A 144179-nucleotide genomic window follows, 5' to 3' on the forward strand; every position below is an offset into this window, starting at 1 on the left:
ACGTTGTTTTTTTTATCATAGCAGTGGTACTTGATAAAATTTCAAACACCAGGAACTTCGCTCAAAATGAAGTAATTTGACTGATACTTTCCATATAATCAGCTTTTATACACAATGCATAACAACGCATAACGTAGACATAATAGGGACGATTATTATTGGGAACAGTGTAAGACAACCAGAAAATAAAATCATTACTATCATTGTCGATGTTTTTTATTTTAGCCTTCTATACCACCTGTATTAACACCAACATATGATCTGATAACAGAATTATTTCTAAAATATTCTGGTGGGGATAAACGACTCGATTATAAAGAATTAAGATCCTTTATTTTAGCTGCAAGTTCCAAAGGTATATTTTTTTCTACAAATCACCCACCAAGAAAAATAAATATCACAGAATGGGGTGTCACACAAATTTAATAAGCTTGCGCATATTCATACACTACATACTGTTTAAATTATCTGCGTTGTAAGCACATACGGTTTTGTGTTTGCATTATATGTGTTTGTTGTGTTTCGTTGAGAGTTGGTTGAGCTACATTGTCCTCTATACAGACAAATGCAATGTCTACATTTTGGCTTTTGGGATCTATTGAAAATAATCCTCCCTTATCGGAATCAGTCCACTGTAAAATACGAATAATTGTCAGCTACTTTTATAACAATCGACTTTATTGTCTGATTTAATATATTTGTTTTTTGTATAGAAATGGATGAAGAAATTAAGTTTAGTAAAGAGGCGTGTAGGAGTTTAGTTGCTTGTATGGATGTATCCCTTTACCATAAATACAAATTAAACCTGGAAAAAGTGTCAATATTTTATATAAACGTATAATGTCGCAGGGACGGATCCAGGAATTTTTGCAAGGGGGAGTTTGCCAGGTTCCTGTCAAGGAAATTTGACAGTTGACAGTGCATGATGTCATCATAGTCTCCAAGTTACGCAGACATACATACACACGGAGTTTTTTAAAGAGAGAAATCGAACACCCCGTTTGACGTCACTTTTATTATGAATTAATAGGATCACATTGTGATTCAATTTCATTGATGCAAAGCATTAATTGTGATATCACATATGTCTACATCATTATCTCGCGCTTTGAATACCCATCCCATCCTACCATCTGATGATGATGGATAAAGCACACGACCGTAACACCTTTTTCATTATGTAGCTGAGGCGCCCCTCCCCCCCCCCCCCCCCCCCAAGAATTTGGAAGAAAAATTGAAAAAAGTTATCTGTAATTCCGATTTTCAGTTAGGGGAAGCAGGGTGTTCCACATCTCCCAACCCCTCTCTTGCTCCCAAAACCTCTCTATGGCTGCGCCACTGGTATAAGGATATTTGTTCATCAACTAGATCCTTAATTTTAACAAGACAAACAGATCCGGTCTCTTAGATATTAACGAAACTCGTAAAATGTGGAAAGAGATTACAGTGTACAAGGTATGTCTTACTTATAACTTCATTACGCGCTTATAATCAAAAATAAGGGCTGAATGATGCTCTTTAGATAGTTAACTAGATGATAGCATCTTAAAAAATAGAATAGATGTCACCTTGACCTCGATGTGCTAGTGTTTGAAGACAGAACACGAAGGAGTTTTTAATCATTTTGGACGAGTATACTTTTTGAGACTTTTTTTCAATGTGTATGGGCTTAAAATTATACCCTTAATGTTATTTGAATGATAGTGTCTTTATTACAGAATCTCTTTAAATACTTCGATAACAACAACACCGGTACAGTCGATGGAATTGAATTACAAAAAATGATTACAAAATTAGGTAAATATTCTCGTCATAAATAGATATATCATGAGATAACCATTCTATATTACTGGAGAGTTTTACACGTAGGCCTATTTCCGAAAGAAGATGAGTTGTCACCCTATAAAACAAATCTGGGGCCTGTTTCACGAAATTTTACCTAATATAAAATCCAAATTTTTGTAATTTGATTGGATGATATTAGATTGATTTTAGTGCTTAAATTTTGATTTTAACTTTGGTTAAGATTTCGAGAAACAGGGCCCAGCACTTTAATCAATCTCCCAAACACAGGGTTGTCTTCCCTTGCAGTTCACACGAAATCTGAATGTAACGATAGAACTGTATTATATACGATCTATGATGTAACAACATCAGATCACGACGATAACACGTGGGAATGATTTTGTTTGATCGGATAGACACATAACAAATCAATTCTCTCAAACACACACACACACACACACACAATGAATTCCAGAGAATGGGCATGTTGAGGGAGGGGTCCACCTGGGTTCATATTGAGTGCTGAAACTGTTCATCGCCGATTGCTCTCTGACCGACCACATGCCAAACGGTATTACATTGGGTCAATTTTGACTCAACACAGTTGTCTACGTTTGTTATTGAGTTGTCTTTTTTGTCGATGCCCAGCCTACAAACATGCCCAAAATCACATTTCAGCTGTATTAACTTCCGGTCAAATTATCGGTGCGTTTTCATTGAGTCTCAGTATATTATGAATCCTACAAATTTATTTTTGACCCAAACCAAAAAGTACTAGACATTTTAACTGAGCACAAGTTACGAAAGTTATATTTTAGAATACTTGGTCTTTAAGCAGAATGATATTTTTATTTTCTAGGTCTTCAAGTTGACAAAATATTAATACAGTGTATTCTACGTCGATATGGTGGTCGACAATCTACTTTATCTTTAGATTGTTTTATTATCGTTATTTGTAAATTAATACTTATGTTTGGTAAGTAACATTCTTCCACCGGTGTAACGAGGCCTGGTACTAAAAAGATCAATGGTCGTTGTAACCTCTGGGCTGCGGACAATACTTCAGACCTTTGACACCGATGCTATTGACCATATCCAATCTAGATTTACTACACATAGTATCGGGCATCGTGCATGCTGCAGGGTGTGATTACTCTTTCTAGAACGCCTGATATCACTTCTATACATTATACTGCTAAACAATTTATAAACACATGATATTCAATTTGACCCCTGTAATCCGGGTCCAAGAATAGTGACGACACAGAGCGGACACGCTTGTTTCTACTGGAACGTCCAATGCCACTTCTCTTTAGATGAATTTACATAAACAATAGACTTTCACTGGACTTGGTTGGGGTTTGTTTTGCTTGTTTTAAAAATGCATCCTTTCAATTTTATATTTAAGAACTTTTCCAAGAGCACAGAGAAATGACGAAACGCGGTGGACTCGAAGATGTTGCTCAATTTACACGAAGTGAGGTAAAGTTTAATTATTTCTTGTATATCTTGGGATATTGATTATATTGAACAGGAAGTTAACTCAAAGATACATTATGGGAGATTTTTTATAGAGAGTTGGTCATTCTTGCTATAACAGTTCAAAAATAGATGATGAAAGAAGAATATATTGAAAATGTCAGTCAAATTACTTTATTCTGAACAAAGTTATCCCCATTGTAATTTTTGACTAGAAATAGGAGTCAACTCTCTCTTCACCGTCTCCGAGAATGGCCGATCGTTTGATTGACAGGCGTTAACCCCACCTATATAATCTCGAATCAAGTAACGTTTTCATTGGCTGTGGTACCGTTAGCCTATTCGGTTTGAGACGGGGTTGCAATTCAATTCGTATCAAATATATTTTTACTACAAATTAAAAATAAGACTTTTAATATATAGATAAGAAGCGAAAGTTTGAAAGGAAAGGACCAAATCAATGAGGCAAAATTATAGCCGACTTCTTGTTAGCCCGCGTGTACTCTTGTACTGAAACTGGTAGGCCTACGTAACTCCCGAAGCAGACAAATAGGAAACAGTGATCCCATGGAGCTGCAATTCAACTGGGGTGATGTTAGCTGCGATGTTTATCAATTTCCATAATTTTTCTGTAAACGCAAGTGACAAAAGAATACCGACATGCAAACTCTCATTTTAACCACAACTAAACATAATATCAAGGCCGTATCGAACTTTCAATCAAATTGACTGACATGCGGCCTCGCTCAACAGCGACCTCGCTCCGTACACTCTATCATTTAGCCTCGATCTAAAATTTCAGGGAGTATGACGTCAACGTAACGGTTAATCTCCGCTTACGACGCCATTTAAAAATTTAATCAATCAATCTGAAGCCTAAATAAAGACTTGTAATACTCAGATTTAGCTCTTGCATAATGTATGTTTAATATTGTCACACTTAAAAATGGATAAAGTTCTGGGTCAAAACTAAAATCATTGAATTTTGTAGTTGATTTATTTTTGTAGGATGATAATCTGTTCAAAAACTTACTTCCACAGATAAAGTCAATGTTAAGATATATTCTGCTGTGTGTTTATCTTAACACAGACAACAATTAAACTAAAATTAGCCAAGTAGTATTTGGAAGATTTATAAACCTCATATCACCGCAAATAATAATATAGGGCCCTATATAGGCCTACTATATTTTGACCTAAATGAATCAGTTTTAAATGTACAAATTGTTTACTAGATCTATTTTATTCCACTGAGTACTTGCACGCCTTTCTTGGAAAACACAGGAAGTGTGTTCTTACTTTACCCCAAATTCGACAATAGTATGTATCATATCCTGTCTACTTGTCAGGTACAGGTATTTGTTATAGTACATGTATAATAACATGTATTATACGTCAGTACTAAATCAAAAATCAATATCTATTATACAGTGTGGGTTGTTCACTGATTTTCAAGGTGTAGTACCCATTCAACATTTTATGAAGTTCACAATCTAATTAAAATATAGATCTATATTTCGTTTCGTTTTCTATACTTTCGATGGCATACACTACCAATCTGTTTCACAGAGAATTACGAGTCTCGTATAATATCTCTGTCATAGATGACTGCCTTAACACGTGCTGTCACAGCACGCGGTGTGAATCATTGGCTGAATGGCGCGTGCATTGTTTACATAAGACATAACTGCTTCGGAGAGAATGCTGCATTTTAGTCATTTTAATACCCATTTACACTAAATCGGAAATAATTTTTACCTACAAATACGTCAAACGCCTTTATTTATTTTTCCAATATATACAAAAAATGTTTTAGAATTTAATTTGTCGCAGGAAAAAAGTTAATATTTCTAGCTCATTAAGCCGCATCAATGTCATCCTTATCAGTGATTGTCGCGGCCAAGCAAATATTCACTGCGGATCAGTGTGATACGCTACATGTAAAGACAAGTAAAATCGAAATTTTGAACTATAAAAACGAAACGAAATTGTATCTGTGTTTTAATCAGATTGTGAAGTTCAATACCGTTTAAAGAAGTAGGAATTGAGTTAAACAAGATTTCATTTCATTTCATTTGCCGTTTAAAAATATTATAGGATATAATTTATATTCAGTTCAGTTAGTTCATGTTTTATACCGTAACTTTTCTGGGTTGGCAAGCTGAACAATGTCCCACTCTGGCAACCGTTCTGAAGTTCTTCATCAGGTTTTATAAAATGCAGTGTTCTTAATATTGTTAATCGGTCATGGGACACAACTCTGTGTGTTCCGCCATGTTGACATTTAAACTTTTAAACTCATACAGTTGTGAAACCTTGATGAAATGTGAATTAATCCGTAATAAGATGGGTATATTCAGATGTATATAAGCGGCATGGACGTGTAGACTCATGGCCTCGCAGAAAATACTGCCCTATCAATCACTGACAGATATGGCAACAGCAACTTGGCGATGGAAATATTTTCGGAAAGGACATACGGGTGAATATTCATACTTGAACCAGTTTTTGATGGCACCTTTTCTTTATGACTATACATACATAATAATCCCCGAGTTCTTCACACAATAGGCGTCATTATTAAACAGTCAGTGTTTTATGTTCGTATGTTTGACAGTGCCAGAGGACAGGTTATGTATAATAACGACAATGCGAACGCGTTTGGGACGTCTTTGGGGCGTTTTTTCGTCTGCTGCGTGGGGGTCATCCTCATCCAGTCATGTTAAACTGATTTAGACCGTGATCTGTTTTATTATTTTTCTCCATATTCAGTTCCTGCAGTACAGCATGTTTTGCTAGATATGTTATGGACCTGGGAAACAAGTACAGCTATACTACCGTTCTTCACTGTTGTAGTTTCTACAAATGTGTATCGTATTTGGATTTGTGTCTAAAATTTGACCTAAAACCGAAGGTAATTGTTGGATTATATGATAAACTTCACGATTTCAATTTTCCATTATTCACTTTCCATTTATATGCAGCATCATGACCAGCTTATGGAGTGAATGTTTCTCAAATTATCATTTTTTTATGCCCGGAGTTTCATCAAGCTCCTTTTCATTTAATGCGTTGGTGGAGACAATTTTCACACGGTAGGCATGATATACGTACATATTGGTGAATACTTCGAAGCACTTTCCTGTCAATCGATTTTCCCGAATTCGTCCTTCGGGCCAAGGATTAGATGTTTTTATGTTTTCTATAAATTTGTATGTCATATTTTAAGCTTTAAATATGTTAGGTATTATATGTTCAAAAGTATCAGTCGGTTTTTGTGCTATAAGCTTTATTGTTCCTAGTCTATATTGTTCCCCGTCTTTCGAAGAAAGCAGGGGACTATTAAAATGGGTTCGTCCGTCTGTCTTTCTGTCCGTCAGTCTGTCTGTCCGTCACACTTTTTGGGACACAATAACTCTCCTTCTAAATGAGCTAGAATGTTCAAACTTGGTGTAGGTGTTTATTAAGTCAATGCCTTGATCGAGTTCGTATATGACCATGTTCTACTTAGGGTAAGCAGAGATAAGCAATTTGATTGGTTGATGCTTTGGGACACAATAACTTCAGTTCTAATTAAGTGAGAGTGTAGTTTCATTACATCAATACCTTGACTAAGTTCGATAATGAGCATTTTCTGCTCAGGGTAAGCAGAGCGATAAACAATTTGATTGGCCGAAACTTTGGAACACAATAACTCTCCTTCTAATTGAGCTAGAATGTTCACATTTGCCGTAGGTGTTTATTAGGTGGTGAATGCCTTGATGGAATTCGAAGATGAGAGTTTTCTGCTTAGGGTAAGCGAAGATAAGCAATTTAATTGGTTGATGCTTTGGGACACAATAACATTAGTTCTAATTAAGTGAGAGTGTTAAAACTTGGTGTAGGCGTTTATTAGGTGCATGCCTTGATGGAGATGATAAACATTGTCTGCTTACGGTAAGCAGAGATAAGCAATCTGATTGGTTGATGCTTTGGGGCACGATAACTTTGGATTTAATTAAGTCAGATTGATGAAACTCCGAGTATATATTCATTATATCATTACCTTGACTAAATTCGATGATGCGAATTTTCTGCTTAGGCTAACGAGCGATAAGCAATTTGATTGGTCAAGACTTTGGAACATAACAACCCTGTTTTTAATTAAGATAGGATGTTTAAACTTGATAAAGATGTTCATTAGGTGAATGTCTTGACTGAGTTCAATGATTAACATTTCGAGCTAAAGTTAAGCAGAGCTAAGACATTTCATTGGTGGATGCTTTGGGACAAGATAACTTTGATTCTATCTGATAGAGAGTGACGAAACTTAGTGTATAGTTGATAATCAGTTTGATTGTTTGATACTTTTGAAAAAAAAAATAAATGTGCGATTAATTAATATGTGTTATCTATTTATTTTGGGATTTCGGCGGGGGACATCAGTCTCACTGATGGTTTGTTATTATTATTATTCACTATAGTATTAAATATCATGCCGTTACCTTAAAGGTATTAAAATTATTATCACATATGCTAAAAGCATGATGTATTACATATCATATTCTAAATGTATTTTTATATACAGCTATTTAGAATAATATCACCATGGGGATTGGGGATACTCGATTGAACTTTCTGAAAGTGACAATCGAATGAAAAGGAGATTTCGGACTGTAACGAACTCGCCCTCTGAATAAGAAACGATCTCAACCATGGCATCATAATCGTATTCGCCGTATTTACTTACGTCACGATTCTAAGCCCACAACCTCTGTTATTGGGACTGACAGAACTGTGACAGGACCAAATTCCGTTACACTAGATCAAGTCGGAACCTTCTGGGATAATAATCGAGTATCTCCTTGTAATACAGATGTATATTTATTACTGTAACATGTTAGTTTGTTATGTATATGTTTGTTTAATTTTGATGCTTCTTAAATTCATTTATATTGATGAGCAATAGTGTAATATTTATTCATTTTTGTTGTTTGTTAACTTTTTAATCCACCGTAATACTGTGTCCTGCAATATCACAATCTAATTAAAGTCAGATGTCAATTTCGTATGCGGTGGGGTCGGGTGGTTCAAGTGGTTTAACGCGTGCCCTTTAGATGATAAGGTCTGTCATTGAGTCGAACGGCGTGGTTTCGACCCCACACCGGATCTTCCGGTTTTCTAATACTGCTTAAGGTCCTTATGCGCAATGTATCATAGTTTGCTCCCGAAATGGCCTAATTTATGTTGAGTGGACGTTAAAGGTTGCGTCACCAAAAGTTCACACATGGCGTCTGGTTCTATAGACTGTATGGGGAAATGTCACTTCCTACTAGGGTTACTCTCTTCATTTACAATGTTGGTTTTATCGCTTAAGGTGAATCATGATGTATCTTATATAATCAACTTAATGGTGTAATTAACCTTTAAGATGTTAAGAGGTCGTATAGACCTTATTTCACACCTCATGTGGTAAACTGGACTATTTAGCCCCGGGTAAGGATCTCACCATCGAAATACTACCCCATCAACAGACGACTACGGTGTTCGCGACAAAAATGATAATTATCTCAAGAAACTTAAAATAAACTCGATTCGATCACAAAATATTCGACCATATGCCAAAATACATTACCTGTATTGCACACAACAACGACCAGGGGTTAAGGTTATAGATAGGAAAATTGGACTGACGGATTCTGGAATCCCCTTGCAGGGTGAACTAATGACGGTTACTTAACATGCTCTACATGGATTATTACATGGCAAAATGATCGAGTCTATCATTACCCGAGGCCGTGTGCCCCATCATAAACAAACAGGGTTCGCAATATGAAATTGAGACCGGTAGATTCTGAAATCGCCTTAATGGTGAAATAAACTAAAAATCTGTTCTATAACATCGTCTTTATTGATCATTACATGGCAAAATGATCAAGTCTAACTCTATTATTACGGGCGGTCGTCTGCCCCATCATAAACAAACGAAACACGCGCTCAGGTAAAATAGTAACCCTGTCATATGTAACCTCATAGTCACAGTACTATAGACTGTGCGGTATCGTATGAACCGATGTACTTTAAAACTAAAAAAGTAGGCGAAGTATCGTGAAGTAAGGCGGGCGTGGATTTGTTCCTGAATCTGAATGCCGATTTCGTAGGCGTGTTGTTAGATAAAGACGTGTACACATGACATGTAGGTCTTCTTTTGACACAATACATTTAGGTTACCTGTGAATTCGTATTCAGGTATATCAACAGATTTAAGATATACTAACGGTGAGATATTTTATGATAAATAAATATGAATTAAGTCGATTACAAATCGATATATCGATTTCAGTCACTTGTGAACCAGGCCGAAATGACAGTATTAGTGCAGACGGCGAAACGCGTCATCGGGTGAAGGTCAGTAGCTTCAATACAAACTTGTGAAAAACATACCTAGCTTTTTGCCCTGATATATGGTGTTGTGGAGGGTCTTTTCACTCATAGGCACAGAGAGATGTAGAGGGAGTTCTTAACTAGATCATTCATACGCCTTGTTTAATGCAATTGACTTAAACGTCCATTGTGTTATGAATTTGCCGGTGACACAGAACTGAAGTTACTGTTTAACCCAGATGTTGCATAATTCTATGACAAAGGAGAAACAGACTAGTGTTGTTTACATGTGAATAAAGAAACAGAGGACATAATATTAAATAGTGGATTTTAAGATACTATTCTACTGGATCCGCTAATATTCGAGGAATACTGTTATGCAAGGTCGATTTAACGGTAATTTTAGAATTATTGGCCCGATGCATATGAGCACTGAGTGTCTGTAATCCCAAAACAATCATGGCAACGAATGGATTTGTTAGACCATCATCGAAATTCAATGATATACGATATCAATGTCTTAAATCAGGGAAAAAGTTTGTCGACTCAGACTTTCCTCCAAATGACCGATCTATATATATAAATGGCCAAGGAAGGGGACAATATGGACAAATCTTCTGGAAGAGACCAGGGGTAAGCATGATAAGTTTTATATTTCATATATTATGAAACACAATAAATATGGACCTGAATAATTAGCTTATAATGCATTCATGTGAATGAATCATTGGATAATATTGATTAGCATTAGACCTATTGTTGAAAGATACAGAGCTAATTGTTGTAAATCAATACCGGTTATTCCCTCTTATTTGATTTACAAGCTAAAATTAAATAATTTGTGAAAATGGGTAATAAAGACCCTATAGATGCCCTAACTGTTGTCCTGGTTACATGTTTTGGAACAATAATATAAACTGAATGTATAGTTCGATCAATATTTATATTGAAAGGTATGACAAAGCGCTAGGTCGTTTGAAAAAGCCCTATGTTAAAACCAAATTCCTTTTTTGAAAAACGGATTTACAACTAATCTTTTTATATATGTCCGGTCACACGACAACGTCAAAATCATTTATAAAGAAACTGAAGATCAAAGGAATGTTTAGTTAGCTAGATTACCATATGACTTCTACTTCGTGTACTTTCTGATTGATATTTGTGTATACTGAACCCGAGTGTCAATCACGGTTATAAGAATAATAAGATAGAAACTTCAAACAATCTCATCAAATAATAACTTAAGAATAACTTGTTTTCTCTCAGTTTCTGGCACATCAAACATGTTATTCTTGGTAGTGTCCCCCACCCCCCAAATTAGGTTAACAATTTAAAATATTTACACTACCAGCCCACATTCCTAATGATATCAAGTGTTTTCGTTAGCAAATTTCCAAGTAGCTTCTCTATTATAGATTATACATTATGAAGCGAACACACCGTTCTGCTCTGATTCTCTTTGAATAATTAACTAAGCGACCTGATGGACTTACTATATTCTATAAATAAACACCATATACTCTGTATCAGCAAATATATGAGCTTTTAAAGAGAGAAATATCGATCGGCATATACTGCACATGCAGGGCTTCGAAAAGTTTAAAATTTATATTGATTATTTTTGTATACATTATGTTTGACCTTACGAGCTGACCACTGAAAGGTTATTAAAAAGTCATTATCCCTCGTTCCAAGAAAATAAATGTATTTGATTTTGAATAATATGAACTAATATTATATCAAATAATATTAAATATTAAATTATAGATCAAATAATATCAAATAATAATTATCAAATTAAAAATAACAATATGCTAACATAATTACTGAAATTACAATCACACACCTACTGAGAGTAAGGTATTTAAATTTCTAAAAATATGTACATAAATTGCCAGATCAAACTTTAGATTCCAGCTATAGCCTGGTAGATTCGCCTCAAATGTTGCAATTTTCTGTCAAAACCTCTGGGCTAATGCCTCTTTAAACACGTTACAAATAATTAAAAACATAATTATTTTATGAAAACAGCTAATGAAATATGTCTTATACTAATGTTTTAATAATAATAATGATCTTTAATGGGCCAATTAAGAAAACAGAGCTTAACCTTAGTATATCGTTTTTAATTTTTGCGACACACATATATAAAACCTACAAACAGATTGGTTGATGGAATCATTTATTCTATTATACCCATGAAGTGTGGACATAAAGCATCTGGCAGACAAAAATTATCACACAGCGTATATATGACAATAAAGGGCTTGATTATAACCAGTACATATCTCTTCTAAAGCAACATTTATATGATTCAATACAATATTACTTATAATTGAAAGGATTTGTATTTATAGGAGATAGTGAGAAGACCGAGATATGTAGTTGGGGATGTGGCAAGACATGATATGGATCAAGGAGGTCTCGGTATGAAGCTTTCTTAAAATATGACATTGTTAATTCTCTAATGTGTACAACATGCATGTGCCGTTAATGTTCTCAGGGAGTGCTGGTCAGTAGTGTAATTCTAACGAGAGTCCCAACCAGAGATAATTCATATCGGGAATTATCGAAGAATGTCGCGTTATGGTCTACCGAGTTTTCGTATTATCTTACCCCCCCCCCTCCTAGTTTTACTTCTTCATTTCTATTAATATTATCTTGCACTATCATAAATAATCACACTTAACTAATAGTGCGTCTCGATCATTCAGTTAGTTCAAATTATGCAAAGTTTGAGCACAGATCTGGCCCGCTAAACGTTGTATGGTTTAACTTCTAATGGATATGAAGATATCCCGTACCATTTATCATTCATCATACTAGAGATTTTATTGATGTAAAACTGACTATTTCTAAGACAAAGCAAATGCAATAAAGCTACCAATTTTAGGGGCCGCTCCAGGAACATCCGGGATTTTCTTCGTGTGTCCTTATACAAAATGGTCTTCAATTATTACCACCGTGCGTGAGGCTCCTCGCTATCATTGTGGACATATTGTTTGAAACAAACTTTATTATGTTGCTCTAGTCCTCACCCACAAATTGTAGAACTTTCCTATAGCTTAAATTGTGTTTGTTCAGATATAAAGCAACTGCTTGTCATAAATATTAAAGGACAATATTGGTGCCAGTCATTATCACATATGTGATAGAACTGGTTAAACACATTCCAAATATAATTTTAACAGAGAGATCACTGATACGATAGTTGAGTAATACAGGATTCCCGAATCGGAAGTGACGAGCGCCAAAGGAAAACACGAGATATACCTCTATATAGCTGGCTGAAGTGCCGACTGATAAAAGATACATGGGCGAATTTCTGCTCACTAATAATTCCTTCGAAGACCAAAAGTTGTTATATGGGACTGTAAGAGGATAGCTGACAATTCAATACAGTAATTGAATGTCATTAGATAAGAGAACACGAGAAAAATAGAAATAGTCCGTACATTCCCTTGTTTATATTCATTCTATAGGGGGGAGCGGGGCTAGTTCGCACCATTTTTAATAAAATAATAAAACCAACATAGCTCGATAACTTTTGAAGCTACGTTACCGTAGACCAGTGATTCCCAACCTGTGTCGTGAGATCTTCCTATGTGTGCCGTTTAGTTTGAGCCATACTATGTCTCTATGACTAGTCTGTGGCTACAGTTGTATGCCGTCTATGATTTGGCATGTTTTTATTTTGCAAATAAATCAAATATTTTTCATATATATTAAGTCGGGTGTGCCGCTGTTTTTTCATGTGTTTCAAGGTGTGCCGTTGGCACAAAAAGGTTGAGAACCACTGCCACAGACCACACTAGATTAAAGACAGTGGAGTTGGCTAATATACGGCATACATTAAATATTTTTATTGACAGGCGTATACAAGTAATTTCACCTCAAAGTCACCATGTCCGAATGGACGAACATCAAGCCTCGGCTGTATAGCAGTAAGTGATATGTACCTACGCCTATACAATTGCCATGCGGCACCGGTTTACTTATGCCCCCGTCAGACCGGGGTGGCGTCCTTACTGCGCTGCTGCGACCTTACCGCGACCAGGAAATGCACAAGGTCACCGGCAAACGTGAACACAACGCGCGAAAATGTCCCCAAAAACTACAAACTTGAAAAAAAGTCGTATTCTCATAGTTTTACAGTTCAGATCGCAGAACCTTGGCGTTTGCTTTGAACATGCTCAAAATAAACGCAGTGACTCGGCGATCATTGGCGACCATGGTGACTACAGCACGATAGCTGGCGTTTCCACTACGCTTATGGCGATCTTAACGCGCTCTAAAACTATTTTCCATCGCCGTATCAGCGAAGTAAGTACGCTACCCCGGTCTGACTGGGGTATTATTAGGAAAACTTGCCGCTTTTAGAAAGAAGTTCTAAAAACTGCGTCGTTCGAAGAGTATGTAAACTTTTCAGTTCAAACTGGTCCGTGTCTAAAGGAAATAGGATAAACTTGAAAGATAAACAGCTTTGAAATCTTTGTATGGTAAAACATTCTTCAAATGCGTCGTCATGGTCAACGGCGTTGGTAATCCGGAACTCGAAAGTAGTCCCAATGGCGGACTTCGTCATACAGCCGAGGCTAGATGTAGGGTACTGGAATCTGCTGAGGTTTGGCCGAGTGGGCGCGAGATATGAATGGGGTCGGACTAACCCGGCTTTCCCCTACCTTATAAAAACATGGTAATGCACGGACTTTTTTTTCTGTTTTTCTTTCGTGTTCTCTTATCTAGTGGCAGTCAATTCTTTCTATAAATTGTCAGATATCTTCTCACGGTCTCACAAAACAACTTTTAGTCTTCGAAGGAATTATTAGTGAGCAGAAATTCGCCCATGTATCTGTTATCAGTCGGCACTTCAGCCAGTTATATAGAGCTATGTCTCGTGTTTTCCTTTGGCGTTCGTCTCTTCCGATTCAGGAATCCTGTATAACTCAGCTATCGTAGCAATGATCTCTGAGTTAAAATTATATTTGGAACGTGTTTAATTAGTTCTATCACATATGTGATAATGACTGGCACCAATATTGTCCTTTAACTTCGAGGTGAATGGGCCGAATGAGTGCAACATATACCAAAACAATGAACGACATTTTACCAAATGTTGGGTATATAATATACCGTACACAGGGTTGGACATGCTTAAAATTATCGAATATTTGATTTGAGAAACATAGCAAAACTGGTTTGAAAATGAAGTCAATTTTAAGTGTTTGAAAAAATATATCTTTGCATTATGTTTAGTTGATTGATTGTGAAAACAACATTCTAACGTTTTATCGTCATGATCTCATGTTGTTATAATCAGATTAACAAGATTAAATTATATGTCTTAAAACATTTATCCATTTATAAATGTGGTGCGTTTTTACTACCTCTCAGTATATTTTACATACCTATATTAATATATAAAATTATGTACGCTATTAATATAAAATATGGGGCAGTTATAGTGTTTACCAATCATAGTGTATCAGGTATAAAATGATGAACATTAAGGTTTTATTGTAAGCTTTTATGAATCATAAAATGTAACAGTTGAGATCTTGTCCAGCTGAGACAAGTATTATATTTTTTTATTATCCCCCACGACCATAAACAAACCAACAATAAGAAAAATATATTCTAAACACAAACAAACCTACACACTGAAAACACTTTCTTGAGTAGTTTTATTATATTCAGTTAATAAAGCTAACGCGAGGTCATCGTATGTGTATAATAAAGAAAAAAAAATAACAAGCTTGAAAAATTTCGCCAATATATATACAAGTGCTGCTGGGATAGTAGAAATAGAAGACTTTTTTACCTTTCGAAATACACACATGTGATTTGTAATCATATCACATGGTATGGTAATTCTAAACGTGTGGGTGGAGGCTATAACGTTCTGTAACAAAGTACGGCATGTCCCTGCAAACATATGTATTTTTTATAGCAATTTTTCCGGAATTTATAAACAAATGTACACAGGTTATCAAAACGTGTGTGACCCCCCCCCCCCCCCCCCTATTGATTTATAGGTATCTTGCCTTTGATCTTGGTGTTATTGATGGTTTCTGATTTGTTGTTGCTTGTATATATGTATATATAATTGCTGTATAAAACGTTGAGAGAATACTCTTCGAAACGTCGCCTAAATAACGTCGCCGAGGCTCTCTGTATAGCTGACCCTGGCTATATTGTCGCGGCCTGATTTAGCTCGCAAATGATTACCACTTTTCGGAAGGGTTGGATCCGACCCAGCATAAACGATATTCACAACATTCATTTCTTTCCTATGCCTGTAGTTTAATCTTAGATTTATAGTCAAAACCTTTTAATATAAGAGATTTTAAAATGCACACAGATAAAAAGAAAACAACATATTATATTTAATGCGTGTTAGGTTTTTTTTTCTGATTAGCTGACAATCCTATAAATACACCTATTATAGAATTTTGAAAAGGTTGGGTCACCACAGTCTAACCGTATTTTGTAAAAGATATCAAGATATACTGCTTGTTTGAATGACAGTTAATTTGCATGAGATTTACATTTTCAAATAGCTTTAATGATTTCGGATGAATAAAAAGACTATATTAAATATTAAAAATAGTTGATTCACTGTACGCTATGTAATCTTATGTTATATGGATATTTAAATTTAAAATTGCAATGGTAGTTGACAAAAAATTAAAATCCTGTCTTATACAAAAAATTAAAATCCTGTCTTATACAAAAGAAATCAAGCTTATCGTATCTGGTGCATCTCACCTGGTCGAAACTTGAAGAGTTTAGTCGTATTACCACAGGATGGAGATCATCGAAAATCGACACCACTGCAATTATGTATGAAGTTAATGGTAAATCATTGGTGCTGGAAGAAGAGCCTGGAAAACAAAAAAAAAACAAACAACGATCTCGTACTTTCTGTCGTAGGAGCCATGGTGGCTCAGCGGGTTAGACGTTGCCCGTAAAAGAACTCTTGGCAATTGAAATTGTCCGTACCAAAGTTCCCTCATAGCACATGACATAGCGTATACCCGTCTTTATTAGCCCAGTCGGTGCAGAACAGTAGGACGTTAAACCCCATTTCATTTGATTTCATTTCAGTCGTGTTTTTGTTCGTGTGCACGTAACTAAAAGAACCCTGGAATACAATGACGAGTGGGCGGGGACACGGCGGTCCGCACAAAATAATCTTCATAACTGACTGTATGCCCGTCTTTGTAAACCAGGTTGCGTGTAGAAGTATACATGAATAGGACGTTATATCACATTTTATTTATTTGACTTTTTCGAAATATTGGTCGTATAACCGTATGAGCTGCTAACACCATTTTTTATTCTATCAACCACCGTGTCACTTCTCTTCATATTATATGCCGCACAAAAAATACTTGGATATCGCAAGCCCAACCATGATTATTATATCCTTAATGTGTTTGGTAAGCAATGTCTATATTATGTTTACCTGTATATAAAGTAAAGGAGTGTATGATTCATATAACTTACAATAAAGTATATTATAAAATACATCATTACATTCATATTACTTATACTCACACCAAACATGACGACCTATTGAATAAGTTATTTACTGTGTCAATAAACTGGTTGACTGTATTTAACATAATGGCCGTCATTGTTGATTTCAGTCCATTGATTTTAAGTTTAGACACACATCTACCACCACATTTCAACCCCCATTTGCGTTTGAATATGATACTCTGTTCTTGTCCCTGATTATCAATTTGATTTAACTTCTAGTCCGACATCTCGACAATCCGGTTGCCAATTATTTCAGCGATGGAATAGCTCGATATAAGATTTTCCCTTAGTACATGATCCGATCATTTTTCTGTAAAAGCATCCCTTTAAGATTTGTCAGTGACCAATACACAAGGATTGGGTAAACCTCTGAACGTTTTCTCAAGGATCATCTCCTTACCAGAATCCCCATGCGGCTGGCTGCCTGGGACTGTTGTTGATGTAGTTCTCAAACAGGCAGAACATTTAGAATTTCGTTGGGAGAGACAGATGTATAGATTTTTTTAGTTCAATTTGCGGAATATTTCGGAACCCTAATACACGTGCAAAACCTCCTGAATGATCTAAATCAGATGACCAAAGAAAAGTAATAGCATAATCCTATATGAACTTGTAAAATGAATATCATATAGCTATGTTGAAGTTATACAATATTTAGCTATATGAACGTGAACCAAGGATGCTTTGTGTTACAGGTGATTGTTGGTTTATAGCAGCAGCAGCCATTTTATGCACATCACATAGAAATATGTTTGAACGAGTTGTTCCACTGGATCAAGATTTTGATCGTAATTATGCGGGTATGTATTGTTATAAACAAAACTCATCCATCACTATTAGATGATTTGTATATAAATATATTGTCCAGATTTCATAGAACACCGTAAATAAATATAGATGAAGTATTTATGTCAAAGTTTAATATTTAGCCGTTTAAAACTGGTCGAGAAATTTGCTCAATGGGGTCACGCATTTAAGTTATCGCTGTTCAATTGTGTGGTTGACATGGTTGTCACGAACCACAATAATTTCGATGGAAAGAATTGACATGGCTTCCCAGATCCGTCTATCTATGGAATGTGTAGATTATGTCCACTCTACATCACATAGCTCCAATTCTCAAGTTATTTGTAGCTTAATTTCCACGGACGATCTTATTTAACGAAATATTTGAAGCAAGACTGTGGGATTTGGTACCAGTGTCATTATGCGCTAGGGTTTACTACCAGTCTTAAAGCATGTCCTGGTCGTCTATTTGGAATTTCAATACCGCTATATTTCTGAAAGCATAATCTGATTTATATAAGAGACTTCTTTATAATATTGTATATTGAGAAAACGGTCTTTAGTTCTCTTGGATAAAATAAGATAATGCTCTATATAGATTACCTGCTGGTTAAGCAAAAACAAAGGAAATTGCAAGTAGTTTCATATGTTTATATTTGCAGGTATATTTCGGTTTAATTTTTGGTGGTATGGTGAATGGGTTGAGGTTATTATTGATGATTATCTTCCAACTGATGGACGAAGACTTAAATTTGGTAAAAATAGAGAACATGTAGATGAATTTTGGTGCGCATTACTGGAAAAAGCTTATGCCAAGTAATTACTTCACTATTATATGCCTTTTGGTTCTACAAAGCCACCTACGCACATTCGATCAATGGTCTAGAAAATGGCATTATTTGTTCTTTATACCCAGCACTATAGTTACAATGACCAGACCTGTTTGAAAATAAAACTATATGTTACATCTTTAAATAAAGTTAGTGTTGAGATATAATCAATTATATGTTATACTGTCGACACAATAAGTCAACGATTTAGTAAATAAGTCAACCCTTGCTTTATCATCAATCGACAAAAAAAACGCATCATATTTAGTCTATTCAATACTTTATTTTAAAGTAGAATCGAACTGGTATACTCCAATTATGGTACATGATTACCGTATATATTTAAAATAGTGATTCCAATCTTTATAATCCGTCTCTTAGCTTTTTTTCGTCAATTACAATCTCAATGTCACCAGTAACGGTGTAATGGTGTACAGTTTCAGTTGAAAGGTATTATTAGGATGCAGTTGTTAAAATCCTTTTCTTTATGGTTATTCCTTTTCAGTGCCGCTCCGCTCGCCATATAGATCCTCAATATTGACTTTGTTAAAAAGAAGAAATATTCAGATTTTTTTTGTTCCTTTTCTTGAAGATAATACCCTTCAGTGTCTTGACCGTAAACGCCCCTAGTAGTTTTTGTAACCAATATATTTTGAAAGACGAGAGACTTAAAACATCATCCATGGATGTTAAATTTAATGTATATTTTATATTGTAGATAGCGAGGGAGTTATGCTGGTAAAATACAAGATGTTCTAGTAGATAATAATGTATATTCTAGATTATAGTTATGCTGGTAAAATACAAGATGTTCTAGTAGATTATAATGTATATTTTATATTGTAGACTGCGTGGGAGTTATGAAGGTATTGATGGTGGTAAAATACAAGATGCTCTAGTAGACTTTACTGGGGGTATAGGTGAAGTTATAGATCTAAAACATAAAAATAAAATACCAAGAAATCTCTTTCATTTACTACACAAATCTATAGCGATGAATTCAATGGTTGGAGCAAGTATAGCTGTAAGTATTATCCCATTATAAAGTGAAATACGATGAAAATGAGGTTCAATGTATTACTTTTCTAATGAAGACGGGCATACGCCATACAGTGTGGTATGAGGGAAATTTTGACCGGACAGTAGTGCTACGGCCTACTCTTATATTGAACTCCAACTGCCAAGGGTTCTGTAACGTGCACGCCAATGTGTAGATGGGACCTCGGTTTCTCGTTCCATCTGAACGCTATATAGTGATTATCGATAAGCATTTCAATTAAGTGCTATGGTAACTACAAACTTTAAGTACCTTCTGATAACAAATATTTGACAGTAGAGTAATCCAATATGTGCGTTTCGTGTAGAGATCCTTACTTTACACACACAAAAAAATATAATTAATTTAAAATTTCTAATCGCTTTGATTGTACTTTAAATATGCATTATGTATGATTTAGATACTTAGGAGGCCGTTCGTGTAAAATAATTCAATGATAGATAATGAAAATGAATATATTGAATAAATGTCCAAATAATAAATATGACTTCTGAAGCCAAAATAAAGACCTGCAATAGGAAGATTTAGCTCTTGCATAATGCATCTGTAATACTTGATAATAAAGATACAATATGTTGTATCATTTAAAATTGTCCATATTCCGTTTGTTTTACATGTGCAAATTGAACACAAAGTTATAAAATGAAATGAAATGGGGTTTAACGTCCTACAGTTCTGCTCCGACTGGGCAAATGCAGACGGGCATAAAGTTATAATATGATTGACAGATTAAACCACCATGATATTATAAAACCACCCGTTTTAATTTAACAGCGACCACCCGGTGCTACTGAATCAGAAATTGAATTAACAAATGGTTTATATATGGGACATGCTTACAGTATTACCGGTATAAGAGAGGTATTATAACACTTTATTTACAAAATGCAAACATCTTCCATTAAAAAAAAAAATAATGTATTTCTTAGATACTGTTGGCTACCTTAAAGATTTATGCTATTATTGTATGGTGTTGGCTTTACAACGAAAGTACCACAGCAAACTTGGCATGGTGTTTAGTCTCGATTATACAATTAAGAATACGATTATTATAGCATATTGCTAAGTGTAGGGATGTTGCAAGATTTTGGAATACTAATTACTATCTTGTATTAAGGGTCATACCGTTTGTTGGCGAATATATAACAGCATATTATTGTAAGATATTAATTCTAGAAAACACAGAAGAATTCTATTAATTTGAAACAGTTCATTATTTCATTGGATCCAGACATATTATAATAATCTAACATGTTTTTAAATTAGACTATGTTCAAATCTACAACATACCGAGACTTCATGCATGAATCTATCATTAAATAATGGAGTATTTTGTTTAAGGTGCCATTTGGAAGAAAATCAGCACATTTACTACGATTAAGGAACCCGTGGGGTAGAGGTGAATGGAAAGGACCCTGGTCAGATTCGTTAGTATAATTATTTCTTAGAACTGAATTTAAACATAACTCCCATTGTCTCCAGTAGTAATGAAAGAACATTGTATGTAATGCAAATCGATTTTACTCCCGTCGCTTGTGTCATGATGGCTGGTTATTTTGAGAGCAATACCCACAGATTCAGAAAAAACAATTTGACAACCCCATCAGTTTGTAGAGTAATCTATACATTTTAGACCTATTATGAAAGCTAACAGAATAACATAGGTTTTATTAACATATTTGTTTGTAGATCTCCTGAAATTAGATCGTTGCCACCAGCAGTAAAGAGAGATTTAGAAATTGGTGTTCAGGAAGATGGTGAATTCTGGATAACATATGGGGATGTCATAGAACAGTTTGATGAAATAGAGATGTGTCATTTACAACCTGATGCCCTTACAGAAGAAATAGCAGCAGACGAGGTAAAATATCAGAATGTACCACGGTATGGTTATCCCGGTTATCTCAATGTTGTAGCTTTAGATTCCGTCGAATCATTAAGTGATGATTTTCCTGGAATTCAGCTGAAACATTCTTAAAATGGGACTCCTTTACCGTGCCACATATAGTCCTGAGTTATCAATATATCATACGGCCATTACTTTTTTTTCTACCGTGGCTGGGAAAGAAATCCAATGATTTTATTTTTACCAAATTGTCTCGATCGATCGACTTAGTATCTCGATCGATCGACTTTTTCTATAATGAAGCTTTAAAAGTGTTTCTCCACTGCGTGAAGCGGCGACCAGTCTCGGACACCATCCTTCCCCTAAAACCGGCTGTTTCGGGAGCTGCACATACTCCTCGCAGTGTTTCGTTTGATTAGACCTAATTCCACTCAAACATTGCCATATTCCGCGCAAATTTCCGTCCCAAATTATGACTGGTTAACAGTCCGACCAACAACCGGTACATAATGACGTAACAAAATAAATCGGGATTAACCAGAACTCTAAATATTTTACCGTAAAGTGTCTGGTGACAAACGAGGGTACATTACGTCAGAACGCGCAAAATGTATAATTACGCTCAATTAACTGGTACATAACAGTATATTGCAGAGAAACTATGTGATAACGAGGCTATCCAAAATAGCTACAATGTAAACATTTGATAATCGCTGCGCACGTGGAATCTTTTTATCATCTCTTGAACGACACAGAAGACTAAAGTGAAGGGCTGTCATGTTACGTGTTGTGTTTTAACAAACTGAATAGAAATACGACATTTGCTTTTTTGATAAAATAAATAATTCACGGATTTGCTTCACAAAAATGGATAAATATTATCGAATATTTAAAGCTAGGCAGTAATAATTGGTACACGTTTATAGAATTTATATCGGAGATTTGAGTCAAAGAATTTTCGTTCAAATAGCGAGTTTCAGCGAATGCAAAATTTACCTATGCGAGTATCAATGTTTGTTCCAGATGCATTCAAGGGTAAAATTTATCAGCCTTAACAAACACTAGGATTTTTTAAAAAGTAGTAGTAGTAGTAGTAGTTCTTGGTGTTTAACGTCTGCTTCCACATAAGTGATATCGCAGACAAGACATAGGAGAGCCGAAGCTGATTCCTGTTTTTTAGAATATGATTTTGCAATCTTTCCATTTGGTCTTAGGCCATGGATTTGGTTTAGTGAAAGAAGGCACCCTGATTAAGTCATGAAAATTCCCTATATTTTACTAAGGAGAGATTTGATTGGACGACGAGAATGGACACGCTCCGTCAAAGACTCAAGTTTTCAGTCTTAATACAGAAATGGATAGAGAGGGATTTCTCGGGCCATAGGCCTGCAGCCAAAATTTCCAGCATGAAGTTCCGCTACAAGGTCCAACCCAATCTGTTTTACAGAGAATTACGAGTCTCGTATAATATCTCTGTCATAGATGACTGCCTTAACACGTGCTGTCACAGCACGCGGTGTGAATCATTGGCTGAATGGCGCGTGCATTGTTTACATAAGACATTTTAATACCCATTTACACTAAATCGGAAATAATTTTTAACTACAAATACGTCAAACGCCTTTATTTATTTTTCCACTATATACAAAAAATGTTTTAGAATTTAATTTGTCGCAGGAAAAAAGTTAATATTTCTAGCTCATTAAGCCGCATCAATGTCATCCTTATCAGTGATTGTCGCGGCCAAGCAAATATTCACTGCGGATCAGTGTGGGTCCAACCTACTAAACAAACTATACCCTTTTGGAAAGATTATAACAATAGGAACACAAATCCAAGCAAACTACTTGCAATAACTCGGTTGTGATAATTGTAAATGCTATATTTATACTAACAATTATGAAGTTGACATAAAATTAAATAGTGACGAAAACACCCTATGCAAAGAATTTTGATTTAAACCAAAATGCGGAAAACATAAAGGACAAGGGAACATACGGAATTTTGCAAATCCATTTACGGTAAAAGGGGTTATCTCCCTTTATGAAAAATATCAATAATTATTGATAACAGGTTTTTTTCGATAAACTGAATAGGATTTAACAACAGACAAGGGCCCATATAAGTTCAACCTTTTTACAGATAGGATTTGAGGCTAAAGTTCTAACAAATATTTGAACTGAAACATAGTTTTCTCACTAAAATAGATATGACCAAAACTAAATAATGCTGTAATGGGAGGGACAATATTGTAATGAAAAGAAATCAAATGGAGTTTAATGTCGTACTGTTCTGTACTAACCCGTATAATGAAGATGAGCATAGCAATACATTATAGTTCGCGGGGTGGGGGGGGGGGGGCATCATTGTACATGTACAGCTATTATTCCATGGCAAGTGTTATCAATGTGCAAGGTAGTTCAGCTCTGAACGTAGGTCTCATTAGCCTACACTCGCCCTGTACATTCAGGAACTGCTAAACGGTCGCGTGTCAGTCTCTGTGAACGCCTGTACAATGTAAAGGAACATCTTAGTGAGAAAATAAGACCTTGCTTACCTCGCTAGAACCAGTATGAACGATACAAAACGCTGTTAAAAGTACGCCCCCTCCTATCAAGTTGCCCTTTCGCCACCATGACACTCTAAATATTGGGCAACGTCCATATTTAGGAATGTCGCCCATACAAGACGAATCGAAATTTAGGTAAAAATTGGAATCTTTGAAAAAAATTAGAATCTTCAGTCATTTATCGCTTTGCCCACCTTTTGATAATACAACAGAATAAAACAAACATTCCAGGTGCATAATAAGGGATAAAATAATTTACTTTCATATTTAGTATTTATTGTGGGACTTGGTGACCGATAATATTTTAACAAAATCATAGTAAAACATACACCTTGATTCTCTAGTTTTTTTGGGTTTTTTTAAAATACATAACAAGGTTGGTTTTTTATTCTAAAAAAGAGGAAAAACATATATCAAACTCTGAAACAAAACTTTCCCAATTAAAAATGACAAATATGAATATATAAAGCAAATATCAAGGAATCCTATAAATACATGAATATAACCGCCAAATTGTATTGCTCGTCTCGCGCTTCGCCCCCTGCAAGATAACCGGCCAATGAAAGAAAACAGAGAGTGCTTGACAAAAAGAGACCGACAGCCTTTCACCGCGACTCGCGCGTCTTAGTAGGAAACTCGCCTTCGTTAGCCTGCGTCACAATGTTGCGAATAGAGATAACGTGCTCAGAATTTTGGGTGTACGTTCATGTCAGTTGTCATTCGATCGGCATATTTGGCATACATTGGACGTTCTAAATTTCGAGAAAAAAATCAATACAGTAGGCATAAGCTATCTTCATTCGCTACTTTGTGACAGGGATTTATATAACAGAAAATGCACTCGTATGAAAGGTACACACATATGCTGCGTCTCTTGCATCTACCCCTCTCAAACAAGTTTCGCGCTCGTCCGAAAGTTATTCGTGCAAAAGTAGGTATCGACTTGATTATGTCGGCTCCAAGGGGCCTTTAACTATACTTCCAAATTCATCGATTTGTGTTAATTCTGGTCGGCATCCGTCACTCTGTCGTGGATTGAAAGACAGGCGAAACATCTCGAGAGCTGTGTCCGGTGACATAACAGTCGTCAGGAGGAACTCTGTTTAAGCCGTATCTTCCATCAGTCGAGGGAAAAGCTCGATAGTGTGGCTAGGTGACAAATCAGCCGCCGTCGAGTCTTCTACATATTTCGAGGCTGGCACTTACTCGTCCTCTTGGTCGACAACTGGTGTCGAGACCGATACTCGGACGCATTCATATCACTCCGATGGACGAAAGTATCGCCAGTCAGGCAGGCGGAAAAGCGCGATCCGACATGTCCGCCGACGACAGGTCTGAAACCGGCTACTCCTATGGCCACCATGCTCCTTTCCCTGCCACCGTATTTTTCTTATTTGAATGTAACAAAAATATGGAAATATCTATTAAATAAATGAGGTGTTGAAACACAGCTGTAGTTGATGGTGTCTGTCCGCAAACTAAATTCTTCGTGAACAGCTTGGATGGAGTAGCCCAATATAATTCTTTAATGAAACTTTCTTGATTGACAACTCTTGTTTAGCTCCATAGTATTTTAGTTACAATCATTGAGTACGAAACTAAAAGAACGTGATTAAATCTGTTAAATTTATGAGCATTTTTGTACTTGTCCAAATAACTATTTTTCCTCTCCGGTTACATCAACAGAATACAACACCTTGGAATGTAACAGTTTATCATGATGCCTGGAAGAGAGGAATAACAGCAGGGGGCTGTGGTAACAAACCATATCAAGGTAAGTCATTGCGTGAACTATATGTATGCAGTTAACAGTTACACAATAATATCGCCAATTGCATTCCTCGGTAAATTCCGTTTCATTTCCAGCGTACTGGAATGTATTCTCGGACATTGTTCGGGCGGACGGGTTAACGTAGAAATGTTGAAGAGGTTATTTCCCTTTTAGATTTAAGACTGGATACTTGTGGCGTGATGAATATGGAATAGTATGACGAAGTGTTTATAGGTTGAAATAAGTTATTGACCATCTATTGAAGGGATACGAAAGCTGCATTTATTGGTCACAGCTTTATTTTTATGCTGATTCATTTTTATAGTTCGGTAATAAGCCGATTTGCTTGAAGATGGAAAAGAAATGAAATGGGATTTATTAATAACGTCGTACTTTTCTCCACCGACTGGGCCAATGAAGACGGGCATACGCCATGGTCGGACATTGGGTCTACTCCAATTTCGAATTCAGCCTGTCAAGGAATCTTTTACTTGCAAGACAATGTGTACACCCGAACAGCTAGACACTATTCCTTACCAGGTCCTACGTCCTACACTACTGACAAGGTGAAACCACGGGGAACTTTCTCGGTCAACATGTATGGAGATGTAGATATATCCTTTATAGTTATTTTATTATTGTATAGAGTGAATTGACACTTTTTATATTAGTGTATTCATTTTAGAACCCCAGACAGTTTAAAGCTACAATTTCATATTTTCTAAGAAAGTCAAAACATAATTATTTCTATATCTTTTGCTCAATAGGTTGTCAACTCACTATTATACGATCATAGTTATCATTCTCACACTCAAAAATGTTTCACACCGGTAATAATAACACAATTACCTCCCTTGTTTTTCTATTCGCTACCATGGAATAGCTATCTTCAAACTTTTGAATTTGATGCTGAAAATTATATTTTTGCCAATTTCTCAACTGGCAATAGTGAATTATAGGATTAATAGGATTATTCTTTATCAAGGTATGTATAATAGCATCGATTTTAAGGCTTTATTTTAATACATTTTAATATAACTTAAAAATATGAAATTGTAGCTTTAAGCTGATGATATTGAGACTATACAAAATAGTAATTTTGATATCCTGAAGCAGGCTTCTAATATTTTATCTCTTTGTTTCAGATTTATATTGGATAAATCCGCAATTTTTCATCAAACTATCTTTACAAGATGAAGACAGCCGTGATGGAGAATGTACTCTAATTGTTTCACTAACAGAGAAAGAGAAGAATAATCAATCTAAAATTGCTATAGGTTTCGATATATACAAGGTAAACCTAATACCATTATTTGACGCTTAGAAAAAAGACACTAAAATTTATGGTGTTGTGGAAGTTACTCATATTTTATACACTCTGTATGTCTGTTTGTTTGAGTCAGCTTACTAACCAGTTCGATACCGAGATAGATCCTCGCCATATTTAAATAAAGAGAGGCCCTAGCCTTTTTCTTAAAGCGAATTGTGTTATTACTCTGCACACAGCTATAATCCTGTGAAAACACAATCTTCTTCTCCAGTTGAGGTCTCCAGAACTACGACCATTAAATGGTGAAAGAGCTTCAAGAAATGCAATGTTATTAGCTGAAAGGTCTGGACAGTATCAGTTTTACCGTGAAGTGACGAGACGATTCGAGTTTTCACCAGGTGTTTACGCTATAGTACCCAGCACATTCAAGCCAAATGTAGAAGCAAAATTTTTACTTCGTCTTTATACTGAGAAGGCAGCGGAAAGTGGGTAGGTATATTCAAGTATAAACCTAGGAGTGTCGAGATAAAACTCGCTAAACAATAGAAATAACAAACTATTTTCTAAAAGCTATCGATATGAAGAGCAAAGTGGTAGTGGGTATTTAAAAGTGAAGCGCAAAGTCCAAAATTATTCACTTCAGCCCACTGGCAAGCAGAAACTTTGTTGGTTTCCCTCCAGGCCCTTCCAACTCCACAACTTCTCGGATATTATACATTTTCCCGAGAGCTCGGGATCGTATGTTTTTCACTTATTCAGTTAAGAGTCTTACAAGTAAATATTTTAAATTTCGTTATGGTTTATAGTTCAACTGGTTCAATCTCCAGTAAGACATTGGCTGGCTAACCTGGAGGTTCCTTCATTGGTCACGGTGTTGGCCGAGAAAGTTCATCGAGATTTTACGGCGTGGTTTTCCCTTGTCAGTGATCAGGACAGGTGACCTGGTAAGGGAAAATATAGTAGTTCGGATGAACCAAGGTCCCGTGTACACATTGGCGTGCACGTAAAAGATCACTTGGCAGAAAGTTTTCGATAAAAGAGCAGACCCTAATACTATATAGCACACTGTTATGTCGTGTCCCGTCTTCATTAGAGTGAGAGCGGAACAGTAGAACGTTAAACCCCATTTCATTTCATTTCATATTTCTATTTCAGTATCTTAGATGACGTAAATCCAGACCCTGTCGTGTCACCCACAACGGTATGGAAGAAACATTTTATTATCATGTGTTTGAAGTTAACTAAATTCAAATCATTGCCCCCAAGGTTTCTTTTTATCATGTAAATTGGCTTTTAAATCTTACAAACCATCGTTCTATTAAATTTAGGATGTAGTCAGAGGTGTTGTGCATGAAATAGGATACGCTTACGTCTTATAGAACACCTGATACCACTTCTAATTTATAAAGGATGGTCGCATATATTAGCTTACGTGGTTTTACATCTGTATGTGATTGTAGAAATGATTATTTTCAGTAATGAATACGTACTAGAATTATCATTTAGACTATTTTAACAGCCGTACCTTCTACCGTTGTTGTCCTGGAAACGGTGTAGTAATTGGTGCTGGACGGAGGGCTTGACAAGTGACAACATACAGTCGTTCGGACGGGCCGGAAAACCGAGGTCTCATGTACACCTTGGCGTGCACGTAAAAGAACCCTTGTCAGTTGGAATTCAGAGAGAAATGGGGTTTAACGTCCACTCGACACAAACTAGGTCATTTCGGGACTAACATATGGTTTATTTTTTTATTTCAATAATTCGCTTGCGCGTAGGGGTCTTTAGCAGTGGGAGGAAACCGGAGGACCCGGAGAAAACCCACGAGGTTGGACAGGCGACCCTACTCCTTGTCACGTACAACCGGGGAATCGAAACCCCGCCAGTTGACTCAATGACAGACCATATGATACAGCGCGCGCATGCTAACCATTGGGCCACCCAACCCCCCGGAATTTAATATAAGACTAGATCGTAGTTTCGCTGTCAGGGCATAATTTCCGTTACAGCACACTGTATGGCCTAAACTGTAAAACGTAGTACAATACAATTAAGCAATAAGATGGTAATTAAAATCATTAATCAGCCACCCTGTCCATCGTCTGTCATTAGATTAAAAGAAACATAAGATTAATAGAAATATTTAATAATTGACTGAATGAATAATGAACGAATGAAATATTGAATGAATGAAATACGAACAATTCAGAAATGTATCACCATTATAGGATACCTAAAAAAATAACCATTTGACTGGGGTTTTATATATTGAAGCTCAAAAGAAAAAGTTTACATGTTGATTTATATTCAAATGTACATACATATCTTTGTAACACATTTTATGAAATATAGATATACCTACATAATTTAATTATTTTTTGTTTATTTTAGCCTTCTATACCGCCTGTAATAACACCAACATATAATATTATAACAGAATTATTTCTACAATATTCTGGTAGAGATAAACGACTCGATTATAAAGAATTAGGATACTTTATTAAAACAATTAGCTATAGAGGTAATTTTTTTATTCTATATGAGTACGTCATTCTGTAAAATATGTTTCCACAGGTCCATTTTAGATTTTCTAGTTATATTAGTACCAAAGAATAATTTTATCAAAATTACCCATGTAAACAACCACTCAATTTATGTTTGAGATATTATATTTACATTGATTTTTTATTTTCTTCAGAATTTGGTGAACAATTAACATTTAGTGAAGAAGCTTGTCGAAGTTTAATAACGTGTATGGATGTATCCTTTAGATAGTGTATTCACACTATTTCAAATATGACAGGGCTTGATTAAGTTCAACATATTTTTTACAAATGAAATAAGGCTTATAATTTTGATATATGGTAAAAAGTTGAATGAATTTTAAGTAATTATTTACAATTGATAGACAACATAGCCTATAAACGTGCATTTTGTATCACTGTTAATTGAGAGAAGGGTGGATATTAAAATATGCCCGTTTATGTAGAATAATATCTTGACAAGAATAATCTTATATATTTTCAATACTACACAATTCTTAACTTTACAAGAGAAATAGATCTGGTTTTATTGATGCGGAAGAAACCCAGAAAATGTGGAAAGAAATTACAGCTTATAGGGTATGTTCATTATCTATATAATTGTTTACTCGACCGGAAGTCTTGGTTCTCTGTCTAAATACGCTTCACAATTATTGGCATAAACATGGGTATATATTCTTTTTCTCTTATTGACCTCGCGTGCTACCCAAGGTATGGGGATATAAGATTTGTTTAGATCCAATTTTATCAGTGTACATTTATGATCGAATGGGTATACCAGTTTATGGCCAGGGTTATGGTATCATTTGATATTCCTATGCTAAGATTACATACCCAATTTTAACACAGCCGACATCAATTTGCAGGAGGTTTTCAAGCAGTTTGATAGAGACCGATCTGGGACAGTAGATGGTTCTGAATTAGAATTCATGTTTTCTAAATTAGGTATGTATGCTTAGATAGCATTAATTTTTATACTCCCACATTTTCATGTGTACGTCGCCCCTAAGATCTTCCTAAGATCTCGGTTCCTTTCGATATTGGCATGTATCGGGCCGTAACTTCATGGATTATGGCCCCTGAGTGTACGAAAATCGCGTTTTTAGCTTGTGGACCCTATAGAGGTCACAATTTTTATCTGATTTTGTTGAAATTTGAAATGTAAGTTTATAACACAACGACCTTGGTTCCTTTCGATATTCGCGCATATCGGACCGTAACTTCCTGATTTATGGCCCCTGATTTTATTTTAGCTTGTGGACCCTATGAAAGTCACAATATTATTCTGATTTAAAAAAAACGTTTGAATATATCACCGTTACACCTTAATGACGGTTGAGTTCGAATTTCGTGAAAATCGGACCAAAACTACCGGACAAAATGTCCGCCCCTATAACGCAACAGTGTTTAAATATGGTATATCAAGGTTGTGGACCCTCTAGAGCTCACAATTTTGTTCCGATTTTGATGAAACTTGAAATACATGTTTATAACCCAAAGATCTTGGTTCCTTTCGATATTTGCGAATATCGAATCGTAATTTCCTGAATTATGGCCCTTGACTGTACCGTTACACCGTATTGTTGGTTGAGTTCGAATTTCATGAAAATCGGACCAAAACTGCCAGACAATATGCCCCCCTGGCAGCCGCTGGTTGTTGACACGTTAGACTTATTTTAGTGTCAGTTGCATAGATTTAGTAGGCCACTAGCACACCACTTTAATACGCACAGTTTAAATGGGGATGCTGCGACCCTTCTTGGATTGAGCTAACCCTATAGCGAACTCTCTCATAAAAACAAATTGTTATTTCCCACCTTCGTCTCAGTTTGGTCATTCTGCTGATTAAAAAAAAAAGTTAACTTATTATACAAGACCAGGGGTGATCATTCTACAAGTAAATGACCTTCGATTGTATTTGTGTTAAATTGCAGGTTTCCCGATACATAAATCTATAATGCAAGGTATTCTTAGAAGATATGGTGGTCGACAATCTACTTTATCTTTAAATGATTTTGTTATTGTTATTTGTAAATTAGTACTTATGTTTGGTAAGTAATTTATTTTTTTGACCAATTTGTCAGAATATTATTACATTTTAAACTGAATTATTAAGACCATTTTAATATTTAATCCATTGTTTATCAAGGTTTTATTGAATTTATACTAATGTTACCAGCCAATCAATCGCTTAAATGTGGAATGCAAGAATTAGAGGTGGCAAGTATCATGTACGAGGTACTAATATCCACTTTTAAAACACCTGGTACAACTTTTCGATCATTTTCCCTGCTTTTTTTTTTTTGTCCGACATGTTATTAGCGTTTTGTACTTGGCCGCTTTTAGTCTTTTTTTTTCATATTATGATTTAATTTTAATATCATATCATTATTTAAAGTCATTTTCATATTATTATTCAAAGGTATTTTCCAAGAACAAAGAGATAAAACAAGATCTGATGGTCGTGATGATGTAGCACAATTTACATTGAACGAGGTAAAATTATTATTTCAGTTATTCACCTCAAATAACCCATGAAGGTACCGTCATTAACCTTGCCTTCAGTTATCTATTCTATTCTTGGTAAGGATTGGACTGTAGTTGTCGACTATTAAATCGCGACTAAAAACCATATCGGCATATATAGCAAGTACCCTCTGGTTTGGCGCAAATCAAATACCGAATGAGTTTAAAGTACATAAATGTATTACGCAGTAGACATTCCGCCCCACCCCAAACACCATCTACATCCGGATCCATTTTTTTTATATTTATACAATGTTTAAATAGATTTTTGTATTAGCGGAATTATGTTTTTGTATTTTTTTTTTAATTTTCAGTTCCTTCAGTATTCCATGTTTTGTTAGAAAGCCATCCTCATCATGCAGAATATATTCAGGAATATGTCTTTTTTGGTGCCATTCATTTGAATCATAATCCATTATTACTACCTGTAAGATTTGTTGTAGCCATTTAGGCTAATTTGCATTTTAAATCATTTGTGTTTATATACACATTAATGGTATATACATAAAATAGTTCTGTATTATGTCAATTGTATGTTATAAATGAAAGTATGAATATGATAGTGTCATATTGTGAGATATTCTGTATATAGCAGAAGAATATTGGTACCGTGAGTTTATCAAGGAAATAGGAAATTTGACGTCGCCGAAGTTGCAAGAATCAACAAAAGCAGGACACATTAATTTAGGGGATACAGTATTGACAAGATTTTATTTCTGTTCTTTGTAGCTTCATCCAGTGATTGCACTCAGCAGATAACGTAGCAAAAAATCCAGCCATTTACGAGGGCTGACTGAAGTGTTTTAAGCCTATTTGTGAAAGACCTGTACAAATCAATGGTTTTCATTTATTTTTCTATTTAGTCCCATTCGTGATGTACACACTTTTGCCAACGATGTTGCAAGAACTGGATGCCGGTCAGGAACAAATTTTCTTCAGCCACCGCAAAAAGTCTTCATCATTAATAGGAAAATGACGACCGGTTAGCTCCTTTTGCACCTGTCTCATTAGGTGGGCATATCTTCCATTGATAGTCTAGCCTTTATCAAGATAGTCAATTAGCAGAATACCCTTGGAATCCCAAAAGACTAAAGCCATCACCTTTCCAGCAGAAGGAACCGACTTGACTTGGGGGAGGGGACTGGGGGCTCTGGATGCTTCCATTGTTTAGACTGAATTGGGGATTCTGGTTGAAAGTGACAAATCCGGGTCTCATCGATGGTTACAAATCTGGTCAAAAACGTTGCAAGATTTGCTTCAAGACGGTAGACTGTCAGTGATGTCTCATCAGTGATACCCACAACACTGGCAATATGTCGAGTGGTCAATCGTCGATTAGCCATCACCATGTCATGCACCCATGTAATGTTTTCTTGAATGGTTGCTGTTTTAAAAATGGCCTTTCAGGACGAGGTCATCGTCAAGGAAGGGACATGTCGGCATGCATCTATGTTTGGGTTAGTCCTTTCAGTTGCAGGCACTTGATGACTGTCGTATAGCCGGTTTTGTCCATTTCTGAGGATTTCGACAGGTAGGTTCACAAGATGATCTGGTAAGAAAAAGAAAACGGTTGCCGTTCTTATGCTTATGATTCATTGAATGATTGTACTTGTTGGTGGCAAAAGTTTTGTTTCAACCCAATTGATCTATCCTTATCAGGCTTAAAACTTTTCAGTCAGCCCTCGTACATCATGAAGTTTGTTAAGTTTTATTTTAACCGACGTTCTTTATTTACAGTTAATTCTTACATGAAACTCGGCGTATTTATACAACACTCTGTTTCAATTGCTTACAAATATATTTATCTTGCCATTTTGTAGTCAATGAACCTTGTGCTTGTGACTGTCAGTATAACCAAGATATTAAAAATATTATATATATACCCGGTCAAATTATATTTATACATATACATTCTATTACATTTTATAGTTCTCAATTTAAAACTAACCTGTTTTGATATAAAATAAATATATTATAAAGATAATGTGTTGCTTATAATTAGTCATTAAATTGGCGGGTGACTGTGTGGACAAGATGTATAAATAAAGGTCGCTATGAAACGAAACACGCCCCACCTAAGTCACTTAAATATTTACAGCTACTTGCCTTCGATGCTTTCTTCCTTGTCCCGACTGGTGCAGAAAATGACAATGACAATAAAATAATACACAGAATTCTATTACTTTCGACGATGTTCAAAGAATGCTTAAAAGCCCACAGGTTTTGGTGACCAGCGTAATAACCCAATGATGCGCGCCTCTCAATTTCGAAGGGGAATTTCCGGGGAGGTGGGCCAAAAAGTCTGGCATCGAGTCAAGTGCCGTGCTTTCGATCCCATGCATGTACGTGGCAAGGAATAGGATCGCCTGTTTAACTTCCCGGGTCCTTCGGTTTCCTTAACGACCCATATACCCCAGCGAAACTATTTCAGTCCTGATATCAATCTGTTTCACAGAGAATTACGAGTCTTCTAATATCTCTGTAAAAGATGACTGCCTTTAACACGTGCCGTCACAGCACGCCATCATTTCTTTGAAGCACATACAAATCTACAATTATTGAAATCGTTGTCTGCCTTTACGCTATAACATAATTTCCAAAGAAGAAAAAACACAGTACATAGCCAGTTGTTTAACATTTAATGCCGTGAATATAAAACTATGGGATTATATAGACCGAGTTAATAAAGAGTCGTGATAACAAGATTGTTTACAAATTAACGGTGATTAATAGTACAGGTGTTTGTCTCTTAAGAAAAGTTTGTAACAGATCAGCACTGAATCTGTCAAATTTAATTTCTTGTGAATACAGCTAAAGTTTTCCAATTTATCCGATGACATTATGGTTCAAGTATCACTGAAATAAACAGAAGATGTATATTTCACAGATGTCGTAATATAAGATTTACAGAGTTCTACACAGACACATCATTATTGCCGTTAAATTTCTACCCGATTGGTATTTATGGGTGTGATAACATGAATCAACTATTCACAATATAACTATTTTGATCATTTACATATTCGTTTCTGTCCAAATATAATTTATATCAGGTAGCACCGGCAAACTATATCATATTCATTTTCAGTTGTATTCGTTACAGAATAAAACGACTACAGCCCCTTTCAATTGTTTTATGCTTTTGTTTTCAAAAAATTCAATTAAATAAAATGTTGATTTCTTCTAAAACAGGGATACAAACATACCTGTATCTCTTTAAGTTCCCATCAGACTAATTGGTATCAACAGTATCTCATATTTTAATCATTGGCATCAGCTCTTGTTAATATTACCATTGCATGTATCATCTGACTTATTGGTGTCCACTCTTGATGTTATTATTACCATTTCATATAAGGTTCTGGTTTTCCAGCATAGTTTCCCCCAAGAAAATCGCACTGATGTTACCTGAAACTTTAAAACTAAACTAGCATTGAGGTTATCTAAACCATTTCATTGACTGTTTCTTAGTAAAAATGCCGATATACATCTGCAGTACAAATTTCGAACAAGCAATACAGTTTCTTTCATCCACAGAATCATAATCATCTTACCTTGACGATACACTCTCAATATATTCTTCTCAGTGTTAGTGTACTGAACTTTTAGCACAGCATTAGCACACCTCAAAGATAATAATAATAATAATATATAAGCTCCCGTCTCATCATATTATGTTAATGCCGAGATCAACATGCGGCATGCGGTCTTTTTCATTTTTACCATCTGAACAATACAATTTTCGTAACATTCGGGACAGGGAAAGTTGGGGGTACATAATGCCGTTTTCCAACTGAACCAAAATTGAAGGTAACGTTGATACTAACGTTTGTCGACACTTGAAACACAGATCAATGGGCCAGTGGACACGTAATGATAAATATCTAGTAGAATGTCAGATTTCAAAAACACTTGCTGACATACATATACACATATTATTTGGATTATATTCAGGGAGTTTGTTTTTTCTTCCAGTGTGATCTTTTAATTATACGAAATTCGATAATAAACCCTTCAGCCCAAAGTTTCCCCGCTTTCAGATATACGCAATATTCATTCTTAAAACCAGCACAAGAGACAGAAGAAATAGTTATTGGCAACCAATGCAAGCGCAATGACTTACCTTTCAATGCAACGCAAAACGCACGAATATGAACATAACATAAAAAGAACAGGTCTTTCGCTCAGTCAACACTCTGTGAATTTAGACACAAGGGCTTGACAAAAAACAATAACAAAGAAAATATGACAATGAACATGGTTTTTATTTTCTTAAGATGTACACCACCCACCTAATGTGTTAATCTGAATTAAAAAAAGGTGACATAATAAAGTACGAATATGAACAAATGTATGTTTAAAAGAACCAGCAAGAATAACAGACACAAGAGACATCTGAAGGTTGTGTAAAGTTCTGCTCCCCACTTCTAAATCAACGAACCTATGGAAATAGTTATTTAGTGTTAGTTTGTGTGAGTGAGTGTTAGTGAGAAGCTGTGAGTGTTATTAAAGGGACATGAGATTGAGTTATTATTTTGTTTATCACGATTTCATCTGGCTCTACGCAATTCTCAATAGATTATTTAAAGCAATACTAGCTCAAATTTATTTTTCAAAGTTTTCATTTAAGGAGTAAGATTCTAGTCAAATTTTACAACAGATCGTGCATGTTCTGTTGCAAAGAAAGTTAAAGATTTATGCACCATTCAAAAGAGTGACATGTTTGACCTTGCTGGTGAACCCGTTTTAACCACATATGAATACATGTTGGCGCATTTTTTAATTTCCCACTCTTGAGTTTTAAATCTTCCAGTTGATAGACAAATAAATGTTGTGTTCATTAGGATAATTGTTCTTTCTAATGATACTGATTGCCATAATATCTTGATTGTGGAAAAACTCAGCCATGATTAAGTTTTTATCTGATGTCCCTTTAATAATATTATGAAGAGTGAAATAAAGGTGTTGCTACCGTCGATATCTTACCAGGATCTAACCCTTACCGTCTAAGATTTAAGGGAACCATTTTCCTAAATAAATACCTACATGTATTATTTACAAAGGGTGCGACATATTTAACTTGTGTTCGACATATAAAAAGTATAAACATCATATAAAAAGAGGTGCATGTACAGGAAACACGTCTAGGGATATATACAAACAACATCCAGTGGCTAAACGAAACAAATGGAAGACAATTAATTGAATCAATTGCTATCTATATACATACGTGGCGATTTTCAAAAGTGGGAGGTATTTACATATTTACACCAAAAGTAATCCACCAATTATATACTGGAAACAAGGGATTAATGAATATTCACCGCTTAATGAATGTTTGGGGCGGGGCCCCAGTACCATTCTTCTTCTTGAAATTTAAAAAAAGATCTGAAATATAGCATTATTTGACAATCCCTTTCCTTAATGGATTCAAAGTAAGCCAAATCTTGCAAGACCATAACCTATAACTGTATGTTTATATGTATAGAGAAGCCTTCATCCATACTCCCTCTATCTATCTCTCTCTCTTTCTTTCTCTCACTCTGATATTAAAAACAAAACCAGCTAATTATTTACAAGCATAAAATATAGGATATTTCGTTCATGACATAACGCTGAAAGAGTTAGAAAGCAGTATCTACGTGATAGATAAAACAAGCTGTAATAAGAGTCATGCATTTTAAAACAATAATCCATTATCAACATATCAATCTCGTTCGTTCACATTTTCAGCTAAACATTTTGTCCCATAGAATCCTGTATATCGACAAACACATTCTTGAAGTAGCATATTATAGTCCTTCTCCGAGTCATATGGATTGTATTAACGTTAATAACGTGATATCCAAACCTGACTACATACATATTGTAACAGCGTTTGGCAGCTTTAACAATCACATATGTCTATGTACGTGCCTTTTTTATCGAGAGTTGGAGGGCTTCAATGTGATCGAGCATAATACTGACATGAATATGTTTTTCAGATAAAAGAAAATAGCAACGATAATTGGAGAGTTTTGTTTTGAAATATGGGGATTTAGCACTATCGTAAATTTACATTTGTAGGTGAAAGTACTACTATGTCCATTTAATTTTGAAGTCAAGAGATCTAACACTCTTCATGGTGAAATATTAACTTCGAGTTATCAAGAATTAAAACAATATGGTAATCATCGATTGCTTCTGTATTATGACTAAAAGAAAGACCGGTATCAGCAAAGGTCGACCACATTTTTTAACCCAAACTCTCCGAAACCTTTCCTTTCTTTGAAGAGTTATGACAAAATACGCTGGTTTCATAATTTCATTCGATACTTCACGTGGTTTCACCAGTTGTTTCATGGGAAGTCGGGTTTATGGTCTTGGAATTAGTTGATACTTCAGGCTCATCTATATTACTAGCCCTTTCAAGCATACACTTAATAGATGCTATCCTTGTTCTTGTGGCGTCGTCCAACTCACAATTATCCTTCCCAGTTTGTATTTTTGTTGTCGTTGCGTAGCTTACACATTTTGTATAAGAAGGTTCTGGTTTCTTTACTTTCGGTAAGGTAGTCGGTGGCGGTGGTGGTGGAGGTGGCACTGGGGGAAATACAGTAGATTCTACTACTGATTTTGTTGAGATCTTTAAAGATTCTTCTTTAGTACATGGTGGTGAAGTTTCAGTGGTACTCATTCTATTTTCTTTGAATAAAAATGGATTGGCAAAAGGAAGTGATTGTTTCATCAAAACGTCTTGAAGAGCTCTTATCTTTGAGGCCGTTTTTTGGACTGAATATGTTTCTTCATCTGAGTTACTTTCGGATCCAATACGGTTGTGAACTTCCGTAACTAATGCTACATCTGCATCCCCACATTGGGAAAATATGCTTGACTTCTTGGGTGTTTGGTGCTTGTCCATCAATTTAGAGCAATGTGTCTTGCGGATTTGTTCATGAATATCATAGCCAGCGACAGACTGTGAACGTTGTATTTTTTCTGATTTGGGTTTTATATCGATACAGCTATTAAAGCTACCTTTCCTCGATACCTCTGTGTTAAGCTGTTGGTTTTGTGAGATCGGTTTTGGTAGGGTACACTGCTGGACTTCAATTCTTAATGACGGTGGTAGTGAAGTTGGTATTGGTGGAGGCGGAGACGTCTTACAAGATGGCCTTGGTGATGTTTTCTTCCTATTGTCCCTCGACAATGATGCAGAATTAAATACTGTTTTACAAGTGTTATCCTTCATAGAGTTGCTTCTTAGAGAATGTTTGAGATCGCCTGTACCCATCATACTTCTCTGGAGTACTGACGCCAATGATTCTGTGACAATTGGTTTGGTGGCTATGATGTCTTTTGGAGGACTTACCTCAATTTTTGGTTTAGGGGCGCCGACGCTAGACTGACTTGACTCGGAAGCGCTTGAATTGTTACGGTTAGGAGCAAGGCCTGTGAAACTTGAAGATAGTAATAACCCCTCTTCATCACTAGAAGAAACATTTCTCTTCCTGTATGTATTTTTAGTTGGGCGTTTGCTTGGTTTCAGAGGTTTTGTTGGGGTTGGTTTAGTATGTTCGTCATCAGAGTGGATATCATCAGTACCTTCACTCATAGAGAAAACTTCTACATCATCTCTAGATGGTAATTTAGGACTTGGTGGTTCTTTTGCTTTAACCTCCACTTTTGTTTCTATGATTTCTGCTAAAAATTCTGATTTTTTCCTTTTGGTCAGTTTTATATCTTCGTCATCTGAGGAGATAAAGTAAAAATCTTTCACGGCCGAGTCGCTGGAATCTGAAAAACGCTTTGATGTACCAGATTCATCCGAACTTGAAGGGTTGTACCCGTTCTTATCTTCATCAGAATGGGAAGAGATACCAGACTCAGTTGAAATACCAGATTCATCTGAACTGTAATCAATCAATGAGGACGAACACAATGGTTTTGCTCTTCTATAAGGTCGTCGATCCCATACTGAAAATGAGGTCTGGGCCTCCTTTAATCCAAAATGTCTGTCTAGCGTCTGTGTGGTGTAAGGATATGGCATGGAGTGATCCTCTGTATCTTCATCTAGTTCATGGCTCGAATCTTCGTCTTCTTCTTGGACTTGATACAGGTGTGGTTTAGCGTCCATGTTATCATATTCTGGAATAACATCTAATGGCTGTTTAAAAAATCTGAAAATAAAATAAAACAAATTTTCTAATTTGGAGAACAGACAAAAACGGAGATAAATTCAAAGAAGATAAAATTAAGATATTATCAATTGTTTGGATTTGTCATCATTAAGAAAATCTAGACGGCAGGAGCAACTTTTATGGACACTTTAAGAATATTTAAGTACACTCAGACTTTGGCATTATCATTTAAACTCTCATTTGTATCCAGTTAATACAAAGGAAAAGACTGTTTATACCCAAGGTAAATACTGAAAAAGGGCGAATAAAGCAATCACATTTTTGATAAAGTCTGACAAATTGTAAAATAAAGACTTTTAAAAAAGATATTTCTCATCAAACAGTTCGAGGGGTGTGATATTGTTGATTATTAAAATCGTGTGAGAGTTTAAGATAAAAAGCCAACCCCGCAGATTTCTATACTGAGACAACATCGAGGTTTTGCCCATGTTACCGTAAGTTACAACATTTACTCATGCATCTGTTGATACAGACAAGCATTTGTATATTCAAATGAAAGGGGGCCTTGTTATTATCAACCCAGTAATAGATATACAACAATAATTTGGTATTGAATAAGGCGATTTTGATGTGGGTTTATAAAATCATTGACATTCATACGACCATTTTTTTGAGGACTAGATTATTTATAGGTACAGGAAAGGCCCGTGTAGAGCTTTCTTTCATGCCCATTTCGGGGTATTTGGGGTATTTCTAACACATAATTTATGCAAGTAGGATATTCCAGGTAAATATTAGAACAATATACTCGCACACAACATGAATTATAATAAGCATCTATAAAACATACCAACGACACTGAAACTTCATATCATTTTATTTATTCCTTGTTTGGTGCACGGGTTAGTAAAGTCCTTAAACAACTGATAAAGCATATCCACATCTCTAATCTGGCCTGAAGATCATGAAACTTTCTCCAACTTAACCAATAATAATCTTAATTCCCATTAATAGCGGTGCAGAAATGTAGGATGGTAAACCCCATGTCATTTTCCCATTAATAGTAATATTTCTTCATTTGACTAAGATATGACACATTATGCTTATCTTGTTTTAAAAATGTATAAAAGGTAAAAAATGTTTCATGATCCCTGTGCAAGATCTAGGATAAAGTAATATCAACAAACTGCTTTAGGGGACAACTTATCGGCCAGGACTATCGAACCAAGCTATTTCCTTAAAAAAAAGACGGTTTATCCTCGCCTATGCAATAAATGATATTTTTGCTCTATTTACTTAGATTTTTACATAACACATCGCCACTTCATCCGTATTTGTATCTGGGATATATACTCTTCAAAAAAAGTAGGGGATATTGAATTACAAATACCTATGCAGGTTGTGATATGATAAATAGTCATGGACACTTGACATGCTTTGAGAGTATGTTCACAGATGAAGAACTTATCGCCCCAATAGAACCACTGAGCTGGACATGCGACGCACAATAGCGCCATACACATGGGAGGGGTTCATTGTCAATTTTGACACTTCAAGGAAGGGTTGATGAAAACTGCGCTTGCTGGGTTATCCTATCCATGTTTGCTTTCCTATCGGTTTGGATAAGATTTACTGTTTAGCGTATCTTTGCTTTAGTGTGTTACGTTGAATTTGCAATGAGACGTCTTCAACATGATGAAGGTCTATGTGTTATTAGCATGCTTCAAACGGATTCTACACAGCGAGCAGTAGCCAACATGCTTAATGTGTCAGAGACTGTGATCAGCAGACTGTGGAACCGGTACCAACAAACACACAATGTTGATGATAGACCTCGTTCAGGTCGTCCTAGAGCCACTACACAAGCCCAGGATCGATATATTCGTACAGAGGTCCTGCGAAATCGCGGACAAACGGCCAATCAGCTTTCTGTAAACCTGTACAGTTACAGGAATTCGAGTTACACCCCAAACGATTAGAAATCGGCTACATGCAGCCCATTTGCATGCGCGACGACCGCGTGTTGTGCCTCCATTAACTCGCCAGCAAACAGGCGTCAATGGTGTAGACAGCGTAGAAATTGGGGTAATCGTCGATGGGCGCGTGTAATGTTCTCAGATGAGTCCAGATTTACTCCGGATTTCACCGATAGGCGTGCTCGCGTTTGGAGGCGTGTAAACGAGCGTCATGCTAACGTTATCGTCAGACAGCATGACAGATTCAGGCGTGGGTCTGTTATGGTGTGGGGAGGAATCACCATGACTGGCAGAACGGACTTGCATATTGTTCAAGGAAGGGTCACTGGTGTGTATTACCGTGACCACATCCTGGTACCGATAGTTCTGCCCTTTGCTCAACTTGCAGGTCGACGTTTCATCTTTCAAGATGATAATGCCCGTGCCCACCGCGCTCGTGTCGTGAATGACTACCTCCAGTGTCACCATATTGTCCACATGCCTTGGCCAGCCATGAGTCCTGACCTTCCCCTATAGAGCATATCTGGGACATGATCGGGAGACGTGTTCGTCGACGTCAACGTCAACCTACAGCACTGCAAGAATTGGCCGTGGCACTGCAAGGGGAGAGGGTCAGATTGCCCCAAATCGTGATTGGACGGTTGATTAGGAGTATGCCACGACGAATTGCTGAATGTCTGAGGATTGGTGGAGCAATTACTCATTGTTAAGACAAAAATCAAAAACGTCCATTATCACTATTGGCAGTGCATCTCTTTGCGAGTGAAATGGGGCCGTCAGATAAGCCGCCCATTATTAACATACACTGGTTACCTCTAATAAAAACAGCAGTTCGTTTCCGCAGTTTTGAATTGTTTCTGAATATCCCCTACTTTATTTTTGAAGTGTATATGTAGTAGTAAGTGATTTGTTTATAATACGTCATTGGTTAGGAGCAAATTAATCATAAGGACGATAACGCTGTTTATAACAATCGCTTTAAACTCTGCATACCAAAAAGAAACAAACAACTTTTAAAACGTTTCAAGAGTTACACAAAAAAAATGAACAATTCTACGAAAACTTCTAGTTATATTGTAATGGCTATATACTTAAGATGAAATATATAATATTTTACCTGGTCAAAGTACTCACCGATTTGAAATTTACAAATTACATACATGTATATGAACATTCCCGTGTGACATCCATAATAATTGTGCTGTATATATCGTTGTGCAGAAATACAATATAGTGACATGGATATGATTTAACTCCACCCTCACGAAAAAAATACTTAATTGGTGTTTTCTTCCAAAATCAATAAATACTTCAATGATACGCAAAAATGCATAGCGTGCCTGATAGCCAACATCGAAGTTCTGTCCACTTTAGTTATTTTTAAGACAAGCGCTTAAGCCAAGTAAGATCTGTATCAGATCATATTTTAACGTGAGGGGGGAGTGTAAGAGTTAGTAATGTGTGTGCTATACTGTACATGTGCAATTCATTTCATGGCATCCTTAAAGCTACAATATAATGTAACTCATTATATTACCTGTTGACATTTTTAATGCAAAATACATGTAGGTTTTCTTTTGACGTATCATTTCAAGATCTGATGAATTTAAAGAGACATTACCGGGTTTTTCTTCAACGTTGTAAATGCACTGCCATTGATTTATTCAATGTTAATAACACCAATGACATTCATAACAAAAAAAATGAAAACGTAGGACCCTTTCAATAATCGTAAAGTTCATCAACAAATAAAACTCAAATAAACCAATTGTCGATTTATTCTTCAATACCAGTCCTTTATAATGTAAACAGTTGGTCGACATCCACTTGAAGAATAAAAACAGCACCACAAACGTCAGTCTTCTTGGGAAAAATATCGCGTTACGAAATCTCTTTTTCCTCTACGAACATAATTCATAAAGTCGACCACTATTTATACAATAAATCAAACTTTTTAATACCACGTTTTACAGATTTTTAGTGGGGAAAATTTCTAAATAAGACATTTTTATGGCTATGATAAGAGTAATAAAGTCAGCCTGTAACGATTGCTAAACTGTGGATTCTGACTCGATCTCATTAAATTCAGACGTTAATTTCGTGTCGTTTCATTTTTGACCTTGTACTGTAATACAGTGTAAAAGTCAGAGGAATAAACCGAAACAAAATAGTAATTGAATTTTAATAAGGTAGATTTTGGTATGGCCTGCTTATGTCTTGGGCTAGGTCATTTTCGTGAAGAGTTTCACTGAAATCAACGAACTTATTAAAGCATTTGTAGATTTATATTAATCTTTAATGTCTTTTGGCAAATTTAAGGAACTTTTTGAATTCTAATTTGGCCTAGCGTAGACATCAAACGAAATATATCATTATTTTGCTGTATGAAAAATAGACAACTTTACCGTTCTATATCGTCAGCATTAATATCATCTTCTACATCCATCTGGTTGATATGTGTAGGATATTCATGTTTCTGTAGTGGTAAACTTATGGGACATGGTCCTATAATATATAACAAGATATTACTTACAATCTTGTAAAATAATTGATATGCATGGTATTATTATGTATATACAACAGCGATGTCTCCAAGAAACGATAGACATATCCGAAAGGAAGCTGATTTTCACCAAATTTGATAAGGATAATAAATAAAATAAAACCAAGTACGAATAATCCAAACAATTAGACAAAATTCGAAGTCCTAAAAAAACGGAATAGGCCAAATGGTGTAATCAGCAAATGAACTGTTCACAGTGTACAAAATACACGACAAACAGTGGTAACAGGTGTCCGGAATAGTAAGCTTACCATGCCTGGCGCCACACCCGCCATAGCTGCATCCAAACCTTAAGACGATATCTCGGTAAAATAGCGTGATTGGCCAATGGACTATCCGTATGCAAAATGCACGTGATGAACAGTGTTAACGATGTAGTAGACATAATCAGGGAGATAGTATACGCGTCAATTAAATATATCTAGAATAATAGCCGAAAGAGACATGTTATATTTACCAATCAAGTCAATATGACAGCCATAAAACTTTTTAAAGGATTTTGTAAGTTTAGTGGGCAAGTATCCCTGTAGTTGAAGCTTAGATGACAAATGCCTCGATCTACTTAAAAAATCAGAATAAAAGGAACAAGCTCTCGCGTAACGAATTAGCTGAGACACAAACACACCATAATGAATGGAAAGTTAACAATCGGAAAGTCAAAGTCATCACGTTTATCGTACAATTTAACATTCAATTTGTGGCAATTGTCAAAATCGAGACGCAGATCGAAGTAGAAAGCGTAATTGTCACTGTTAGTAGTGTTTTTAATTTCGAGCTCATTAGGATATATGAATTCTACATAATCACTAAATTTGGGATTATTCAGTGATAGAACATCATCGATATATCGATAACTGTAATTAAAATGTCTGACTGATCGTTTATTTGTTTTTACGAGTGCCTGTATATAATCGGCTTCGTGAGAATATAGAAACAAATCAGCAAGCAAAGGTGCACAGTTGTTGTCCATGGAGATACCTACAATCTGATTAAAATACAAATCTATATTTCGTTTCGTTTTTTTTATACTTTCGATGGCCTACACTACATGAAGATCTGACAAGTGTACCGACTTTTGACCCTATGGCCTCAGACATTTGATTAACGAATCAGCATTGATGTTACTAGTGGATTACCCACAGTTCCGTGCAAAACACGCCCAAAGCTCGTCGTAATAGACCGTTTCATTGGCTTATCCCTGACACCATTCAGAACACGAGTTAAATAACAACTCTTCCAGATCCTAGTGTAGTAAAGACAAGTAAAACGAAATTTTGAACTATAAAAACGAAACGAAATAGGATCTGTGTTTTAACCAGATTGGGATACCTATTACTACTTGCTGATATATTTCCCCTCCAAATTCAACAATTAATTATCAATTAAAAAATCCATCATCTGAATTATCTTGTTGGTGGTGAATTTATTTTTGGAATCACTTCAAGAAATTTTATCTCTGGAACCGGAAGTCTTAGAATGCTGAAAATAACCATGGTGATTCCTCTCCGATCTAAGTGCTTCACACCATGTTTGGAGAAAAAAGCTTTAACCATCACAAGGTTAGCGGAAAGGGATGCCGCGAAAGGATTCGTCCTCTCATGACACCAATGCTTCACAGGGAGACGGCATATAATACGCCAATACCATAATGTTGGCATATAGACATTGCTATTCTTGATGTCATCAGAAGCATAACTCCAAATTCAGTCAATATTATTCAGATTAAAAATGTTCAGATTGTTTGGGAAAAAGTCGTACATAATTAGTCATCTGTTTTACAAAGCAAACGATATCGTTTACACGATTTCTTTTGACCATTGCAGCAAATGTGGAAGAACGTGATGGTTAGGTGAAACATTATTTATAAAATATTTATTCAATAATATTCTTCTTTGCTGTCAACTAAATAATCAAAATATGATTTAAAAACTTCTTCAACAATTATCTATGGACATGCTGTTCAATGTCTGAATGTAGTTCTTCCTGGCCAGATATCCACAAAACAATCAAACATTTGATTAAACTCTGTAACTCCAACATCTAAAGAATATTAAAACTGTATTTCCATCGGGCTCATGTTGGATTTTCGATGAAAAAAATATTTTGTAAAAAATTCCCGTTTGGTTAATGCATATCAATTAAAAGTTGTAGCACATCAATTTAGGTGAATGCTTCGAAATCTTTTTTTATTGGAAATTCACAAAACATTTCCACAGGAAAATAACCCAGGGGTTAAATGAACATTTTGACATAGCTCTCTCAAATATCAGGGCGTCGTTTTTGTTTGAACATCTGTGCAGTTCTAAATTTCGAATCAAATGTTTGTCGTGTTTTCACAAAGATGTGTAAATCTTCGGGATTTATCTTACAAACCAAGCTAAACTAAATCAGTGCATCTCATTACAATATGAATAAGTTCACTGCAGATATCATAAAATTTACACAATATTTACAATATTTAAACTGGGTTGATCAAATGGCGGGAAGAGAAAAAAAATATTAGACTGCTTGAACTACATAATTTGCTTTGAACGCTAACAAGAAATATTCTTATAATCTTGGGGTCTATGCATCATAATTTTCTTCTCTGTTCGTTTTTTTTTTAAAAAACCAAATAAAAACTTGTTACACTGCCTATAAATAAACTAGTACAAACCCAGGTTTTAGACAAGGTGGACAAATAATTCCCAAGGGTGAAAATATATAAGAGCTGTTTTTGTTGAATGACATATTTTATTTCAGCGCTTGAAAAACGGTGATATTTGAAAAATGAATATTTTCAAAGCCCCGAACCTGGTTTATTTTCCATCATGGTCAACTTTTTCAACGGGTAAATATATTCATTTTATTCTCCGCGTGTCCATAAACCTCGGGAAAACTTTGAAGGTGTTATTGTAAAACAAAATAATGAAACCTTAAAATTACTTACGATTTCTTTGAGCATATAAATGTCCATTTCTGTTTGGAACTGACAGTTTTCTGTTCTTTAAGGACAGTGTTCCAGGAGGAGAGGAACGAAGCAGAATAAATTCACCACGAAATATTCCACGACTAGCAGGACGATTTGTTCTCCTGGAAGACAGTGACCGCTGCCAACTGGGCCAAACATAAATTCCTTCCGATTTTAACGATAAAGATTCGTTTTCAATAGTATCCATATTGCCGACCATCTTCTTTTTCTGCAACTGTAACACCAAAATAAAAATCCAACATAAAAAAAACATACATCCAAATAAGAACTAAAACATTTCACACAGGCACAAAAAAAATCTTGTGACTAACCTTCAGGGGTCGCGCTAGTCTAACTCTGCTCGCCATCACAATAACGGTATGAGTCTAAAATGACAAACTATTCTCCTATACTCCGAACGTCGAATCATCGGTAATCCGGATTTTGGCGGACAACCGCATTTACGTTAAAGGTTACCTTGGTTTCTAGAAAATCTTGCCTGACTGTTAACAACAAAACTGTGTTAATTCGCTTCAGTTACATGCCATAATTTTCCTATTCATTTACTTGGGGGTTAGTCTTTGTTTGTGAGGACTTTTTCTATCCATTTAACGATTTACTGACAGGGAGCAGCTCTCTTCGTAGGCTGAAGATAGTCAGAAATTTGGCCAGATCCTCTAGGATAAGGAAATGGTTACTTGATCCATCTTCAAATAATGTACAACAACTGAAAATGCCTTTCACGTCACGACTCTCTATTTTGTGGGCGTTTTATAAATTATCTTATCCCTAGTCTGTTTGAAGTGGTTAATCGTCTTCTGTCTTATATTCTTATGGTCTCAGCCATTTATTATAGATTTTTAAATATAGACACTTTCTTTTATAGGTGTAAAGAAAAAAATTATAGATCATCGTCGTCGGTCAAACGAACAAAACTGCGATAGATGACCCAAATTTCGATGTACATGTAAAATAACTAATGTATTAATATTGTTATATTTCTAAGAAATCCGAAAATCTGTGCAATAAACCACATCTCATAAAATAATAATAGTAAAAACCCGTTCTCGTGTTCATCTAATAAAATAATATTGGGGCCTTTTATCAGCAAAATGGCATCTAGACGAATATCATGAATAATTGCCTTTCTAACCATCAGATTCTTTAAATATGTAAAAAAAAAATCAGAAAAAAACAAAAAAACAAACAAGTACGCTTTTCTTGTAAACTTCGAATGTGGTATGCGCAATACTAAACTAATTGCTGTGGCGGCTAAATTCTCAAAATTGTCAAGGGAAAGGCGAGTTCCCCATAACCCGCGACAACCGTCGAAGTCGGTGGCGGCTCCGTGGACTAAACGATTGATTGGTCATTTGGTATTCAGGTCAGCTGCATTCACGGACTGGGATAGCAGGAAACGTGTTTGCAGCCGCCAAGTTTTTCAAACTTTCTATGGGGAGAGCGTCCCTACATGCCATCCCCCCTAGTGAAGCTAAAATCTTCAAAGTGCGGGGGCATGATGATTGGTAGTTCAGAGATCTCTCACAAAATAGCTCAGAATGGTCATTTAGTGGGCAAGGACACCCCGGACACCCCCCCCCCCCCCACACACACACACACACACACGAATATCTTGCCCCCGCAGTTTCAAAACCTTAAAAAAATGGCCTGCTAGGTAAGCTCCGAGATTTCGGCGCACGCTGACGACCAGTCGCCGCCGTTTTTTATGCTTTGTCGTCGGTAAAGCATAGACAATGTTCAATAAAATTGTATATAAAGGCGTGTCCGAAATTAGGTGTCTGCGATATCACCCAAGGTGAATAGGGAGTCTGGGTCATTGGGGATGTGATAAATCTAGAACAATTTCGATACTGTTGATCAAGCTCATGTACCATTTCCAAACATTGTCGTAACTTCCAACCATATCTTGGCAAATAACAAAGTTAGGTTTTTCGGTGTTTAACACTAGAGTGTTTATTTTAAGAAGACTTTAAATGCAACCACGATAACAGAAACCAATTATCACTTGTTATTTTATCTCATTTTGACTCGGTTTAACTATATGGGTTTTTTTGTGTGGATTAAGACAGCTTTTGGATTCAGACATGTCCGCATAATTTCTTGTAATATCATCAAAATCACAATCCAAATCACAAGAAGCAGGCTAAAATCTTGGCTATGTGACTGATGAATTCATGACCCCGGTTCCTCAAATCAATAGTATCATACGGAATATGCATCTTCAAATGAGAGCTATTTCGAGAATACGCTCTAATCAAAATTAATACTGATGCCTGCCAAAGTGTTGTTGTTAGAGCATAAGTAACATCGCATAAGAACTATGTAAATTACCTTCTATTTGGAGCTACAGAAAGAGCTTTAAGGTGGTGGGTCATTATATACAGACTTGCCAACACGATGACTATCATAAATGACCCTCAAATTATAGGGAGATACCATCAAATTAGCGCGTACATCATGGAACGCCATCTTAAAAATCACCTTCATTCAGAAACAAAATATACCCATTCCCGCCCCCACCTTGAACATATTTCACAAAGAATAAATCAATCACGCAATTCTGTTATCAGTATTTTTTAAATAATTTATTGAAATAATATATTTATCACTAGAATGTATCAATACCGTTTTAAATAAGGTTGGATTGCTGGGGAGTATAGAAATCAAAGAGTTCTTTTAAATAACTGGGTGTGCAGTGTCAGAATAAACTGATTTAAACACATTCACAAGAGCTTTTAATTGAACCCTTGCTCGAACTGGAAGCCAATGGGGTTTGTGTAATTTAGCTGATATATGATCAAATTTTCGTGCAGCATTGTTTTGCGCTATTTGAAGTCTGTTTAACCCTATGAACTCATGCCTTCTTAAATCGATGGCGTCGAATTACCCGACAGTTTGTTCTATTTATAAACATAAAACCATGATCCCGCAATCAACATATTTATTTTCAGTTTCTCTCATTTTTGAATCAATGACGGTTTTTATTTTGTCTCCGGGTCCAAACTGAATCTTGAGTAAGGTTGTTAAATAAATTGTAGAATTAGAAACCAAAATAGAGAAGAGAATACAACAATCATTCGGGTGGTTAGCCTTACGAAGAATGTGAACAAATGACAATATCTGTTTGACAAATCAAAGTTTGTCTTGGAAACAACTACACGTATGTTGACTGAGTGAATGGGTTTGTAGGCACGTGTATCTGAAAATGGGCAACGGCTTCGTATTGTCCAAACTTAACTAACACCAATAAAGGACAAACAATTGTTGGCATGTAAATGGAAACAAAATTTCGTGGGATCAAAATTTTCGATTTGAAACATAATTAGATGGCCTAATTAGACTGTAAAATATTTCCTGTAACAACCAACGAATCCTAACTCGGCACAACTGTTTAGATCATAATAATGTATGTTTAAACATTATTTATTAACAGATATTAAAAAAGATACCTTTCCGCGTACAAACTTGGTGATTTGATTATATATATATATATTTGAACTAAAAAGATATTCAAACTAATTAATCTATCAAAAATTTGCTCCAAATCCTTCTCAAAACATTGTATTCGCGAGGAAATATCCCAAGATATAAAAAATCTATTAAAAGAAGTCATGTTTGTGTCATGTGACTTGGCTGACGCGGTATCTAGCAACGGCTGTGAAGTCGGGGAAAATTCATTGCATATACAAGACGATGTTGTCTTTAATAGCTGTCCATTTATAATAAATATCGAAATAAATATCCACTTTACACGGCTGTTCTCGTGGTTTTATCTCAGAACGCTGCGCTGTATCATACGGTCTGTCATTGAGTCAACTGGCGGGGTTTCGAATCCCCGGTTGTACGTGACAAGGAGTAGGGTCGCCTGTCCAACCTCGTGGGTTTTCCCCGGGTCCTCCGGTTTCCTCCCACTGCTAAAGACCCCTACGCGCAAGCGAATATTGAAATAAAATTGAACCATGTGTTAGTCCCGAAACGTCATCGTTTGTGTCGAGTGGACGTTAAACCCCATTTCTCTCTCTCTCTTTATCTCAGAAACTGTTGTACGTTTAAGTCTCTCACTTTTTCCTAGTCCGCTCACCATCAAGTTTATCAACATATACATCAAGCGCTCCCTAACGCTGAAAGATCAGACAATCTCCGCGTGCAACCTTTGACGTCACTCGAGCAAACATCCCTAAGCATTGGGTTCCCGGTTAGGGAAACCCTTAGATTTTTTACCTGTTTGCGCTCCATAGGTGTTTTTCGAGGAATCCAGTATTTCTCCAGTAAGATTGGAAGTTTCTACTGTCCATATATACCAAAACTGTCATACTTTTATTGGAAAAAAACCACCCGATAATTACTTTTGTGGGAAAGTATATTTGATATCAAAAGGAACAAGTAAGTTTCAAAAACATAGAGTAGCCCTGTTCATCCATTTTAAACAACTGAAATAGAAAGCAATAACTCCCATGCCAGACAGGCGATTTTCAGATCACTGATATGATTCCTGTGAAGGCGAACTGTTGTTATGTGAGACTGTGAGAGGATATCTGTTCGAAACAAACTATTCATAAAAATAACCGAGATCTGTGTAGATGTTACCGCACTTGTCGCTAACAATAACTGCTTTCCTTTATTTTCATAACGTTTGTGTTAAAACTATATGTATTCTACCAGTTATATGACATATATGCATCACCTCACCCTATTGTACATGACTCTTTGGAACCAGGAAAATTATTTCTTTTAAATTGTTAATAAACCCAATCCGCTCTATAACGGAAAGACACGATATAAATTGTAAGATCGCTATGTGTATGTAGATGTCTGGGAGCACGTCCCTGTTCGAGTTCATCTGTTAAGTCAACGTGGCATCACTTCAAAGGTTAGGATTGTGTTGAAAGTCAACGAAAAATATTTCCCATACTACAAGCGGATTATAATAACATCTGAGAGACAATAAACAGTCTATAACAATAAAAAGCTAACATCGAGTAAGATTTCAGTACAAAACTCGTGGATTTCGATGACAAACAAATAATTAGCCTTAGTGTAACAATGGCTCATGGGATATCCCAGTTTCTCTTGAAGACTCAACTTCACATTTTTTCGACAATGGTATTTCAAGTTTAGTTTAGGATCAGTTCAAGAACGTAAAGGACTGTGCGATAGGCCTATAATCCCCCTGTCCACTTTGCTGACCAGTTGACAAGGTCCTGGGTGCATACCACGTTAACCTTTCAAGTTATGTAATATTCGACGGACAAGTGGGCTATCGCATTTTTGAACTGAAGATCTAGTGGTCCAGATTCTGTCTTAACTGGGGGGTTGGATGGTTAGCATTGTATCATAAGGTCTGCCATTGGGTCAACTGGCGTGGTTTCGATTCCCCGTTTGTACGTGACAACTGACAAGGTGTAGTAGGGTCGCCTGTTCCAACCTCGGGGGTTTTCTCTGGGTTCTCCTTATTTCCTTTCACTGCTAAAGACCCCTACGCACAAGTCCCGAAATGACCAGATTTGTGTCGAGTTGACGTTAAACCTCTCTCTCTCTCTTTTCTCTCTCTCTCTCTCTCTCTCTCTCTCTCTCTCTCTTTAATTTTAACCAGTGATCGCCATTTGCATTTTTCGGACAATATACAATCCTCGCTTAAATGTACGCAATTAATTATTCAGTATTCAGTTAAGAAAACAGACATCAACCGTGTGTAATCTCCCGGCTTGAATTAAATCGACGTCAAAAGAGGTCCATCGAAAGATTTTAGTGAAATGTGTAGGTGGCGATGGCTTGTTTATGTAAAATGTGGCTAAAATGGACATAACTTGTAGTAAAACAGCCCACATATTGGTCATAACGGCCATACAAAAATCAAAACTTCCAATTAAAGGAGCTAAATCGCTATTCTTTAGCACATAGAAATGGACACAAATGGGCTGCAAGGCATATAATAATGTAATATGAATATATATAAACTCATTTACATTCAATCGTTTCTGTTTTTACTGTAATTTATAAACCGTTTATGTTCGGCGAAATACGTACAACCGGTGAATTAAAACCACGCCATCTGACGCAATGACAGACCTTATGATACAACGCGCACGTGCTAACTATTCGGCCAACCACCTCCTCTACTTTTGGAGTAGGCTACATGTTGTTAAAGAAATGTAAACAATAGTTACACGTAGATGTAGTCCCCCAAAATTGTTGTTTTTTATACTTCATGAAATAAGAAGTTTTTTTCAATATAAAACTCACTGATGCATATTTGGTTTTATTCGCCCGTCCTTCCCCCCCACCCCACCCCCGCCAATGCATTATGTAAGATCTAGATAAAGCGCTGACAGTTCTCGCCATAATAATTTAAAAATAGATAATGGAAAAGGAATATATTGGAACTGTCAGTCATATTACGTTATTCTGGGCGAAGTTATGACTGTATGAAATTTTGATAAAAATAGCGGAACCTCGATTTTCATTGCTACCATTGTTTCGATAATAAACAATGTCTCGATTATCCATTTAAATTATTTTTTTAAATGGCGATCGTGTTTCAATCCATTAAAATCATGACCATCCGATTGATTAGAGGCTTGTCATGTGAATAAATGTCTCATTAATAATTTGAATAAATGTCTCATTAATAATTTATATAACATTAGAGGCCAAAACAAAGATCTGCAATAGACAGTATTGGCTCTTATATAATACATCCATCTTATGCGACCTAATTACCTTTATGTAACAGAAATTTCTGACCGTTTCAGTTCAAAATAAATGCCTCGATAAATCCATCCACTATACTGTGGCAAGCTAGTGGACATGATTATCTGGACACTACTGCAAGTGTGTTTGTATGTGTGGGTGTCGGCAATACCACCTGAAAACTGAGACCTTTCTTTTCGAAACATACTGGAAACAGATAAAGATGTCTGGTAGTCTTCCACGCAGAATATTTCTCCCCCCCCCCCCCAATCGTGTTTACAAGACCCCCACCCCACCTTCGCTTGATACAATCCCCACTCCGCTATTCAACAGACAGGGACTACAAACACAAACTCCTAGTGAAATCCGTTCTCTCCAGTCAGAGAGATGTTATTAACAGTTAAAGGGGAAATCTGTTGGCCTACATCGTCGGGAAAGAGTAAATGTTAGAACCCTGTCTATTCTCCTGGATTAACGGTCAGGTGATAATTATTCCGGCCATGTTTTAAATGAAGTTGTCTTATTGTGTCACACGGACATGGATAATGCCATCATTGCGTCTGATACTACTTTTCCATGGGTACGCGACAGTATATCCATTATTCTGCTATGTCCACCATTTTTTTATTAGTGGGGATTACCCGCAGTTTGTTTCTGGTGAATTATAATATTTAAATTGTCTAGTATGCATTATAAGGAATATATATGAATCTGTTTTATCAGACATTGTTTTAGCTAGATGTATTTTTAATTCTATAAATCAGCTACAACAAAGCCCCAACATGTCAGAATAAGGATTGAATAATAAGTTTAAGCCCGTAGAAACATTTTGATCAAATAGCTATTCAAATCGATTATAAGTTATGACGATTCAAAGTCACATTGGTTCCTATTGATTTCACACTGCACTAAAGTAACAATAATTCCACTATCTTCTTTATGCAGGATATTATTCTTCATGACGTTTTTTTTTTTGTTTTGGTTTTTTTTTCCTCCTCGGATGTGCTTAAATATTAGAATATTTTCAAATTACACTTTTGTTTCGTAGTCGGATGTGCTTAAATATTAGAAATTTTTTTTTTAAATTACACTTTTTACATCCGTACCTTCTGAGATTTACGTGAACGACCTCTGGTCGTGTTTCTTTAAAATTACCCAATGTATGATTCATTCGACGTTTGAATAAACTACGGTTAACAAGAAAAGGTAAAAATAGAAATCGTAACGTCCTGGCTATTCCAAGAGGCAAAAGTTTGGTATTCATACTTGAATCTATTTTAACACAATTTCCCGAATCTTTGAACCTTTAAATCATCAACCGATCACATGCCAAGGTATGGTCAAAAATACCAAATCCTACTTACCAAATTATTGGGTATAGCACCATTCCATTCTGTACATTTACCATTCTTGAACGATCTGGCATCGGATCTCGAAAGAGCTTGTATATTTAGGATGTTACTTATTTGTGGAAATTTTGATCCCATTTTTTCTGGAATAGGAATAAAATATCGTATTTATGATGCTAATGAGTTGATAAAATACACGTAAGAAAATTTAATTATCCTTGACGTAACCCTTATTTTTTGCTATATTATGTACAATAAATATACTTACTCTTCATCTCCTTCAGACTGTTTTTATCAATGGCTGTCTCAGAGACTACTTTAGCAAACATAGCACATTTAGGATTACCACATTTCAGCGCTAATGATAGAGGTGTCTCACCATCCTGTAAAGCACATACAGAAAACTTTCAAACACACAGAACATTCCATTATTTTAGGTTCCGAATTTGAAGCGGTATGGAAAGGGAAGTAACTCTTCTAAATCACTGCACATTTGACAACATGATACAAAAGATAGCCCGTGTGGCGTTTCAGCATTAATGAAAAGTGGGATCAGGTGATTATGGCAACAGAAACATAACCTTACTCGTGCAAAACATCTTAGGAAGTCAATCCCAAACACGATAAAAAGCACATGTTAACATTACTCACCTTATCCGGTTGATAAACACTCATACCAGCATCAACAATCAACTTTAAACAATCAACATGACCATTTTCTGCAGCATCATGAGCTGGTGAACGATCATTGGTGTCGCATAATCTTAATAAATTACTTGTGTTAGGTAAATCCAGTAAATACTTCAATATTTGATAATGTCCATTACCTGAAGGAATTGAACAAATATGTATGAAATAACCAGTCATAACATAATTTAAATGTCAGTTTACATATTCAGTATATTATAGACATATTCTCTTAAAGTTAGTTATAGTTGTCAGGGGCGGATCCAGGATTTTCAGAAGGGGGGGGGGGGGGGGGGTGCTGCCCCCACTTGGGAGTGCGAAGCCCGGCCCTTGGTGGTCGGACTGACGGACAATCAACCAAGTCACCAACCGGCTCGTTTCGGAATAAAATACGACGGGGTTTACTAAAATTTTCAAGTATTTTTGTTCTCCTTTCCTGCGAGAATATATGGGGCAAAACATTGTTTGCCACCGCAAAAAATAGTGGGGGGGGGGCGTATCCATGATCATGATAATCTGTAACAGAACCGTATAGAAACATTTTTGTTCATTTGTTATGTTAATGTGTACTGTATAGGGAGATGAGTTTTACGCGTTGGGGTCTTCAGCAGTGGGTGGAAACCAGAGGACCAGGAGAAAACCCACAAGGATGGACAGGCGTCAGTTTTAAGAGAAAATTCAATATCTTAATAGCAGTGTTGACACGGGCAGCTGTTGAAACTTTTGCACTTTTCTTGCGACAATGACATCGTACCTTCTATTTATGCGTAGAATAAAGCACGAGACTGAGATTATGCTGGGGAAAGAAAGGTTTGTTTCTGAAATCTTTCTTCCCCAGCATAACCGAAGTCGAGGACTTTATCTTGCTTTACCTTGTTTACGTCTATGTACGTAAAATGAGAATATCCCAGAAAAACCCTATATCATGTTTTCTTATGGAAAAAGCCTTCCCTGGAAGAACAGCCTGTTACAGGTTTAAAGAAACACTTTCAGAAGAATAACCCCGAATTCACCTGTATATATCCAAAGCCCCCCCCCCCCGACTTTCAGAGCGCTAGATATTCTGGGCATGGAATATACCCCAAAGATCAAAGAGAATTACCGTTATAGGTTTATAAAACGCATTACACATTGAAGGTAACTAGTATATTATAGTAATCTTTGATTATCATGCAACATATATATGCTAGCTTACCAGATGCGTAATGGAAGACAGTTGCTCCATCGTTTGTACTTTCTAGTAAAACAGAATGACCTTGTTTCATTATGATGTACTGTAATACATCTAGATGGCCACCTTCTGCTGCTGTTAATACGGCTGTCATACCTTCACATGCAACTATTCCCAAGTGACTACAGGCCTCTTCCACTAAATATTCTAAACATGGAAGATGGCCTTCTTGGGCGGCATAAAAGGCAGCCGTCGCTCCTTAAAAATAAAACAAAGTGAGAAAAAAGTAGTGGAATAAGGCCAGGGTCGCATTAAAGGAGGGGGCTGGCTAGGCTGCAGTTCTAAAAAAATGTTTTATATGTAATTTTTTGATTTTATTTATCATGTTGTATATGTTTGTTTCAACTAAATCTATCTATCTACCATAAAGCATACAAATATCATTGAGTGTGACGGATAATGACCAAAAAATACCCCCCTTTTCACTGCTGATATTTTCAGCCAGGGGTCCCATGCAAGTTTAATCTGGTCCCGACTAAGGCACCGATAATATAGATGAGTACTTTGAAGTTGTATCAGATAACATTTGCATAATTTGGAGATTATCAAGTAAACATTCGACATTTATTGGGAGGTTTCGTATAAGATTGTGTACGAACCGTGTATCCAATTCTGAGAAAAGGGCTATATTTGTTAAAACTAAGATTAAATCCAAATAGAAAACTGAGTTGGCCAGAGCAAATACTTTTAGATTCAATTTAAATAACGATCTGGTGGCAAAGGCGGAGGCCAATCACCCATCACGCAAAATTTGTGGGTTGATCACAAGACTGAGAACTAAAGTGCATCCAAGTTGAAACCACAAGGGAAATGTATAACGGGAGACCCAATTGGAAAAAAATAACAAACTTCCGTGTAGGCTGCCTTGATTGGAAGGAAGAAAATCATCATCGATACCAACATCGACGTGTAATCTGCCAACATCACAAGAGGTGCCACAGACGACTCCATCCCAAAGACTTCTGGTAGAAAGCTAAGAAATACAAAACCTTGGTGGTCGCCTGAATGTTAGAAGGCAGTTTACGATAGACAGAAGGTACTTCGCCTACGAAAACGCCACTATAATGAAGTCAACCACCAAAATTACCTGAAGTTGGAATACGCTGCAAGAGATAACATCCAGAAGGCGCAAAGTGGACACTGGGTGACATTCTATAATGCGTTGAATCAAAACTGAACTCCATGAATGGAAAGCGCAGATCATTCAACATACCAAACCTTGAGAATGGAGATAAGTACGTTACCAACGGCAATGAAAAGGCGGATCTACTTGCAAACACATTTGCAAACACAAGCAGGGATGAAAACCAATCACCAGAATTCTTGAAGAGAAAGGAAATCTTTTATCTAATGAAGAGGCTGAACCAATCAACCTACCATTCTCTGAGGAAAAGTTAAATAAGTTTATTTCCCTCAGGAAGGATAGTGCGGCTGGTGAGGGGAAAGTAAAGTACTCAATGCTCAAACATCTGCCTAGAAATGCCAAAACGAAGCTACTAAACTTCTTCAACACATCCTAAAGGTCCCTAAAAATGGGAGAAAGTCAACGCCATCCCTCTACTGTAAGCGGGGAAAGAGAGGACAAAGGCATAGTCCTATCGTCCAGTAAGCGTGACATCCACACTATGCAAAACCTCGGAGACAATGGTTAACATCTGACTACAGTTCTATCTGGAGAGCAACCGACTGATCGACGAAAATCAAAGCGGGTTCAGGAAGGGACGATCAACAATGGACCACTTGGTGAGACTACAGCAAGTCATTTCTCAGACACTCTTCTCGGGGAACCTGTTATCTGCCGTGTTTGTAGATTTAACTAAGGCTTTCGATTTAGTTTGGTTAGACGGGTTGCTCTTGAAGTTGGGATGTATCGGTATAGTGGGCATAATGTTTCGGTGGATCAAAAGCTTTCTGAGCGATAGAAGGATACAGGTGAATGTTGGTAGATTTCTGAGTGCCGTGCAAACATTAAAAAATGGCACGCCCCAGGTGTCGGTCATCAGTCCCACTCTGTTCAATATCATGATTAACGACATACAGAAATCGTCCTATCTCGACTCCAGAACTGAGTTAGCAAAATTTGCTGACGACAGTACAATTTGGAGGAAAGGGACAAGCTACTGAGAATTACAAAAGAATACGCAAAAGGCCTTAGACAAATTCACGACATGGACAAACGACAGGAGATTCAAAGACTCGGAGAAGAAAACAGTCGGCATGTTTGTGAGTAGGGATAGTGGGATGAGCAGAATGACTCTGTGTATGAACGGGAAAACCATCGAGTTTAAAGACCAAACCAAGTTCCTTGGTGTAATCTTTGACCGAAGGCTGGCCTGGAAACCGCACATCGACGGGTCTATAGATAGATGCTCCAAAGTCCTAAAATTAATGAGAAAAATAATGGGCAGTTACATTAATGATGGTGTATCGTGCTCTAATGCGTCTTGTATTAGATTACGGCTCTTAAGTAAGCTTGACACCATCCAATACAAAGCTCTGTGTACATGTATTGCGACTGGCGTAGGGCTGGGAACTAGGAAAGAAGCACTACTACAGAAAGACGGGAGTTGCCCCTGTCCCTAAGAAGAAAGAAACTAGCGACAAGATACTGGGCTAAGATCTCGCAACTAGGCGACAGATCCCCATCCTTTGTCAGCCTGACGAAGATAAGATTTGTAAGAGACCCTAGAAAGGAAAGCTTCGGTCAGGGTATTACGGAAACAGTCCGGAAACTGCGACTGGAGGAGCTCGTGATAAATGAACGCGACCCACCCACGATCGCCCCTTGGACACTCCCAATACCCCCAGTGAATCTGGATCTACTACTAAAAATGGACAAGAGAAATAATCCTACTGTTGCGCATGATTTCCCTCTAGAACACCTGGAGGACAATTGGTTGTCTGCTGACTGGGACCATGTTTATACGGATGGCTCACGTAATCCCGAAAGGGGCACCAGCTCGTTTGGAATATACCTGCCAAACGAGGAACAGGGAATACGCGGGAAACTGCCCAATAACTCTTCGGTGTACACTGCAGAGATTGTGGCCATCAAAAGACTAGTATGTTCCTCATTCCAAGCGGCTCTCTGATCAGTCTGATTTCAATCCAAAATGACAACTCGGACTCAAGACCAGGAGTCATTTTGGAAATCAGGCAGTTGTACCAAAGGGTACTAGAGAAAGGAAGCAAACCAGAGTTCGTGTAGATTCCATCACACGTGGACATCAGAGGAAACGGGGAGGCAGATCACACAGCATCACACCGCACCATAGACTACAGCATCACGGAAATCTACAGTATGGTTAAAAGACAGGTGAATTCAATATGGGAACTAAAGCTTGTTGAACTTGACACATACATATTTCGACTGGATGAAAAGATCTATACAAAGGCGGCGTTAAAGCACAAGATACTACTACTATTGAGCATTTTCTGCTTAGGCAAAGTAGAGACTTCAAACTGATTGGTCGAGAATTTGGTGTAGGTGTCTATTAGTTCGATACCTTGACTGAGTTCGATCCTGCGCATTTTCCACTTAGGCTAATCAGGGATAAGCAATTAAATTAGCTGAGACCAAGGAACACGATAACTTTGGGGATTTCGGCGGGGGACATCGGCCTCACTGTAGGCTTGTTTAATAATACAAAAGACGACACCTCATCAAACTCGGCAAGTGATATAGTAATAATTATACAGGGTGTAGTCTGAATTTCTGTTGTAATATGAGTAGTACGGTTATTTGGTTATGTTAAAAAGTGTATATTTTAAAAAAATTTTAAATGAATCAGACATGAAACTAACAAATCCACGTCTTTTTTTCAGCCGACATTTCAGTTTTTAAGGGTTTTAAAATATCCAGACATCGGGGTATACATACCGAACATATCTCTAACGTTGACAGTTTGTCTACAAACTTCTGCCAAAACTTGCGTACAGTACTTGTTTCCTGCAAAAATAAATACGAAACGATGATGTACATTGTCAGACGAAATTGTGGATTTTATAGAATAATGATGCAATCTGTGAATGATACAATAATTGTAGTGTATATTCTACAACATATATGGAGTCGCGGTGATTCAGTGAGTAAGGCGCTGGCTCACTGACTTGACGGTCCCGGGTTCCATACCGGTGTTGGTTAGCGTCTAGTCGTCTGGATGGAAAGATTCTATGTACCTCTAACATTTGGAATCCGAATAAGAATATGCAATAGCGTCGCTGTCCGAGCAAAATCCCCCCCCCCTTTTAGCACATATTGCATTAAACCCCATTTGTTTTTTACAACATACAGAGATATATTAAAGGAATATAATTATATATCACAGCGAATCAATATCAATATGTCATAAAGCTGAATAAAAGCATATGTTTTTCATCCGTGTTCCGGTCGAAGTTCATTCTGGCGAGCGATTTGTCAATATGAATAAGACATGTGTCGGGATAGTGGCGGTAAGTTGCCAACTCTTTTCGCGTTTTATGTTTAATATTGACAATTTTGACGCAGAGTTAGCTCTGATTATTCAAACAACATGTATTTTCAAACGTTTCTGATTTAATTAGTGCAATGTTTATTTTTAAAGTATATATTGCCTTTAAAAGAGGTAATATTTTCAAACCAACTTAAACATGGTAGTCCCTTTTAAAAGCTTAGCCTCAGTAGATCACCAAGGTCCAAAATCTCCAGTTTCAACCTATGCCAATATTATGTACATTATATTCTATATGTATTTATAATTCTCTTCTTGTAAATAGTACAGTCTTTGGGTGGGCTGTTATAAAACTAGCTTTAATATTTGCCTTGTTCCATGTAGAAATTGGAAGAAGAATTCCGAAATTGGAAGGAAAATTCCGACTGAGTCAATATAAAATCAGGTTCTAGTAAAATATAAAATTTAATACCTGCAGCAGCAGCTAGATGAATAGCCAGAACACCATCAACAGATTTAACTAAACAGAGATCTTTACCAAACGCTTCAGCTAACCATTCTACTGTGGTATCTCTGTTTCCTATAGTAGCATGATGTAGTACTGTCATGCCCATATTATCCCTATCAGAAACAACATGGTATACATTGTCTTTTTGTGACTCTAGCAAGGCTTCCAGACATCTGAGATTTCCATGAAGGCCAGCAACATGTAATGGTGTTTCTCCTCGACAATTCTTTGCCTGAACGGGTGTGCTTGAGTACTGCAGTAACCACCTGTAATCGTAAAATTTCATCACAGTATAAAAACAATCTCTAACGAGACAGCGTATGATTCCTCTTCTTAGAACACCTATACCACTTCCCATTGAAAGTTTATGTTTGTTGTATTTTTATATATAATATATTAGCCTTCACCTGACGAGTATTGACCGTAATCTGACCGATAATGGGTGTATTCATTTCCGGAGTTCCGCAGGGTTAGGTTCTAACACCAGCCTTGTTCATAACTTGAACAGAATACTAGAGGAATATCCTAAAATCGAATAAGTTGCCACTTGAAGGGTAGTTTCATTTAATTTCACAGGTATCCATCAGTGAAAACACATCGGAAATATTTAGATCCAAAATCAATCTCGCTATTAGTTAATCAGACAGTAAATTCTTAAACAACAAAATTACACAATAAAAAGGCTACATCCAAGGGGTTAAAACAGGGACATTAGAAATCTGCTAACCATGAATGATATTCAGACGGCAGCTCAGAACATCAGTAATGTATTCATGATATGAAATGAACTGGGGTTTAACGTCCGACTGTTCTGTACAAACCGGGCTAATAAAGATGGAATAATGTATTCAGGCCTATCAAAACAAAATCATTGACAGCGTAGAATTTTCCTAGTTTATCAGCTCAAACCTAGAGAGGCCAATTCATTATTAATTTTTCAAAAGTAGTTGGGTTTTTTCGGTTACACATTCCAGTTGAAGAAAACGTAAAAAATCGGATTGAAATGATATACGGAATTTTCAAATATTCAAATAACGTAGAAAGGTATTCACTGTGTGGAAATATTCGGTTCTTTGGCGCGATGGGTTTTGATTTTGGTTTTTAAACATTTATACGTTTTTATGATCAAGTCAATTTTTGATACTTCCGTTCATAATAATTTGTTACTGAAATTGTGACACATTAGGGTTGATTAAAGATCAGTGTGAAGCGGAATTAATAGGGCGTTATGTATTTGTTAAACACAAATGGTGCTTGGTGCGGTTTGGTGGAATCAATGCTAATCGAACGTATCTAAGACCTAATTTACACAAACCGATAGCAATGCTTGACTTAAAAGTTTATCCACTCGAGCGAACTAACGTGAGAAAACAGCTTATGTCATCTCAGTAGCTCGCGATAATCCGGGGAATCTCAGACGGGTGGGTCGAAGAAAGTACCTATGCAAATGTCAAGACGATTGATTTGTTTATTACTCCCAAATAGGTACACTGTTAACAAAAATAAAATCAAACAATCAAACTTCTTTAACATGATTCTCTTAGGTGATGTCAATAATGTTGTGTATCGTCGACTATTAATGAATTGTGATATCAGATAAAGAAAAACATTCAGTCATATATACACGTTTTATTAAATACCAATACTTCTCATTGATCTCCGAGAAAGAATTTGTATAACTTGAGATTTTATAGCTGAATTGCTGAATGAACTGATCAATATAATTATCTAATCAATATTTTTTTCTTCACTACTCCAGTGAAGGAGCACAGACAGTAAACATTTTCTATTTTGTCGACAAATTGTTATGAAGTTTTTAAGGGTTTTTGTTGTCGTACAGGACTTGTGTACTTTTGTTTGCAACAGCATGGCCGATGATCAAGTAGCACCTGTTTCTGATTTTGCACTTTTATTCAATTTCGTAAATTGTAGCGGTGGATATTTACGATATTTGCAAGCTTAATTTCCCTAAAAGATATCAATATTGAAAGTTCGCATATATAACAATCAACATTTATCATTCATTAATAAGAAACTAAACATCCAGTGCGGTTGGGTATTCAAATTGTTGCACAGCATATAAAGATGATTATAAAGCTAAAAGGATTAGTCACAGGAGAGAACCTTGTCTAACACAAGTTGAGATATTCTTTGGCAATATACCAAATTACTGATGGAATGACATTAGTTTGGGCAAGGAGAGGTGTAGCAATGATTCAAACAGCAAAATTGCAGAGCATTTTTCATTTAACTTTTTAAAAACTTGTTGCAGAAAGATCAATACTTTGCTGGCTAGTTTTTAGGCGTTGTTTTAGTAGGTGTTGTTTTTTTTTAAATAATATCTAGAAATGTATATTGAATTGTGTCAACAATAAACAATATTTGTAACATTTTGTCCTAATTTATTGTGTTGAAATTGTAATGATTTCTCGGCCGAGACTGTTACGCCTAATCTGAAATTGTAATCAAAATCGAACTTTGTTGCGCAATTATTCAACGTCTTCATTTATTTATTCAATTTTTTTTAAATTGATCTCACAACTATGTGCAAACGTGTCTGGCCCAATAAAGCTTGTCACTTGAAGCCAAATAAGAAACAGAGGAATCTAAATGGTATTTGGTGAACTGTTAACGAGATATTTGTCCAAAAGTGGCATGGAAAAGAAAATCAGTTTGTTTGCGTTGATAAAACAAGATATGCAAGGGATTTAACTGCCGACCAGCTTATAGTTCATTTAAGAATCTCGTTAATTTACATATTTAGTAATGATTAAATTTCAAGCATAATATGCAAAACCACCAAAACTAAAATTTTATGAAAAATTTAAGTTCAAATTATCTTAAACGTGCATTATTTTAGTGGTCAGTATAACCTAATTATGTCCCGTTACCGTAAGAACGTCCACAAACTATATCACTAGTTTTATCGGGAAATACAAATTACATTCGTCATATGCATACCTAATAGATATCTCCACTAAAATATAATAGTAAGTTAAAGGTGCATTATAAGATTTCGATAAAGAGATTGCCGTTCTTGCTATAATAATAGATAATGAAAAATGAATATTATTGAAAAATTCAGTCAAATCACCTTATTCGGAGTTATTAGTCTTTGAAATTTTCACAGTATAGTCTCAATTGTCAATTTGTAAATTAAATTTTTAAATGGCGATCATGTTTCAATCCATACAATCCAATGGTCTAGAGGGTTCATTGTGGACTTATCTTGTGAATAAATGTGTAATTAATGATATTTATATAACATTTCATGCCAAAAGAAAGAAATTAGGGAACTACATAATGTATTTAGTGGCTTGAATTGACACATCTTTAAAGAATACAAATCTTAATAGGGAATCAAAACAAATGGCATTAAGAATATGTCAATTAGAATTAGCAAGAACACGATAATTAACTGTTAACTAACTTTTCGCTTAATGTCAATTTTAAAAAAAAATGTCAAATAATTAAATTCTATTGACTTTCATAACATAACATTAGGCGAGTAGTTTACTATAAATTGAGTTTAACAGCCGTATAAACATCACAACAAGCTTTCAACATATAACACTAGCCGTTTAAACTTATTTAAAACACTCAATTCGTCAATGACATTTACTTTGGACAAATCTTGTGTAAAATCGTGCTTCGAAAACCAATCGCAATGTTAACTATTCGTTTGATTAAGATGTTTGGTCCTTCGTCTGAATGTTTTTGATATCGTTGCTACATCCCCTGTTTAGGAAGGGAATATTTAAACAGGAAGTGTTCAAATATACAACACAATGTTCAGGTTTTTGTTTTTTTTGTCAGGTTTAGCACAATCGCCCTGGCACACCCCTGGAAGCAGCACAGACATCGTCTTTTCAGAGAATCAGAAATATTTATACTTTTTTACGCGTTTAATTTGAACTCAGTCTACATGAATCTATTTACAACTTAAACTATTGGTTTTTATTTTATAACCGTAATAATTTTAACTAGACTGGTATTTTGAAAACATTCTGGGTTCATAATTTAAATCATATCCTAACAATTTATTCATTTAACTTATTTATTTATTCTGGGTTGATAGATTAGAACATACTACATGTATATTAAATTTATTCATTTATCCTGGGTTGATAAATTACATCATGAAATGAAATGAAATGGGGTTTAACGTCAAACTGTTCTGCTCCTATACTGGACTAATGAAGACGGGCATACGCCATACACTGTGCTATGAGAGAAATTTTGCCCGGGCAGCGGCACTATCGCCTACTCTTATATCGAATTCCAACTGCCAAGGGATCTTTTACGTGCATTCCTATGTATACACGGGACCTCGGTTTTTCGTCTCATCCGAAGGACTAGACAGCTGCCCTTGTCAGGCCCTCCGTACTGCACCACTGACAAGGGGAAACCACGTCGGAAAATCGGGATGAACTTTCTCGGCCAATGCAGGGATCGAACACCCGACCTCCAGGCTACCGAGCCAGCGTATTAACCACCTAGCCACCGTGGCTCCCAAAATTACATCATACTATCTATAAATCCATTACCTTAGTATTGGTTCATAAATTAGATATTCTAGCAATTTATACATTTATTCAGGGAGACAAATGAGATCATACTATCCTAAGAATTCATTCAGTTATTCTGGGTTTATATCCTAACAATTTATGCATTTATTCCCACCATAACCGTCACTGATAGAATAGAGCATATTATAATACATTAATTTAAGAAACAGTTACTTTACATCAGACTTGCATCTTGATCATTGTGGAATTTCTTTAAAATATCGCCTGAATATTTGTTTTAGTTAAAATAAAATATAAAATGCGAAAATTTATACCAATCAAAATGTGTTACTTTCGCTGACGGTCCTGTTAAAGTTACATTATAGTTTTTGGACAAAAATAGACAAAAAATCTTCAGCTTGTTTAGATGATATCAGGCAAGAAAGCTAATTGGCAATATCTTGTCCAAAAGGTATTTATCTGGTAGATTTATGGAAAACGCTTCCTTTTTGCGATTTTCTGACATTTGACACACTACATTGCTTAGACAAAATTCGTCTTTATTTGTGTTAAAAGTAAACGTCATACAAGCCATTGGTGGTTTTAGCAAAAATAAGCCAAAACATTAAATCGTAATGCTAGGTTCACACTATTCTGCACGTAGCAGATCGTGGACCATATCTGACATTTTGTTCTCTAGTTGGATAAACTAGTGATCAGGCGACGGACGGTATCTGGTCAGATCTATTTATCTCGACGATCGGTGCCTGACTGAATACTGTCAGACAGAATTTCCGGCAGTCTATTTTTCAAAATTTTCTAGGGGAGGACTCCGTACTTTGACGCTCGTGAGTGGGCTTCGTCGAGATTCGCAAGTCCGTTCGTTTGACACTTTACCTCAACGATCAGTGCCTGAAATACTGCCAGGCTGCATTTCCGGCAACCTGTTTTTCAAAATTTCTGGGGGAGGCCCCCTACCCCTACTTGAAGCTCGTGCCTTTGCCCTCTTAACCTTGGACTTTGCCCCAGCTTTGCCCCTCCAATCACCGACGACCAAATAGGGACAATTCTATCGCAGTGCATTGCACGACGGTGGGAATCTAGCATTAGCAGTTCAAAAAGTCAGTCTTATAATTTATTTTAAAAAGACATTATCACCTCCCACAGGAGTATTGTGAAAAGTCTTCATATAGCTCTGTAAAAGAGGACTGCTTTTAACATGTGACGCCACATCATGGGCGTCAAAAATTGGCTCAATGGCGCGTGTACCGGTAAGCAGTTACCGGTACGGGCAGAATGGCGCCCTTTACTCGTTTTACATACCCATTTACAGTACATTAAATAAAATAAGTTTTACCGAAATAAACCTCAAACGTCTTTATTTATTTTTCTAATACTTAAAAAATGTTTTAGAATTTAATTTGTGGCGGAAAAAAGTTAATATTCCTCACTTAGCCGCATGGATGCCATCCTTATTAGTGATTGTAGCGGGCCAGCGACTATTCACTGCTAATCAGTGTATCACTCCTTTGAATTCTGTTCATTTTGTATAATAGAATAAATAGTGGCTTCGGTATTTTACCCGGAAAAAATTTATTCTAGTGCATACGAAAATTTGACCGCTCAAAAATTTATTTTGCTGGATTTAATAGTATACAATTTCTTTTTTCAGTTACGTGTCACATTTTCAACAAGATGGGAACATTCGCCCAACGATAAAATATCTAAAACATCTTTAAAGCAGTAATTCCGGATCTTAAACGGAGAAGAGTGTGCTCATTCCTACACGGTTGTCGGTATCACATTTGCGGAGAATGTTTGTCGGTGAGCCCCAGAAAAGTTTTCTAGGAAGGACGCTAAACATAGAATTTATTATCGAAACCATTCATGCAGCGAGATTAGGGGATTGTGTTTCGTAATTTAATTGCCAAACACTTATTTTGCAAAGGTTTTGTAAAGTATACCGGTCGAAATGAGAGACTTTTCAATCCACTGGAGTGGAACATTTAAATATAGCATTTTTTTTTTCAATTTCAGAACAACACTAGCACAGCAAAATCAAAAGGTTATATAATTTATACAAGACAGAAACTATGCCAATAACTGATTACGAGTGGAATTTTCAGTGAATTATGTCAATTTCCAAGTTTTAATATCGAAACAATACTAGTAGCAGGTAAAAGGGCCATACTTATTTCTTGCATAGCATTTTGTGGCACAAATTTTAGTATATTATGACATGTGAAACACAATGAAATTATAATTTGATATCATGATTTATACAAGACATAGACAGTCTGATAATGTGTGTTTTTCCAGTTTATTAGAGTTCATTCAATTTTGTTTTTTTGTTGTATTTCAAATGACCCAGTCTGAAATTTCTTATTTTGTCAAAATCTTTTCCCTGTTACTGTTAGGTAATTCTGGCGAACAAGGCTGTCAGTCAAATTAATTTAGCTTATTACGGAGTACTTTCAAGAATCTCACTTAAATTTGTTCATTTGGAAAAACTGTCTTTACGATTACGAGTTTCTTTGAACGAGCTAGGATGAACTAGAACTGATAAAGAGAAGAGCAAGTTACTGAATTCAACACGGTCCAGTTCTCCAAATATGTAGTGTTCCAAATTTTCGCTAGTAGTAAAAGGGATGAAATTTTCACAATATTTTTTTTTAAGATTGAAAAGCCGCGCAAGACACGATCTAGTTCTTCACCATTTTTGGAAGGTTTAACAAATTCTAAGCGCTTACAAATGTTTTAGCTTAAAGAATTATGTGTTGGTTTAGTATTTCAAGCAAGAGGAAAACGATTCAAACGCGCCGATCCTTCGACAGATTTGAAAGTACCCCACCCACCTCTTCCTTCCTGGACGAAATTAGCCATAAGTTTGAGAAAAATACCCATACCATTATTACAACACACCACTTACACGGTGTTAACAATTATTATTTAATTCCCTAGAGTGGATTATACCATCATGTTGTTTTAAACCACACAACTCGCGGAAGCTATGATTAGACCCTCTTCAATTTCTCTTAATTTTGATAATACGAATATTTGGTGCTTCATATTCTTAAAGAATGACTTAATCAACCCCAAATTGGCGTTTGTCAATTGTGACCCAAGAAGAGCTACGGACTTCCTGATAGTTCAGAAGTGAAGTCAACTGACAATGATTATGCAACAGAACTTCTCATAAAGCGATGACAGATCTACAATTTCACAAGATTTAGTATAAATTAATCCCCTAAGATTTCTAAAACTCTTTTTAAATAACAGTTTATGCAAATGGTCATCAGCACAACTTTTAAACGGGCCATACATAGAACAATATATCCTGTAAATCTAGTTGTCATGGCTAAATTTGTGGTTCACGGACGTGGAAGATGACCATATTTCCACTGATTCAATGTCTATGACGAAAGTGTCCAAAATGTATGCAAGTGGCCTTCAACAAATCCGTTAAAAGGATCATATATCAGTTTATATTATCGTGTCATATAAATCATGTTGTCGTGACCTAACCTATGATGAAAGCGCCCCAAATTTAATTTTAATAGAAAATATTACCTGAGTGATCTGAGTTGTCCACATCTAGCAGCTATATGTAAGGGTGTATTACCCTGTTTATCTACTTGTGGTGCTTCGCCTGTTTTATATATAGCCTTCAGTAGTCCAATCTGTCCTGTAGCTATAGCATTATAACAAGCGAGAGTAAGAAAATCTTTAGTAAGGCCTCGATTCATTAAATCAGGATTGGTTAAATTCATATTTTCGAAACTACTAGCATCTCCAATAAGTCTTTTGGAAATATGCGGAGATGGTGAATCGGGAAAACGGTGCGGTCCCATGGCGTTTACTATTCGATTTCTTTGACCGGTGCTCAAGTTTCTGTCATGTAGTTTACTCCATGCTACCCTTCTCTGATTCGGTGACTTATTTTGATTTGAGTTTACGGATGATGATCTCCTCAGAGAGATTGACATCGCCCAAACTTATATTCTTTATCCTTGGCGAATAGATGATTTAATTATTCAAACGTGTTACGTAATCCGGTTAAGCGAAACCTGACCAAACTCTGATTTGGATGAAACTGGAGCGAAGACGTGGTCACTACGAAATACATTGAGTTAATGTCGTTCAGAAGCGAAGCTATGACTAAAAACAGTGTACTCGTATAACTGTCTATCCACCGCCCCCAGTCTAATGTTGGCTTATCATTGTGTGATATCCTTAACGAAATCGAGGCACATGTTTACATCTGTTAAAATCGATGTGGACTGGATGTTTGTTCATCAGGTGAACCAACAAGAAAATCAGGCATGTACATGAACACTTTGCCTTCTATTTGTTCGATAATCGACCACTATCAGAACAATTTACTGTTTCTTTAATTGTATGTAATTGGTATTCATAATTTTGGTGTTTTGCGAAAAACTTTAATCTTAATATCTTATAGCTATTGGTCACGTTTATTTTATTTAAATATTTCATTGAATAAATTACAAGTAAGTGTTACTATCAATAAAATTCTGTTTAGTGAGAGTGTGTGTGTGTGTGTGGGGGGGGGGGGGGGTTAGTGTAAAATGTTATACTGGACAAAAAATTGATTTATTAAGTACTGTGTTGTAGGTCCTAGGGGGTCAGTAGGCAGAGTATTCTTAGGCATTAGGGTAGACTGCCTGAGATTACTGGAAGGGGGGGGGGTGCTGAATTTACCAAGTACGTTTGGAAACTTTGGCAAAATTGGCAGCAGAGGGCTCGATACTACTATGGAGACATAAATACATGGTCCGTGGATTTTTGAAAAATATTCTATTTTACTTATTATGGTGGTCTCAATAAGCCAATCGGAGAACAAAAACAGACAGACATTATTCTTATCGAACAGGGAAAGGCCGACGACGTCCCTTCATATATCCGAATGTTGATGTTTGAATTCTGTTATAGTTGGAGTTTCTGTGGAGAAAAGTTATGTCGGAAAGAATTCTCTTCATGGGATGAATTTCTTTTCTTTTTTCGTCGGGGGGTGGATGGGATCGATGGCAGTAGTTCACGACCTGTATCATTGGAAACAAACTAAGGTAAGCGAGTACGATAATAGACATGTTATACTTGTAATAACACCAGCTTGCCAAATGTCAAAAAAATGTTTCGCTGTATCTTAGTGTAAAGAAGCGAGATAAATCGCAGGTATTGGAATTATTACAGATATGAAACGATTATGAGTGTTTTGTCCTCGGTTTAGTGTCTATATTTTCCTTATTGAAATAGATGTTTGAGCTCTAGACTGTAAATGTTTCTTGTTTCTTAAGAGAGTCAATATATTTATCCCTGTACTAACATCTATATCACCTCACCAGCTCAATTTGGATTAGAGGATTTTAGCTACATACTACCATCGCTACTGTGGGCGTTATAAATACCTGTATCAATTTAGTAAAAAAGGAATTGGAAGATGGTCAGGGTCGCAGCTGACTTGGTAAAAAATATTAAATACTAGTCACCCTGCCAAATATTTTAGATATGCCCTTATGTACCCATGCCTATGTTCCCGTCGTTAATTTTCGATTATTGTTCATGGAACAGAAACTCGGGCCCTGCCTCGTATGTTTCTTAGCACAAGTAGTTTAATGTGTTTCCATTTCCGTATATTTTGTGAACAATAGGTGATGCACGTTTCTAAATAGCATATCTTTACTTTCTGTATAAAGGTTCCAGTTATTCCTATTAGTTTCGTCCATTGCATTTTTTTTAAAATTGTGTACACTATCCACTGTCGAAACTGAGTATTCCTGTTTCGGGATTAAAGGACAATATTGGTGTCAGTCATTATCACATATGTGATAGAACTAATTAAACACGTTCCAAATATAATTTTAACACAGATATCATTGCTACGATAGCTGAGTAATACAGGTTTTCTGAATCGGAAGTGACGAACGCCAAAGGAAAACACGAGTCATCCCTCTATATAACTGACTGAAGTGACGAGTAATAACAGATACATGGGGGAATTTCTGCTCACTAATAATTCCTTCCAAGACCAAAAGTTGTTGTGTGAGACTGTGAGAGGATATCTGACAATTCATAAAAAGAATTGACTGCCACTAGATAAGAGAACACGAAAGAAACACAGAAAACGTCCGTGCATTACCATGTTTATATAAGGTATAGAATGAATATAAACAAGGGAATGTACTGACTATTTCTATTTTTCTCGTGTTCTCTTATCTAATGACATTCAATTACTTTATTGAATTGTCAGCTACTGATAAATAAGAGCAAGTTCCTCTGTCACGTACAGATAATAAACGTACTTCTGGTCACGGTTTTTGGTATTGTGTTTTCTGTACAACGAACAAGACAGTCCTCTGGTTGACGTATATTCGTTAGCTGGCAACACTATGCCCTATTGCTCATTGAATCTTTTACGGTGTTGGCGCCGCTTTAACATGTAATTGGTTTCGCATAATATGATGTATCTATTATAAAAATATTTTAACGGAATCATCTCAGATATATTTTAGTGGATAAACTGGTCCGATATGTGTGAAAGGTACTTAATGCAGAATTTTGTTTTATCCGAGTTCATTTCGGAACTCCTCGGCATGTTGAGCTTTAAAGCCATATGTATCAACGTATATCCTTTAATCTTTTTTTTTCTGGCTAAGTGGGTAAGACGCTGGCACGCTAGCCTGGAGGTCGCGTGTTTAGCGAGATTTTCCAACGTGGTGGTGCAGGATGGAGGGCCTGACAAGGACAACTGTCTAGTCGGATGGGACGAAAAACCGAGGTCCCGTGTATACATTGGAGTGCACGTAAAAGATCCCTTTGTAGTTGGAATTCGATATAAGAGTAGGCCATAGTGCCGCTACCCGGGCAAAATTTCCCTCATAGCTCACTGTATGGTGTATGCCTGTTTTCATTAGCCCAGTCGGAGCAGAACAGTGGGTCGTTAAACCCCATTTCATTTAATTTCATTTCATTTAATCTTTTAGTCAACGATAGAGTTGGCTAAACCTAATCTCTACCGTAGTTACGTCCTTTCCATCGAGTTTTAATTGAATATCACGATTTGTGAAATTCGCTGTTGGCGATCGAGACTTTCATTTATTCATTGGGTAGTAGTAGAGCGATATCCTCCAAGCGTGGGTCCATTGTTGTTTTTGGTATGAAGACGAAATGAACAAGCGATCATGACCTACTACTAGAAAAGCAATGTTGAATGTCCCACCCTTAACAATAAACAAATTAAATAGTTATCCGAGTATAACCCACATCTAAAGAATTATCTTGCTTCCTGAGATACCGACTAATTCTTATCGACGTTGTAAAATTACGTTTCTAAGAATTGCCAAACGTTATAAAACTTGGACTCGTTTTATTTTGGCACATCTTTTTGAGTTATCGAACTTTAAAATTGGCAAAAGTGTGAATAAACCATCCACAATTATTATCAATAATCTTCACAATGATTTACAGGTCTGTGCCAGATATAGGAATATACATATCAAATCTAGTACTTATAACCTTATTTATGACAGATGTTCGTGTCCAATGATTTAATTGAATATTGACAGATTTCGGAAGAAATAGGCCCATTCCGAGATTTTGAATTTCTCCCCAAACAATGTCTCGACACATATTTTGAAAACATTTCGTTATGTATTAAAATATGTGTATTTTCTCTTACATCTCAATCCCTCGAATTTGACCCGATCACAGACCTCCCAGAAATATGATTGAATTACGGAAGAAAGCAGCTCTCAGAAGTACCTGTTAGTCTTCTAGAAGTGCAGATGATAGAAGTGCAGGTCTTTCCGAAAAGGTCAGAATACAGAATACCGATTTTTAAACTTTGTCGTTGCGAATTTGTTTTAAGTAAAATGTAATTAAAAGGAATATTTACGTTAGGGGGTTTGCTTCTTGGGATATGTTAAGGACACACATCTACATAGAATTCATTATTTCTAAATAGCTTTATCTCCACAGCTAAATCCTTTTTAGAGGTAAAAATATTCAAAGTTGTCGGTCGAAGTATTGGGATTCAACTAAATACGAAAGATTCTAGCCGAACAAAATTAACATCCTTATATCATCTCCTGGTCTTTTACATGTAGAATTCAGAACATAGATACACGCTTGATATATATATGAGTATTGGACTCCAGTAACCGAGAATGACCAAATATTCTAAATATGTCAAAATATTATTCAGCTGATGAAAATTGTTAAAGAAGGTAAAAGTCAGTCACACATGTCTTGAAAAAGATAACCATAGACAACAGTTTATGCGAAAGGAAAACTCGGGTAAGGATCCTTTATGCCTTCAAGAAATCTGATCTCTATGGTGTGCACGAGCTTTCCGGGCACCAAATATACCACTGGAACATCCCTATGCTTCACACCAAATTTGAAACCAATGGGGTTCATCCCCGGCTGAATATCAATCTGTAGAGTTCGTCGCTATATGACCCCAATGCGTCACACCAGACGATAGGGTACATACTAGCATGACTCCAACGCTTCAAACCAAGCCATCCGTGGGTCTACAGAGTTGACTTTGAGCTTTTCATGTAAATAATCGTCAAATTAAAGATACATTATGGGAGATAAGATAAAGAGATGGCAGTTCTCGCTATGATAGTTAAAAACTAGATAGTGTAAAGGTAATTTGCTGAAAATTGCAGTCAAATTGATCCACTATGAGCCGAGAAAGAAGCGGGTGAACTTTTTTGCATAGTCTCGGTCATCATTACGAAAATCATTAATATAAACAGCATAGTCTCGATTATCCACTTTTTCTGATTTAATTATCAACGGCCGTTAGCGGCATATAGGAATGTAATCCAGCCAACATCGAAGGCTAGCCTTGACATCGAGAGTTTATTATGGTCTGGATAAGTTAATTAATGTCTAATTGATAATTTAGATAACATTTCAGCCTAAAGAAAGACTTGTAATAAGCAGATTTTGCTCTTGCATAATGCATGTTTAATAATTTCAATAACACCTGAAGCCTAAATAAAGACTTGCAATAGGCAGATTTACCTCATGCATAATGTATGTTTAATCCCATCGATTTATAGTTGACAGTTTGCTGCATGTATTTAACATGTATTTTAAGTCGACGTGGATCGCATTTAGATATCGTGTTTATATAATGTCTAGTGAATTCAAACTTTCAAGTTTGTTTAGATCAAAATAAAAATAAAAATGTTTGTAGACGATAAGCTTCTTAATATTGACACTGTATTGTTCTGCTCGTTTTGGATTGTGATCCTATTTTGTTTAATTAAGGCAGATTCACTAGAAATATTTTTGTGTATTTACTTTTCATATTGAATGTTTTGTATTCCAAATATTACCTTTGAAAATATTTATAGCAACGAACAAGTACACATTGAATAATTATTGTATAACATGGTTTAGTAAAACGATGCTATTTTATGATACAACTGTGCTTGGGGTTCCTCAGGTAGACGCTAAATAATCAATTCTACACTGTACTCGTATACATTTCTATAGAGAAGTGTGTATTATTCTTGGCATATTTAAGTTAAGACAAGGTTAAAGGGTGTCTACGCGAAACTGTTGTTCGTGTCTTGTGAAATTGCTTCTCATAGTTGGGTTGGGGTTTTATTTGATGAAGTCCAGTAAATCTTTTTAAAAGGAATATTTAGACCTTTACTCACAAGCAAAACAGAATTCAGCGGAAAATCTCGCAAATGATTGTAATTCGTCTTAACATTACAGAAAATAAAAAAAAATGGAATTCTTCTTGGTATAATGTCTTAGGTGAAGTCGACATTAAATTTCGCAACTCGGTAACAGGTAATAGAAGATCGCACAAAGTATGTAGACAGCTGTATTCAGGGAATTGAGATATCTTTTTATACCTTCAAATCCTGTAGATTTAATTAAAACTGCTACTGCTGGGTCGAGCTAGTCGACAAGGCAGGGGTGTATTGGACTCTCGACAAAAATGTTTCCGTTCGACTACAGACGTGGGGATTTTTCAAGTCTGCTCCCTACTTGTTAAATGCAGCGCCCGTGGGGCTGACATGGGAGTGTCTAGTCCTACGGATGGGAGATGAAATCGAGATCCACCTGTGTAATCATTGCAGTGGGCGTAAATAGATCCCTAGGCAGTTGGAAACATAGACCATTCTTTCGTTTCATTTTAGTCGTATGTCGTTTAATTTGTACTACAGTAAGGTGTAAAAACATCTTTAAAACGTTTGTCTTCAACTCAGTTGATACCTTTTTATTTGTCAATAACGATCTTAGTCCCATCCGAACGACTAGGTGATTTAATTAGAATGGTGGGAAGGCTGCTGTCCGAGCAAACATTCTCCTCCCTATATGTGACCGTAATGTGTTGACGAGACATTGAACGCCTTCTACGCCGGGCGACTTTTCTGGTTTAATATATAAAAAAGAGTTAAATAAAAGGGTTGTGATCAAATTTAGTAAAAGGTCTGTGATCAAGTTTAATAAACGGCTGTGATCAAGTTTTGTTTTCAAAATAAATGTGGTATATATACAATAACTTGGTCTTCAGAATACTTAATATTGAAAGATACGTATACAAACATATAAATTAGATTTATTCGTAATGACACCCACAATAATATACATGAACAACAGATTAACAATGATAGATTTACATTAGGCATTTAAAAAAAACCACAAATAACGCACGATCAATAACAATTAAAGTTTTTAAAATAAGAAATGAAATGAAATGGGGTTTTACGTCCTACTGTTTTGCTCCGAACTGGGTTAATTTTTAAAATAACTAGGCTATTGTGATTTGGGTGAGATATTGTCGATTTCAGTAAATCTGATGTGTTGAATGGATTTGAAAGGTATACATATACACTTAAAATTGTGGGTTAAAATTAAAGAGCCAATATTGAGACATAACTGGTTTTGTATTCCGTGGTCGACAGTTTAAGCCAGAAACGAAAGTAAGATCATAAAACAACCCGAGGAACACTTAATCTTCAATAATATAGATCCTGTCCAATCACAAATTTTGATAAGAGCTACAAACAGCACACCGGGAGAGGTTATGAAGTGTCATGAATATTGTAGTGGATGATGATGGTCACACTGATTATGCTGGATCAAGCAATCATCTTTTGTTTTTAATTATTACACTCATCAATATTTCTACGTTTCTAATAACAATGATTCTTCTTTAAAAGCCAACAAAAGCTTCAACACTATTTTCGAGATGTGAGACGCACGATAATTCCCTTTTCAGGTCTAAGAATAAGTTCACCGGTTGGACGAAGCTCATCTCTTTTTTGCAAAGATTCAACCTTGAAGTTTCTGAAAATGGTGGACAAGAGAACCTTTTCCTCTAATAGTGCAAACCTTTGACCTGAAACATGGTAAATACATTGAATTGTGACCAATGACACTTAAAACAACACATATACTTATAGTAAACTAAACATTTTATAAGGTCATCAATAAAACATTTTAAGACTTTATATTATCACCCAATAACACATTCTACAGTATATAGATATCGCTTGTGTGATAAATTTCATAATCTACTGCGATATCTCCTTAAAGTTACAATTTCATATTTTCTAAGAAAGTCAAAACATAATTATTTCTATGTCTTTTGCTCAATACTTGTCAATAGGTTGTCAACTCACTATTATACGATCATAGGTTATCTTTCTCACACTTAAGAATCTTCACACCGGAAATAATAACACAATTACCTCCCAATTACCTCCCTTGTTTTCCTATTCCCAACCATGGAATAGCTATCTTCAAACGTTTGAACTTGAAGTTGAAAATGATATTTTTGACAATTTCTCAACTGGCAATAGTGAATTGTAGGATTAATAGGATTATTCTTTAACAAGGTAGGACTGTTTATAGATACCATCTATTTTAGTGCTTTATTTTAATACGTGTTAAAAATATAACTTAAAAATACGAAATTGTAACTTTACGGGATATCGCTTTACACGAATTTGATTGGTCAATTAAAAAGGAACTACCTTTTTTTATTTGTAAAGAAAAATTCATATTTTATTTTGAAAGTAACTTCTTTTTTATTGGGTGATAAACAAAATATCCTACTTGTATTTTTTGATATCAAAAAAGACTCGTATGAGATTCTCTATTTATTGCTGAATGTCACGTAAGGTGACCTGAACGTCTTCGGTACGAAACACAGCTTGAGTCGAGAAAAATCCCTGGAACTCATGCAGCGAGTAAGGCGCTAGTTCGCTGTCAGTATTGGCCGAGAAAGTTTCTCGTGATTTCCCTCGTCAGTGGTGAAGGACGGGGGCCCGGCAAGGTGTAGTAGTTCAGTGGGACGAAACACCGAGGTCTCGTGTATATATCGGCGTGTACGTAAAAGAGCCCTTGACAATTGTAATTTGAAATAAGAGTAGGCCATAGCGCCGTTTCCCTGACCACATTTTTCTCATACCATACCGTTTGTTACAAGGGTAAGGAAAATCTGTATAAGTCTTTGGATGGGAAAAACCAAGGTCATTAATACACTTAAAGATCGCTTTTTTAATATTCAACATTTTAAAGTCACAAAAAGTCACAGGATGAAATATTTTAAAATCAAACTTGAAACATACCTATGCAGTTTCGGAGGCCGGCAGAAAATGGAATATAGGCATACGGATGTCTTGTTGTAGCATTATCATGTGAGAATCGATCCGGATCATAAACGTCGGGATCAGGAAAATATTCAGGATCTCTGTGGAGCGCAGAGACTACAAGATTTCCGGTTGTGCCCTTGGGAATTGTAAATCCATCTAAATGCAAAGATATAACAATGACATATCAATAGCGTTACACACAGTAACAACACTCACCCCGCGCTTCTATTATTCCTCGCCACTCTGTCTAAATATGTCAATAGTTTTTAGATAATTTAAATTGAATAATAGCATGGAGGTAGCAAAGAAAAGTTTATCAAAAATATTATTTTACCTATGACGGCATCTTCAGTAAGAGTACGACCAAACAGTGGTACAGATGGATATAACCGTAATGATTCCTGAAATAAAATATACACTGAATATACATGAACATCAGATCCTGTGATGATAGTACACTAGACCATATGACATATCAATAAGCGGTATTTTATTGAACACATCGTTCAACATACAAGTTCTGGGGTGCATGTTTGGAAAGGTGAACAATTGAACATAAGACCGATGTATGAATTTGACTGTTTATGTGGGGTTGTGAAATTTCTCAAAAACCTCCGAAACTTCAAAATGAAAATAAAGCAGGGAAAATACGCATACCTGTCTAAATAATTTACCCCGGTGCTCAATCTATTGAACAGTTAAATCATAAAACATTAGAAATACTTATTGTTGTTTGTCTCAGCTGAGTAGATGGCTTATTTTGCATTCACCAATAAACAGGAAAATAGTAGGGTGTCTTTCCTTAACCTCTACTTGGCATTATTTAAGGTTTCCTAATACACTCTTTCCCCTCGTGCCACTGAGTAAATCCGATCATGTGTTACTAAATCTACTTACTTTGATACAACATTCTAAGTATTTCATATCTTTTAAATCTTCCATAGTTGGATGTCTCTCACTATCACCTATAATAATGTATCTTAAATAATAATCCGTTTAAATTGTATATTATATAATTATGAGGAAACTAATTCTGTTTGTTATTTTAAATCAGACTGTCAATCACTAATCTAATTAGTATCTATCTATTCTGCTCGTCACCCGGGAAATAAAAGGCTGGTGTTATTTTAATTTGATTAACATATCATTAGACTGGTGGTGTTGAACGTAGAGTGTTAAATTGGGTTAATCTGAAGTGCAATATTATTTCGAACAGTGGTTGGTTAAGCAATAAAGGGTTAATTTTGCATTGCAGCAGTAAACCCGAAGTCAGACTGATTTCGTTATTTTGCTAAATATGTCGACGGCTGGACAGAAAATCGGTTCTATCTGCGGGCCTGCTCTTGCAAGTATGGAGATATATACAATTTCATATTTACCCAAACAAAAGAGTTCTTATTATAGTCTTTTAATGGATAAAATAGTTCAGACATTTCAAGACAGAACAGAGAGGTGATAATACCGGAGTACCGTTAACTCCCAACAGCACCAAAAGCAGCAATACAATTTACCAACATTACCTTAGGACCATGACATAACTTACCGAAAATGGAATCCAATTCGTCTTGTAACCTCTCCTGTATACTCTGATCGGCACCGATTAAGTACGTAGCCCAATTAATTCCTGCAGCAGTTGTATCATGACCCTGGAATATTTCCAATCCAAGCTATAAATGGGTGTGGTTTACATTAATTTGTGTAAAAATAAAATAACTAGACGCAGCAATAAGTGTGTAAATTTAACAATAACTGACTTCAACAAAACCCAGTTTATAATGATTTTGTAATATTGCGCTACAGCTCCCCCATTGTTGTATATCAGATGCTTCCGCTAGAAATAAATGATATAAATTACAAAATGATCAGAAACCACAGAAGTTTCTGATTAAATATCGGTGTTAATCTGAGAAAACTCAAAGACAATTATATTTCCTAGCTTTATAGCTAACCATTATTCCCTATACATCCCTATAACCTAGAGACCAATTTGTGATATTGTTAATTAATTTCAAACCAAGACCACTTGCCTCAAACATAAACGTGTCCACTTCTTCACGTATCTCTTCTGATGTTAGACTAGGTTCAGACATGTGTAGTAACATATCTAGAAAAGCCATTCGTTTTTTCTTGGTTCCAACATAATGGTCTTCTTCTGCCGAATCCATAGAGTTATCATGGACTGCAGGCCCTCCATTTAACAGTTCTTGCTTCTTTTCGGCTATAACCTACAAAAAGTTTACAGATTGGTAACAGTCGCAAGGGATATATAGAATGAAAGGGGTTGAAGTTCCTTCATATCCTAATTATCCCGTTCGTGGTCATTTTACATGGCAGTTCGTACCTTTCATCTCTTTCTTGGATCTCAAAAAGACAGGTTGTCAGGAATGGTATAGAAAAGCGTTATGGTATAAAGATAAAAAGCACACCTCAATTCTGCCATGCAGTATTTTACTTTGTGGTCAAATATCCGTCATTAAATCCAATATATTGAAAGTTAATGTGAGTGTGCGTCTAGCATTAGGGTATATATGTGCAAGAATTTTCTCAGCGAACACAACCGAATCAAATACCTTTTCTGTGAATCCATGCAGGATTTGAAGACATTTATCGTGTTCTTTCCCAGGTCCTATTAGATTATATAATATATCAGGCCAGTGCCATGGTTGTTTCATTCTATTCAGGGCCAATTCACTCATCCTATAATTAAACACGTCAAAAACTAATTACAAAGACTGATGGATCCCTTCTCTTATTACACCGGTGTTTAATATTTAATCGGAAGCTTAGTGTAAACAATAGTCGACATTGAATAATCACAGAATAATGTGATTTATACAAAAATGATGGACCACCGATTGAATTATTCCACATCTTCGTCGACCAGGAACCGAAATTGTTTTTGTTTTTGTTTTTTTAAATCACCAAGGACTATAGCTCTACATCCGTATAGTCGTGTGTTATTCTAATTAATATTAGAACCTGCTTCCGTTTCTTTTTCGTTTTTTTGTAATTTTTATTTAAACTATAACAACATTTCTATATATGAACTTTGTGTTCAATTCACCGGACATGAACCATTTTTCAGCCAATAAAAAGTTGGTTTTTTTTCAACAAGAATTGTTTTAATCAACCAAATGACTCAAATCAGTAAACAGATAACTGGCATAGAAGTCTAATTAGATCTTTATGTAGACATTAAAATATCTAATTCCGAATGAAATAAAGATTTAATTTTCATTTGATTTCTATAGAATGAAATAATAGGAATTTATATTACTTATAAACACTATTAACATAAGGTGAATCACTGTTACTCTGTGCATTTACATCTCTTCCCATAGCAGTTTCTAAGAGCAAAAAAAAAAAAAATATTATAAATGATACAAACCTGTATACAAATTCTTACGATGTCGTGGTTTGTTTCGGTTTGAGTGAGCTCCTTGTACGTGGTACAAGTATCATTTAGTATCTCTGTTTTTAAAAAGAAACTATTTTACAGCAGTCAGAATTGATTTATGTGCAGCTTCACTTCTTTTAGTGTCTTTATGAAAACATCCCCATTAGAAAGGTAAACAACCCAATTAATGAATTATGATTATATTTTTTTTTAGCGTGCTACATTTTGTATCTACACTGTATTTACACATTTTCTGTTTGGCTTAAACATACATTATGTAAGAGCTAAATCTGCCTATCACAGGTCTTTCTTTAGGCATGAAATGTTATATAAACTATCAATTAGACATTTATTAACAAAACAAGACCATAATCAACACCCGAAGACATCGGATATTCGAGATTTTAACTAGATTAGAACGACTAAGATCCCTCTTTGTCACTAAAAAATATAAGCCACCGAGCCAAATGGGGTACCCAGTCTAACGGCTACATCAGCAATGTCTCTGAATTGAAATGAACAGCACATTTCTGTTCCGAAAAGCTTAATCGATGCCAGTTTAAGGGATGTATAGAAGTTTTATGATTAACACAAGTACGAACTAAAAAACACTAGAGATTGTATCATCTATTTCCATTTATCTATTTGGTTGATTTATTTCGAGTCCGTGTTTTATTTATACTAAAATGCGTTTTATTTTTATCAGTACTGTATGATGTATTATAACTGTAACAGATGCCATAAATTTAGAAAAACAATTATAAACAGATCAACCTACCACATATAATATCTAGAGCACATAATGTTATATCATTAAAAATATTAAAACTGTTCGGACCAGCTTTTTCCTTTAATTTAGATAACATAACATCTGACTGTTCGTTAAATACTGCTAGAAAATCGTTTAAAATTTTGAAATGGAAAGTTGGTGTTAACATTTTACGTCGGCTTCTCCATTTGGCACCCGTACTGAAAAAAAAAACCACACCAAAAAATGAGATATTCGTGTTCCTAAACCAAATATATAAACTAAATGATAAATTCCACTTCATCTGGTATGTGATATTTGCAGATTTGATAGAAGAAATAACAACCAAGTAAGATATTACTTATTAATTTTTATACTCTAAGCAGTAACATTTATCAAAACAATAACATAAAAGTGACACCATTTGATGCATAAAGAAAAAGTGCGATATATCAAATTGATTACAATTTACAATTATATTTACTATGTATTGAAAATTTCAACTTTTAGTTTACATCAACATATCAATAAAAAATGATACGTTCATATAGATATACTCTTCATAAAAAGTAGGGGATATTGAAATGTGAATATCTATGCAGGTTGTGATATGATGAATAGTCATGGACACTTGACATGCTTTGAGAGTATGTTCACAGATGAAGAACTTATCGCCCCAACAGAACCACTGAGCTGTTTATGTTTATGTGTAGGCAATTGGCCTGTTATTAACACACACTGGTTACCTCTAATAAAAACAGCAGTGCATTTCCGCAGTTTTGTATTGTTTCTGAATATCCCCTACTTTTTTTGAAGAGTATATTACAACTTTTTTAGTTGTAGCACCGGTGAAACCTGTCACCACTGCCTCGCAGTTCTAGTTTAGTATATACTGTTCAATTTACTAAATGCCAATGAGAGAAGAAAATTATCATTATACCTTGTCAACAAACCTGTACCAAGCCACGGGTGTAAAAATCTATATTCAGCAGATTTATCCATATGTTTTGAACTATTGAGTAATTTCTGAAATCGCAAATATGTTTATAAAACAAAACTACTTCCTTTTAAAGAAGATGGTCCGTCTGTATATAATTCTTACATAAAGATGCGAGTTATATAACTTTAAGAAAAAAATGCAAGATGCCTCCATTCCAGTGGTGCCCTTAAGGCTTAATTGAAAAGTACTACCAGATCTGTCAAAATGATTTCCCCAAGCGTAAAATTGGTCATATTTGTTTATTTTGTGTGCTGAAATTAACATCTGTTTAGGATTGACAATTTTATTGCTAGTTCGTATTCCCAAAGTCTTGTAACGTGCTAATAAGATTTAGAAATGGATCCATATATTCTAAATATTTACCTCAACGTCTATGGCTCTTGCCAGACAAACCATTGGTTTGGTTCCCAACCATATCATAAATATACCCTTTCTGCCAAATTCCTCGGAATAGGACATAATCTGATTATAAAACTCTGAAAGACAATGAAATAATTCAGGAATTTCGAAGTCTCGCCTGGATCCTTTGTAAGGAGTGGGAGTATTTTGCCAGGGCACCGGCATTAACGCCTAATTATTCGAATCTTGAAATACCTAAATATAGAAGTCACGCAAAGACACGCCAATTCGCTTCCAAATATATGTATAATGACTCCGGCAGAACCGAACGTAAAGCATCAAGAAAGGCATGTCAATTCTAAAACAACTTTAAACCAGTGGTTTTGAGTTTTTGTGCCCCCTTGCAAATAGCAAAAATCACGCGGTTTTAATGCGGTTTTTAACATTATAATCCTAATGCTTAACCGGTCAGATATGCTAGAAATCGACTCCAGCATGTTCCACACAGTCAAATATTACTGGGCGACACTGGGAGGGACCCTTCCATTTCCCGCGCATACATATAAATATTGTTTTTTGGGGGCCCGGACGGGCTCTTTTTCCTCATGCAAAATCATGGGTTACCATCCCCCTGCTTTAAACATTGTCTCGAGATGTTGCTTGTAAAGAATTAATTTTTGATTTTTTCCTATTGGTTGCAAAATGTGAAGACCTGTCTTCAACAGTATACATCGATTACCTCATATTACATACATGCATTATATACATCAATTACATCATATTGGGTATATTAGGTATACTGGGCACATAAACGGTTCATAGAAGGGTGTGCAGCAATGTTAACATTTTGAGGAATAGGAGATAGGTTCATGGTGTTACTTTACTAGTTTAAATTAATTTAATTCCACTTTAAAAATGACTAGTGATACCTTTTAAATTGCAGACAAATTGATTTGGCAGACCTTGTGGTCTAACGTCTTGGTTGTAAAATAGTTATTTTAGTGTTAATGTAATATTGGAAAGATTCAATTCAATGTAAATCAAATATTTTGCTTGATGCATAAAAATAATATAGAAGCCAAAGAGTATGGCTCTGGAAGTGACACCAGGAATGGCGTTTAAAATTTAGCCAATACACTTGTAAAAATGTATTTCTGTGGTTGCGTTTACAAAGCTAGAAATGAATCTTTTGAAAGGATAGTAGCGTCTATGCCTCCTCTGACCGAATTCCGAATCCCAAAACTTCTTTTTACGTGCACGTGTGGTGAATCTCGGTGTTTCAACCCGCTAGGCAAAACTTTATTTGACAAGTTGGAACCAGGCTTTTGGATATTATAACCTAAATTTCATCAGATGTTCCAATACCACTTCAAGGTCATGACATACTACAGCTGTATAAATATATTGGTTTATTATTGACTTTATCTCATTTCTTATCAAACCAGGTTAAGTAACGCAGCGACTGTGATATGTCCTATGATACGAGAAACCAAGTCGTATCACCCGATGGAATATTACAATGACTCGATACAGAAGAACAACTTTATGATAGAAAATCGTTCAGCATACCCTTCCTCGCGCACACTGTTGGAAGAAATTAAATAATGCATATAAATTTCATAAAGATCAGTTGATAACTTAGGTCGTTAAAGCGTTCACGAGTTTCTACAAACTTGTTTCAATGGCATTTAGTAATTGAACTGGAATTAGCTCGGTAATAAGCAGTAACTGTATTCCATGCATATTAGATTCTACAGGGTGAAACAGAGGCCATAAATCTTTACGGAAATTGCTGAAATTCAATAGGACCCATTTCATTGAGTTAAATGATGCACATACATTTTATACATGAAAAAGTGAAAAAAGGGTCATAACTCTAGAACTAATTTACGGAAATTGCTGAAAATTCAATAGGATTGTTCGTTTCGCTATCTAAGTAATGCATATAAATTTAAAACAGATCGGATGATAACGTTTGTCGCTAGAGCGTTCACAAGGTTCTACAAAGTGAAACAAGGACCATAACTCTAGAAGCAATAAACGGAAATTGCTGAAGTTCAATAGGCTTCTTCGTTTTACTAATATAAAAACATATAAATTTCGAATGTAATCTGTAGAATGTTCATAAGAAATTGTGGACGATGGACGGACCGACGGACAAACGGACGGACGAAGACCACGGCAAAATATGACCACATGTTCACGTGGGCGTATAAAATGTCATGGCACAATGCTGAATTATGCACACAAGTAACTTAAAGATTGGAAAACAAATGGTTATTATTAGTAGTCGAAGTTGTTATAAGTTATAAGAAATTGTAATTAGTAAGTCTACATTTTCTATACAAGGCTTGTTTAATCAGTTATGTGGGTTTTTTTACAACTATTATCTAATATAGTCATTCTAGTTGTCTTGTTTTATTTCAAAATTTCAAAGTTTGCTTCAATTATATGTGCTTTAATTATTTTAGTTACTTGAGTTAAAAATTAAATAATAGGTACCATTTAATATGCTGCTTTTATTTTGATTAAATTATGTTTAAACAATATATACATGTTTTTCATTTGTTATTTAGTTTTAATAAACTGTTTTGTTTTAGTTGTGAAATTCTTTCCATCTGTGTCCTTTTTTGCCTACATGTACCAGCTACATATTAAAGTGTTTACGGATGGTTAACCATGCGCAATGTTGTTACACATGACATAGTTAAATAATATATACTATTATAGGTCGCTAGTGTAGTCTACTATACAAAATACCTTTACTACATTACAATTGATTCTTTTTTTAGTATGGAAATGTACAAACTTAACGAAAGTGCACATTTTATGAAATATTTATAATAATACTACATTTTACCGTCCTGCACAGTACATGTAGTATAATGACGAAATGGAAGGCCACCACTGATTGAAGAATTCACATTACTCTGATCGAAAAACGACCATATTTTTTAATCCACATTTCCCGAATTAAGACGAACAGGGCAAATAATTATTGAATTTAGGCTATCTTTATTATTATTGCACTTACCCACAAAATATGTAAATCAACAAAAACTGTTTAACTTACTTGTGCCATCGACTTCCAACTGATGAGCATTTCCTAATATAGGTAAACCAGCCGGTCCAGGAATTTTCCCAAATATTTTGTTCCGTTTATAAGATTGATACAACCAGGAAATGAGAATTGCTATTGAAGTAACAACCACAACAAGCAAAGTGGCTGCCATATTGAACGACTATGGACGACGGGAAATAGCTAATAGTTGTATGAGTTGTTTAATCATTTATACACGGTATGTTTAAGCTTTCAGCCTTACACTATATGAGTAGTTTAATGTTGATATCGACCCACTGACCCAACATTAGATACAAGATTAGAAGTTGCTATATAGGCATTATGATTATTATATAGGACGTTCATAGTTCAGATTGGATCTCAGATGTAAATAAAATTTGATTTCTCAGTGTGCACCCACCCACCCCCTCTCCAAAAAAAGAAAAAATGAAATAGGGTTTAACGCTTTTCATTTCTGCACCGACCGGGATAATGAAGAGGATGGGAGTCTCTTTCAAGAGATCTTCAACGTGCTGCCACTTAAACAAGCCAACAGTGAGGCTGATGTCCCCCGCCGAAATCCCAAAATAAATAGATGACACATATAAATAATAGCACATTTATTTTTTTCAAAAGTATCAAGCAATCAAACTGATAATCAACTATTCACTAACTTTCATCACTAGATAGAATCAAAGTTATCTTGTCCTAAAGCATTGACCAATGAAATTAGCTTTAGCTCGAAATGTTAATCATTGAACTCAGTCAAGACATTCGAATAATAAATGAAATGAAATGAAATGAAATGGGGTTTAACGTCCTACTGTTCTGCTCCTAAACTGGGCTAATGTACTATGAGGGAAATTTTGCCCGGGCAGCGGCGCTACGGCCTATTCTTATATCGAATTCCAACTGCCAAGGGATCTTTTACGTGCACGCCAATATGTACACGGGACCTCGGTTTTTCGTCCCATCCGAACGACTAGACAGCTGTCCTTGTCAGGCCCTCCGCATTCGCCTAATAAACATCTACATCAAGTTTAAACATTCTACCTCAATTAAAAGCAGAGTTATCTTCTAAAGTCTTGACCAATCAAATTGATTATCGCTCCTTAGCCTAAGCCTAAAATTCTCATCACCGAACTTAGCCAAGGTAATGATATAATGAATCTATACTCGGTGTTTCATCACTCTCACTTAATTAAAACCAAAGTTATCGTGCCCCAAAGCATCAACCAATCAGATTGATTGCTTATCTCTGTTTACCGTAAGCAGACAATGCATATCATCGAACCCCATTAAGGCATTCACCTAATAAACACCTACGCCAAGTTTGAACATTCTAGCTCAATTAGAATGAGAGTTATTGTGTTCCAAAGTCTCGGCCAATCAAATTTCTTATCGCTCTGCTTACTCTCAGCAGAAAATGCTCATTATAGAACTTAGTCAAGGTATTGGTGAGATAAAACTCTACATCAAGAGTCCTCACCCTCACTTAATTAGAAAATTATCACCTTCGAAACCCAATCAAGGCATTGACCTAATAACACCTATGTTTCATGATTGTACGGACGATGTGGACGGATTGGTAACACTGAGATATAAAATACACTATTTATGGTTCAGCCATCTTTAATCAACAAACTTCCTAAATGGAGATAACTCTATTCTGCTATAAGCCAGGAGGGGTTATCTCCCATTTTACATGTTAATACTAATACATAATAAAGAGTACAAGGAAAGCTTGTACATCATATTACATCCCTTTTGTTTTGGAATAAAAATAATTTTAAGCATTAGTAAATACTTCATTGATTACGCATATAGTTCAAAGCTTAATTTTTAACTTTTGCATGTAATAAATTTGATAATGAAAATTGAAACTTGAATAAAATTATATGAAATACTCTAAAATACTACTTGTTATTTTGTTATCACATTTTAGTGATCACATTTTATAACACAGTTTTTGGCACATGTTAAATGTCTAATTTCTTTGGTTTGGTTATAGTGCGACTAGATTTCTTTCTGGATGGTATGCTGCTATTGGCTTCTGGTTTTTGGTTGTTGAGTTGTATGGAGTGTTCTGGACCATTTTCAGAGGATCTCTGTTTTATGTGTCGTCTGTTTCTCCGATACGTTTGGTCATCTGATGTTCTGACGAGGTAAGATCTGTGTGGCAAAACACTGGAAATTATGCCAGGTGTCCAAGATTTGTTGTTGTCGCTTTTCTGGACGTACACCTTGTCGTTATGTTGAAGGTCTGGAAGCGGCTTAGCTGTTCGGTCATAAAAGCGTTTCTGTTGGGTTTGTCTGTTTTCTCGTGTGGCACATACATTGGCAGGATCTTGTATTTCAGGTTGGAGTTGTGTTTCTGTTACTGGGAGGATGGAACGTAGACGGCGACCCATTAGTAATTGTGCTGGGGAAGCTAAATTGTCTATTGGAGTCACTCTATATTCCAGAAGACTGATATATGTGTTTCCACCATCTTTCTTCGTTTTGTTTAAAATGTTCTTTGCTGTCTGTACACTTTTCTCAGCCAGACCATTTGATTGTGGGTACTTTGGACTAGACGTGATGTGTTTGAAATCCCAAGTCTTGGCGAAATTGTAAAATTCACTGGAGGAGAATTGCGGACCATTATCACTGATAACTATGTCTGGAATGCCGAAGCGAGCAAAGTTTGCTGATAGTTTACTGATAACTGCTGCTGATGAGAGAGAATGAAGTTTGTCGATCTCGAAGTATCGGCTGTAATAATCAGTGAGTACGATGTAGTTCTTGTTGTTAATGGTGAATAAGTCCGTGCATACTTTCTGCCAAGGTCGTGTTGGTATCTGATGTGGTTTTAGTGGTTCCTTCGTGTTGGAAGACTGTTTCTCGCCACATATTGTACAGTTGGTGACAATCTTCTCAATGTCTCGGTTCATGCCGGGCCAAAATAAGATGTCTCTGGCACGCTGCTGACACTTTTCTATACCAAAGTGACTAGAGTGTATCTTTGTCAACATTTCGGATCGTAGGCTCTTGGGAATTATTATTTTGTGTCCCTTGAATATAAGATTCTCCATGACTGTGAGTTGGTCTCTGTAATTCCAATATTCTTGTACCTCTGATGGGCATTTCTTGCGGTGTTGTGGCCATCCATCTAGAATAGTTGTTTTCAACTTGTTCATTTGTTGATCTGTTGTTATCTCTTTCCGTAGTTTTGACATTTTCTGATCACTAACTGGTAGGTTGGCTATTACGCTGTGGACTAGTAAATCCATTTCTTGAGACATGTTATCTGGTGGTATTGTGATGAAATTACGACTAAGTGTATCTGCTACAGGAATGTCCTTTCCGGGTACAAAGATAACGTTAATGTCGTATTTCTGTAGTTGTAGGAGCATCCGTTGTAAACGTGTTGGTGCTGTCGCTAATGGTTTCTTCATTATGGTTTGGAGAGGTTTATGATCAGATTCAACTGTGATCTGATGTCCGTATACCATTTGATGAAATTTTTTGCAACCAAATAGCACTGCATACAGCTCTTTTTCAATTTGAGCATAATTCTGCTCTGATGTTGTTAATGATTTTGAAGCGTATGCTATTGGTTTCTGCTCCTGCATAAGTATTGCTCCAAGTCCGTGTTTTGATGCGTCAACTTGTAGCGTGATATGTTTTGATGGATTGAAGTACGCCAGCACTGGTTCACTGGTGATTAGTTTCTTGACATGGTTTAAAGCGCTGTCATGTCTCTGATCCCAGTGGAATGCTATCGTCTTCTTCGTTAGTTCCCTTAATGGAGTTGTAATTTCAGAAAGTGAAGGCGAGAATCTGGCTAGGTAGTTGATCATTCCTAATATTGTTTCCAGTTCTTTCTTGTCTGATGGAGCCTTCATTTCGTCGATTGCCTTTACTTTCTCTGGATCTATTTTGATTCCATCAGCTGTAATAAGGTGACCGAAGTAGCTAACTTCTGTGGTCCCTATAACTAATTTGTCTGGATTCAATTTAACATTTTTCTGGCAACTTCTATTAAGAACTGCGAGCAAGTTAGCGTCGTGTTCTTCACGTGTTCTGCCGAATATTAATATATCATCTACGATCGCTATGCATCCGGGAATATCGCCATAGATTTCGTCAATCTTACGTTGAAAAACATCTTGAGCTGAGATGATCCCGAAAGGCATGCGCAGGAATCTGTATCTGCCGTATATTGAATTGAAAGTTGTTAGGTATGAAGAAGATTCCGTTAGCTTGATGTTCCAATAACCAGATCTAGCATCTAATTTGCTGAAAAACTTGGCTCCATTAAGTAAGGCAAAAGCATCATCAATAGTTTTAAGATGGTAATGAGGTCTTTTAATCGCTCTGTTTAGGTCCAGAGGATCCAGGCATATTCTGAGTTTTTTGCTGTGTGGTTTTTCTACCACGACTAACGAATTTACCCAATCTGTAGGTTCTGTAACCTTTTTAATGATGTTATTCTTCTCCATATTATCAAGTTCATTCTTGAGGCGATCCTGTATGGAATGTGGAACTCGTCTCGGAGCATGTACTGCTGGGACGGCATTATCTTCGATTTGAATTGTGACTTCGCCATCAAATTCGCCAATTCCTTTAAATATATTTTTGTATTCATTCAAAACGGATTCACGTGAGAGTGGAATCGTTGCTTCTTCGAGAGAAAATATGAATTTTACCAACTTCATTTTGGTTAAGAGAGGCAAGCCTAGTATGGGAGGACCTGTGGTATTTATGATGTAAAATTTATCAGTGGCTGATTTGGTTTTATAGCTACACTGTAAATCTATGAATCCGTGGACTTTTAATTGTTGTCCTGAGTATCCGGTGAGTCGCTCTTCTGTGTTCTTCAATAGAGGGGGGTTTGGAATTTTCTGGAAATGGTCGAATGGTAGGACATTGACTTGAGATCCTGTATCAATTTTGAAAGTTGTTGTTTGCCCTTGACCTATTTCAAATTTTACAAAAGCTTGGTCTTTTGGTGTCCCTTTGCCCTCTATAGAGTCAATATATAACTCGCTGACATCAGTATCCGAGTAGCTGTCATCATCCTGATCTATTGTGTGTATCTTTCTGTGATCTCTGTAATTGAAAGAACCAGAACGGCAAACAATTGCAAAATGATGCCATTTTCTGCATTTCGAACACTGTGATCCTTTTGCTGGACATCTTTGATGTTTTCCGTGCTGTTGACCACAGAATGAACAGCGTTCATCAGGTTGTCTGGAACTCTGATGTGATCGTTGCCTTTGGCCTTGTCTTCGGTTTCGGTTAGCATCACTGTGTTGCGATCTGTCAGTGTGCTTATGTCGGAACTTTGAAATAGCGTCTACTGTTTCTAGAGATTGCTGTGGCTGTGCTTTGGAGCTTGACATTGATTTAAGGTGAGATTGTGTTATTTCATGTGAACGACATACGTCTATAGCCTTTGTCATGTCCAACGTATCTCCAATATCGAGAAGTTTTTCCCTGACTTTCGAGTGCAGGATTCCACAGACAATTCTGTCTCTGACCATTTCTTGGGGCTTATCATAGGCACAGTCTTGAACCAAGAGCTGCAGGTCTGTTGTAAATTGTTCTATTGTTTCCCCTTCATGTTGTATTCTTGTCTGAAATTGATATCGGGCGAATAACGAACTTGACTTTGGGGTCACATACGAGTCAAATTTATCTAGAACTGAATTTAAACTTGCTGCTTCTTGTTCTGTAACTGTGAATGTGTTATAGATATCTCTGCCTTTCTCACCGGCCCAAATTAAAAGGTACGCACACTGCTCAGCCTGTGTTGCTTTCTTTAATGGTCCCATAAACATCAAACGGACGTGTTGCTTGAACTTTTTCCATGCTTCGGGAAGGTTCTTTGAACTCCAGTCTACGTTAGGATGCGGTGTAGAGGACATTGTTTTGCTAGTGTGTGTAAATCAGTTATGGCGCCGAAATTAGTGAGTTTGACAAAAAATGTTCCTGTATCTTAATTCCGCCCCATCTGTCGGAAATTCGTATTTTATAATGAGGAGTGAGGATTTCTTTTTAGTTTTGATCCATTCTGACACCATGTTTCATGATTGTACGGACGATGTGGACGGATTGGTAACACTGAGATATAAAATACACTATTTATGGTTCAGCCATCTTTAATCAACAAACTTCCTAAATGGAGATAACTCTATTCTGCTATAAGCCAGGAGGGGTTATCTCCCATTTTACATGTTAATACTAATACATAATAAAGAGTACAAGGAAAGCTTGTACATCATATTACAACCTACACCAAGTTTGAACGTTCTAGCTCAATTAGAAGGAGAGTTATTGTGTTCCAATGTCTCGGCCAATCAAATTGCTTATCATTCTGCTTACCCTGAGCAGAGAATGCTCATTATCGAACTTAGTCAAGGTATTGATGTAATGAAACTATACACCAAGTTTCATCCCTCTCAGTCACTTAATTAGAACTAAAGTTATCGTGTCCCAAAGCATCAACCAATCAAATTGCTTATCTCTGCTTACTCTAAGCAGACAATGCTTATCTTCCAAATCATTCAAGGCATTGACCTAATAAATACCTACACCAAGTTTGAACATTCTAACTCAATTAGGAGACTTATTGTGTTCCAAATAGTGTGACAGACAGACAGACAGATGTAGGCAAAGGTTTATTAGAATACCGTATATATTTTTGATGAGAATACGTTTATAAATTACTTCTAGTTTTATTAAAGATGCATTATGTAAGAGCTAAATCTTTTTGCAGATCTTTCTTTTGGCCTCAAATTCGAATTCAACCTTCATTATGGTGGAATGGTGATGTATTTAAACGGTTTTTGAAATCGGAAAAAAATGTGACCTCTAGAAAATCCGCAAGCTAAAAATGCGATTTTCCGAACAATCAGGGGCCATAATCCAGAAAGTTAAGTTCGGATATTCGCGATTATCAAAAGGAACCACGATCTTAGTGTGTAATGGTGATACATTCACAGGTTTTTTTTTTAAATCGGATAAAAATTGTGACCTCTATAGGGACCACAAGCTAAAAACATGATTTTTTGTTCAATCAAGAGCCGTAATTCAGGAAGTTACGATCCGATATGCGCGAATATCAAAAGGAACCAATATCTTTGGGTTATAAACATGTATTTCAAGTTTCATCGAAATCGGATCAAAAGTGTGACCTCTAGAGGGTCCACAACATTGATTTACCAGATGTTTACTCTATTTGCGTACGAGGGGCGGCCATTTCGTCTGGCAGTTTTGGCACGATTTTTACGAAATTCGAACTCATGAAACATTACGGTGTAACGGTGATATATTCGAACGTTTTTTTAAATCGGATAATAATTGTGACCTCTAGAGGTACCACAAGCTAAAAACGCGATTTTTCGTACAATCAGAGGCCATACAGGAAGTTACTATATCCGATACGCCCGAATATCGAAAGGAACCGGGATCTTTGGGTTATTAACTTGCATTTCAATTTCCATCAAAAACGAATCAATATTGTGGCCTCTAGAGGTCCACAACTTTGATATACCAGATGTTTACACTATTTGCGTACGAAGGGCGGCCATTTTGTCCGGCAGTTTTGGTCCGATTTCCATGCAATTTAAACTCAGACAAAATTACGGTGTAACGGTGATATATTCGAATGTTTTTTTTAAATCGGATAATAATTGTGACCTCTAGAGGGACCACAAGCTAAAAACGCGATTTTTCGTACAATCAGAGGCCATAATTTAAGAAGTTACGATCCGATATGCGTAAATATTGAAAGGACCCGAGATCTTTGGGTTATAAACTTGCATTTCAAGTTTCATCAAAATTCAAGAAGTTATGGTCCGATATGCGCGAATATTGAAAGGAACCGAGATCTGTGGGTTGCAAACATACATTTCAAGGTTTTAAAAACCAAATCGGATACAAAAAAGTGTGCCCTCTACAGTGTTCACAAGCTAAAACGTGATTTTTCGTACACTCAGGGGCCATAATCCATGAAATTACAGTCCGATACATGCCAATATCGAAAGGAACCAAGATCTTAGGGTGATAAAACTATAATTCAAGTTTCATTGAAATCGGATAAAATTTGTGGACGGACGGACTGGGGCGACGATAATATACGTAATAAAGGCACGGAAATAAAATGGGGTTTAACGTCCTACTCCAACTGGGCTTATGAAAACGGACATATTATGCCATAGTGTGTAATGAGGATAAGTTTGTCCGGGGGGATCACGTGACAAAGTGGGTAAGACGCTGGCTCGCTAGCCCGGAGGTCGGGTGTTTGATCCCTGCATTGGCCGAGAAAGTTCATCCAGATTTTCCGGCGTGGTTTCCCCTTGACAGTGATGCAGGATGGAGGGCCTGACAAGGACAGCTGTCTAGTCGTTCGGATGGGACGAAAAAACGGAGGTCCCGCGTACACATTGGCGTGCACGTAAAAGATCCCTTGGCAGTATCGCCGCTGCCCGGGCAAAATTTCCCTCATAGCACACTGTATGGCGTACGCACGTCTTCATTAGCCCAGGTAAGGAGCAGAACAGCAGGACGTTAAACGCCATTTTATTTTATTTCATTTCATGTTTGTCCGGACAGCGACAGCGACATCCGAATGACAATACGTGTACGTTGTCCCTTGGCCCTCCGACCTACACAAATGACAGGGGTGGGCAACGCCGAAAATTCCCGATGAACTTTTTTGCTCAATATTGGGATCGAACATAGGACCTCCAGATTAGCAAGCCAAAATCTTACTCACTGAGCCACCGTGGCTACTCGCTCAGAATGAAGTAATTTGACTGACCAAAAAGACCAAAGTAATGTCCCTTTGTTAGAATTTCTAACCGGGTTTACAGATTACCTACTCACCTTCAGTCAATGGTGATTACAGACCAATCCAGTCCTGTCAGATGATGATTAAAGGGCTAAATTGAGAAATTGTTGATTTAATCTTAAAACTGGTAAGGCTCCCACTAAACTGAAACTAGCTTGGGTTTGAAAATAACATAGGTTACCAAGCAACAAAATATATCCCTACAAAAACCAAGATGTCCGGGCAGGCGACAAGCGTTGTGACATATTTATTGTTTCGTAGGTAATGAAAGCAGTAATTTTCACACACAATGTGTACAAACTTTAAAGTCAATCGGATGATAACTTTATTATAGTCTCTAGAGTGAGCCGACAATATACGGCCACTGTCATTCCGGAATTAGTATATGGTTCAATTTTATTCTAATAATTTGCTTGCCCACAGGGTCTTTGGCAGTGGGTGGAAACCGGAGAAACCCATGACGTTGAACAGGCAACTCTACTAGTACTACTTGTCACGTGCAAGCTAGGAATCTAAACCACGTCACTTAACTGAATGACAGACCTTGAACCAATAGGCCACCAACACCCATAATGTTCGTACAGCACCAGTTGTAAGATTGTAAGACACTTGATTTTAGGGGAAACTAAATGGTAATGGTTGTTCTGCATCTGATACTACTTATTTGTGGAAGAGATGTCATCCTATGGCAAATTCGTGTAGCTAAAGTTTTTGTATTATCCTGACTTTTTTTTAAATTGGCATTATATCGTAAAGGGCTTTGTCGATCTTGCGTGTCAAGAAAACTGTGTCTAGTCCCCCAGGAAGAAAAATAGTCGGTCGCAAAATCAGTGCAGTCGGTCGCAAAATAAGAGCAGTCGGTATCAAAACAAGTGCTCACTGCATACGTCACGCTACTCACGCAAAACTTTAGTATAAAATAACCTTGTCAACTTATCATGTTTGAAAAAATGTTGTGTTTCATTCTTATTCTGTTGTGAGTATGTTGGTCAATGAACAAAATTTCCCCCAGGGAGAAAAATAGTCGGTCTCAAAATAAGTGCTGTCACTGCAGTCGGTCTCAAAATTATGCATCGACGAGGTAAACAAACAATGCCAGAATAGATCCCAAATACTATGTATTTGCGTGAATCCGTGAGCCTAAATTGCATACGTCACACAAAACTATAGTATAAAATAACCATGTCTGCTTGTCATGTTTGAAAAAATGTTTGTCACTCTTATTCTGTTGTGAGTATGTTGTTCTATGAAATGTTTTTCCCTAATGGCAAAAAAATAGTCGGTCTCAAAAAAAGTACTCACCGCAGTCGGTCTCAGACTAAATGAATTAATGAGGTAAACAACCAATTACAAAACAGGCGAAATTGACAGATAGGCCACAAGATTCTGTCTCATTTCTTATCCTCTCGTTAGCGAGAATTTGGTTCCATTTGCCATGACAATGACTAAAATTTCCAGGCCCAGTCCCGAAAAATTAAAAGCTCGGTTACATATCTGAAATTTTTTCGCGCCTGCGGTGCCCGATTCCGTTATAACACCATTCTTCTATTCCTCTGTTTTCTTATACTGTCTCAGCACTATCATATTCACGGTTATAGTGAACTGCCCAGTTATACTAGTGTGTGGGTCGTGGGGCGTCAGACTATACAAATGTTATGTCAACTCTTGCAAAACAGGCGGAATTGACAGGGGCGGATCTCGAGATTCTGTCCCATTGGCTCACATTTCTGGTCCTCTCATCCATAAGACTTTCTCACAGCAATGACCTAAAGTGCTAGGATATTGACTCAATTTTTCCAAAATTTTCTCAGTGTTATAGGCACAATCATCATATATGACATAAAGTTTATGTCAACTTAAATAAAACTGCTTTCCGGCAAGACAACGATCGGCGAACAACTATATAATTATACAATACTGTCTATGTTCTACTAGGACGCTTAATGTTATAGCCAGTATTTTGTTGACATTCATTGTGGGGTGGGATTGTGGATGGCACCCTAGATTTGGAACCACCCCTACCTCACCCCCTATTCCCAGCTTCTAGACCCGCTCTGCACATGGCCCTTAGAAAACTCGGACCTGTGGTGCGTGGCTCCTGACTGCGTCACTCGTACTGGGGGTATGTGCATCAGTCGGTCGCATTTTGGCTATACACCCCCCTCCCCCCAAACAAAATCGTTATGTACGCCCCCGAGTAGTCCTGTTGGGTCCGATAACCGAGTTCCGCATGTACAAATTGGTAGTGTAGTAAAAGATCCTACTGTAGTTGGAATTCGAAGAAGAGTCTACAGGTGCTCACTATAATTCTCAACCTTGCCATGCACATGTAACCATATAAATAAATATTACGATGCCTTACTCTCCAAATGACCAAAGTAAATTTTTACTGTGACCTTCGTCGTACTGACCTGTTGGCTAGAGGTATAATCACATTATGATTGGTCAAAAATTTAGAAGCGGTAGCTAATGTTCAGTTTAAAAGTTCTACACGTAGCATTGACCAGTATGACAGCAATAACCAGGTAGCACAGCATTGCTATTACTGTAGATAATTTGCAAAAACAATGAGTTGATTTTATATCTGAGGGATGCAGCTGTCACTAATTTCATTAACCAATTACAGATCTGCTTTACCCACACACAGGAGCATGCAGAAAGGGGGACAATGGGCTTGGGCATCCAATCCCTGTCACCTTTGTTGTACAAACTGCCTAACTTAATTCTTTTTATCTGTTTTTACATATTTGAAATATCTTCCTTGTTCAGTATGAAACCCTGTACTTGAGTCATGGGGGCATACAATCAAGGTGTTGGCGTCTGCCCACCACTGACTACACAACACCTTATCCTAGAGAGTCATGGACGTCAACTGGTGGGTATGAAGGGCGCTTATCACACAATCACACTTTTATCATATACTAAAAACACAAACTATTTTCTTGTCCTGTATAATTTATTTAGCCAAGCTGATGATTTCAATTATTACATCTGAAAGCCATGTTAAGACATCAAAGTGACATAGAATTAATACATATGATGGTAGCTAACACATTACACTCTTAATGAATTTCCAGCAGTACATATTATTCATAGAACTAAAATAATGCAAGAGTTTGATCTTAACAAAACAGGATTCATTTTATCTAAGTTTAGTAGCCTAAAAATAGCAAGTATAAAGACTTTAATCTTTAATAATAATATACAAAAATAGTATCTGTTCTGGATGTCAACATTATTTACAAGCTATCTCCAATCCTTACTACAACAATTCTCTATCACACTTCCAAATTCAAATTATGTCCAAATATGTATCTTGTAAGGTTAATTCAAAGGATTAAGAAAAGCAAATTTACAGATTGATTATTCTTTCCAAAGCTCTTTGTAAACTAAATTATTACTACAATTGCGGCAGAGAAAAGAAGTGCTATAATAAGCCAGCTATACTTTATTACCTTTTTTAAGAAAACTTTAAGAATTATTCGTATAAAAATTCAAATTTACATATGGCGAAAAAAAATCGCTGGATTCCTGTACATGGTAGGTATTTTACATCAAAATATCACATTATAATTCATGTACACAATCCAAGCATTAACAGAGTTCACCTTTTATTATATAAATTGTCTAAATCACGACAACTAAATAATTATTTTATTATTGGTATCAGTAAAATATGATAATACGACTGTCTGGAATAATAATACCCAAAAATATATTCAACAAATATAACAAATCTCTTCTGATGGGCGCAAAAAAAAAAAATGTGGAAAGTTTAACAAACAATAAATAAGCGTCTGCACTAAACTGCAAAACTAATATTAACAAAATTATCAGTGAAACTACTGGAACAGTTTCATAAAGGACCACATTCCATTATACAATGCTGGTTTTCGATTGGTCAAACTTTGCTCTGGCAAGATGGTGGATACCACCGCAAAAAAATAAAAATAAAATAAATCTAATCATGTTACAAAATTAGGATTCAGATATTAGAAATCTAGGTCAGTAGTGGTCCGCAAGTCATAAACTATTTTAATTCTATAAATTTTCATCCTATTTGGATTATTTCCATATATCTACAATTAATGCCATACCCTATATAATAATAAAGTGATATGCTTCACAATTCGAAAATACTAAAAAGAAAGGAGTAAAGCCCTATCCATATTTTGAAGAAATTGAATACACTTTTCATATGAACACCATATTTGTTTGAGAAGGGGTTATAGATTTTAATACATTTTTTTTTTATAAAGATATAATAAACATAAAGAAAAATAATATTGAAAATAAAAAAAAAATGTATACAAAAAAAATCTATATGATAGATATGGTTTACTTAAAGCTAGAGAATACTAGAAAAAAGCAAAATATATTAGCCTCGCAAGTGAACTTGTGTGTCATGTCTTAGTAGCACATTTGGTCAGTCAATGATAATATAATGCATATTAAATATAGACAACTATATAGAATGTTTTAGTGTAGGATATTCTCCATGTGATATATAATATATATATAGTATAATAATTGTATAATCAATTAAGGAGATTATGATGAAGAATTCAAGTTTCTGTTGTATCATTTTTATCTTCCTCATCCCCATCTACACTATCATCTAGTAATTTAGATGTAATCACTGTTCTAGTTGTAGTTCGTGAACTAGATGCTGGTCCCCTGTAATTATAAACATTATTCAAATAAACACTAATTATTTGAGTGACAAATTCAAACAGTAAATCACAATGTTCATGAAATGCAAAACTATTGCAGACACTACATTTAAAGCAGCATTGTAACCTCACAATCCTGTAAAAGTAAATTGACAATTTTAAGCTATGAAGCATGCACCAATTGGAACCCGATCCTATCTCAATCAATCACTATAGCTTTAAGTTCCTCCATACATGCAGATCGATGTCTAAAGCATTATTCAGGCCTAGTTTGCCTTCCAGAATCCATCATTATTGAGATCAAACAAGAAGAATACGAACCGTAATTTTCTTAATGATGTAATTTCTCTAGAATGAGTTTCATTTTGTTCTACTTGATCATCTAGTTCTCTCTGTAATTTACGTAATTTAGCTGTTAATCTAGCTATTTCTTCTTCTGTTTCATCTAAGTTACGTTTTAACCCTTTAACTCTATTATTAGATTTATCCACCTGAAATAAATAGAACATAATAATAACCAGACTAATTCTACTTAAGTAGCAAATAAACCAAGAAGTTTTATTAAGTTTATTAATTCAGTAATTATACATAAAACAAACCTGTTCTTTATACTGGTCCGCATGCCTTCTCTCATCTTCACCTTGTAGGATTAATTCTTTAATACGTTTTTCTAACTTTCTATTAGCTCTTGAAAGTGTAGATCGATCTCTGTAATATGTTAAAACATAGTTTATGAAACAGACCTAATTCAAAATTTTAAACTATAAAAATGTCATTGCAAAGTTTATCTTGCAAATGTCTCCATACGTCATTTCTATTTGTAAAGGCTAAATTTTATGTCATATTTCTGACTTAAATCTTTTCACAACAGAAATGGGATTTGACCACGGTATTTATAACAGGGTGTAGCCAGTCTAAAGTTACACTATACACATGAAAATGGATTCCAATTAGGAGATTACTCTTAGAACACGTGGCGCGACAGCGTCAAGTTGTTCTACTTGACAATTCAAGCATCGTTAAAAGGACAATAAACTCCCTCTAAAAAGGAAACAGGAACGTGTTTATCGATTTTGTAGCTCAAATATATAGGGATTTTCTTTGGAACTATTAAAGAAACATTTTAGACCCATTTTAAAAAGTCGTAATTTGGCCACGTGCTTGCATTCATTTTTCAAAATATTCACAATAGATTTAGACCGTCCTTGCTTTCATGTAAATTTAAAATGCTTGAGTCTCGAGTTGATGGTAAATGAATTATGAAACAAAATGTTATTCGGATATCAACAAAAAAAAATATTTTTAACGTTTGAAGATTTTTAAAAGAACAGAAAATTAGTCTTATTGCGGTATTTTGAGACCGACATCCTCAAAAATACCCTATAAAACTATGCCAGTGATGTCTAGCCTAAGATATCAATTTTGGCATGATTAGGCCTACATTTCATCTGCTATTTTCGACTTCATTATATTTTCAAGCAATTCGTGTGCATAATGGCTTATTATATTACGCAGATCATGCTAGTCAGACTTTGATCAAAGCGGGATTTTAAAAAAATTCCACCTGATTAAGTAAGCAGGGGTTGCCAGGCAAGATACGCCCACATTTCGCAAGAGATGAATAGAGAACAATCAGGGGCCATAATCCAGGAAGTAATGGTCTGAAATGCGCAGACATCGAAATGGATTGAGATATTTGGGATATAAAGATATATTTTAAGTTTTATCAATATCGGATAAAAATTGTGACTTCTAGAGAATCCACAACCTTATTATTACAATACTTTAACGTTATTTGCGTGAAAGGGGCGTCCAATTTGTCCGGCAATTTTGATCCGATTTTCACAAAATTCAAACTAAACCTTCATTTGGGTGTAATGGTGATATATTCAAACGTTTTTTGTATTTTTTAATTCGGATAAAAACTTAGACCTCTAAAGGGACCACAAGCTAAAAACGTTATTTTTCATACAATCAATGGCCATAATTCAGGAAGTTATGCGCGAATATCGAAAAGAACCAAGATCTTTGGGTTATAAACAAGTATTTCTAGGTTTCATTAAAATCGGATCAAAATTGTGGCCTCTAGAGGGTCCACAACCTTGATATACCATATCTTTACATATATATGCCATTTTGCAGGGCTGTCGGTAATTTTTCAGTTGATTAGCAGTACTGCTAATCAAAAAGTCCAATGTATTAACACATGATTGGATAATTGTGTTTTAACCAGCAAACAGTTTAGATTTGGAATATAATACATACTTAGCCTCCAGATCCAACTGTTCTTCAAGATTAAGAACTTTACTTTCTAAAGCAGCAATAGTAGCCTTAATTCTGGCTCTATTCTGTCCCTCAAGTTCCTGTAGTTTATCGCGCATTTCTTTGTTCTGTCGTTCTAGTTGCATTCTCTGGTTCTCTAGTTTCTGTGATACAGATCTCTCTGATTGTAAATCAGTATTAATTTGGTCCACCTTAAATTAAAATAAATACTATTATAGAATACTTGTGATAAGATAGGTTGCCAGGCAACAAAACATACGCCCACAGCAGCTAAATCGTCCGAGCGGTCGACAAGGGTTGTCACATATTTATTCCTTTGGAGGCCTTTACAAGACAGTTCCATACAGATCAGATTATAATTTTTACCATTTGAGGGTTCACAAGGTACTACAAACTGAAACAAGGGTCTCAACTCTGGAATTAATCTACAGGAATTATTGAAATTTGACAGGCTTTTTCGTTTTACTAATTTAAATAATGCATATAAATTTCATACAGATCAGATGATCACTTTTGTCATTCAAAGGTTCACAACCGCCATAACTCACTAATTTAAATCATGCATATCAATATCACAAAGATTGGGTGATAACTTTTGGCGTTAGAGCATTCACAAGGTTCAATAAAGTGAAACAAGGGCCATAACTCTAAGACGTAATTAACGGAAATTGCTGAAATGCAACTGGCTTCTTCGTTTCACTAATTTAAATAATGCATATAAATTTCAGAAAGATAGGATGGTTACTTTTGACCTTAGAGTGTACACAAGGTTAAACAAAGTGAGAAAAGGGCCATAACTCTAGAAGTAATAAACAGAGAAATTGCTGAAATTCCATAAGCTTCTTCGTTTCCCTAATATAAATATTGCATATAAATTTCACATAGATTGGATGTTAACTTTTGGCATTAGAGCGTTCTCAAGGTTCAACAAAGTGAAACAAGGGCCATAACTCTAGACGTAATAAATGGAAATTACTGAAATGTCCCTGCTTCTAGTTCAAATTGCCAATATAAAATGTAAACTATGGAATATAAAATGAAAGACAAACTGAGAAACATCTGATTTTAATCCAATTGGTGAATCAACTTACTTGTAACTGAGCTTTTCTGGCTTTTTCAGCCATCAGTTCTGTATTATTACGTTCATCATCAAGATCATCTTCAAGTTCACTGATCCTAGCTTCCAAACGACGCTTTTCATCCAACAGGGCGTTCCTTAATTATAAATAGTTTGATTAGTTTTTAAGTACATGGGAACATCTGTTAAATGGGGTATTTAACTGGTCGAAACAGTTCAATTCTAACAAAATGTCAGTCCATTCAATTGCACCCTACATTCATTACAGGAGTAATTACAGTAAACTTAGCATAAGCAAAAGATCCGAAAACCAACATTCAGTCTTAGCTCGATTAGAAATAAACTGCAAGAGCCGGATAATAATTGATTCAAAGGCACATTTCAAGTTTTTGTTTGTATGTGCGAGTAGATACCTTGCGTTTTGGTGCGAGTAGGTAACTTCCGTTTAGTCGCATCTTTGAAAGATATCCTAAACTTTCCCAGAAAGTGTCTCGTACAGTGACAGCGATTTTCGAATTTTCCGTTTTGTGTCGCGTCGAATAGGCTGATTTGACTCAAAATGATAGAGGAAAGTATTTTGGGGCTCTGTGCATGGAATACCTAACTGTGTTTTAGACCATCAGGACGAAACTGACAGTGAAATTCTGAACATACTGCCGATCCGACTTAGGTGATGGAAAAAGAGCCGGAATTAGATCAAATGGACCAAACATTTTGATCCGAGTGGAGCAAAGATCCGACTTACGCGCAGAAATTTAATAAGAAAAACGTGCAGGATCAAAGGGTCCAAACGATTTTATCCGAGTTGAGCGAAGATTCAACTTATACAAATCCAACTTAAGCGAGGTTTACTGTACTCAATGCAGGAAAGCAGCATGTTCCTTGTGACTGACGTTAATATCTTTCAAGGTGACTGACATTAGATAATATATTTGTTGTTTGAACAGTCCTTCGAAATGAAAAACTAAAAATTAAATTGCTTTGGCTTGTTCAATATATTTATCAAAGACTTGACTTCAATATCTTATAATATAGACAACAATATAATCGATATTGAGGAACAGTAATAATCCTTTTGTTTTTTCAAGGAAGTGCATTTTAATTACCACTTGGCAAACAATATTGAATGGTTGCATTTATCATGTCATTACATAGAAATTGACAACTTACTTCGAAGAGGCTGATCCACCAATTTCTTCTTGTAACTCATCCCTCTCAGATTCAGCATTTCTTCTGGCTCTTTCAGACAGAGCGAGATCCTCCTGTAATTTCAAAACTTCCGCCTCCAGATTTTTAATTCTCTTCTCCCCATCTTTCTGGGCCTGTACCATCTCTTCCTTTGATATTCTAATCTCATCAACTTCACGAGTAACTTCTTTCATCTGAGCTACCATTCTCTTGTATTGTTTGACGGCATCTTCCTTTACCTTATTAGCCATCTGTACTTGTTGTTGATAATCATTGATATCACCTTGTAATTTATTTCTAGCACTAACAGCAGCACCTTTCTGTTTCCTTTCTTCTTCCAACTCAGCTTCCATTTCTCTCAACTATACAAAGAAACATATTATTAGAGAAATTCTCAAATACAGAAATAGCTATTATATTACATTTTGGACCTGAACCAGCAGAGTACACTGTCAAGCCTGCTTGAGTTTCAAGAAAGTTGTCATTAAAAGCATGATACGTTATAGACACTAAATAGTTATTTGATCAAACATTAACTTCAAGATCTCACGGATACAAGGTAACATACCAAGTTTCACTAAAACATGATTAACAATATAGACGATCATGTTTACAAGAAGGTGTGGGTGAAAATACCATATTCCTTCTATTACATAAAATGTATTTTTTGTCTGTACACATTTCTCCTCTCACAAAGGCCATTTTTAGTTGCATTTTAAAATGTTTGTTGCAGAATATATCCAATATAAGAATTTAAAACTAGGAATGACGATACCTGTCTCAATAATGATTTCTTTCCTTCTTCAACCATATCTTCTTTACCCTGAATATCTCGTTCATATTGAGCTTTCAAAGCATTCATATTAACTTCTAGACGTAATTTAGCATCTTCTGATAGTTGAAGTTCATCTTCTAATTCTTCAATCTGTTGTCTTTGTTCTTCTACTTGTTGTTGGAATGCTCTCTTGGCTTTCTCCAATTCATGAACCTATAAATAAAATTTTATTTGTAAATTAAAAGATCTATTTGAATACATCCTATCATTTCAATTAATTGTTATAGTTGTTGTTTATTAATCATCACACTGAAAATTTTTCACTACTGGTCACTATGTTCCCCAGCTTACTCATACATGATACAAGTGCAAAACTTTAGACCACTTGGTGACCCACCCAACAGAAAAGGATAAAAATGACTTACGTTCTTTCCGACATCATCCTTGGATGAGACTAAGTCATCCAATTCTCTCTGTTGTTGTTGTTTAGCTCGTTCTAAAGCCTCATATCTTTCTTGAATATCATCTAATTCTCTTACAAGATTCAATATTTTAGTCTCCTTTTCTCTACTTTCTCTTTCAACATTATCTCGTTCTTGTGCCAACCTTTAAAAATAATTCAAACATTTATATTCTCATTATTAAAATATCTGTTCCCTTTAACAATCTCCATGTATAACTTTGGTGTGATTTAAATAAAAGTATGCCATGTCATACAGGCTTCACTATGAAAACACACAGGAGCATTTGTTAAACACTGTATTTTGAATAGAATATCAACTAAATTTAATTACTTTCATTTTCTTAAGAAAAGTGACAATGATTCTTAATATTTTAACCTATACATCTATAAACAGATCAAATATTTCAAACAAACCTTTCAGCATTAGCTTTCTCTTCAGCCAACAATGCATCAAATTTACGAGATTTCTTTTCAAAAGCATTTGCAGATGTTCTCTGGCTTTCCAACTCCATAGTTAAATCTTCTACCTATATATAAATAAGACAAAGATCGGTCAAAGTAATTCAAATAAAACTACAAGTCCTAAAATACATCTATATTTGATTTTCAGTTTTGAAAAGTGAACCATAATTTTGAAAACTACAAAATATCATCAATACAAAGGTTACGTATTCCTTAATCATTAATTATGTTAGTATTCCATTTGACTAAAATCCAATTTTAGTGCCACATGCAAGGAAATGGTGAAATCTGGGACTGTAATTATGAAATTTAAACAAAGATAAAGAGTTTAATAAAAGTATAGTAATACCTCAGCCTGTAATTTCCTACGAGATTTATCAAATCGATCCGCTTGTTGCCTGGCTTCTTCAATTTCTCTCTGGAAATTATCTGCATCTCGAGATGCCTTCTTCTTAAATTCTTCAAGAGCTTCATTATTAACAGCATCTTCCTCTGCTTTCTTCTTCACCTCAACAATCTACAACATATCAATAAACATCTTCAATTAACTCTCAATAAATCTTGTGCTTTTTTTTTTTTTTTTTAAACAGCCACATTGGCAAGAGAAATCACATGACCTTTGATATAAATACAGCAATTAACATAGTAATTTATCAAATTTTGATAAAACCTGATACATGTCAAAGTCAGCCTGATGTCAAAGTCAACATATTAGAGTTATCCTGAGTTATTGTATAGACATTTACCTTTTGTTGTAAATCAACAACCTGTTTCTGTAAGGCTTTCTTGGATTCTTCTTCCTCTTCCAGACGTTCAAGTGTGTTCTCTTTTTCATCAAGAACTTGTCTTAATTTAGACTGAGCGGCCAGTTTCTGTCGTGTTTCTTCTTGACACATATCCTTAAATATTAAATGTGGCATTAAAAAAAGAAAAAAAAACAGAGATGGAATGGAGGAAAGTTTTGTGGAGATCATCCAAGCTGGTGATCAGGACATTGACTAGTACGGAGAGGACGGAGAGGTGGAATGAAATGAAATGGTAACGTCCTACTATTCTGCTCCGACTGGCGGAGAGATATAAATACAATATAAAAATGTAATAGGCCAAGAAATGGCATGGATTTAAAATAGAGGTTAGGTCGATGTGGAAGAAATTATTAGTTTTAGTCCTGATATGAATTTGAATTGTCTAGTGTAAAAACTAATCATGGTAGTCAAACAAACTTACTTCATAACAGTAGCAGTAATTCATAGACCTATTGTATATTACATTGTATACAGAAAACATTTTCAATTACCTGACAATCTGCTAACTGAGCTTCTAAAGCACTTGCTTTTTGTGTCATTTGAAGAGACTTGGTTTCAGCTTGTTCCAGTTGTGTTGAAACAGATTCTAGTTCTCCCTAAAATAAAAATCACATAATATGGTAGAAACAAAAACATAATTGACAAAATATGTCATTGTCATACATGTCAAAATAATGGCAGGGTATGCTAACTAGGGTTGGCAAAAAAAATCAATATAGCCGATAATCATCGGCAACTACAGGAAAATATTGATATCGATATTCAGTTCTTGATATCGATACTCGTATAAAAAATAACGGAGCTTCTATTAAATGAAATTAACGGAATGTTTGGTGTCAAATAATCACCATCATATCATTCAAAACATGCTAAAACTAAAAACCCACACGCTAAGGTACAATCACCGCGCCAGTAATTTTCGTTGTTGCTTACAACAATGACAATGAATATTAATTAATTAATAGTTCACGGGAAATAACTCGGTTTTAATAAAAATTCATTTCTTGTTATAAGCGACCAAGGAAAATTGTCAACAGTGATTGATGGCGAGTGCGAAGCTGCGAATACTATTTTGTTAATAACACCATCAGATAAGCGGTGAACAAAACAAACATAGTTTGAGGATCATATATTTTTTTTTAATTTGATAAATAACCAGGGTATATAATAAGAAGAAAAAAATTGATTAGCAATTATTGGATGTCTAAAAAAAAAAAAGTGCAGTTCCTCTTGATTGAATAGCAAATAAGTCAATTTTCACGGTATCGTATAGTCCAATCTCTAAAGGCCATAATTTCTACTGGAATACAACTAATGTTTATGTGTATATGGGTGACTTTCATTCCCTTTAACAGACTTCAACCACGAATAGTTTTATGTTATGTAGATCATGTTCTGAATACTAAAAACATAGGTGCACCTCGCTGTTTTTCATATTCAATTCCCGCACAGTATTCAAATTTAAAGTTACAATTTCATATTTTCTAAGAAAGTCAAAACATAATTATTTCTATGTCTTTTGCTCAATAGTTTGTCAACTCACTATTATACGATCATAGGTTATCTTTCTCAACCATAAAAATCTTCACACAGGAAATAACACAATTACCGCCCTTGTTTTCCTATTCCCCACGATGAAATAGCTATCTTCAAACATTTGAATTTGAAGTTGAAAATGATATTTTTGCCAATTTCTCAACTGGCAATAGTAAATTATAGGATTAATCGGATTATTCTTTAACAAGGTAGGACTGTTTATACCATCTATTTTAGGGCTTTATTTTAATACATTTTAAAAATATAACTTAAAAATATGAAATTGTAACTTTAAGTCCGTAATATTCCTACAAAATTAGGTGTTTTCGTAATACGATAGAATATAAGCATGCCAGTAAAATATTCCTTCAAAACTATGTGTCTCATTTACACGGCAGAAATCAAAGCAAAATATCTGTGATAAGAAAAGTTTGTAATGTCGAAACATAAAATGGTGTTTTACAATTACATCATAGCTTTGACACCCGTATGCAATGCATGCATTGTCGCCATGTTTTTATTTGGCCATGTGACTTTTTTCCCGCCAAAATGAACCAAGTAGAGCCATTTTAGTCACAAAGTAGTTTGTTAAACAAATAAAAATTAAACTGGTCTGTATAGCTAATAACAGTGTATGCTTTGGATGGAAACATTTTTCGTATGATTATTGACTACGGAATATTTTTGTTGTTCATTGAATGGAAAATGATTAAAATATTGTGTGATAGCAAATGGGATGCCAATTCTTAAGGGAAATTACAGATAAAAATGATTGCTTTGTAAATAATTATCGAGCTTGTATATTTACGGAATTATCAAATTTACTTTAGTACTAATTACTTAATAAGATCGTGAACTGAATGACTGTTAAAGGCAAGCCTGGACGCAGCTCAAGAATTTGTGCCTGACATGACACAGGTTGTGACTGACAAACATATCGCTGCTGTGTTTCCAAGAAACTAAATAAAGCTGTACTGAATGGATGAATCCCCTCTGTTTCACAAAAAAAACAAACTCACTGCTTAGTAGTGCTTTGTTCATTTAATATATTATTAATCAATTATCAAGAGGAGGAAACCCCCAAAACTCAGAATCTGATTCACTCTCTGAATTGAATAAATTAAATTTTTCTTGATTTAATTTATTAGAATTAGGAGAAAAAAACTCATTTTGCTTCGAAGTGCCAAGACGACCTTGACCCTCACCCTCGAGATATCTCGCTGACTCTCCTGTCGTCTATCAAGTTATCGGTAGTTGAAGTTCTGTTTAGAGTACTGCGTGGATCATCCTCCAGCTTTTTTAAGAAAGATGTTATTTTTGGCATAGTGATAGAATACAAATTTGGACTGGATTATGTGTTTATATGTAAATACCAAGGCCGGGATTTATCGTCTGCTAGAAGCCGGGGATCTCACTCTCGCGTGAAATTTTTAAGTCTCGAATAAGCTGACCCATTTTGTCGCAGATAGCACAGAGTAAAAATAACAGAATAACTGTCTGAGTTGATCAAGACTTTGATTTTCCGGATGTTTACAGTCAAGAACATCGTGGAACTGGCTACTCAGTTTATACATCAGTTACGATGATCTACATTTCTTTTTAAAAAATTTGGACGGACAAATTGACAGGAACAATAAAATTTGTGCCTGACATGGTGTAAAATTTGGACGGACAACATCCGTGTCCGGCCGTTTGTTTCCAGACTTGGTTAAAAGATTAGCTTACAATTAGTTTATTGACTAATCTTTGACGAATTTTAATCTCATCGACCGACATCAAAGGGACTAGAATGTCCGTACGCAGTGTAACGGTAAATCATGTTGTTTTTTTCACGCTTAATTTGGGACAAGAAACTTGATTCGCAGATTCCCTTAAATTTGATAAATTTCTGCTAATCAAATTAATATCCGATTCACACTTAAGTCTTTTTTTTTTAGCAAACTGCAATGCGATACCGATTATCATATTCCCTGTCAGTAACATATTTAAATGCATTATTAGCATACAAAACAGTTATTTCTGTCAACTTCAAATTTTCTGATATATTGATATTGCCGAAAAGTTGCCGATATCGATATTTAAAATAGTTATCGATTGCCAGCCCTAACTGCTAACTAATCTGGAACACAGGATACCACTTGCCAGTTTAAACAAAATGTATTCATCTCACAAGTTCATAATCATATAGCACAAAAAATAACTGTTACGAAACCACCATAATAAGATCTTTACTTCTTTCATCTTTATGGTTCTGATTTCCAACACTGCATAAGATCTAACATATATCCAAAACAGCTGCTGTTCAGATGATTATAATTTGATTATGAATAATGTAGCCAAGTATTATGCTTTATCAATCTTACCTGTAATTTTGTGGATTTTTCAGCAACTTCCACCTTAGTTCTATCTAGTTCTTGTAATTTAATAAGAGCTTCTTGGAGCTGACTGTCAATTTGTTTACGTTTTCTTTCTGATTCTTGTTTAGCTTGTTGTACTTGTTTTAAGTCGTTGATCAAATCTTGATTTTCAGCTTCTAATGTCTGTTTTACCTTCTCTATACCAACTTTATTCTGAAATAACACAATGTAAACATAAGTGAGAGGAAACTCACCGTTATCCATTCCAAATTCAGGTGCAAAATAATGGATAGATGTAGGGTTTAATGCCCACTCAACACAAACTATCAGGTCATTTGTTTTTAGCTTGCGTTTAGGGACCTTGACAATTGCGTTAGATCACTTTGAAATCAAATTTCTTTTCCGGTAATTTAATCATTTTCGATCCACTGAAAGTTGTATTACCAAAGGACCACCAATTAATGCAGAAATTAAGATATACACATACCTTTCTTGTATTCTCAATTTCTTCACTAAGAGCTTCAAGTTGAGCCGTGTATTTATTACGCATCTCCTGTATCTGACTCTCATGTTGTTTCTGTGAGGACTCAACCTGTTTCTTCATTTCTGATACTTCTTGTTCACGTTTTTGCCGAACATCCTGGACAGCTGCAGTTGTATCCAAAGAATCTTCCAGTTCAGTTTTCAAAGCTTCTAATTCCTATAGGATAAAAGATTACAAGTAAAACATGGGGATAATGTTTACGTCCCCATCACAAAATCTTACCACTATATAGCGAGGAGAGCTCATCTATATACAATATAGTCACATTACCGATCAGATTATGATTGGCCAATTCCAGATTAGTCTACCAATAAAAACTTTCGATACTGGAAATTCTGCAAAATCTTTTGAAAGGCTTTGATTATTTAGACATCTGATTATCATTCTGTTGCCTCAGACCAAGAACATGGTTTTTTTTTAACATATCTTTAGACATCATCAGACCAGCTAGTACTTGACCCTACTTTCTACTGAAACCGGCTGGGATTGCATTCCTGTACACTATTTGAAACAATTGAATATGTGTTTTTAAGTGTTTTTTGATCACATTAGACCTAATGGGTGGGGGTAGAGCTTATCTCTTTAACAAGGTTTCAGTATAAAAACGGTTCATTCAAATATATATACTGCAAAAATATACCTCATTCAAATCACGTTTTTGCTTCTCAGCTTTATTTCTAGATTCCTTTTCAGTATCTAAATCTTCTTGTAGTTCTTGTATTTGGTTTTGTAACTCTCTCATCTGTTTCTGAAGAACTGATCTTTGTCCAGCTTCTTCATCAGTTCTAGATGGAAGATAATAACACAGACATAAAACTTATAAAGTGTCTAAGTCCAAAACGTCTTACATTTATTATGTAAACTGCTACCATTATCAACTTCTACTTTTATTATAGTTGGAAGAACCATTAGTTATAGGAAGTAAGCAATGTAAATTTAGTTAACTAGGCCTACAGCTATCAGAAATATCTGAAGTGGGATTCAACAAATGATGCATGAAACTAATCAAACAATCAAAGGATAGAAGGCATAGAAAAACGAATGGTCGACATGTTACACAGGTCATTCTGAGATTAACATTGTAATTTTATTTCTAGTTTTACTATTTCTATGCAAACCTTATTTGTATTCCAACTGCCAGTTTGCTTGTACACAGGGTCTTTAGCAGTTAAAGGAAACTAGCATTTAGATCTCTTATAATAGGTAGATTAATTCTGTAAAAATAAATCTAAAGCACGAGAACTTACTTTTGCAAGGATTGTTGAACTTCTTCCTCGCGTCTCAATAACTGTTGTTGAAGGTCTTCAACTTGATCACGTTTCTCACTAAGTTGATCTCGTAGATCGTTTAATTCAGTTTCTAGACGTCTACGAATCTTCTCCAATTCTTGGCGAGCCTACACATGTAAATAAAATAAAGTAATCAGATCAAGAAACCAACTGAGTATATTTCTGTGAATATCTAATGCAAAGATATAAATAGATGGAATGAATTCTGTAAAACTGAATTTTCACTGAATTGGTCTGTAATACTACTATGTGAAACAGTTTACAAAATTTAAATCAAAGAGAGAGAGAGAGAGAGAGAGAGAGAGAGAGAGAGATGGTGCTCAACATCCAATCAACACAAACTAGGTCATTTTGAGACTAATATGTGGTTCAATTTTATTTCAATAATTCCCTTGCTTGTAGGGGTCTTTAGCAGTGGGAGGAAACCGCAGGACCTGGAGAAAACCCATGAGGTTGGACAGGCGACCCTACTTCTTGCCACGTACAACCGGGAATCGAAACCATGCAAGTTGACTCAAAGACAAACCTTACGATACAGCGCACACTCGCTAACCATTCGGCCATCCATCCCCCCATATATACTATTCAAAAAAAGTAGGGGATATTTGATTTTTAAGTGTTATTAAAGTCACCTAATGAAACTGACGAAGAAACAAATGACAAAATGAAATGAAGTTCACATTCATCGATTTATTCCAAATGATCGTTAGACTAAGTAAGGCACAGACTGACCATTATAAGGGTAAAATGATACCCGGGGTCAAACAGCAAAGTTACCACAGCATCACAACCAAGTCAGTAACGGGTAAATCCTCCTCTGTTTGCCAAACAAGCATTGATCCGACGTGGCATACTCCTAATGAGACGTCTAAGATCATTTTGGTCCAGATTGTCCCATTCCTGTTGCAACGCAGCAGCAAGTTCTTGGACATTGGCAGGACGTTGACGTTGACGTAACCTCTGTCCAAGCATGTCCCAGACATGCTCGATGGGGGAGAGGTCGGGTTTCAGTGCTGGCCAAGGTAATGTGGTGATGTTCTGTTGTTGGAGGTAACCTGTAACGATCCTGGCCCTGTGACATCTTGCGTTGTCATCCTGGAAGATGAAACGGTGGCCATGACGTCGTGCGAACGGCACAACATGGACTGCCAAGATGTTGTCCCGGTAGTACTGGCCTATAACACGCCCTGCAACAACATGTAAAGCCGTTCTTCCAGCAACAGTGATGCCTCCCCACACCATAACAGAACCACCCCCAAATCGATCATGTCTGATGACGTTAACGTCTTGGAAGCGCTCGTTTCGACGACGCCACACCCTCCTACGTCTGTCCAAAAAATCAACAGTGAACCTTGACTCATATGAAAACATCACATTGCTCCAGCGTCGATTATCCCAGTGTTGACGATCCCTACACCAACGACGTCTTGCCTGAATGTGATGATCTCTCAAACAAGGGATCACGCGAGGACGTCGGGCGCGAAGGTGACCCCTATGCAGTCGATTCCGAATCGTCTGGCCACTCACTCTCACACCAGTGTCTGTTTGAAGACGAGCGCTGATCTGATTTGCTGTGATGACACGATTTCTCAAGGCCAAGGTACGGATAAATCGATCCTGGGCTTGAGTTGTCGCCCTTGGTCGACCTGAGCGTGGTCTGTCCTGTACAGATTGTGTATCACGGTATCTGGACCATAGCCTGCTTATGACAGACTGAGAAACATTCATCGTCCGCGCCACAACCGCCTGTGTTTTGCCGATCTGTAGCATGCCAAGGGCACGTAACCTTTCATTTTGGGTAAGCCGACGCATATCAAAATTTGTTTTCTGGTCACTAAACCAATTAAACTGATGTTTCCACCCTGGAATTCAATGCCACAATGACTGTAACATTCAAAGTCAGAGTCGTGCAAATCTTGGGTTGGACCCCCATGATGATCCCAAGCATCACCTGCATTCCATGCGGTAGCTATTGGTGCGTTTGGGCGTCACATGTAACTGGAAATGTTTCTTCTGTTAGGTTCTATAGTGACTTTTTTCGTAGTCATTTGCATATTTTAGTATTATGCCCCCAAAATCAAATATCCCCTACTTTTTTTGAATAGTATATATCAAATATCTCAAAGTAACCTAGAAATGCAGAACAATATATTCCAGTTACCTGTTGTTCTTTTCTCAACCGTTCTTCTAAATCAGCAATAATCGCTTCATATTTATTCTTTAGTTTACCAAGTTGTTTAGCTTTTTCTTCTTCTTCTACAGCTTGTAGAGATATATCATTCATTCTTTCTTCTAAACTCTTCTTCTCTTTGATTAATTTCTGATTCTGATCCTCTAATAAGGCCAAATCTTCTTCCATCTTTTTAATCTTTGATTCACCAGATACTCTCTCTAACTGTAGTTTTTGTCTAGCTTGTTCTTCTTCTTCTAACCTAAATAAAGATCAAACAAGCCAACAGTAAGGCTGATGTCCCCTGTCGAAATTAATTAATTGCACATTTATCTTTTACAAAAGTATCGCAATCCAACTGATTATTTATACTTAGTTTAATCATAAAATGTTCACGTTCAAACTAAGTCAAGGTTTTGAAGTACCTGGTAGTGAGTGATACTATACACCAAGTTTCATCACTCTCCATCAGTTAGATATCTTGTCCCAAAGCATCGACCAATGAAACGGCTAAGCTCAGCTTAGCTTTAGCGGGAAATGTTAATCAGAAAATTCTCATCGCTCTCACCCAATTAGAACCAAAGTTATCGTGTTCCATGGTCTCACCCAATTAAATTGCTTATCTCTGCTTAGCCCTAGTGGGAAATGCACATGATCAACCTCTTCAAGACATTCACTTAATAGACACCTACAGCCAAGTTTGAACATTCTACCTCAATTAGGAGGGCTATTGTGTTTCAAAGCCTCGACCAATCAGATTGAAGTCTTTACTTTGCTCAGCATCGAACTTTGTTAAGCAAGGTATTGGTGAAATGAAACTATACACGAAGTTTCACCGCTATCACTCAATTAGAATTATAGTTGTTGAGCTGAAAATGTTCATTATCGAACTTAGTCAAGGTATTGATGTGACGAAACTATATGCCAAGTTTCATCACTCTCACTTAATTAGAACCGAAGCATCAACCAATCAAATTGCTTATCACTGCTTACCTAATGCAGAAAATGCTCATCTTGGAATTCCATCAAGGTATTCACCTAATAAATACCTACACCAAGTTTGAACATTCTACCTCAATTAGAAGGAGTGTTATTGTGTCCCAAAAAGTGTGACGGACGGACAGACAGATGGAAAGACCCATTTTAATAGTCCCCTGCTTTCTTCTAAAGACAGGGAACAATAAATTACACTATATATTATTATGCACACTTATACCCACTGCTGTGCTCTAAGGCACTGCACAAAAATTTGAGATCTCATATACTATACATAATATACTGGTCACAATTCTATGGAATACAATTACTACTGAGCGACATTTCAACTAGGCTTCTCTAGTCATTATCAAGTAATGACTAGAGAAGCCTAGTCGAAACGTCGATCAGTAATAAGCAGTTATTGTATTCCATAGAATTGTGACCTGTTTATTCCAGTTCAATTACTAAATGTCATTGAAAGAATTGATTATACTGAACACACAAACAACAATCAAGTCCTAAAAAAAAGCAGTTAAAAGAAATGTTAATTAAAAAGCTTGGTGAAAAAAGTGAGTTTTTAAAAGTTGTTTTAAAATATGTACTGTTTCAACATTCCATATATTTTCTGGAAGTTGGATCCATAACAGAGATGCTTGATATTCAAAAGAACGCTGTCCATAGCTAACAGTTCGTACAGGGTGTTCAATAGTTGATCTTATGATTATTTAGAGTGATTACCACCCAATCTGGTTAAAACACAGATCCTATTTCGTTTTGTTTATATAGTTATAAATTTCGTTTTACTTGTCTTTACTACACTTGGATCTAGAAGAGTTATTATTTAGCTCGTGTTCTGAATGGTGTCAGGGATAAGCCAATGAAACGGTCTGTTATGGCGAGCTTTAGGCGTGTTTTGCACGGAACTGTGGGTAATCCACTAGTAACATCAATGCTGATTGGTTAATCAAATGTCTGACATCATAGGGTCATAAGTCTGTTATTTGACCCCTGACGTGACCTATCGCTATAACTTGTCACATCTTCATGTAGTGTAGGCCATCGAAAGTATAAAAAAACGAAACGAAATATAGATGTGTATTTTAATCAGATTGCTTACCACCGGATGAGAGAAATGATTGGACTATCTCATAAGAAAAAAGTATGCAGGAACTCAATAGCTCCTAAATGTGTTTTTTTTTAGAACATCAACATTATGAAAGGTATTCACACAATCTGAGATTAAAACAAAAAACACAATTTCCACTATTCCTATACAGTCCGAAAGCAATGATGCCGATCAAATATTCAACTTACTGATCTTCTAAATCTTGTAAAGTCTGTTGAAACTTCTTCTTTTCTTCAAGTACAGAACTATATCTATCTTCTTCTTCTTCCAGACGTAATTCTAGATCATGCATTACTTCTTCTAACTCTTGTTTTCTAGCAGCAAGTCGAACGCGAGACTGAAATAGACATTAGATTCTAGTCTTATGTTTTGCTTCAACATTAATAATATGTGGATGCCTTAACATTAATACGGAAATTTGTAGATAATATTGGGTTAATTTACCATTGATCTGGAGAAGTTTTAAAGCCAATATTGGAAATGAAATGAAATGAAATGGGGTTTAACGTCCTAAAAGCCAATATTGGAATTCATATTGGGATACTTTAGCATTCAGAGCTACATAGGTAGATAATATCAATGTATATCAGAACTATGAAAGATTAACTTAAATGCAGGTCAGTTTTACCATTTCAACCAATAAACATAACCAGGGTTGCCATGCAATATACTCCCACATTTTGCAAGAGATGGGATAGAAAACAAGCTAAAAAACCCAAAATAAACGTGATTTTTCGTAGAATCAGGGGCCATAATCCAGGAAGTTAAGGTCCAATGTGCGCGAATATCGACATAAACCAAGATCTGTGGGTTATAAACATATATTTCAAGTTTCATCAAAATCGGATAAAAAGTGTGACCTCTTAAGAGGGGCCATAATCCATGAAGTTACAGTCAGATAGGTGCCAAAATCAAGAGAAACCGGGAGCTTTCAGAGATAAACCTGTATTTTAAGTTTCGTCAAAATCGGATAAAAATTGCGACCTGTAAAGTGTCCACAAACAAACTGTGGAGGGACGGATAGGGGCGATGACAATATACGTCCACATGAAAATAAGAGCGTATAAAAATAACATACTTCTTCAGCCTCAGCACATAGCTCAGTCTCGGCTTGAAGCTGCTCAGCCAAGATATTCTTCTCTTCAATAACCTGAGTAAATCGTTTCTCAAATTCTAACAAATCTTGTTGTTGTTTCTCCATATTTTCTTTCATTCTTTTGGCTTCTTCTTCCTTCTTTACCATCTCTTCTTCTTGTCCAGTAACAGATAACAAAGGTTTAACCTGTAAATTGAAAACATAATAAATAAATTAACTATATCAATTATTTCCTATTTCTTCTTTATTAAAGTTTAGACAATTTCTACTTTATATTGTAAACTACATCAGAAATCAAAGCCTTCCAATAGTAATATGTTACATACAACATCAAATGTTGTATTTTAAACAATTATTTCAGTTGCACAAAATAGCTATCCCAAGCACATGAACTGTCAATAATCCAACAGTTAATGAGAACATTATTGTGTAATGGAAATTCTGTTCAATAAGCATATAAATCATTTTTTTTTTTTTTTATAGTGCTGCAGTCCATCAATTTGTTTTAAATTTAGTGTTTTTCAGTGAGTGTGTAAAATACTGCAACAGTATGTTTAGAAATATATATACATTAGTGACAGGTTAACAAAGATGAAATGTACCTTTGTAAATAATCTCCACCATTGCCAATTTCTTAATTTGAGATAAGCAGAACAATTTCTCTGAATAACTCGGATAGCATTCAGCTGTTGAAGACGTTTCTGATAATTCCTAAAGAAAAAAGAATGAAATAATTCAAAGTTCATTAAATTTCCAATGATGGCAACAATTTTGCTGTCAATTGGTCTTCTTTTACGACCAAAATGCCTCATCTTTCCTTCCAGAGTGTGAGAGAGATGACCGTAAGTATTCTCCACAGGGAGATTGAGGGCACTAAATTACTAATATTTGGAATCTAGAAATTGACACAGATGGGTTGCAACGCATATAATAATGTTATATGAATGTACATTGTATATAAACTGATTAACATTCAATCATTTCTGTTTTTACGCTAATTTCTAATCAGTTATGTTCAGTAAAATATGCCTGAAGTCTCAATCTAACACCAATCTCTAGCGTCTGGTTATTCCAGTCTACACCAATAGTATTTATTGCACATGCTCTCTAGATAAGAATATGGCTTCACCGTTTGACATGACTTGTGAAATATGTCTAGCCTCATTCTTCGAGTCCCTTGTTGCAAATTGCGCTGAAATGCAATTGTGTACCAATGGTAAAATGTTTATTTTGTCTTAAATATTGGATATCAGAAGCCCATCTTTTCCCGGTAAGATCACAACATCAATGTTAATTTAAATTGACAAAATAATTCATGTCTTCAATGTCGAAGACTTTGGATGATATTGAGTTAGAGACTTAGCTACTTTAAAACGCCAGCATAATCCATGCTTTAACAATGATAACGGTATCGATACCATGCAATGGTCGCCAAAACAAAAAACGGCAGATTTGAAAACATCTTCCCAGGGGTTAATCTAGATGAACTCATGGAATTATTCAGCCGTTAATTCAAAATCTTACTTGTTTTTCTTATTAAGAGTTAAATAAATATCAGATTTATAATAATTTTGTGTGTTTCTTAAAGATGTGTTCCCAGAAAAGTATTTATCGGGTATTTATTTCCAATAAAAGTATGGCAATTTTGGTATATATGGAAAGTAGAGATATCCAATCTTACTAGAAAAATACTGGAGCGTATACAGGACAAAAATGTAAGGGTTCCCCTAATCAACAGCCCGACGATTAAGAACTTCTGCACGCGTGATGTCAAAGGTCACAAGCGAACATTTGAGCGCTTGATGTACAAGTAGATAAACTTTATGAAGAGTTAAACGTACAATACTTTCTGAGATAAAAATGACGGAAAAAGACGTGGGTAAGTGATTAAAGACAACATCGTCTTATGTATGCAATGAATTCTCCTCTGACTCCCAAGACATGACGTAAACATGAACTTGTTTGAGAAGGATTTGAAGCATAATTATGACAAATTAATTAGTTTGAATATGTTTTTGGTCCATATATACCATTAAATCACTGAGTTTGTACGCGGGAACCCATCTTTAAAAATGAAAATCTGGTAAAATTTTGACAAAATAAAAACAAACAAAAAAACCCAGAACCGCTCTCCTGCATTAACTTTTTTTTTTTAAAAGAATTGTCAGAGAAACAAATATTTTTTTGTGCCGCCTAATATATGTATCTTACCTTCTGGCCAATAAACCTCTAGCTAAGGCTTGGAATTGTACAATTATATCAGTGAGTTTTAAATCTCTCTCTTCCTCTAGATGAGCTAATACACCAGCACGGAAAAAGATCTTACTTTGACCAATTCTATATAGATTCTTGTCTAATTCTAGGGCAGAAATCTGTGGATAAAACAAGGGTTATTATAAGCTGTAGAATTTAAAAATATTATATCATGGTATATAGGAATTAAAATAATAAATGGTAACAAAAACAATTTGTAGCCGGAGATGATTGCAAACAGTATTGAGCAAAATAACATGAATGTGCCATTGTTTGATAAAGTCTAGAGAAGCCTAGTTGAAACTTTGCACAGTAATAATCAGTAATTGTATTCCATGTGTATACATAGTTCCTCAATTCCATAGTGATGTAATGGATGCCTACCATTTTCTCTACAGCTTTCTTTCCATCCATAAATCCACGTGGTATAGCATTAGGAGTGAGGATTTCATATCTTTGACGGAACTCTTGAAAGATAATTCTGTTGGGGAAACCTTGACGACAAATACGAATACCCTCTAATACACCATTACACCTCAACTGATCCAAAACTAAAGGTGAGGTAATCTTACCAGCCTAAAATGAAAACAGGGATAAATGTAGTAAGTCAACAATAAGTTTAACATCTAACCATTTAATGATTATAAAAACAATGATAACAACCTAACTGAGAACAAAGCTTGAAAAAATTTGAAAGTTCTTCTCATTTCAAAAGATTCTCAATAAAGCTAGGGTACCCTTGTCATTTACAATTAGAGTGATTGCACAGATGGCAGATTTATCACAAAGTCCATTTTCCTGATGCAGCTGTGAATTCAAAACATATTTACCTTCTTTTCATGATTTGGAATAATACATCGTACGAAATTAGGGTTAGTATTACGTAGAGTTGACATAAGTTTAGATAGCTGCTCTTTATATAATTGACTGACAGTTCGAAACATTCCTTTTCTAGTACGGGATCCAAACATAGTATCAACCGCTGCCGCAGCTCCCATTCCAACGATCTCAGCTGAAAATAACATAAAAATCAATGACATTAACGACCACATTAAAGTTATTTCAAAGAATTGTCATATCATTTTCTGTGAGTGATCATGATGTTTGCTAAATGACATTCAAAGAGTGTGTTAGACATCAATATTGTGATGTGGCTGTTAACCTCATTATTCAACTAAGTAAATGTAAGGATAAGTATACACGTGCAAGCAACAGTGTGACCTTCTTAATGAGATGTAGAAACAGTGACTTAATTCCCAAAGGCTTAATTGTTAAATCTCTAGTCAACTTAAATGCTGCTAAAAAGGGATCTTTTAATTGTATATGCTTGATAACGACTTGTGAAATCTTGTTGAAAAGTCACAGTGAAATAAACCATACTAATTGTTATCCGATAAAAGTGTGTTATTTGATTATGTTCTAATTACTAAATACCATTCAAAGAATAAATGAGAGAATCTGTATCCCTGTCTTACCATCTTTCCACAGATTAGCGATAAAAGGATCAGAAGCTTGTTGCATGATAGAAACAACATTCTCATTGAGAGGATCCATATTTTTAACCAACCATCTATCAGCTTGATATGCCACCTACGAATGAATTTACATTAAACAATGTAATAAAACATTAAATATCAGTTAAACAGTAAAAGATATGTACCTCTAATATTTAAGGATAGATAATACATGTATAAAAATTTAAGAAGATTTAACAAGTAAACCAGCTACACAATTTGAGAATAGTAAGATAGATAGTATGACAAAGGGCAGCTAATTTCAAATATGTACTTACACTTCCAGCATAGTGCACAAGACTAAAATCAGCATCTTGACGGAAATCTTTCTTGGTAAATTTAGGATGAGTTGCATGTTGATTAGTCAATTTATCAACAAAGGTTTTATCAGTGGCTTTAGGGAACCAACATTCTTCATCTAACAAGGCCATAATACCCATAGGCTGAAAAATTAGAAAGAAAGAAGGTTTAATTGTTGTCAATATTTGATATCAAATAATACAGGTAAGATTTTATATAAAATACTTTTAACATTTAACAACAAATTTGATCAGCTTCAAAATGGAATGAGGTCTATCTGGTTGAAGCCTTATTTAAGCCATTTCAAGATAACTGTGGATAAATTTTATACTATTTGTCAAGTGTGTAATACAAGGCAAAATATTTTGCCCTGAAAGTAACATCTTCATGTACTTTTCATCAAATCCCATAAGTAAAGAAGGTTCTTTTACATGTAAGTAAATGAGTACATGTCTGTACGACTGGACCCAGCAAAACAGTGACTTGTGTTAGACACAAAATATGATTTATACCTTTTCTAACAGGTCAATAGTTGGTTGGAGATCAAGACCAAAGTCAATAAATTTCCATTCAATTCCTTCTCTCTGATATTCTTCTTGTTCTAATACAAACATAGTGTGATTAAACAATTGTTGTAGCTTCTCATTAGTGTAATTAATACACAACTGTTCAAACGAATTCATCTGAAATATACAACTCATAATTATAGCTTACACATAAACCTATTACAAAGCTGTTATCAATGCAAAAGACAACTCACAAATGAGCCAATATTGCATAGAAAATAGGAATTTTAGAAGTAGGATCCATTGAATTGAACAATAAACCTCAAAAATCTTACAACACTACAAAAATTACAAAATTATTTATTTTAAATGCAGGACTTTGTATTCAATTGAAATATTTTTGCTGTTAGTAGGCAATATCAATTTGGTTTTGAGTACCCACATCTCCTGTTTGCCACGAGGCAGGATCATTCAAAATTCAAAGCCATTGTTTATACTCTTTTCAACCACAATTTCAACCCCCTTAAAATGGCACGAAACGTTTCTAGTAAAAATAGCAATTTTAAGCAAACGCAACCTTCTAGGTATAAAGATAGTTTGCCATATAATAAAACACATCCACAGCAGCTAAGGTATACAAATGACATGATTGCAGAAGTACTTAACAGAGTTGTTCAAATTCAAAAAGACTTCCCGCCTTACTAATTTGAACAATGCATACAAAATTTGCTTCCAGCAATCAAATAACATTGCTGTTGGAGCATTCTCAAGATTCTACGAAGTGTTCAAGGCCAACAACTGGGGAATGTATTTTCAAAAATCACTCAATAGACTTATTTATCTCAATTTAGCGTATATTTAAAAAGATTGGATGATGAATGTAGTCTGTCAAGTGTTCATAAGAAATTGCGGAGGACAGTCATACATTGGTGGAGGCGTTATACAATTACATCTCTATGTGGGCATTGAAAATTAATAACTGACAAAAACTTCATGCAACTAAATTAATAATTTACAATTTATAAGCTGCCTGGGTTCTTCTGCAATAAAAACAAACAAGTTACCATAGTACCATTGTGACCATGGATGGCATCAAGTCAATTCTTTTAATCAAAGCCCAGTTCATTAACAAAACCATGCAAAGGCAGTTAAGCCTGTAGTGGCTGGAATCCAAATATATTCAAAGCAGGTTTATTATTAGGGAGTAAATAAGAAGTCCAGAAAAACAAAGATAACTAAATTATCTAAACTCTGTTGAATATAATGTCACTTGGAACAACAAAGTAACATTCATGCAAACTTCAAAATAGAAAAATTAAAACAGCAAAAACAAAATCTACCCCTTTTGCTTTGCCATCAAAATCCGAGCCCTACAACAAATATGAGACAAAAGGAGTAGTTAAGAACTGGAGTTAAATATTAAGATAGGTTGCCAGGCAACAATATATACACCCACAGCAGCAAGTCGTCCAAGCAGTTCATTAAGTTTGTCGTATTGTGATTTTTTCATAGGTAACTAGAGCATTAAAAAGACACTAAAAATTCTTGGGATGCTGTTAAATGTCAATAGGATATAAAGTTTGAGTCAATCAATAATTCTAGAGCAGCAACAAGATTTTTCAAAGTGATCAAGAGCAATAACTCTACAAGTTATTATTAGAAATACCAATAAATAATAACTAATGTGCTAAATTGTCTCATAAATATAAACAATATATATAAATATGAAGTCAGTTGGATGATAACTAGCCACTAATGCTTGAACAAGAATAAACTGGGGCAATAACTTTGAAAGTAATTATCAGAATTGTTATAATTCAGCAGAAGACATAAGTCAATTGTATAATTTAAACCCATAGAGAGTCCACTAGACTTGGTTGAAAAGAAATAGGATTCTCCATCTTAAACACTCTCTGATAACTTTGCCGCTAGTGCTTCACCAGCAATAGCAGATGACAGACAGAGGTGAAGACAATACACGACCACATTTAAATACAGGGCATATAAACATCTAAAGTATGAAACATCTAGGTATCAGTTATAATCAATCTAACAATGGTGTTAGCTGATGCAGTGGTATTTATATATCACACACTGTTACCTTTTCATCCTTCTGAAAATTTAATACAGATTTACATTACTTTTGTAACTAAAATACAGTAGGTAACAGAAACAGTGAAATGACAACAAATATGTACAAACATCACTTTACACTAGGATGTTAAGAGTTTATTTCATAGATCTATAATTATACGCTTAGAGTTTCTCTTTTAGACTGTTGATAGACATAGGAATCCCTCATGTATGTATTCAAACCCTGCTTTATAGCAAAGAATGCCATTGTGTAATATCACACTATTATCATTGTCAATTAACCACCCTGTTATTTCTTGTGAAATGTCAGACATGAAACAAAATAGCCTTCTTTGATATATATTTACCTTAAAGATTTCAAAACCTGCAATATCCAGAATACCAATAAAACTAGCTCCTTGTCGTTTGGTTTTATCTAGTGATTTGTTGATTCTGGTTACAATCCATTTAAACATACGTTCATAAAGAGCTTTAGATATAGCTTCTACAGCAAATTCAACCTGAATTAGATAACAATACAAACAATTAGGTTTATTTAAACAAAATCAGAAAATTCTCTGGTAGATTATACTACCAAGCATGTTTATCAACAGATCAATTTAACTTTTAAAGCTGATGCAAACAGGGGTCTCGACAACCGGATTCGCCTTGCACTTTGCAAATCAAATCTAGCCCATTAATAATCAATTTGCTACAAAGTAGCTAACTTGATTCACACAAATGTTAATCATAGATTTTGCTTCTTTTATTTCTCACATGCACAATTTTATTTCACCTTTTTAAGTGTAAAAGATTTTTCAACATTTCTTTGCTAGTTTAGTCACAATCATCTAGTATCTAATACCTATTATTGCTAAAAGCAAAGTTTTAGCACCCCGAGTAAATCCCCAATTTTTTTTTTTTTATGAATGGTGTTTTTTTTGATCAAATAAAAATAATTCATGGATTTTCTTCACCAAATGGGATAGATATTATCGAATACAACATAGGTAGGTACTAGTATTAAGCAGGCACTAAATAACACATTTACAGAATTTGTAACAGGGATTTGAGGCAGGGAATTTACGATCGACAATAGCGATTTTTATTGTAATGTCTGTCAAATTTACCGAAGTATCATCAATGCATTGCAAGTATCTGTTTGCTTCCAATGCATCGATGCGTAAAATATTACTTGATTCATATCAGCACTAAAGACTAAATGGCTGTTACGTCAACAAATGACGTGAATATTGAATGTTCAAAATACGAATCAACCCGGTAAGTAATGTCATCGAAATTATTCCGATAGGCCTACTATGTTTCTTACTGGTTAAGATAGACGAGAGAGTATACACAGCAGTGAGCAGACCTTGAAATATTTATAACAATATTTTTGAAATAGTGTGACTGAAATAGAGAGAGAGAGAGAAATGGGGTTTAACGTCCACTCGACACAAACTAGGTCATTTCGGGACTAACATGTGGTTAATTTTATTTCATTAATTCGCTTGCGCGTAGGGGTCTTTAGCAGTGGGAGGAAACCAGAGTACCCGGAGAAAACCCACGAGGTTGGACAGGCGACCCTACTCCTTGTCACTTACAACCGGGGATTCGAAACTACGCCAGTTGACTCAATGACAGGCCGTATGATACAGCACGCACGTGCTAACCATTCGGCCATCCAACCCCCCGTGACTGAAATAAAGCTTTGCATAATATTGTAAATTTAACAGATAGACTTCACTTCAATCTCATTTCTCCGACATTCAAACACTGCTGATAATAACTGGACATTGCTAATCAATTTGCCTGAATTTATCAATAGTCTGGAGGCTCAGCGGGGGGGGGGGGGGGGGGTCCATCAAATGGGCACAAAACCAGACCCATCTTTTCTAGAGTAAAATTTTGCGTAGAATACGATGCCGAGTGGTAATCAGTCCGCCGTTGGGGCGTTTTCAAGATATTCGGGGTCAAAGGTCAAATGGGTTCATTTGCACTGAAAGTGAATGCGCTGTCATTCTTGTATCGTGAAAATAAGCTGAAAATGATCGAAAGTAATCACACTTTCAATAAAAATGTAAACTTGCTAAATTCACCTTTGTTCTTTGTGACCCCAGAGGTCAAAAGGTCACATTTTCCGTTTTAGCACTAGGAAGATTTAAAGTAATAAATGTCGGCGTAAAATATAAAAACTAAAGCGAAACCTGTTCTAATTAATAATAGGAACATTTAAAATTCATCTTTAGGTGGTCTTAGCACCAAACTTTTACTTTGGAACGTCGAAAATGATCTTGCATAACAGAACCAAAACGCTTCGGAGCCTGTTTCAAAAATACGTAAAAACTGTTAAATCAAAATCTCTCCGAATTAGTTTTACAACGAATGCTATACATAATGATACTAGTTGTCTGAAAAAAACAATTAAATAGTTCCATGGCTGGAGTCCATCCTGCAGGCCGCGTCACAAAGCCGGCCAAAATTTTCCCCGCTAACATTTACCAATACGACATATATATCCTGTGAACTACTATGTACAATGCATTCGTCGGTTTTATCTACGTCCATGTTCCAGCGAAATTCATAAAAATTCATAAAAAGTTTGCAAACTTTTAATCTCGTCGCCAGATGCGTGTTTTCCTGTCACAGATTAACGTTGGTTTTCCTAGACTGGGATTCTCGGAAATCCACGCGGCCTGCAGGCTGGAGCCCAACACTGAAACTATTCAATTGTTTTTCAGATAACTAGTATCATTATGTATAACAATCGTTGTGAAAATAAATCGGAGAGATTTTGATTTGACAGTTAATGACTGCGCATTCACTTTCGGTGCAAATGAACTCATTTGGCCTTTGACCCTGAATATCTCGATAACGCCCCAACGGCGGACTGATTACCACTCGGCATCGTATTCTACGCAAAATTTTACTCTAGATAAGTTGGGTCTGGTTTTGTGCCCATTTGATGGACCCCCCCTGTGCTCAGCCTCCGATCTACAAACTTGATTAACAGTTCTGCTAGTGAAGTTCGAAAAGTTATCGAAATCCCCCTCTTTTTTTTCTTCTTTTCTTTAACTTTTGTTGCCTTCTACTTGTATTCCAGTTGATTTTTGTTTTCGTATTTTCATAATATAAATATCAGACATTGTCACCACACAAACTACGCAACACTTAATACCAGCTTTAACTTTTCCAGAGATGAGGGTCATAAAAATTTGACAATACTCATAACTAATAACGTTGTTGTGAAACTTGGGTGATGTGGGAGGTGTACATAGTTACTATTTTTGGTCTACAGTAATTTATTTTGAGTACATGACAGTAATATCAACCTGTTCTTTGGTCTGTGCCTTTGTTACGTAATCTCTACCCACTTTAATCTTGGGTTTAAGGAAAGCCTGAGTAATAGCAGTAACTGGTAGACCTAGTAAATGACAGGCTTTCTGAGCAACTGTATTATCAGGTAATGTAGCCTGATCCGAGCTTCTCTCTTGTTTAAATTGCATGTTACCAAACTGTAATACAGCTGATACAATTCTTAATATAGCTGAAATAGAAAATAAAAAGAAAATAAGTACCAAATATTTCTAATAAATGAAAGACACTATTTCACTTTTCACAGTACATCAAATGCCAAAATGTAATGGTATAGCTGGTATGAAAGATAGGTTGCCAGGCAACAATACATACGTCCACAGCAGGTAAGTCATCTGAGCAGTCAACTAGAGTTGCGCAAACATTTATAATACACTCAAATCTGATTAAGAATAACAACTCATTAAGTAATTATCAGAAAATCATTAGAATTTGTTTGGCTTTTAGTTCTGCCGCATGCTGACGTTTAGTATATACGAAACATTTAATATCATGGATTTAGCTGTTCAAGTTATCAAAACCAATTGAAAATCAATATACTTGTTCGACTCGGGACCTTAAACTCTGTGTTATCGGATGATAACTTTGGCCTCTAGAGCATCCACAAGATTTTTCAAAGTGATCAAGGGCCATAACTCTGATAATAATTATTGGAAATCGTTGAAAATCACTGGGCATTTTCATCTCAATTAAAAGTCAATAGAATATTAACTTTAGCCACTAGAGCGCCCACAAGATATTTCAAAGTGATCAAGGGCCATAACATTAAAGACTGTGTATAAATTTAAAGTCAATCGGATATTTACTTTAGTACAGAAGGATTGTATTTCTTTTAAAATGTACAAAAGAGCTTGAGATAGTTGTTGAACTCTAGGATAAAGGTCTGCATCTCCTTCCCCAAATTAACCAGTTTTATTCACTAAGATTACCTGGGACTTCTCCTTTCAGGAACATAGACAATTATTATAATAATACTGTTATACAACTGGTCTAAAATCACATACAGTGTTCATTTCAAAGTCTGTATAATTTAGTAATTAACAAAACAAAATTATATTCTAACCAGCTTGATCATCTGTAGATATTCCCATAATGCCCATAGACTCAGCTAAACTCTGGAAATCATGGGAATCATCAACTCCTGGTACAGGAACATTACCATATGACAAATATCTATAATTCTTCATGTCCTCCAGTAAAAATTCCTCTGTAAAAAAACAAAAAACAATACAAAATATTCTCTAAAAGACTGACAGTAGATTTAACCACCTAAAGTTTTAGACTGACTGTTGGAGAAGTATTTTGACTACCATTTTCAGTGAAAAATAGTGAGTGGGAAATATGACAAGTCTAGTTGAATGAAAAATGACCTACTTCTCTGACTTGGTGTGGCTCCATTAAGAAATTGGTAGAACACGTGGAATGTTCTTTCCGATTCAGCTTGTCTAACGGCTCTCGATTTCTCCAATAAATCTGATTATGTCAAGAAATTTAAAATACAACATAAAAAATAAAATAATTTTGATTTAAAATCCAGTTCAATCTCTGTTTTAAAAAAAACCCAACTGTATCTTCAATCTATACTGCACAACCACTAATACAGCAATGGTTTCTTTTTCTCCCATTTGGATGACAATTTTTGTTGACTTCTGATCTAGAGTGTTTGAAATTATGTTTTCTGCTAGGTTTTGGTAAATATTCATGATTTTGTTACAGAAGGGTCAGGAAGTAAACAGACATGAATTAGGCATATCACCTATATCAAAATGATGTCACTGCCTATAGATCACTTTGACCAGGTGCAGAAAAAAAGAGATGGTCAACCAATTCAAAATTTTATCAGATTATTGTGACATGCTGGGGGTCTTTGTGGGTATTACATCATTGGAAACCTCAAAAAAATGTTATAGACCAAGAAATGGCATGAATTTAACATTGATTTTAATGCAGAGATTTAATAGTCATAGCCCAAAAAATGTTACTCAAATTATCTCCCTTTGACATGGACTAGCCCGTCGTAAATTTGTTAAGGTTCAGTCTTTTGGGGACATGGAATAAACTTCCTTCTAACCTTCACTTTATCACTACACCTCATCAAGTGAACAGTGACTTGAAAACTGTATTATTAGACACTAGTTTTTTATTGTCACTGAGCATGTTTTCTGGATATTGAGCTTTATTATTGCCATTATGTCTTAAGGTTGAAATATAAAAGGATACAAGATTCAATATTGGCACCAGATATATATCCTGATAAGTCAAAGTTAATTCGGATGAATTTACCCTGAAATACAAAAATCAAAAACAGGTTAGCACATATTTACGTTAAAATAAATCTGAGTAAATATCTATGTAATTATTGTTCAAAACAGTCGGTAAATATGTATTGACAATTGTCTAATTGAATCATATTTAATTTCTTGCACAGAATCATTTATTCAAATAAATCTGGGAGACGCAGTGGCTCAGTGAATAAGACTTCGGCTCGCTTACCTGGAGGTCCTGTGTTCGATCGCCGTGTTGGCCGAGAAAGTTCATCAGGATTTTCAAGCGTGGTTCCTCGCTTGTCAGTGACGCAGGGACTGGCAAAGGACAATGTATAGTCGTTCAGACAAGCCAAGGTACGATGTACACATTGGCGTGCACGTAAAAGAAAATTTGGAAGTTGGAATTCGATATAAGTTAAGAGTAGGCCATAGCGCCGATATCAGGGCAAAATTTACCTCATAGTACACTAAAGTCTTTATTAGCCCAGTCAGAGCAGGAACAGTAGGATGCTAAACCCCATTTTCAATTCATTCCAAATACATTTTGGTTTGTTATTTATTTGTTTACTTGTTAGATGTATATTGAAATAGAGTCTTATTAGACCATCATAAACAAAGATGGTATATCACTATACTTACAAATCGCGAAGAGTTGTCATTCTTGATTGTCTTAGCATTACCAAAAGACTCGAGGATAGGATTGGCTTGTAATAATTGATTTTCTAATTCTCCCTACAAAACATTGAATACAGCATTGTAAAAAAATATTATGGTTGGTAAATTATAACAATTAAAAATGGTGAAGTGATATTTATGATATTTAAATCAACTTGTTTAAAATATGTATTTATTTTATTCCATCTCTTTCTACCAAAATACAAGCTTACAGTATCAATTCTAACACTTTGTTTTTAAAATAAATATTCAATAAATCAAATTGAAAGAAATAGGTCAAATTAGTAATTAATTATAAATGATCAATCGATCAATTTAATTATAAGTTTATTCCGTATAAATTATTTTATATGTTGTCATATAGGGTAATTAATGTCATAACATTTTCTTCAAATTGTGAACTAGGAACTTTAGGATTATATTTTTTATTTCAAAAATTTTATTTATACTCATCCTTCAGAGCAAATTTTATCATGCAAAAAGCCTTAAATTTCAATAAATGAAAGAGATGAACATTACTGACCACACAGACTAAACACCCATTGATGATTGAAAATAGCAGGAAAACATTATATTAATTTTGCACTAGAATTATTAATACTTCTACTCAATTTTTTGTTCTCACATAAAAAGCTGATAGTCTCTTTATTTTGCCATTCTGCTCATCCATCAATAATTCATGATTTGGTCAAAGGTTATCAAGGTGATTTCACCAATTATTCGCTGGTGGCACAGTTAGACAATGACTTTTATTTAGATGCACATTTGCATTTCTGTATTGTTTGGAGGAGCCAACTAAAGAATATCCACAACAATATTATAGAAAAATCAAAACGATCTAGTGCATCAGCGGCCTAACACCATTGACATTTTGTTGATTGGTAATGGTATGTGCATGTATATTGGTCATATTGATTTATCATTTCATTTTATCTATTTGTGTTGATATGCTTGATAACTACTAGTGAATCTTGTTGAAACGTCACCATGTAATAAACCATAGTAATTGTTATCCATAATTAGTAAATATATTTGATTATGTTACAATTACTAATGCCATCCATAGAATATACATTAACTCCTTATAATAAACTATGATCCCATTGTTTGATTTTAATTCATTAAAAGTAGAATTTACTAGAAGAAGGTGCAGAAATCAAGTAGCTTTTAAGTTTTATCCGATCTGTTCAGTAACTGTATCGTGCAACAAATAAACCATTTCACCTTACTTAGAACAATCTTATCTAATTTCAAACAGATTATTAGATTTAAAAAATTAAACCAGACAATGAAGCTTATTGAGATTTAATAGAGAGACTATCACGGTAAGCTTTAAAATAGATGAAAACAATAATACAAATAAGATGATTTTCAAACAAATGTAGGAAAAAATTAAAATAATTAAGTATACATGTGTAAATTGAATGTAAATATTTTGAATATCGCCAAATGGTCTAATTATTAGAATGTGAAGGATGAAATCTTATCAATATCCTGCCTTAAAAAATATTTCAAAAGATTTACTACTAATATTAAATTTATAAAAAAAAAATCAATAAACAATGAAAAAAATAAGCACAACAAATTGGAATTAAAGCTGAAACAAAAGCATGAATAAAAACAATGAATCAAATGGAACTTAAATACGATTGCTGGTCAAATCTAACAAATGTTTACAATATGATCCAACAGGATAAAGGTCGAGTATCAGGATTGGAGTTTATTTAGTAATACATTTATCCAATTAATAATCTAAAATGTTAAAATTGATACAAAATGCATGTTTCCAACACTCTTCTGATAATTTAGTATTTTAGTTAGATTATGTACATGTAAAACACTTCAAAACATTCTCTCCCGATACTCAAAATATTGATCATCTAAAAACTAAAAGCTTTACTTTTAAGAAAAGTTCTATTTATACTTGAAAAAATAAAGTGTACTACAAAAGCTAAGAGTGTACTTACTAGACTCAACTCCCTGTTCTATAGATTGCCCACAACAGAAAAACAAAATTCAGTTTAAAAATCATGCATACACAATATTCACTCATGCCAAAAAATTACAACATCTAGAAATTCTTTGTTAATTTATAACACAGTTGTTCTATTTAGAGATAAGTAATTAATCTAATGGTGCTGTATTGATAGTTACTACATGTATTGTATATTTAGCCAACTACAGCTCTAAATTAAATAAACTAAAAATTCATTGATAAAAATATTGAAAGCGCTTGTGGAAGTGTATAAAATAATATGTTCATGTTTGAAAATATCAAAAATATTACGATCACCAGATAATTATGTTATTAATGAAGAAAGATCGGTTGCCAGGCAACGAAACATACACCCACAGCAGCTAAATCGTCCAGGCAGTCAACAAGAGTTATCACATATTTTTATTTTTTTCGGTAATGAAACATTTATAATACACTAATAACTCATTAATTAATTATCAGATTAGAATTTGGGTTTTTTTTTTAAAATTCTGCCCCATGCTAGTATACTAAACATTTAATATCATGGATTTTGCTGTTCAAGTTATAAAAATTCATTGAAACTCAATATACATGTTCGTCTCAAGACCTTAAACTCTGTGTATCAGTTTGAAGTCAATCGGATGATAATTTTAGCATCTAGAGTGTCACAAGATTTTTCATAGTGATCAAGGGTCATAACTTTGCCAGTAATTATCGGAAATCTTTAGACTTCTTCGTCTCATGACCTTAAACACTTTGTATCAATTTAAAGTCAATCAGATATTAACTTTAGCCTCTAGAGCGTCCGCAAGAATTTTCAAAGTGATCAAAGGCCATAACTCTGGCAGTAATTATCAGATATCGCTGAAAATCAATAGATTTCTTCGTCTCATGCCCTTAAACACTGTGTATAAATTTAAAGTCAATCGGATATTAACTTTGGCCTCTAGGGCGTCCACAAGATTTTTTGAAGTGATCAAGGGCCATAACTATGGCAGTAATTATCGGAAATCGCTGAAAATCAATAGGCTTCGTCTCATGACCTTAAACACTGTGTATAAATTTAAAGTCAATCGGATATTAACTTTAGCCTTTAGAGCGTCCACAAGAGTTTTTGAAGTGATCAAGGGCCATAACTCTGGCCATAACGACAATATACCACCACATTTCAATGTGGGCTTATAAAAATGTACAATTAATAAAAATTCAAATAACAAAATGCTGTGAAAAATTTAATGCTTGAAGTCCCCCTAAAAAGCTGTTTTAAAGTTTGCCAAGCATATACAGCCACTTGTGTGAAATGTGAACAATGTCTCTTGCCCCAAAAAAACATCCAGCTTTATGACTTTAGTTTAGTTACTTCGAACATGCAAATAACAGAACGTGAATTAAATGATGAAATCTAACTGTAGGTAGTGTGTTTGATGATAACAAATTAATGACAGAATGTGAATTCGATTGAATGATGAAATTTAATATTTAGTGTGTTTGATGATGAACACCAAAACCCGTAGTACTTTTACTTCAAAAAGAGTTACATCCCTTTAGTAAAACAGAATGATGTGTAATGAATATTCAATGATGGTACTAACTGATTTATGATTCACTGTCATTTTAATTTCAACTAACCTAGCCTATCTATGTATGCCCCAAAGGGGATGTTTTACCTTCATTCTTAATTTGACATCAAGTGCAATCCTGTGGTATTTATTAGGTGTGAAAACTTTCAATGAACCATCAATAAGTACATGTAGGCCATCTAGGATTTACTCAAAAGTTTCATTGTAATGGCTAATGCATTATACAAGCAACTTTTAAGTACAGACAAAAGTACTAAGGCGTATAAAATTTTTTAACTCTTTATACAGGATACGTTCATCAATTTAGTCCATGTACCTGTGATATTTTACTTATGAACAGGTTGTACATGTAATTACCAGTTTTAGAAGATGAAGATAATATGAGACAAAATGACAGTGAATCTTTTGGTGAATGTTACCCATGCATGAGCCATGATTGAATTCATTCATGTGTTATGGGGTATGCACTGAACTGTTAAATTTCTTTTACTGTAACTAGTAGATCATGCTAGATATATTTTGATGATTTCTTAAACAATGTGAATAAAACTGGGCAACCATGCTACATGTAGGTTAAAAAATAAAAATAATGTTAAATTTTAAATAAGACCGACAACGGGCTTTACATGCTGGTTAAATTGTGCAGTATTCACATGTTTAAAATTCAATTGTATGACTCAGTGTCTGTCCTTTTGCATAGATGACTGTTAAACCTCAAAAGCATTCACAAAATTAAAATGCTTCTATAAAAGGACAATGATTTGCATGGTTTTAACTGACAAATATGTTAACCATTTTATTTATTGTATAGCTTGACTCTCAACCTGTAGACTAGCAATTATAAATGTTATGAATCATCAATAATGGAAGGCAACTAATCAATGGACTTGAAATCTAAAATATTATCATTGCATAAAATGTACATGAATAATGCACAATAGTCACCAAATGCCAACATCGTTTAACAATAACCATATCTTAACTTTATCTTTATATCAAAACAGAATAGTAATTACATCTTGAGATAATGTTATGCTTGAGGACACCCGAATAAAGATATTATCCCTACAGCTACTAGTTTAAGAGGTTCAAGTTCTACATTAATATTCTTTTAAAGCCACCTGTATAATATGTATGGCCTAGACTGGTAAACAGTTGCTTTAAAGAGATTAACAGTCTACCTCAACTGTTCACACAAACACTCGGTGAACAATAAGATACAGTCAACAATACAACCATGGACATTCTTTTAAATTATTTCTCTTTAAAAAGAAATTGCACCATATTCCAGTGTATATTAATTTATAAAGTAAATATTTATGACAAGTTTGAGACAGAAGTCTGAGGGGCAAACTTGACTGTAAACATCCTGTACAACTCTTTACAAGACTTGAGTAGATCTCAAATATAACCAAGGAAAAAATATAATTTGGACACAGAAAATTATATTTTAAGTGACTCCCTCAGAATATTATATGATTCTCCCTTCAGAAGTCTATTGGACATGACATCTGTGAATCAATATTTAAATATGTATAGGCCTATAGAAACTTGCCCTCTACAATTAATGAAATGACAAGACATGAACATACAATGATCACAATTATATACATGCAGAAGCTGGTGAGTATAATATAGATATATAACAGACTATAAGTTGGGCTGTGTAGATATGACAACTTAATGACATGCAAAATTGTCTGACAGGAAATAAATGTCAGTGAAATAAAATCATGCAGTAGCTTACCGAGGTATGTGCTACATTGGATACCGATGAACGGTTTGATCGTGATGAGGCAGCTACATACGCTAAATACTGGATGACTTTCTTAGTATTTTCTGTTTTACCAGCCCCTGATTCGCCTCTATAAAATAAGATTCCAGGAAAACATTTAGGACATAAGTTGTGGTAAAGTACAGTACAAAACTTCCATTTTTGTTATTTTGGACAACACATAGAAACTTTGCAAATTGAAATCATTTTTCATATTCTTTATTTATAGTATCATGAATTCATGTGTCAATTTGCTGTACATAAAAATTCCTCCATTGGATTTGGAATAAGAAACAAGCCAACAGTGAGGCTGATGTCACCCCACCGAAATACCAAAATAAATAGATGACACATATTAATTAATTGCAGGTTTATCTTTTTGAAAAGTATTGAGCAAACAAACTGATTATCTACACTAAGTTTCATCACTCTCTATCCGATCTATAGAATCAAAGTCAAAGAAGGAAATGTTAATCATTGAACTTAGTCAAGACATTCACCTAATCAACATCAACATCAAGTTTAATTTTTAAACATTCTACCTCAATTAAAAGCAGAGTTGTTATGTTCCAAAGTCTTGACCAATCAAATTGCTTATCGCTCCTTAGCCTACGCAGAAAATTATCATCAAACTTAGTCAAGGTACATGTACTGATATAATGAATCTATACTCAAGAGTTTCATAGCTCTCACTTAATTCTAAACAAAGTTATCGTGCCCAAAAGAATCAACCAATAAAATTGCTTATCTCTGTTTATCGTAATCAGAAAGTGTTCATCATCGAACTACATCAATGCATCCCAAAAAGTGTGATGGACGGACGGACGGACGAACGAACCCATTTTAATAGGTCCCTGCTTTCTTCGAAAGGCTGGGAACCATAAAAAAAAGATTTGGTCAAATACTAAATAGCATAATAATTATTTATTACTGAAATATTTTTTCAAATTGCATTTGAAGATAAATAAGAGCTAAAATGGCCGTAGAAAAATCATTCTCACATGCCATGTCATTGCCACATGCTCCAGGAAACACACTGACCATGATAATTTGAGTTACATGATAGTATTTTTAAATAAAGATCAACAAATGACCATCCGCAACATATTTTTCACATACATCAGAATTTAAACCATAGAAGGAGACATTTAAAATATGTGCAAGATGTGGATTTTGTGCAACACTGAACCAATTAGGTTTACATATTTTTTGATATCTTATAAACTTACGTGCAGAGGATGGACTGATCTTCTCTATCTGTAAGAGAACAACAAAAAAAAAATGATAGTACAGTTTAAGCATGTGATTGATAGATTTGTCCCTACCACCACACAAATTCATTTGTATTGTCATACATTTTGCCAATATTTTGAAATAAACATTTCATGCTGTGATATGAAATGGGGTTCAATGACAACGTCCTACTGTTCTGCACCAACCAGGTTAATGAAGACAGGCATACGCCATGCAGTGTACTATAAGCGAAATTTGGCCCAGATAGTGGTAGTATGATCTAGTCTATTTCATATTCCAAGTGTCCAAAGGACTGGACAGATCTTTGACAAGCCCACCATCCTGCACCAAAGACCAAGGGGGGAAACAATTCTTGAAAATCCCCATGGTACTTTCTCAGCCAGCACCGTGTTTACATGTCATATTGTATACCAGTAAGTAGCACACAAGTAATTGTTCAGTCATCATCAGACAAGAATCATTATTATGATTGATAGGAAAGTAAAGAATTATATTCAAATAATTTCAAATCTAATATACATGTACAGTACGTGTATACATACATGTACCTGATATTAAACATACAATATGCAAGAGCTAAATCTGCTTATTGCAGGTCTTTCTTTAGGCCTGAAATGTTTTCTAAATTATTAATTAGACATTAATTAACTTATCCAGGCCATAATCAACTCTCGGTGGCATCGGATTTCTTCGATATTATTTATTAGAACAGTTCAGCCATATTTTGATTTAAGCTAAAAATGGAGGAGGGAGACTTAGCTTCGAACAACCAATGCGGTGGTTGCAATTATTGCACACTTGTCAAACCATCAAGGTTAATATCGTCACTCGCAATAGGGTAATTTGAATGAAATTTTCAAATTATTCATTTTACATTATCTATTTTCGAACTACATGTATAATACTAGCAAGAATGGCTAGCTCTTTATCTAAATCTTACATAATGTATCTTTAAATTGATAGTGAATCATGCACTAATACTTCCTCTATCTAATCTTAAATTTTTTCTAGACTTTATTCAAAACAGAACAGGATGTATCTTCAATGGTATCATTTGCTATCCGAAATAATAAGAACATCTGTCTACATTCAAAACAGATATTGAGAACATTTACACTGGTAGTACACTAGCTACAAATCTTATACTAATGTATAAGATTTCATATGACCACAACCAACCACTTACATGTACATGTATCTGCACATTACATCCCACTTCTACTCATTGCCACTGGTAACCTTTGATAAAACTGTCCTGTTTAATCGCAATACATGCTTAAAAGTATCCGTGTATCAGTAATGTACAGAAAGAGTACTGTTCATTTCTGATACACGGATACTTTTAAACCATTTTAGATACCTATCAAGCAATCAGTAGCGGACGTTTAGTCCGATCCAGATCGCAAATGAAGACGATGGCTCTAACCAATGTACATGAAACAACTAGTCAAAATCATAGTAACAAAACAAAATGGGGGGAACTACATGGCAGTTCAAAAACATATACAATGACATTAAATTAACATAACAACATATTACAAAAGTCAATTATTATAGGCTACATATCAATTGGCATCTATTTTATAATTTGGTTTGATTTATATTAATATGCAAAATATATATATTAGAATATTGAATAATTATTTTAATTAATTGTGATGATAGAAGGCGCAGTTCTCTTGCTGGACACTTCACAGGCATTGATAATAAGCAGGATGAAAAAAACGCCTAGAAAGTCATAAACTTTATTACAAATAAATTTCAACGGAAGAACCATCCGCCGATGCATACTTTCACCAGGAATGACCCACGTTTCGCATTTCCTTTACCCTACATTTAATAATATCGCAGTCCTCTACGCCATAGATAAGATGTTTTGACGGTGTGGTCTAAACAAACACGTGATTGTTTTACGCTCAGAGTATCATAGCAAGACGCACGTGTAAATACTACTCAGGTCGTCTCTCCACAGCGAAATCATTCTACCATGAAATGTAACGTGAGGCTCAGAAAGGGATAAATAATGAAAGAGCAGAAAGTATTTGTCACTTTTCGGTTGAAACGACTCGATGATAAATATTTTTCACATGTTGGTTCACAATACTCGATAGAAATGTGATGTAAGTAACTTATTAGCACCTTTCCTCGGTGTATCGGTGAATATCAGGACAGTTTTGGTCGAGGGGCCCAGCCGAGGTGTAGACCCTCTAGACTACAGAATATTATTTTTATTCATAGAGGTGACCAACAACCCCCCTATTCACTCGCAATACGATATCTACCGCCTATCAGCATCACCGATTTCACGATCCAGAATTGAACTACTAGCTACGAAACTACTCCTTTGAATTCATAACCACCCATTTTAAGACCGATCGCATAAAACTCCATACGTATAGGCCTATTCTACCTCTGCACGTTTGAAGACTAGGAGGTTCCGGATGACCGAGACTATACGTATTCGTCTCTCAGGAAACGGCCGCCATTGATGTTACCTGACAATAGTCACTTGATAGAAAATGTTCCCGAAATAAAACAGAAAGAAGAAAATGTTTCCGTAATGAACCCTACTCAAGAAGATCCAGACCTACATGTATATGAAGAATCCTGGAAGCAGTTAGCAGAAAAATTTAATTTGATCACTGATTTTTTAATATAATTCCAGTACAGGGATTAAATTTCTACATCTTTTAATTTTCAACATTTTTTAATCCCAGTACAGGGATTTTTTTTTCAATCTTTTAAATAATAATCCTAACCTAAGGATTATTTAATCCCAATTTATTTTAAGGCGCATGCGCCAAAAATTTGTATATATACCACTAATCTGGGATTATTTTTTAATATTGTTCAAATTGCCAACTGATGAAGGGCTATTAGCCCGAAATGCGTTTTGGTGAAGATTATACTGATTTAAATTCACACAGTGTTGATCTAGTTTGTTCCTGGGGGATTATCTTTACTAATCTATTCTACACGGACTGGTTCCTGCTCTCCCTCAGATGCATCACTGAGATCCAAACCGGACCACATTGTTACAGGGGAATCTTCCGCCCTCCTACTTTTTCGAGTGTGGGGGTTTCATCGTCTCTTTGACTTTGAATTTTTAATAAACAAACATATTAACTACAAATACCTGAATGAGATTTTCAACCATACATGTTTTATTATTATACACATGTAGGTCAATTACAAAAATAAACTATTCAATAAATAAATTATACAATACATTTAATAACTACCTACATGTATATAAAGCAGAATCACTTAATATAATATTACTGTAGACTAGACATGTATTCACAGTAAGAGCTCAATACAATCCACAACTAACTGTAATTTTTGTCAGTAAGTTAAATTCGTAGAAGTAGTCAGTACACAAATGTTATTCCTTCAATTTCTTAAAAAGAAGCTCTTGGCAATATAGAAATGGTTCCACTACTGATGTCTTCCTCCTTACTCAAGTCACAAAAAGTTTACAAGCCATAGCCCGTTTAATTTACACTTAACTGGCCCCAAACTGTACTTCACATAGCTTAACATATAATAAATTTAAATAAACCAATTCCCATTGAAATAAAGGTGAAGTCTTACTGCATAATTATATGATTTGATGAAACCCAACTGTTGTGCGAAATTTGGCGAGATTTCATCTGGCTGGTGTCATGGCGGCATACATTAAAAGAAATGTCGCTTTGAAAATGTAGAACACATAATTACCACAAAGAAAAACTTCAATAACTATTTTAGTGGCTCGGTTTTCACTATTTGTGATAGAAATTGTAATGATATGTGTTGACAATTGTGCGTTTGAACCCATTTCTACTTGCGTAAGGAGTCTTAGACAGTATCAATTGTAGCGTTAAACACAGTTTAACGGTACAACATTTGTAGCTAGTGGCAATAGTGAGGCAGACGTCGCACAAACTTAATCTTTATAAAACACGTACATGTAGCAATCAAACTGTTTATTACAATGCATAACCTAACCTAAGCAGAAAAGGCTCATTATCGAACTTAAGGTATTGCTGTAAATAAACTATCCAAGTTTAACCCGCCTTATACACCCTCCCACTCTCCATTAGAAACAGGGTTATTGGCCAATCAAATTGCATTCACAGAATGAACAACTACACAAAGTTTGAACTGGGCTAATGAAGAAGGGCATATGCCATATAGTGTGCTATGAGGGAAATTTTGCCCCGACAGTGGCACTACGGCCTACTCTTATATTGAATTCCAACTGTCGAGGGATATTTTACATGCATGCCAATGTGTGCACGTGACCTCGTTTTTTTGTCCTATCCGAATGACTAGACAGCTGTCCTTGTCAGGCCCTCTGTCCATGTAGGCTAAACACAGACAC

At 35.4% G+C, this 144179-nt stretch overlaps 5 protein-coding genes across 7 annotated transcripts in view; 1 reads left to right on the plus strand and 4 right to left on the minus strand.

Moving 5' to 3' along the window:
- The first annotated feature begins 9339 nt into the window (after positions 1–9339).
- On the plus strand, positions 9340–34354 carry LOC126809572 (calpain-9). The gene is made up of 19 exons (XM_050534200.2): positions 9340–10260; positions 11985–12054; positions 17868–17972; positions 18621–18774; positions 19635–19812; positions 20620–20706; positions 21187–21272; positions 21535–21706; positions 25947–26034; positions 27177–27325; positions 27573–27790; positions 28457–28502; positions 29693–29822; positions 30000–30061; positions 30355–30423; positions 30711–30789; positions 31779–31895; positions 32267–32340; positions 32685–34354. Exons 1-19 carry the CDS (start codon positions 10087–10089, stop codon positions 32709–32711), a joined length of 2085 nt encoding a protein of 694 aa, XP_050390157.2. The 5' UTR covers positions 9340–10086; the 3' UTR covers positions 32712–34354.
- Positions 34355–34990: 636 nt separating this feature from the next.
- On the minus strand, positions 34991–71590 carry LOC126809571 (cyclin-dependent kinase 12). Of its 2 annotated transcripts, XM_050534198.2 has the most exons (11): positions 70974–71590; positions 62860–63161; positions 61838–61906; positions 57922–58155; positions 56691–56866; positions 56308–56422; positions 56055–56182; positions 47959–48214; positions 44872–44971; positions 35577–40529; positions 34991–35226 (listed from the first exon to the last, which is right to left on the minus strand). In XM_050534198.2, exons 1-10 carry the CDS (start codon positions 71387–71389, stop codon positions 38687–38689), a joined length of 3639 nt encoding a protein of 1212 aa, XP_050390155.2. In that variant the 5' UTR covers positions 71390–71590; the 3' UTR covers positions 34991–35226; positions 35577–38686. The 2 variants fall into 2 exon arrangements, with proteins under 2 accessions (XP_050390155.2, XP_050390156.2); XM_050534199.2 differs by lacking the exons at positions 56055–56182; positions 56308–56422; positions 56691–56866; ... (2 more) ...; positions 62860–63161; positions 70974–71590 and adding an exon at positions 48312–48401.
- Positions 71591–77995: 6405 nt separating this feature from the next.
- Positions 77996–88977, minus strand: LOC126811371 (cytochrome P450 4V2). The gene is made up of 12 exons (XM_050536940.2): positions 88614–88977; positions 85565–85677; positions 85142–85227; positions 84232–84422; positions 83334–83403; positions 82627–82753; positions 82084–82281; positions 81600–81702; positions 80954–81021; positions 80391–80457; positions 80033–80212; positions 77996–78798 (listed from the first exon to the last, which is right to left on the minus strand). The coding sequence occupies exons 1-12, from the start codon at positions 88771–88773 to the stop codon at positions 78638–78640; spliced, it is 1524 nt and encodes a 507-aa protein (XP_050392897.1). The 5' UTR covers positions 88774–88977; the 3' UTR covers positions 77996–78637.
- A 1238-nt stretch (positions 88978–90215) lies between these two features.
- LOC130010749 (uncharacterized) lies at positions 90216–94852 on the minus strand. Its single transcript, XM_056098747.1, has 2 exons — positions 93868–94852; positions 90216–90948 (listed from the first exon to the last, which is right to left on the minus strand). The coding sequence occupies exons 1-2, from the start codon at positions 94511–94513 to the stop codon at positions 90581–90583; spliced, it is 1014 nt and encodes a 337-aa protein (XP_055954722.1). The 5' UTR covers positions 94514–94852; the 3' UTR covers positions 90216–90580.
- Positions 94853–100377: 5525 nt separating this feature from the next.
- The window catches only part of LOC126812365 (myosin heavy chain, non-muscle), a 55550-nt gene continuing 11748 nt past the window's right edge, over positions 100378–144179 (minus strand). Inside the window, exons 3-37 of one of the 2 annotated variants that reach the window (XM_050538736.2) lie at positions 139789–139816; positions 138533–138650; positions 135195–135212; positions 133192–133284; positions 132506–132569; positions 131660–131758; positions 131349–131492; positions 130243–130457; positions 127279–127431; positions 124844–125014; positions 124310–124474; positions 123993–124107; positions 123348–123529; positions 122902–123093; positions 122476–122636; positions 120867–120975; positions 120247–120450; positions 119357–119505; positions 117056–117326; positions 114853–115001; positions 114246–114390; positions 113549–113761; positions 113068–113274; positions 109660–109764; positions 109109–109261; positions 108712–108879; positions 108315–108427; positions 107863–108043; positions 107438–107650; positions 106645–107024; positions 105488–105611; positions 104379–104587; positions 102713–102821; positions 102435–102604; positions 100378–102117 (exon numbers count right to left, since the gene is read on the minus strand). In XM_050538736.2, coding sequence (XP_050394693.1) covers positions 102006–102117; positions 102435–102604; positions 102713–102821; positions 104379–104587; positions 105488–105611; positions 106645–107024; positions 107438–107650; positions 107863–108043; positions 108315–108427; positions 108712–108879; positions 109109–109261; positions 109660–109764; positions 113068–113274; positions 113549–113761; positions 114246–114390; positions 114853–115001; positions 117056–117326; positions 119357–119505; positions 120247–120450; positions 120867–120975; positions 122476–122636; positions 122902–123093; positions 123348–123529; positions 123993–124107; positions 124310–124474; positions 124844–125014; positions 127279–127431; positions 130243–130457; positions 131349–131492; positions 131660–131758; positions 132506–132569; positions 133192–133284; positions 135195–135212; positions 138533–138650; positions 139789–139816 — 5402 coding nt within the window. In that variant the 3' untranslated portion in view covers positions 100378–102005. The remainder of the gene's footprint in view (positions 102118–102434; positions 102605–102712; positions 102822–104378; positions 104588–105487; positions 105612–106644; positions 107025–107437; positions 107651–107862; positions 108044–108314; positions 108428–108711; positions 108880–109108; positions 109262–109659; positions 109765–113067; positions 113275–113548; positions 113762–114245; positions 114391–114852; positions 115002–117055; positions 117327–119356; positions 119506–120246; positions 120451–120866; positions 120976–122475; positions 122637–122901; positions 123094–123347; positions 123530–123992; positions 124108–124309; positions 124475–124843; positions 125015–127278; positions 127432–130242; positions 130458–131348; positions 131493–131659; positions 131759–132505; positions 132570–133191; positions 133285–135194; positions 135213–138532; positions 138651–139788; positions 139817–144179) is intronic. The other variant, XM_050538737.2, reaches the window with a different exon arrangement.

Source organism: Patella vulgata, chromosome 2 (genome assembly GCF_932274485.2).
Source record: "Patella vulgata chromosome 2, xgPatVulg1.2, whole genome shotgun sequence".
NCBI lineage: Eukaryota > Metazoa > Mollusca > Gastropoda > Patellidae > Patella > Patella vulgata.

Coding starts and splice junctions, on each gene's coding strand:
- LOC126811371 (XM_050536940.2), bottom strand. CDS start 88,773: ATGGCAGCCACTTTGCTTGTTGTGGTTGTTACTTCAATAGCAATTCTC. Junction 83,404..84,231: donor TGCTCTAGATATTATATGTG/GTAGGTTGATCT, acceptor TTTTGCTCTTAG/AAACTGCTATGGGAAGAGAT. Junction 82,754..83,333: donor TATGTTAATAGTGTTTATAA/GTAATATAAATT, acceptor GTTTAATTATAG/GATGAGTGAATTGGCCCTGA.
- LOC130010749 (XM_056098747.1), bottom strand. CDS start 94,513: ATGTCCTCTACACCGCATCCTAACGTAGACTGGAGTTCAAAGAACCTT. Junction 90,949..93,867: donor TAACCGAAACCGAAGACAAG/GCCAAAGGCAAC, acceptor CTGAAATACAAG/ATCCTGCCAATGTATGTGCC.
- LOC126809572 (XM_050534200.2), top strand. CDS start 10,087: ATGGCAACGAATGGATTTGTTAGACCATCATCGAAATTCAATGATATA. Junction 17,973..18,620: donor TTTTGATCGTAATTATGCGG/GTATGTATTGTT, acceptor TTATATTTGCAG/GTATATTTCGGTTTAATTTT. Junction 30,062..30,354: donor GTTTAATAACGTGTATGGAT/GTATCCTTTAGA, acceptor TAACTTTACAAG/AGAAATAGATCTGGTTTTAT.
- LOC126809571 (XM_050534198.2), bottom strand. CDS start 71,389: ATGTCAATCTCTCTGAGGAGATCATCATCCGTAAACTCAAATCAAAAT. Junction 63,162..70,973: donor GGACAACTCAGATCACTCAG/GTAATATTTTCT, acceptor TTACGATTACAG/GTGGTTACTGCAGTACTCAA. Junction 56,183..56,307: donor CAGTCTGAAGGAGATGAAGA/GTAAGTATATTT, acceptor TTCCTATTCCAG/AAAAAATGGGATCAAAATTT.